The sequence below is a fragment of the Perognathus longimembris genome, chromosome 2 (genome assembly GCF_023159225.1).
Source record: "Perognathus longimembris pacificus isolate PPM17 chromosome 2, ASM2315922v1, whole genome shotgun sequence".
Taxonomy (NCBI): domain Eukaryota; kingdom Metazoa; phylum Chordata; class Mammalia; order Rodentia; family Heteromyidae; genus Perognathus; species Perognathus longimembris.
The window spans coordinates 73,429,002-73,573,180 of NC_063162.1; the positions used below are offsets into that span (position 1 = coordinate 73,429,002).

The following is a 144,179-nucleotide window of genomic DNA, read 5'->3' on the forward strand; positions in this document are numbered from 1 at the left end:
TCCAGGGCTTGGCTTGGGAATGAATCCTCTCCTGGCCTCCTTCCACCACTCTGCCGTGGGCCCACACAGCCCTCGCGGCTTCATTGGAGCAAGTGCTTTTCCTTGAGGACACTGATTGGTCCTGACAATCGGGTTCGTGGCTTCTACCTCCAAGCATCCTGTCTCAGTGGATCCTGTCTCAGTCATCCTGTCTCATCTCTTTACTTGCAATCTCTTTTATCTTAGCCTGGAAGGCTCACCTCCAAACTCCAACACCCCACATTGGAAGGAGCCACTCTCCCTCTGGCTGGAAGTTTGCTTTCCCCTTTGTCAGTGGGAGAGAGTTCCCCAGCAGAATGATACTTGTGTCAGAACCCCCATTGTGGCCTAGAAGACTTTTCAGGATGGTAGGCAATTGGCTGCCGATGACTTTTCTTCCAAATGTTTTAACACTGCCCAAGGAAACACTAGCTTCTTTCCTTTCCTCCACGTTGTTAGCCCTGTTCACAGCTGAGGCATGTGGTCATTGAGGTGGGCAGGAGAGCCTGTACAATCATTGTGATCTGATTATGTAGCTGAGTGGCTTTAGTGGGCAAGGCACAGTGACCCACGGAGGTGACGGTAGGGAAGGGGGTGCCTTAATGATAGACTGGACCAACTGTACAGCAAATGGAATGAATTAAACAGCTGTCAGGGTCCAAGATACTTTGGCGGGGGTGGAGGGAGAAGGTTGATCTCAACTGAATCCTCTTCTGTTCTTTTTCTCTGTCCCTCCTTCTCTTCCTCCTTCCCAGCCTTTTTGTTTCTCTGCTTGACTCTCCATTCATGGCCTTTGCTCCATGAGCTCACTCCTTGGGCTTCCTCATGGGTTTTTATTACGGAGAGAACCCACTGCATGAATGAACGTCAATTCCCATTAATTGGTGAAATCCATTGGCCACTGTTTTCTGATTAATTTTCTTGGGACAGGAGTGCTGGGCTGCATAGCATCCCACACAGGATTAAGACTAGAGTCCGTGCAGCATGATGCCACTCACGAGGGACACTGTGGGGGTCTGTGCCCGCAGGGAAGGGGGTTTGTGTCCATGTTGTTCTTTCCTTTTCAAATAGCAGCCAGGAGAAGGAATGGGAACCTCCGGGGGAGGTAGACTCTGACGGTTAGACTCGGGGAATGGCACAAACTTTTTTAGGAGGAGACCAGTGAGTGTGAGGAAATGTCATCATCTTTTGGTTTGGTTTTGAAGAATGCACCAGGAATCTATTATGTCTGCAGAGAATGAGCCTCTGTGGTGCCGGCGCCCATGAGTTGCTTGGTTCTCTTTCATCAATGTCCAGTGCAGTGGGTGGCTCCTGCTGCTGCACATTTTCACCTGTTTTCCACAGATTCTGTGCCCTCCTCCCACCTTCCCTGAGATGTGCACATGTGCACACCATATATGAGGCAAAGAATACAGGGTCGTCTAAAATCAATAAAACAAATTAAGAAAGATCCTTTGTTTCCTTATCTTTGAAGTTGGTTTCAGTATGTATGTTATTTTATATACATATGGGTAACTCCTTCTTGCTTTATACCTGTGAGGGAGGCTTGGAGAGGATGCATCTTGGTACAGAGACAATGAAAGCTGAATGGGGGGGGGGTTATGGAATTTACTTGAAGTGTATCCCTCCGATTTCCCTCCAAGCTTCATGCACCAAAGGGTTGGTCACCACCTGTTGGAACTATTTCAGAAGTTCTGAAAACTTGAGAAGGTGGAGCCTAACCAGGAGTAGGTGTTGTATCTTCCTCCAGACCCCTCTCTGTCTCTCCTTCTCCACTTTGTGGCTGCCATTAGGTGAGCAGCCTGTCCCTTCTCCTCCTCCCATGATACTCTTCTTCACCAGAGCTCAGAAACAATGGAGCCTGCTGACCTTGCACTGAAGCCTCTGAAGCCATGAGCCAAAGGAAACCTGTCTTGGGAGGTTGTCTTGGGAGGTATCCTATATAGAACCAGAAGTCTGACTAATCCAGAGAGCAAAGAGGAAAGATTTCTGGAGATTAAGGAGGGAGGAGATGGGAGTTTTGGGTTGTTGTTGTTGGTTTTGGTTTTTTTTTTCCAGAGGGAGATGTGAATATTTTTGACTCTGGGACAAGGCGCTCTCATTCCTACAGGGGGAGAAGGTGGGGCTTTGTTGTCTAGTTCTGCATGTGGGCATCTGAGGTTAAGGTCTGCCACTGCAAACCCGCATGCCAGGGAGGGAGGAAGAGGTGAGGTCTATGGGGTGGAAGGAAGGCACACCCACACTCACACAAAGGAGGAAAGGGAGGCAGGGCCCAGAGGCCTAGAAACACCACAAAATTGGAGGCAAATACTGTCCATCTTCTTCCTCATCTGTCCCCAGTGTTGGACACTCCCTGTGTAATGCAGGGAGGAGGGGCCGTGGGCTCTCACTGGAAGCAGAGGCAGAGGCAGAGGCAGGCTGAGTCCTCCTGAGAGTCAAGTTTCCTCACGCAGCTCTAGCTGACATCCCTGCCCTCCTTGATTTGCAAACTGATGCAGAATCCCTTAGCCCACCACTCTTCTCCTGCCCAGGAAACAGAATTAGAACAAAGGCTGGATATAAACCAGCACCAGTTCATCATTCTCCTTCAAAGAGTCTGTTAAATGGGGCCCAGAACTCACGAGGGTGGACAAGTCTTTGAGACCCCTTCAATGGTCCACGGAAATAAAACTATTTTCACAGCACTAACAACATGCCTGCATGTTTTCATTTCTATCCTCTCATGAGGAGAGTGGAATTTTCCAGATGTTATGCAGCAGGTTAGAGCAAAACAGATCAAGTGCAAAAGCAGATTGAAATATACTTTTTTCCCCCTAACTACATATTTCTGTAAAATCTGATTTTCTTTATATATTTCCATCAAAATAACATATTGCAGCAGATTGAATGCAGAAGATAGGAACAGCCAGCTGTCTTCTACCAAGCCAAACTTCAAGAGATTGGAAAAATTTAAATCCATCTCAATTCCACTAAGTATATATTTTAATAGAGTTACTTTTCATATAAGGCAAACTTATTTGATATGCACATTTAAATATTTTTATTATCTTTAAGCAGTTGTACAAAGGAGTTACCATTCAACAAGGCAGTTTATGAATTCAGTGCATCTTGATCAATGCCATCCCTTTCAACATTCTCACCCACTCCTCCCCTTACTTTTCTTAATATTATTGGATATGTATTGATTTTTTTGCCATTTAACAAAGCAGTTTATGAATACAATCCATCTTAATCTGTGCAAATGGTACCTAAACCAATATGAATTTGTTTCCTATTTGAAGTTTTGCTCCAACAAACATCAATCAATGTAATATATGTAAATAAGCATGGAGAGTTTGTTGGATGTTTTGAGGCCCCACATTTGTGTATGTTTACTGTGGATTTCCAGGTAGTGCTAGCACAGTGGTATGCCACACTCCAACCTTGGTGTCTTCTTCTAAGCGATCCCATACACATGGCCACATGGCCTAGCATGGCTCTCTTTTGAGAGATCTCCACACATGCAGAACTACTTTAGATTAGGGTCTATCTTCTCAAATATAGGTTCATTCCCCTCCCCCCCCACCCCCGCTCCGCCCCTGGCAACAGTGGCTCATGCCTGTCATCCCAGCTACTCAAGGAGCCTGAGATCTGATGATTACAGTTCAAAGCCAGCCTGGCAGAAAAGTCTGTGAGAACCTTATCACCATCTAGCTAGCAAAAAGCCAGAAGTGGAGGTGTGGTTCAAGTAGTAGATTGCCATCCATGGGCAAAAATGCTAAAGGAGAGTACCCTGGCCCTGTGTTCAAGCCTTGGTACTGGCATGCACAAGTGTGCTCACACAGACACACACACAGACACACACACATACACACACATGTGTATTTAATGTAGAATTCAAAGAAGAATAATTAGAAATGTCCAGAGTTTATAAATAATTGTCTGGGTAGTTGCAAGAACTGAATGAAGTTGGCCTCTCAGGAGAACAAAATTATGGTCAGAAGGGATCCAGGGAAATGGATGCTGTTAGTAATGGATGCTGCCACAGAGAACTGGGGCTCCACCCACCTGGAAGCTTCTGAGCACCAACTTGCCACTGAACAGCACCACGGCCACCTGTGTGACCATCAGACCACCAGAGAGCAGCACCATGGCCACCTGCATGCTGTCACTTGGTGGTCCCTTGTGAGAACAGCTCTCCATGCTCCACCTGCAACCCAGAGACTCAGACTCTGCACCTGGGGATTCCAAAGTCTGCATTTTAGTTTTACCTCCTGGGGTGAATCATCATGCAGCCAGGATTAGGAAGTCCTTAATAGCCTCCTTGACGTCTATCAGGCAGTCTTGGGAGATACAGAAGTTGTTTCTTTTGTCTCAAACACTTCCTCTAGCCACCTCCTGTGGGCTCAAAGCAACAACCAACCTCCTTTGGCAATCATTTTTTGATGTTGTTCATGGTTCTACGTTTATGCAAACAATATACTTTCTATCGTGTTCATTCTCATTGACTCTCCATAACTCTCCCTCCTCTTTGGAGATCACATTTAGGGTGCCCCTCCCCCATCCATCTCCCCCCCACCTCCCATCAGACAAAAACCCACCTGGAACTCTGCCTGAAGGTCAGAAAGGAAGGGCTGGGAGATTGGGAACAAGGACAGACTCCTTGCACAAATGTGGAAGTAGAGGCCAGGGGCATAGGCTTCAGGGCTCCAGGCCACTTTGGCAGGCAGGGAAACAGATGGATATTGATTTCTGTGAACTGACCCCCGGCACTCTGTGAAGGAGCCAAGTTGTTTCTGCAGACTGTGAAAAATGCTAGCATCCGTGTGGCCACTTCTGGCTAATGATAGATGATGGCTCAGAACGCAGAGGAGGATTCTAGCTATCTCTGCTGCGTTGTGTTGTTGTTTCTGCATGCAACAGAGGCAGATGATAACCTCCCAGCTCCTTCTGGCTCCCTTCACTGCACCCCTTCCAGAACGAAGTGAGCTAGCCCCCTTGAAGCTGCTGTCTGGAGCAGAACAGAGCCCTGCAGACCCCTCTCCCCTGTCCTCTCTTCCCCCCCCCCTTCCCTTCCCACCAAGGGCACTTACACCTGGACTTCCATAAAAAGTGATTTTCTTGCTTTGCATTTGACTTTTAACACCTGTATTTGAATTTCCGATCACAGAGTGTTATTTTGTGTACTTTCTCTGTTTCCATATAAATGGGATCATGTGGTATCTGTCGGTGTCTTTCTCCTTACCTTTATACTATTTCAAAGGCATTTATTTCACATTGTTGGAGGCAGTTATGACTTCTGCATTTTGCAACAGTTGGAAAACCTTCTATCACCGGAGGATTACTGAAATTTGTTCATTCATTCTACTGGTGATAGATGTTTATTTGTCTTTCAATTTGGCATTCTGATCATCAGTATTATTAAGAATATTCTTTACTGTGGTTCACATAACAATACACTTCCATAGTGTACACCCAGAATAAAATGTCAAGATCTCAAGAAATGTACATCTTCCCTTTTCTAATGGAAGGGTCATGGGTTTCCAGAGCGGTGGTGCTCATTATTCTCTTATCAGTGTGATGTTCCCTTCCTCATCAACTCTTGACAAGGCCAGTCTTTTTAGTTTTTGCCAACCTGGTAGAGAATGCTCAAGTCACATGATGGTTTAATTTATTTTGCTCTGGGTGTGTGTTTTTTTTAATGAAGTCCAGTGCCTAGTCTTATGCTTTTTATTTGTCCTTTAGGTAACTTCCTCTGAATTCAAGTTTTGCCTATTGTCATCATACAACATACCCCTTTACATCTCCTTATCCCCTTTCTCATTCTTAAAACAGTTTCAACAGGTTCCATCATTCTATTGTCACAATACAGATAAACTTTATCACTTCTGTGTGTGTGACAGGATCTTTCTGTGCAGCCCAGGCTAGCATTGAACTTGAGAATTTCCATAATGTAGGCTGGGCTGTTTGTTTCTTATAAATAATTATAGATAATCAGTTGTATAGGTTGTAAATACCACTATTCAATCACCTTTTCTTCTCTCCCTTTTAAAATGATGTCTGGATGAACATAAGTTTCCAATTTTAAGTAAATGAAGTTTTTAGTATTTCCCCTTGTGAATGAAAGCTTTGTGTTATAAGAGCTCTTTCTTTCTCCTAAGATCTTAAAGGAATTCTCTGTACCATTTCTTCAGAATTACTGTGTTTCATGCATTTAGATCTGTAATGTACCTGGAAGCCATGTTATAGACAATCAGTCAAGTTTCTGTTTTTTATTTTTTCTCCTATACACAGGCAACTTCTCCAGCCTCAGCCAATAAAGAGGAGGCCCTTTGCCGTTCCTGCAATGATACCTGTGGATCCGCAGATAATTTGGTGGGGCCTCTTTTTCTCAACCATTGGCTCATTTGTCTACCTTAGAGCCAAGATGGTTTTCATTGTTACAGCTTCATGGTAAGTTTGATATGCTGCCTATGAAGTTCTTTTATTTCTCTTCAGACGTCTTGAATATTCTTGGTCCTTTTTACTTCCATATACATTGTAGAGGCACTTTGTTGACTTCTGTAAAATTTTCCTGGAATTTTAATGGGTGTCTTACTGAGTCTTTATAGATCAATTTGAGGGGAATTGGTCAGTTTTATGATAGGCAATCTTCTAAGCACTCATTATGATACTTTTCTATATTTAATTCATTTTTCTTTAACATCTCTTGTTAGTTTTATGATTTCTCTAGAAAGATTTACAGAGCTTTTATGAGTTTATTGTCAGGAGCGTCATCTTTTTAAGGATATTGTAAATAACAACTTAAAATTGTTAATTTTCTATTGTCATTGTAAGAAGGTCATATTGATTTTGTTATCTTGTGACCTTACCAAACCTTCTGAATGATTTAAATAATTAATTTTATATATTTCTATTGATAACATCAGCTTTTACTATTTATTGCCAGTTCATGTACTTTTTATTTCCTTTTGGTTTGGCTTAATGGCCATGGCCAGAATCTCAGGACAACATTGCTTGAAAGTGACAAAGTTGGGATTTATCATTCATTCTTTATTTCAAAGTTAACAACTTTAAATTTCTACTAGAAAGTAAGATCTTCCATATGTGTTTAACATAAACTTTAGAGGTTTAAGGACTGTCCTATTAAGTTTTCAAAAATCTTTAATCATATCTGAAAATCAAATAATTTGATCAAACATTGTTGTTTATTTACTAATTGGATAATATATTTTATGTCTTGTAAACTATTCATGTAATGAGTTAGCTGTTTCCTAATATTAAGACAAACTGCATTTTTGGAATTAATCTACTTTTGTCAATATTTAGCCTTGTTGTTTGTTGCTGGATTTGTTTGCTAATACTTTGTTGGGGATTTTCAATTCATACTTTTCTTCCAGCATCTTTATAGAACTTTGATGTTGGGTTTGTCCAGTCTCATAAATAATTTCAAAAGTCAGTTTTTTTCCTGGTCTTCTGGGGAGAATATAAAATAATAGTTGTTTTGTTCTTAAGTATTGGTGGAAGTCACTGAGGAAGGCATACCTTAGTAGTTTGAATGCTACTAGATTTTCTGTTTCTTCTTGTGTTATTTACAGCCTACAAGTAAGCTGCCTCATTGGCCCATATTTCTTATGTGTTTTGACAGGAGCTTGAGCATAGTGTCTTCTTATTGCTTTACTGGTTCTATGAACTACAGAAAAGTCCTTTTAGAAGCGATTACTTGTGCTGGGCACCCATGGCTCATGTCTGTAACCCTAGAAATTCAGGAGGCTTACATCTGCAGATCATGTTTCAAAGCCAGCCAAGGCAGCAAAGTCTATGAAACTCTTATCTCCAATTAACCATCAAAAAGCTGGATGTAGAGGTGTGGCTCAAGTTGTAGAGAGCTAGCCTTGAGCCAAATAAGCTCAGGGACAATGTCTATGCCCTGAGTTCAAGCCCCAGGGCTAGCACACAGAATAGAGACACTATTTGTGTCCTCTTCCTCTACTCCCATTTGGTGAGTATTGTCAGCTGCTTATTAATTTACTTAGCCAAGAAAAGAATTACATCTTTGTTGAGTCTTTTTTGTATATTCATGTTTCATTTCCTTAATTTTACTTGCCTTAGGTCTATTTTGGTGCATTTTTTATAACTTCATGAGTATAAGGAATAATAATTACCAGTGGCCTATTTTCAAAGCAAGGTATCTGATCAGACCTTGAGTTAAAAATTACTAAAAGCTTACTTGTATAGTGGCAATTATGAAGTTTGTACATTCATGACGTTCCTATGTAACTAATAAGAGGGAACAAAGAAAACAGCCCAGATTCCTCTCAATGGATGAATGGGTCAAGAAAATGTGATATAAATATATATATGTATATATATATACATATATACATACATACATTTATATACAAACACATACACACACATATATGCACAACAGAATTTTACTCATGCATTAAAAAGAATGATATTGCATCATTTGCAAAGAAATGGAAGGCACTGGGGAAAAAGTCACATTAAGTGAAATAAGTCCCACAGAGATAAAAGACCCATGACTTCTCTCATATGTGGAAGCTAGAATTAATTTATAAATGTATAGGTAAACATTTCAAGAAGATAGTGTGCAAGTGTACACAAATGTATTGACCAAAATATGGTAGGTTTGGGGGAGAACTAAAACAGTGTAATTCTTTAGGATGGCTAACTCACAGTCCAACAAAATAAACACCAGGACATGTATACTCACATGAGTGAGGAGGATGCAGTTAAATCTCAGTGCATATCCTACAAAGTTAAGAAAATTGAGAAAAGGGGTGGGTGGGATGGTTAAGAATGATGAAAGGGTTAACACTGAACAACAAGCATTGCATTCATACATTGCTTTGTGGAATGGCTATTCTTTTGTATGACTACTTAAAGATAATAATTAACAAGAGAAAGTCATAAAGAGTTATTACCATTTTCTTGGGGGAAAGTTGGACGGTGCTGTTTGGTGAATGAAGCTCCCATTAAATCATTGTCATGTCCTCTGAAAGTGGAGCAGCTTTTGGCATTCATATGTAATTTAAGTAAAGAGACTGATTTTCTAGTGTGTCTGAATATATCAAACAGATCTCTTCTCACTATCTGAGTTTTCACCTGTCCCTGGAGCTATATGATAGGGTAACCACAGAGTTTTTTACATGGTGTGGGGAGTCACTCTTTTATTTGACAAATCACCATGCTGGCTTCTTGGGACCATTTGAGCATCAAGATCATAAACAGCAACATTATAACCTGCTACAATTCTCATCTTCTACAAGAATTCAGACTGTATTTCCTGGTTGGAAAATGTTGTTCATATTACCTGAATTCATAAGATAGAGACTAGGTATACCTCCAAAGGTCAGATGACTTGGTACTGGGTCACTGAGTCATTGGTCTCTGGGGAGAAAAATCCAGATGTTGCCTTACAAATACAATGTAATCCCCAAGCACCCCAGAGTGGTCTGTAAGAACCCCAAGATCCTCTGCTCTAACCTTAACTTAGGGATGAAACAATGGATCCCAAAATCATGAAGTGACCAGTCCAAGGTCATGAGGCTATTGATTACTGCTGTTTTTGTATTGTTTATACAATGTTTTCCCAAGCCCAGAAGATACATGCCCAAGAACATTCCAGAATCCATATGAGAGCAAAGCAATTTTTGTTTTTTTTTGGCCAGCCTTGGACTCAGGGCCTGAGCACTGTCCCTGGCTTCTTCCCGCTCAAGGCTAGCACTCTGCCACTTGAGCCACAGCACCGCTTCTGGCCGTTTTCTGTATATGTGGTGCTGGGGAATCGAACCTAGGGCCTCGTGTATCCGAGGCAGGCACTCTTGCCACTAGGTTATATCCCCAGCCCGCAATTTTGGTTTTAATGAAAGGTCATCCTATAGCAACCTGCCTTGTTCTGTCACCAGCTTCCTTTGGGTATAAGAGACACATTATCTAATGGCATAAAACCACCACATTCAGAGTCAGGTCCAGAGCGCTAAGCTGTCCCTTGTGCTCTCTGCTTAGCGTTCAGAACCAATGGATGCACAGTGAGGTAGGCACATGATGGCTTTTGCAGACTTGAACATGACAGAAATGGAAAGCATCTACCAGGAGAGCTGGGGCCTCCTGTTTTGCCATCCAGAACGCCCACCAGATTCAGCCCTGCTAACTGGCTTGTGTGCAGATAGCTATTTCAGCCACAGTTCTGGGAGACTTCCGCGGCAGATCTTGATTTAAAGAGAAATGTTGGAGAGCACTCCTCCATCTCTCAAAACTCCCAGGGTTACTCAAGTTTAGCTGATGGGACAGAGAGCAAAACAGCCTTCAAGTCTGTTGTGTGGATAATCAGGCTCCTGAAATTCAGAGAATAATCTTCAGAGAGATGGTGACTAAAGAGTGTGATTTCTGTGTAAGGAGATCCTTTCCCTAAGGTCACATAGGAGTCAGAAGAGAATTTATGGAGAAATTGCCACCATGACCTGAAACACTCAGCCTTTGAGTTGATACCATTATGAAAAATGGAGTGCTATTAAAATATACTGAACATTTTAATGACTCTACTAGCAGTTAGCCAAAAAAAAAAAAAAGAGTAAGAGAGAGAGGGGGAAAACAGACTTAAACTCTGAAAGGGAGGATTTTGCCAAGGAGATTTTAATGTCAAGAGGAGCTAAAAATAAGGTGCTCAGAGCCATCCCAGAGCCGTGGGCGGGGATGTATACATAATCAAATTATTTCATTTCCACTTATGGCAAACTCTAAAGGGAAGAAAAATTGACTAGAAAACATTTAGTCATATTTCACTTGGATTATGCTTATAAATACCAAACTCCAAACCTGTCAAAATAAGCCCTAACGGCACTTCCTGGCAGAGATGTTAGGTAGACAAAGGCTGAGACTTGCAAGAAAAATAAAGAGCTCACAGAAACATCACACCTGCAAAAGCCTTAGGAACTCAGCCCCCAGCTCCCAGGGAAGAATCTGGGCTGTCACAGCAGGAAGCAGAGTCCCTAAGGAGTGAGGGTAGCCCGAATCTTGGCTGCAGTGGGGAAGCCTTCAAGGAGCCTCGCAGACAGTAGTTTCAAGTCTCAGCTCCCAACTGAAGGTCAAGGGCACATGGCTTTTCAGTTCCTCTATTTTCCCCAGAGAAAGTGCTTCCATGATGATGTGGGTCTAGACACTGGAAGTGTGTTCTTACAAGTCCCTTGCTGATACAATGAGCATTCAAGTGCTGCTGATGCCAGCCTCTGTGAAGATACAAGCCCTGAACATGAATTGCTTGACATTTCAGGGACAAATGTCTTCTTGGATACAACCACCAGACATGCAATGTAAACACTGGAAGAAAAGAGTCTTAATTAATTCTTCATTTTTCAAATGGTACCCAGGCCACAACCCTGAGCCAGTGCAGTCTCTGTCCATTGTATTTAGTGTTGATTGAGGGAGAAAAGGGCTGGGAGCGGGAAGGAAGGCAGAAGCGTCTTTCCTGGTTGATAGGGACCGTTGCTGCATTTGTGTTGGCTACTGTTCACACTGCAGGTGACACACTTTTGTTGGAATGTCCGGAAGTGAGGGTGAGAGCAGGCTGGAGGAATCTGCTGAAATCCAGGCACATGCGGGAACTGGTGATATGGACTCAAGGAGACAGATGGATTCGGCCTGGTGTTGCCATTGCCCCAGGATCTAGAGGAATTCTGGCTTGGACAGAATCTGCATCTCATGCCTCTCACTTCTCTCTCGGCAAGTCATTCTGGAATCCTGTGACCTTTGCTCCCTAGTCAAAGTCAGAATAAAGCAACAAGGGAAAATGATCTGGAAGGATGAATATGGAAGCAGAGATGCTAAAAGATACTAGTGGTGGAGGTTATTAAAGATCAGGCAGCTGCTGGGTCCTTCCAAGTTCTGTAATGCCTGGATCTCCCTCTCCTCCATTCACTCCACCATCCCATATTCATCAGCACCAGAGCCCAGTGGACAGCGACATCAACCAAGCTCTGCACACTTCTTTTAACCCATTGCTCAGGGGAAGAAGCTAACACTTATGGAAGGATGTTTAAAACCCTACCCAGGGTCACACTTAGCTAGGAATAAGCAGAATTTGAACCTCAGTTGCTGGCATTGAGCCTCAAACTCTTCTAATTTTCTATCTTCTGTGGATTTTCCCACCTACTGCTTACAGCTTATTCAAAATAAAAGGGGAAAATCAGGAGAACACTGGTAGTTATAAGAGGGATTTAAGTTCAGCTCTGGTACTGATTCATATCATTTCAATAATGTCACTGAGTCTTGCAAACCTTACTTTGTTTAGCTGTAAAACGATTAAACAAACAAACAAACCCATATCCAGTTACCACATAGGCTTATGTGGAGGTAACTCATGTCGGGAAGTTTTGAACAAGAAACATGTCTCCATGTGTTGTGATGAAGGAAAACACTTGCTACAAAATGTGATGTAATATAAAAGAAACAGCACTGGCATGGCCTGGGTGTGGCCCCATGTTTTACACACTAGTGGAGCCATTCTGGGCTTCAGCGTCTCGTGTAGATATAGGGATTCTGAAACATGCAGACACTTTGGAATGAAGAGCATGCATGCATGCGTGCATGCATGCGCGTGCACACACACACACAAAACCATCAACATCTGGATATGATGACCATCAGTACATGTGGTAGGATAATAGCCCTCTTTTACCTGCAGGGGGAGCCGCTGAAGGCACAGTAGATGAGGGGGTTGATGGCGCTGTTCAAGGCGGGCAGGTTCTGAATGATCACAGAGGCATAGAAACGCTCCTTGGTGTCTGGGAGGAAGTTGAAGTTGTCCAAAATGTCAAAGAGGAAGTAGGGGCTCCAACAGCAGATGAACGCTGGGGAGAAGAGAGCCATTGGCACCACAGAAACCACTGCTGAGGGTCTCTTGCACATCCCTGACTGGAGTTTAACTGGAAGGTTCTGTAGCAGCTGGGATCCCTCAGAAATCCCTCAGCTGGGGATGCTGTCTAGACTGGCTGTATGTGTTAAAAACAGGGTCACATTTATCAGACATGTATGCATGTACACATGTATATGAATATGCCCTACATTCTTAGCCTTCGTAGATTTCCTGGCTCCTCTCTGTGTAGAGGGAGGTGGTCTGATCTCTACAGTTTCAAATTGGTCACTGAAAGCTGGGGAACTGATGGACATGGTGGGAGGATCTTATCCAATGCAGTGCAGAAGGAAACCCAGCAAAGTCACCTGGAGACCCTCTGTGGTTATTGGGAGACCACAAACCATTGGGACCAGACAGTGACTCCATGTTCTAGAGTATGATAGAGTGGTCTTACTACTTTCAAACAATAGCTCAGTTTTATCAATATTCTCAGTTTGCTACTTCATCTCTAAGTTACCCTCTCAGAAAACACCCATCCAATATCCCTGTCTAAATCAATTGGTATGTTTGAGACCTTGGATTCAAACTCTCAATGGAAATGTGTGGGCTATAAGGATCCAGAGTGTGAGAGTTCATTTTATTTGTTAACTTGACTGAGCTCCAGTGTGCCCAGATATTTGATTAAACATGATTCTGGATGAGTTATGTGAGAATGGTTCTTAGTGAGGTTAATATTTGAATGCGTAAACTAATAAAAGCAGCTTGCCCTCCTCAGGGTGTATATAATCCAATCCATCTGTGTAAGATTTGTACAGAATAATGAGATTGAGTGGGAAAGGACTTGTCCTCTGCTTGACTGTCTTTAGCTGGAGACAATGATCTTCTATCTTTATATTTGGAGTCAGACTGGCACTTACATAAACCATTTTTCTGTTCACAGGCCTTTGGAATCAAACTTGGACTAGAGCTTGTTCCATTTGCTGTCCTGGTCTCCAGCTTGCTAATTGCGGATCCTGATATTTCTCTGTCTCTATAATCATATGAGGCAACTCTCTCTCTCTCTCTCTCTCTCTCTCTCTCTCTCTCTCTCTCTTTCTCTCTCCCCCATCACCTGTCAGTTTATCTGCCTATCACATATTAACCCATTTATTATCGTTTGTCTGTCTTCATCCTTGATACATCTGTCTATCTTCTAGCTATTTTCTGTTTTTCCTGAGAGCTCACACTACTACCAATCTACCTACCCATGGTTTGTTTGAACACACACATCCTTATCACTCCCCTCTCACCTCTTCCTACCCTTAGAAATTTTCTTTGGGTATTAGGAATGTGTCCTCCTTGGCTGGCTGTATGCAGTGGCGGGGAGTTTTCCTCCATAATTGTTTTCTAGAGATTCTGTGACTTGCTGGGGAGTTTTGGAACGAGGAATTAACTTGTTTATTTGTTTTGTTATTTTTGGAGGGGGGGTCATGGGGCTTGAACTCAGGGCCTGGGCACTGTCCCTGAGCTTTTTCACTCAAGGCTAGCCCTCTATCACTTTAAGTCATAGCACCACTTCCAAGGAATTAACTTGTAATGTCTTTGTTTCTAGATGGAGACAATGTGTTAAACAGGGACTCTACAAACCTCCAAACCATTAAGCATTTTGGACCCAGGACGACTCACACCAGTAATGGCCCAGTGGAGAGAGTGGTACTGGGACTCCAAGGGTAACAGGCATGTGTATGTTATGTGTATGTGTAGTGTGTGTGTGTGTGTGTGTGTGTGTGTATGTGGGTGTTACATATGTGTGTCTGTCATCCTGCACACCCCAGCAGCAGCCTGGTCAGTAAAACTTCTCTGGTTTCATTGAATCTTTGAATGTCCAATTGAACACTCATGTAAGGAGGAACCCTGCCTGTCCATGGCCCGCTCCAGAAACCTATTGTTTATACACATACATATATTTTTAATAATACTGATTATTTTTAGAAATGTAACTCCTGTGAAATGGGAGCTTACTTTTTTTTTTTTTTTTTTTTTGCCAGTCCTGGGCTTGGACTCAGGGCCTGAGCACTGTCCCTGGCTTCTTTTTGCTCAAGGCTAGCACTCTGCCACTTGAGCCACAGCGCCACTTCTGGCCGTTTTCTGTGTATGTGGTGCTGGGGAATTGAACCCAGGGCTTCATGTATTGGAGGCAAGCATTCTTGCCACTAGGCTATATCCCCAGCCAGGGAGCTTACTTTTAATTTGGAATGTTACCAGGGCCTTTTTTTCTCTACTTACAAAATCAAGTCACTCACAGTAAAGCTGCTTCCATTTTTTTGTGTCCCCATGAAAATCCATCTGTATGAGTTGGCTATGGTTTATGCTTGATTGTTCCATTATTCTTCCAGTGTAACTATGTGAGCACACACACATATCACTACTTTTTTACTCTTCCTTTAGGTAACTGTTGGAACATTACATCGACTTTTTAAAATTATTAGAGGAAGGCAGTATTACAAGTAAATATCATCTTAGGATAATAAGGGGTTTTACAAAACATCTGTTACCACTGTGGCTTTACAAAATCTCCTTACATTGGTGCTTACAGACTCACAGAATCCCACAGGCCCAGCAGTATGGTTTTTGAATACATGGGGTTTTGTAGGTTCTGGAAGGCATGTTAGGCACGCATTTCCTGATTCACCAGCCAGAGAGGGCATCTGTGATTCTGACTGGGAAAGCATGAGGGTCTCTGATCTGCTTCAGCAGCTTCTGGGAAGGGTTTTCAGAGCCCTGGATGATGAATTAGGCTTTTCCCTAGTTGTGCCCACAGTCTTCTTGTGTACCTGTACTCTGCTGGCTGAGTCATACATTGAGTGCTCTGTGTGGCATTTTACATTCATGTTTTAGAAAGGGAAGAAGAGCTGTTCTGGTGATTCAACATGCAGCTAATGCTTTCTTGGAGCCTCTTAAGACCTGCCAGAGACTCAGGAAGAGGGTGGATGAGCTGACTAAGAAGAAGAGAGAATAAATCCCTTTCCCTTTTGCAGATCCTCAGTCATTTACTCCTTCCACAAATATTAATGAAGCAGTATGTGGGGGACCCTACTGTAGGCCTTCGTGATAATAATGTAACACAAAAGCCTGACATTGCTTACATGGATTTGTTGCTACAGCAGGGGAAAATAAGAAAAAATATATGTTCAGGTAGAAGTAGAAATCACAAAGCAGGTAGGCTTAGACTAAAGAAAGGTTAAAACTTATCAAAAAGTCAGAAGGAAGTGCCACTCTTGGGGAACCAAATGAGGTATGGAAGTAAGGCATGCATCTATCTGAGAGGAGACCATTTAAGGCAGGAAGTTGACTTCATGCCTGTAAAGACTAGAAAGAAAAGAGAAGGGCAGAAGGTAGGAAAGCAAGAAGGGCAGTAAAGGTTGCTGTGTGGGAAGTGTCAACAGTGACTCTAAAATTAAAGACTCACAGAAAATGGAGCACATAATCTCTCCTTGTCCCATGAAGTCCAGCCCTGTGAGAGGCTGTGTCTTGAAGGAAGCAGATGAGTAACAGAGCATCTCAACATGAGGTGCAGGCATGTAGGTCTCATAAGATAGGCTCCAAGTTGCTCTATGCATGGTGTTGATGGGCAACTGTAATTATCAGGGACTAGGACACAGATGTTGGCTCTTGAAGAAGGGACAGGGGTACTGGTGAGCCCCATACATTTCTTTCCAATCAGACAGAAGCAGAAGCACCCATACACAGATGCTTTTCTGGCACGGGTGTTCGGGCCTGTCTGGCATGGGCCTTGTGGCACAAGCTTGTCTTTGGAGTGTTTACACAGTTCTGTGACACCAAGAGAGATACTGCTTACCAAGAATAATGACGATGCTATACTTGATGGCCTTGATCTTGGCCTTTGAAATGAGCCCTCGGCTGTAGCTGGTGCAGAGTTTTCCATCTGCAGATACAACAAGAGATGGAAAAAAATCATTGCCTACAATGTGATAATTTCTGCTTTGTTTTTCTGATAGAAACATTGAAGGTTAGATGTGCAGCCTTTCTTGGGCAGATCCCTGGTTACTTTTTTTTATTATATCGAGAAGGTCTTCCAGGGCATTTTCCGACTATGATGGCTCAGTGCTGCCTTCCAGAAACTGCTCAACTTTTAACCTTGCACAATATGCGATTGCTATTGGGCCCTTAATCTCTTAAGAGATATGACCAAGTGGCCTGAACCACCAGCAGCTAGAATGGAACCAGATACCCACAGGGGCTGAGGCCTTCTCTGTGGAGAAGAGATCTCCGAGCCCCAGACTATGATGAGACACCCATGTGGTTGCTGCAGAAACCTGGGGTAAAAATCATTTTCCTAGAAAGGTTGTTCAAAACCAACTCATTCATCTAACTCAGAAACTCCCCTCCACCAAAGCTCAAGCCAGAGCTATCAACAAAACCACCATAACCAAATTTGGATATAACTTTAAGTCTAATTGGATGTACTCCCAAGTTCCTCAACCCATGGTGTTGGCCAACTATATTCATCAGGGATCAGAACCTAAACATTCTCCCTTGAAGAAGGGACAGAGGTACTGATGAGTGCCACACATTTCTTTCCTAACAGACAAATGTGGAAGCACCTATACACAAATGCCTACACGTATGTGCTATTATCTGATGGTAAAAAACACTTGAGGCGTGAATGTAAGAATCCACTGAAAGGGCCATAGGATAGTTCAAGAGGTGGAGCGCTTGCTCACATGCATGAGGTCCTTAGTTCCATCTCTAGTCACACATACACATGCACGTGTGCCACATGCATGCACATGAACACACACAAATCTATGAGAACAGAAGCTACATGTGGATGGATTCTCCATTCTTGTAGCCTATGGTCATATCGAATGATTAATAACTGTTCAATAAATCAATACTACTCTGTCATAGTCAAGATGTTCTATAAACTAGAGATTGAAGCCAGGTGTCGGTGGCCAGGTGCCGGTGGCTCACGTCTGCAATACTAACTACTCAGGAGGCTGGCTGAGATCTGAAGATCAAGGTTCAAAGCCAGCTGGGTTAGGGAAGTCCATGAGATTCTTATCTTCAGTTACCCACCAGAAAACCCTAAGTGGTGCTGTGGCTCAAAGTAGTAGAGCACTAGACTTAAGCAAAATTGCTCAGGAACAACACCCAGGCCTTGAGTTCAAGCCCCATGACGGATCAAAAAAAAAAAAAAAAAAAAAAGAAAGAAAGAAAGAAAGAAAAAGAAAGAAAAGAAAAAGAAAAAAAGGAAGTGATTATAGCGGGCAATAGCGCTTAATAACCAAAGTGGAAGGATGGCAAAGTTAAGGGTGAAATCTTGGCTATAGTGTCTTTTGTTTCCAGAATTTTTTTCCCAATCAGGGATTCACCCCCTCTCCATGAATTCATCCCCTGTCACTGAATTGGTTTCAGTGTATTCGACTCTAATGGCCCAGGTAAGAGTGCCCATATCACATACAGAGGGCAGACGTAGACTAGAGAGGACAGACTCACCACTTGCTCAGAATCTAGGTTTGAGAGTCATTTAATCCCCAGAGAGAGAGAGAGAGAGAGACAGACAGACAGAGACAGAGAGACAGAGAGAGACAGAGACAGAGAGAGGGAGACAGAGAGACAGAGACAGAGAGAAAGAGACAGACAAAAGACAGTGACAGAGAGACAGAGAGATAGAGAGACAGAGACAGAGAGACAGAAAGACACAGAGAGAGACAGAAACAGAAAGATAGGAAAAGAGAGAGAGAGAGAGAGAGAGAGAGAGGAGAGTGGTCATGGTTAATCTTCATTCTCTTCATGCAATCCTGTTCACAATCCAGCCTGCTCTAATAAGCACGGCATGTTTACTGTGTGCCATGGGCAGAATGGAAGGTCTGAAATTGAATTCTGCCTTTCCAGAAACTCTCGGTCCAGCAGGAAAGCTCACACACTGGGTCAGAGGAGAGAGGTGCCAGGCAGCAGTGAGCAGAGGGGACCACAGGCCCCACCCCAGCTGGGCCAGGGGGTGGGGGCTGCAGGGGGATAAAGGGAGCAACCCTTCCCCAGGGGGCAGGAGGGAGTCCAAAGCCAAAGATGGGGTACACATGAGACTGCAGAGATGTGGGAAGCAGAGGGAACATCCGCAGCTGAGAAACAGAGCAAGAAGGTGGAGGATGTGTTTGGACCATGGTGAATCATCTTGTTTGGATGTAGCCTGCCTGAGCGTGGGGTTTGAGGGTGGATAGGAGAGCTGAGGACAGGTGGGGAGTCCTTCAGTGTCTTCATCAGGAGTCTGGGCTGAATTCCTCAGGCAGGAGGCAGCCCACAGGAACTTGTGGGTAGTCTGCAGATTTCCTCATGGGAGAGGACAAGCTCTTGCCCATAATAACAGGCCTGGGGATTCTTAGGTGAGAAGAACTAAATCACTAATTATAACAGATTCCTCTTTCTTTCTGGATACTATTAGGGTCTTTAAATTGTCCTGTGCACGTCCCAGAGGCACAGAGCTCCCGCTTTGAGAGGGAATACATGACCGTGTTCACAGTGGCAGTCTTCCCTGCGCGAATGGTGTCTTTCGAGGATTCTGTGGTGCCTTGACACAGTCTGGCTGTCTCTATCGTACTGGCATTGGGGTGCAGCCTATCTAGTAGACAGAACCCAGGGATGCTGCTAAACCTCATTCAGCACACAGGCAGACCCCTTCACAGCCGGCCCAACTGCCATTCCCAGAGTGGAGACTCTGAGCGTCCAGTGTGGTACCTTGGGAAGGACACAGCCCTGGAATCAGGTGTGATCATGCCCTGAGAAGGGCAGAGTCCTCAGGCTAGGACATGACACACCTTCCCTCTTCATCTAGGACTAGCCAGCCCTGAGCCCTGAAACAAACTCTCCCATGCTTCCAGGCTCAGTCTTACCATTTGAAAAAAGTGAAGCATAAAACACCAAACTCAAATCTGGGTACTGGTGGCTCAAGCCTGTCATCCTCACTACTCAGGAGGCTAAGATCTGAGCATCAGTTCAAAGCCAGCCCAAGCAGGAAAGTCCATGAGACTCTTATCTGTAATTAACCACCAGAAAACTGGAACTGGAGCTGTCACTCAAAGTGGTAGAGCACTAGCCTTAAGCAAAAGATCTCAGGGACAGCAACCAGACCCTGAGTTCAAGTCCCAGGACAGACAAAAACCAATAAAATAAAACACCAAATTCACAGTGTTTTAGGTGCTAAGATCCATGCTGGAGTGCTAGTTACCTTGTTGCTTGGATGAATGCAGTTTTTCCAAGGAAGAATAGGAACTGTGTTTGTGGAAGAAAACACAAGATATCACTACCTTATTATATGAAATTGTGATCTGGAGACAGAGGAGATTTTATCCACGGGGCAGGAAGAAACCATAGCAGCTCATATTCCAGCCTGTTCAAACTGCCCCCACCTGCTGGGCCTGGGTAACAGCTAGCCCCTAACCAGTACACCTCTGAGGACTTAGTCGGTCTCTCAGGGAAGTTTCTGAGGATGGCATTTATGCTCTGAAATCTGTTTTAAATGGAAAGTTGCAATAGTTTCCACAGGTCAGCTAGGTGACAATATAATCAACCACCTGCCCTCTGGTCTCCCAATGGGATCAGTGAAAATCGTCTTTAATGTGACCACTGGAGGAAAGGCAGGCCCTCCAGCTATAAAGCAAGCTCTCCAAAGAGAGCTCAGCTACAGAATGCAAGTAATTCTCCTTTATTGGGAGATAAAAGGATTATTTTTCCTCTGAGCTGGAGTGAGAAGCTGTGGACTTCACCTGTCAACATGCATTAGTGGCTCTGCAGCCTGGAAGTGTTGAGCTCGGGACCTTTGCTGCTGGAAGGAGCAGACAGACAAGAGACTGGGTGATGGCAGGGTACATCCTTAATAGGGGGTCAGGCAGGAAGTGTAGTCTCCAAGTGGCCAGTTCCGGCTCTTCCCCTTCCTAAGGCCTGGGGCTCCCATAGAGTTGCCATGGTTCATGAGGGCTCCCAGCAACCGGTGCTGGAATAATTGGTCCCTAGGGATTTTAACTAGTGGCAACATGCATTCCTGCAGCTCCCTAGGGAGGGTGGGGAGCGCCATCTGTGGGTTTGTAATAAGTGCAGGTGATTTGTTTAGAAACAAGGAAATCTTACCAGCAATATTTTAAAATAAGTGTGCTTCGTATGTTGGAAACTTTGTGTATTTCGGGTTGAATAAAAAAGGAAATAGAATTTTAGCAGTTCTTCCTGATTTCCAAGGGTTTGAAACTTAATGTTCATTTTATACCTATACACATACCCTAAACATTGGTGGGAAAAATTTTAACATGTTAAACTGCCTCTTGCTTATCTTTATAACTGGTCATTTCCTTCCCAGGATTTTTTTTAATTCTACTTTTTCTGGTAGAGCCATAGAGGCCTCTCAGAGTGTTCTTGGTTCCTCCTGGCTACCACCTGTGTCTCTATAGGCACTGCATCTTGCTTCCTACCACCCAGGTCACTGACCTGGGAGGTCCCGTGCTACTCCACAGCCCTCCCTTCCTCTGAGGGGTCTGGCTGGGCCACATCTGTCACTAAGCCACCTCTGTGCACTCCTTCGTGCCCCTGGGTGGTTGCTTTGCTTGCTATTCCTCTTCTTTGGGCCTCTGTTGGGTTCATGAGCTTTAGAGTTATTTAGAATCTTTGCTCTTCCTTGTGATGCCTGCTCTCAAGTTCTTCTGTCAAGAAATGGGGATGTGTTTGTACTGTGACTGCAGAGGCCTGCAGCAGAGTTCGTTGAGCTCCTCGTGGTGGTGGTGGTGGTGGTGGTGGGGATTGGCTAAGAATCTCTCTTCAGTTTCCGTGCAGCTTTTCCTCACTAGACACCTACAGTGACTACAGTGGTCAAGGCAGAATGCCCCTAGGTGATGCCACCTTTACCTTTCACTGTGACCGGAAAGGGAACTTACTGTCCCTTTGAGATCACAAGATGTCACCTTTTCCCTATGGACTGGCCACAACTAAGCACAGCTGGACCTTCAAGATAGAGGCACTCCAAATCCTATCCTCAGGAGGGTTTTTAGCAAAGTGCTAGGTCTCAGGAGCTCTCAGTTAGGTCAAAGGAACTATTACCTAATTCAGTAGCCAGCCTTTTCTGAACCTCAGCTCAGACAAAACCAGGAACTCTAACAGGCCTAAAATAATTACACTCATACAGGTAAACTGTCCATCAAATCCTTTCCTGTCCCTAGCACACAATTAGACTGTATTTCCCAGACTCCCCTATGGTAAAGTGTGGTCATACCACTAAGTTAACTGAAGGGGACTTGAGAAGAGGTGAGGTCTACACTCCCTAGGCCTGACCTAGGTCATCAAACCATCTAGGAAATTGACTGTTCACTCTCTTACTCTCTTGCCTGCTAGGTGCGCATGCTGAGGGCTACCTCAATAGCCCTTTGTGAAAAGTGGCAGAATTTCTATCTAGTTAAATCTCTAGGAGACTATGTTAGACAGTGACCTTTCCATCTGCCTCTACTGCCAAGTGGGTTTTAATTGAGCAAAAAATAAACTTCTGTTTTGTTAAGGCTACCGATATTTTGGAGTTTACACAGCTGCTACTGTTTTCCAAGTTAAGGCAGAAATTGGCACCTTTTATGTAATATTGTGTTTATAAAAACCTGAAACATATGGCAATGGCTCAGCAGGTGGACAGCGGGTGGTAAGGAAGTGGGACACTCTGGTACCATTCCTTGGAGGTGACACTGGAGGCCTGGAAGGCCAACCAGGAGCCCCTGAGCCTGGAGCACAGGAGATGAGATAGTAAATGGGGAAAGGTGTGTATTGATGGTTTCCAGCTGTGACCTGGAAGGAAGTGTCAAAAAAGAAATGGGCCGTTGAGAGCTGGTTGACTTAAACAAAGCTAAATGGGGTTAGAGAAAGCCCTCAAATTGGGGTTATGTCATGTTATGAAGACCAATTGCTCCTTATCCCTAACAGAACTGGCTACAACACTTTGTTGGAGTCACTGCAAAGTGAACATGCAGGCTGGGAAGGAAACTAAACCGAGCCTTTTCTAAGTGTGAAGGTCCCGGCTAATAAAAATGACCCTGCTCTATATGTGAAGCTATAGCACTGAGACATTTTAGCCAGGTAATAAAATGCTCTTGGAGTGGTCCCAAGGCACAAATCAGCTGAGGAGAGGTCTCCCTTGGCAACGTAGCTTCCAGGGAGCTGAGCGATTGGCACTAGGTGAGGAAGTAACGAAACAGATTGGAAAATTATATTTAGAGACAGTTTAGACAATGGTGACTAACACATGACTGATTAGAAACAAATAGCTCGGAAGCCTATTAAATTTTTGAAGAATTTTTCTGCCAAGTAAATCGTAAACCTTGAGATTTATATATGCCAATATGGAGAATGGTAGTGAATCCCTGGTATCTACAGGCTTATGGCTCCAAAGAGATGACCACTGAGGCAAAGCCATGTGTGCTCAGGATGCAGAGCTCAGGGCTGCACTGCCAATGCGGGTTTCCTTTGTGCATAATGCCACCCAGCTCCACTGAAGATGTGCTGCCACTTTCAACAAATCTCCATGTTACCACATAATTCCAGCAAAGCACATGAGCCACTTTCCCTTTGCTATTTGGGTGCTACTTGCTTGTTGGGAGGCAGATTTCCTCAAAGATAAGGGCAGGGAGACACTGAACAGACCATGATTGAAACAGAACTGACTGATGATAATGCCAGATTGACAGAGCTCAGCATTAACTGAGCTATGTAATGCACAAATGGAAAATTAAAATTTGGTGTTAAAATTTTCTTTAGATTGAAAAAGTATATATAGAGAGAGAGAAAGAGAGAGAAAAAAGCATATATATTATATATATAGAGAGGGAGAGAGAGACTGAGCCTTTGTTCTATATAAGCTTTTTATAATTTTACCAATTCTGAGTGGATAATTGTATCTAATTGAGATTTCAGGGTACTGTCCACATGACCGGAGAGGTTGTAATCTGATTTTGCAGCCACTCCTGTTCCCCTTTCTGTGAAATGCCTGTTTGTGTAGTGGTCATTTTAAAAATGTATTTGTCTTTAAAGTAAGTCTTTTTAAAATTGGTTGAAATCCTTTCATTTATTCTGCATGCTAATATTTTTCCTGGTATATATGCCTATGTGAACAATGAAGCTGGTTGAGATGGTTTGGGAAGGGGAGAGATGAAGGACAGTGATGATGGTGGAGGATGAGTCCATGGGCACGTATGATGATGATGATGATGAATCCGTGTGCACGTATGATGATGATGAGTCCGTGTGCACATATGATTATGATGAGTCCGTGTGCATGTATGAGCATCACGTTTATACAGCCAGGTGCCAGTGGCTCACACCTGTAATCCTGGCTACTCAGGAGCCTGAGAAGTGAGGATTGTGTTTCGAAGCCAGCCCAGGCAGAAAAGTCCTCATGAGACTCTTATCTCCAATTAACCACTCAAAAACTGGAGGTAGAACTGTGGCTCAAAGTGGTAGAGCACTACCCTTGAGCAAAAGAGCTCAGGGACAGTGCCCAGGCCCTGACTGAGTTCAAATTCCATGACCAACCCCCCAAAAACCCACAAAAAACCCAAACTCCCTTTAGTACAAGTAGTTATGCTAGTTAAAATTTCGGGAAAAAAAGAAAAGCAAGCCTTCCTTTCCCAAATGTTCTAAATACATCGTCTATCTTTCATTCTGAAAAATATTTTTGTTTTTTTACACTGAAGTCTCAGATCTCTGGGGAATTACTGTTTGCCTATGGATTGGAGTAGAGATGCAATTTCACTTCTTTCCCTGTGATCTTCTGATGTCTATGAAGTTCGCATGCATGTGGGATGTGTTTGGGGGCTGTTTCATTTTCTGCTTGTCTATTGTATTGGACCAATATCAACTTTGACTTTATAATAACTTGTAGTATTTGATCAGAAAACTGCTACTTGTTTTACCTCTTCAGGAGTGGTTAGGCTAGTCCTGACTTCTGATTTTTCATATATATATATATATATATATATATATGTAAAATAGTAGTTTGTCAGGTCCAATACGATGTTGAATTCATTTTGGGTTGGAACCATATCAACTTGTAGATCATCTGGGAAAGTCAACATTTTTTTGGGTTGGTGGTAGGACTTGAACTCTGGGTCTGTGCTCAAGACAAGCACTCTACCACTTTGAGCCACAATGCCACTTCCAGTTTTCTAGTGGTTAATTGGAGATAAGAATCTCATGGACTTTCCTGCCCAGGCTAACTTTGATCTGTGATGCTAAGATCTCAGCCTCCAGAGTAACTAGGGTTATAGATGTGAGGCACTGATGCCCGGCTGAGAGTCAACATTTTTATATTACAACTTAATATCCACAAGCACAGTACAATCTCCACTTGTAGCCTTATGCTGTCTTTGCATGTATTTTTTTATTTGTAGAGAAGCCACTGTATCCATAATTACTGATGAAGACACCGATATTGATTTCTGTTAATGGGCTTACCTTAAATTAATTAAGTTAGAAGATGAAAAGACTTTAACCTTGTTCCTAATCCATGCCTATTTTTCTCCATCCAATTCTACTTCATCTAATTGAAAATATTCAATTTGGATACAGCATGGGTCAATGTATACCTGACAAGCTAGAGAGAGCCAGTTCTTTCCAGATAGGCTCTATGTGTCTTTGAGTATCCTTCCCCAAGTTCCCATGCCACAAGGTAAACATTTGAAGGGTTAGAGTTGCAGGTGCCCTGAACACAGAGGGCATGCTCATTTAGGAAAGATAATGGGCAGGTTTCGAAAAACAATCTACCCAGTGCCCTTGGTACTTGTTTGTGGGAATGTCTTTAGGTCTCTTATGAAGGACTTTTATTTCTGTTTTAATCAACTTTTGAGTTAGGGGGAGAAAACTGATGCTTGTGTGAGCAAGAAGAATGGTTCTTGTGGCAGGCATGGCTTGACTTTTGCAGCCAGTGTTTACGAAGTGAGCTTCTGTTCACATGAATCACAGCTAATGTCCCCTTGTTGATGAGTAATAATCGTGGCAAGCCAGCACCACTGGAGAGCTCATTCACTGGGCAGCTCCACAACAACACGCCTGTTCTGACATATAGGAAGTCAAGTGGGCTCCATTGATGAATAAGATGCAGATGGCATATGATCTTTTGAGAATACCAGCTGGCCTCATTCCAGAAGGAGGACACAGATGGTCAGAGATGATGGAGAGAACTAAGAATCATGCGAAGGAGACACAGAATTGTACTTCAGAGTGAAAACTAACGACAGCTCTTCCTACCTTGGGGGAAGGCAATGTCATACTGTGTATCAATCTCTAAATGGCCATTGGTACCCTTTCAGTATTGGAGTCCCAGCATGTCAAAACTGGGCAAGGTAAAATAATTGACAGCTCTGGGGAGAGATGGGAGTTCAACCACAGCAAGGGAGGCCTGTGAGGAAAGGGCAGGTAGCTGGCGGAATATGGGGACTCTCTATCACCCCAGGCCACCCATGGCATCTGCCCACTATAGTCACCCTGTGAGGCGTGAACTCTTGGAAATCAGGTGAGCTCTGCGGCTCACTGGTTGAAGAGAGTGGGGAAGAATAAGATGTGCAAGAGGCAAGAGAACGGGTGCAGGCAAGGAGAAACTCATTTGCTTTCTGATTACATAGAAATCATGGGATGGGGTGATCTCAGATACCTCAACAAAACTGAGCCCCTAACTTGAGCCCTTGGTCATGCTGTACCTTGATGATTTAAAAATCTACCAGAACAAAAGCCCCAGGAGGTGAGGCTGGGATACGTGATAAAGGCACACCTGCGGAGAGGGTGCATGGATGCAGTACCATGCCAAAGAGTTTGGATGTTTAATTGAAAGATAATTCTTTTTCTTTGTATTAAAAAAAAAACTTTGAGCTCTTCTTCACTCATTTACCCCTTCTTGTTTTGCAATCCCTTCCTCCTGGGAGGTGCCCTGATTTTCCCATGTGCGTTTGAGTATGGGTCCTGTTGTCTGCTATTGGCAGAAACAGTTTCCTTGGCCTTTTAGCCAGTGCTTTAATCTGGAAAATATGGCTTCAGAGAAGGGGAAAGGACAATGTAGTGCCTGCCTGCAGTCAGGACCCATGCTATTGACCACCTAGCATCCTCAGGCTCCGGGCCTAATCCTGGCAAGTCGCAGGACACAGCTGGTTAGAATTGGATTCACAAAAGACACCAATGAACATCTCTGTTCATCCTCCTGGGAAAGACAGCTGGCCAGCAGTGCCCAGTGATGCTCTGGACCATCTCACATCACATGGGAAAAGGAGCTTGAAGAGGGGCCCAAGAAGCCCAGTCTAGGTCTAGTACAGGTGCTAGCTCCATGAGCAAGGAGGCAAGGACTTAAAGTCGAGTCTATGTGGGTCACATTAACCTCTTGGAAGTCAGAGAGGTTACACGACTTAGCAAGGTGGCAGGGCTCTTCATGATGCACCTGGAGTGAAATCCAGCTCTTATCATTCCAGATGCAGCCTCTGGCTGAGGGCATGTGGCTGTGTGCAGAGGGGTATGTCAGTCAGTATGAACCCGAGGGTGCAAAGTCTGTATTTGTATGTGTTTTGATGTATATGCATGAGGACATTAAGGATGCAGAAAGCATGGAGACTGAGCACAGCCAGTCCCACTCTGTAGATGAAAAATCCCCTTAAGACTATGTCACCTGGCTCTACCTTCTGCTCCACTTGTCCTGGCCAGTGCGACCGAGTCAGGCCTGGCCACCTTGCCCAGAAGCAGAGGCTGTTGGTGTGGAGATGGAGTGCATCCAGCTTCAAAGGAAAGGGACTGGGAAGGGAGGCTCTGGTGGCCACGCGAGTCCTGTGTCTGACAGGGAGAGCATGTGGACTGTGCCTTCGCTGGTTTAGGGCCCAAATGGACAGAAGGCAAATCTCCCCACCTCTACATTCATGCCAAATAGGAAGACCTATCTTGTGTTGGCTGAAGCACTGGACTGGAATTCATTCATTTTCATGTCCTTTGGGGCTTCCTGCCTGGGGCCACCAGCTCCATGGCTGCTTGGGGGACACACTGCACAGCCTGGCTAGACCCAAGGCACCCCTTTCCTTCTCTTGGTTTTCAGAGAGGCAGGGTAGAAGACAGCCAGGTGGTGGTAGCCTTTGATGGGTCTTCTCTGAACACTGGGCTTGGCTGTACATCCAGGAAGCCCCAGCCTCTATTTGCAGTACAGATCAAATTAGCCAAGAGCTGGGAGACACAGGGTAAGAGAGAGACCTAGACCTACCTGAGCAGTTGGAAATCACCATCTCCTGGGCTTTGCTTTTAATCCAAATAGTTCGGATCACAATGCCATAGATGACACTGAAAAAAACAAAGATGCAAGGGAATATTAATTTTGGTTTCTACTGTGGGGGTGCAGAAGATGGCTCCTCCCACTTCATTAAGTACAAAGGCAGGAGTGGGGGTCTCCTACCTCGACCTGCCCCCTACCTTTGCTGAAGCTGGAGCAAAGACAGGATCAATCAGACAAAGAGACTTACATTTGAGGCAAGGACTCAAGGAAGTTAGGGATCCAGGTGGCTGGAGGTACAGCCAGTGATTAGAATCTAAGTGAAGCCTTTGGAGACAGAAGGAACTAGGTCTCCCTATCATCTACTTGTGGCACAGCCTCTCTTTCCTTCCTTCCTTCCTTCCTTCCTTCCTTCCTTCCTTCCTTCCTTCCTTCCTTCCTTCCTTCCTTCCTTCCTCTATCTCCCCTTCTTCCTTCCCTCTCTCCCTCCCTCCCTCCTTCCCTCCCTCCCTCCCTCCTTTCCTTTCTTTTTTCATGCTACTCTGAGTTCTTTTGCTTAAAACCAACCCTCTACCACTTGAGCCACAGCTTCACTTTCTGATGGTTAATTGGAGATAAGAGTCTCACAAACATTACTGTGAAAGTTTTAGATGGCAATCTTCAGATCTCAGCCTCCTAAGTAGCTAGGATTGCAGGATTCATGTGCCTGGCTTAAGACTCTTTTTAATGCTATTTGACACTCCAAATTTATTAAGTACTTCAACAAAAAACTTTGAGATTAAATCAATGGTCTATTTTAAACCTGTGTAATCATTCCTCTTGTGAACCAGTTAAAAAAAAAGTAGAACTCCAGTTTATAGTTGCTGACAAAGCAGTAATTGCTTTTAATGATCTTTAGACTCTAACTTAATTAATGACTGAGTTCAACCCTCTATTCGGTATTGCTATTTCTTATTTTTGCTCAGTAAGGTCCTCTAGGAACTCCAGAGCCCTCTAGATCTTTTGAGAATATTCAATTTCTTCTTGTGATCTTGCTCAGGAATTTTTTCTGGAATGGATATGCTTTTACCAAAGAAAAGTATGAGGCAAAAGTTAAAGTCTCCTTACCCCAAATTAAGTATTTGTTAGGTCAAGAAACTCCTTTCCTAGGTCAATGAACTAGAAGGAAAGCTTCCCTCTACCATAAAATGTTAGCAGTGTATGGCCATTATATATATATATATATATATATATATATATATGCATGCCTTGTCCTGGGGCTCAAACTCAGGGCCTGGCTATTGTCCTTGAGCTTTCCTGCTCAAGGTTAGCAATCTATCAATTGAGCCACAGGTCCATTTCCAGCTTTTTGCTGGTTAATTGGAGATAAAGTCTTATGGACTTTCCTGCCTAGGCTGGCTTCAAACTTTGATCCTCAGATATTCATTTCCTGAGTAGCTAGGATTATAAGTGTGAGCCACCAGTGCTTGGCTTAGAATCCTAATATTTAATCAATCAACAATTCAAATAATTGTTGACTATCAACCATATACACAATAGAAAAGTCTTATGAGTTCAAGTTTGGTCTCAAGTCTCCATATCTTTTTCTATTTAAGGCCAATTACAAGTCAGGTAAGTAGAAAGCTAGGATCAGGTTTATTGTGAGTTGGGCAAACATGTCATCACCAGGTGTACCTGTCAGTTATTGTCAAACCAAGCTACTTTTTAGAATATAGCTGTCATGCATCCGAGAAAGAAATCTCTGTACTTCTTTCTTCCTTCTTTTCTCAGAGGTCAGTGTGTGGCCAGCAGCTATGAGCAGCTGGGTGGCACTTGGGATGTATATGGTGGTGAGTTACAGGTGACTTCCTGTCCAATTCAGCTTGTGCAAGAATATTTCTCATCTCTTACAACTGCAAACTCAAACTCAGGTCTGGCTGAACTTTACAAACTGGAGGTCCTTCCCTCCTTCCCTCTTTTCAAGGCATAGATGTCTTCCCATTAGCTCCAGAAATCACAACAAAGTAAAATAGGAAGAGAAGCCCTCCTTTCTCAAAGGAGAACAGGAGTGTAATGAATTTTGAGAATGCAGCCAGAAACATCCATCAAAAAAGGGAGCAAGTTTGTGAGAAAAGGTTTTAAATAGACTCTATGGAGAGCTCAAATAGTATGAGCTTTTAGAACCACTAGGTCAAAGCCCAGCAAAATCAACACCAGGAAATTGGTACATGCGAAAGGGGGTGGGGCCAAGAAAGCATGGGGGAGAACGTAGTCAAGAATTCATTGCATATAACACAAAATTAAGTAAGGGAAAGGTTGGGTTGAAGTAGGGTGAGAATGTGGAAGAAGGTGACACTGACCAAGATACATTGTATTCATAAACTGCTTTGTTAAACAGCACCCTCTTTGTACAACTACATAAAGAGATCTAAAAAATAAAAAAATAAAAAAACACCTCCTCTCAACTCAGATAATGATATAGAGGTTGTAGCTTCCTTTTCTAACAAGGTTGGTCCCATCCTTCTCCGTGGTCTTGAACCTCATGTCCATGGGTGTTACTGTCCCGGCCCCTGGGTACCTTTGACCCTTCTGCTCAGAGCTTTGTTCCCCACGGGGGACCAACCCATCACAGGCTCTGCACAGTTGGTGCCCCATTCCCCAGGCAAAACAAATAGCTGTGTGTCGTGTATCACAGTCACGTCTCAATGTTCCATGACTAATGTACATTCATTCTTTTTCATTTGTTGGCCACCGGGTCTCCTCTCTCTACCTTTATCCCACAGAGATAGAAATGATAGAAGGATGAGAAATCAATTAGGTTGGAAGAAAATAAGCACAGCAAAAGTAAAGCAATTACACAGGGCTAATAACCTCCCTACAACAATGCGACAGTTCTGTCAAGTGAATTCTGAAACCGCAGTTGTTGTGACCCAGAAAAGCAGTGCGTCACCTGTGCTGTCATTCACCGACACTTCACGTCTGAGGAGCCTGGTGTCTCTGAGGATGGAAAGGCAACATCTTTATTTGTGCACAGCTCTCAGGAGACTCACCACCGATGGCGCAGTGCCTCCCTCCCTGCCTTTCTTCCTCTGTCACTTCTTCCTTCCTTCCCTTCTATATATGCTTTTGGATGACTACTGTATACCAAAAATGATTCTAGGCCCTGTATTCAGCAGAAAGTCACATATGAGGGCCGTGTGTGTGTGTATTGTGTGTGTGTTGTGTGTATGTTGAGAAAGTTGGAAATGGAGTCGGAGAGACAAAGAGAGAGAGAGGAAGAGAGGGGGGAGAGATAAAGAGAAAGAAGGAGGATCTTTAGGTCTGAGAGAAAAGAAAATGCACCAACTCTGCCAGGAGCTAGTCAGAAAAATCCCTCACTATGGGGCTGGTCTTGGTTCAAGAAGGCGAAGACAGCTAGAATGTAGCTTGGGGGTAGGTACAGTATTTTCCCAGTATGTTTGAGGTTCCGGGTTCAATCCTCAGCAAGGAAACATAAATAAGAGCTAGGATGCCTTGTTCCCCAAAGAGCCCCGTGTAGAGCACAGGGGGACAATGAGGACAATGTATGAGAAAGGGATTTCCTGTCAGACAGGAAATGCTCCGGAGAAGCTCCAGGATGAAGGAGGTCACATTGGAGCTTTGGGGGGGTTCCTGGGCATCTGGAGATGAGCAAGGAGGCCAGAGGGAGATGACTGCTGAGTGCCACTTTCTTTTGAAATCATTCCTAAATTCAACTGGCCAACAACTTCAGCTTTGCCTTTTCAAGGACACCAAGGTGTAGCTGTAGCGTGAGGCTTGGAGGAACTGCAGGAGAGTCCTGGCTAAACAGCAGCTTGAGCGAATGTGGAGGAGACAGAGGCACAAATCCTGCCCCTGTTTGTGGTCTTTTGGGTAGATGCCCAACACTAAAGCCACCAGAACAACAGTGTTGATCGCAGCACAATTTGTCATAGCTAAAATATGGAACCAACCCAGATGCCCCTCAGTAGATGAATGGATCAGGAAAATGTGGTACATATACACAATGGAATTTTATGCCTCTATCAGAAAAAATGACATTGCCCCATTCATAAGGAAATGGAAGGACTTGGAAAAAATTATACTAAGTGAAGTGAGCCAGACCCAAAGAAACATGGACTCTATGGTCTCCCTCATAGGGCATAATTAGCACAGGTTTAAGCTAGTCACAGCAGAGGATCACAAGAGCCTAATAGCTATGCCCCTATGAATGCATAAGATAATGCTAAGTGAAATGAACTCCATGTTGTGGAAATGAGTAATATATCACTGTTGTAATTACTTTCAACATGCCATGTGAAACCGTAGCTTCTATTGTTGATGATCCTCTTATATTCCCTTCCTGTGGTTGTACCAGTATTATCACTGTATCTTATCTGAGTTCATTGGAAACTGTATATACTGGTATTAGAACTAGAAAAGTAAAAGGGAATATCAAAATGGAGAGACAAAGGATAAAAGACAAATGACTACAAAAGCAATACTTGCAAAACTGTTTGGTATAAACCAACTGAACAACTCATGGGGGGGGGGAGGAGGGAATGAGGGAGAAGGTAACAAACAGTACAAGAAATGTACCCAAGGCCTAATGTATGAAACTGTAACCTCTCTGTACAACACTTTGACAATAAATAAGGGAAAAAAAACCCTGCCCCTGGGTGGTGGGAGCTCTGCATGGCAAAAGCAGAGGCTTGAGTGGGAAGGATGGCAGGAACAGATGGGAAATCAAGGAGGATGGCAGTGGGACTAACAGCAATGCCTCCCTTGCCTGCCATGGGTGAGTGGCTCCTGCCAGACTTTACCCTACTTCTCTCCTCTTCCTGGGCCTTCCAACCTTGCTGCTAAGACCTGCCTTTTGCTGGTTGTCTAAAATCCCTTCACTTTCCCTCCCAGCCCTGTCCCACATGCCCCAAGGCAGAGAGAAGGGCAGAACTTTGAAATAAATATGTTATAATCAATGTTGATTTGCAGCTTCATCAGCGATGTTCGGGTAGCACCTAGTCTCAGAAAGCGGAGGTCTGGCCAGCGGAGGCCACACTGTCACGTCTGCTCCAGCCCTAGACACTTCTGAGCTCACTCTTGTTCATCCCTCAGTCCACTCTTGTGGACCAGTCATGGGCCCAGCCACCATGGACAGCATAAGAGGAGCAGCAGGTACAAAGAGGTGACTGCCATAATGTTGGGAAATGTTTGAAAACTATCCAAGCACTGTAGCAGCTAAAGAAAGGCAGATTCTAATAATGAAATTGGCTTTTCGAATCAGGGACCATTCCTAACAAAAATTCTACCTCAGACTAGTCCTAGCTCAAGAGATGGGGAATGAATGAGAATGCAGCTCAGGGCTCGAATGCTTGCCCAACATGCTCCAGGCACCTGTTTAATCCCCAGCACCACCAAACAAACAAACAAAGATGAAGGATACCTTGTCCCCCAGAGGGAAAAGATGGGGGGGGTGATGGATGAAGGGCCTTGCTTGGAGAGGTCCTTCCTCATCTCTCCTTCAGTGGTAGATTCCAAGAAACTTCCTTTGCTTTTATCTGACCCTACTCCTCCCTGCTGTTAGTCTAATCGACTCCTTTCCCCTAGCTTAGCCTGCTCCCTTCCTTTCTAGGGCCTGACAGGCAAGATTCTTAGAGTGACCATCACTAGGCCCATTTGGCACAGGGAGTAAATAATCGGCCTCCCTCCCCCTTACCTTGGGATGACACTCCATTGGGTCAGTTACAACCATAAAAGGTAACAGAACCCCTTAAAGTGACCTTCAATCTGGCCAGCTGCAGGTCCCTTATCTACTACTTGTGCAGCTGACATGAATCCAACCCACCAAGATAAAGATCTGGGCCCACAGGTCTGCACCAAGGCCCTCGCCTCCTGGTCCCCTACCCCTAAGGGCTTATGGGTGGTCACCCCAGACAGACAGGTGCTTCTCCCTGTGAGAACTGACCTGTCAGTCCCTTCACTGGCAATAAACTTTTTCTTTGTTCTATGTGACTGTATCTGCATGGTTTTCTGGTTTGGTGCTTACACCCTCTTTTTTTTTCACATTTATGTATGTATGCCTAAGGGTTTTGCTATTGTTATTGTTGTTGATGGTGGTGATGCATTTCAGACAAGTCCATTTATAAGATCTCTGGTGTTTGTATTGTCTTATATTTGGAAGGTTGTAAGATGTAGAAGAAAGAACAGACAGGGTTTGAAATGAATCCTGGATTTCAATCCTGGGTAACACGGGGTCTGTTATTTACCTCTCTGAGCTTGGGCTCTGTCTTTCATGAAATGGAGGCAACAGTCCTCATTCAGCAGGGTTGTATGGCTAACCAATATGAGGTTGCAGTCCACAGCCCTACAGTGGTTTCCCTGTGGGTGTCTGCTTTCTCCTCTCGACTCTCTTTTGGAGGCCTCAGGCCTGCCCTGGGGGCTGTAGATGAAATCTTCTGTCCTGGTCTCCAGGGAGCAGAGCAGGTTAGCAGAGCGAGGATGTACCTGTGGCCTGGCCTACTGCCCTTACCTGATGATCGCCAGAGGGATGAAGTACACGAGGAAGGCCACGATAGTCATGTATGGAGTCCAGTATGAGTCATCTGGCCACAGGGCCCAGCACTGCACTTCTCCGTTGGACAGTGTCCTTTTCCCAAAGATGATCAGGGTAGGGATGGAGAACAGGAAAGAGAGGATCCAGGCCACACCGATGAGGACCTTGGCTTGTTTCTCTGCTCAAAGGAAAGAAAAAGAAACATGGGAATAGCCTCTGGGAGCACACTTGGGGTCTATTAACAAAAGGCGAGCCACAGGGATCTCTCAGATCCTCCCCTGCCTCAGTTTCCTCATGTGTAAAATGGGGTGATGGTGTCTGCATGCAGCTCCCCCCAGAAGTGACCATCTCCCTGAATTTCCCAAACCCTGACAGAGCCTCCCTCTACCCTTGCTGTCTGGTGGGTAAAGTTTCCTATCCACACGTTTATTCTTACAATTACTTAATTAGAAGTAAAAAAAAAAAAAAAAAGAAAGCTGTTCTCTGCGCCTCTGTTTATGCGTGTTTCTTTGCTTGTGGATTGTCTTGTCCTTCACCTGTTTTCTCAGTGGGAACCTCCTGAGCTTTTCTTGCTACAGTTCTTCATTGAAAGGTTCTTAGATCTTTGCCTGTGGTATGGTATACAGATATTTTTCCATTTGTCCACTTCCTCTTCCTTTATGGTGCTTATTATTTATATAGCAAATTACACTTTTATTTTTTTTGTGCCAGTCTCTGGGCTTGGACTCAGGGCCTGAGCACTGTCCCTGGCTTCTTCTTCTTTTTTTTTTGGCCAGTCCTGGGCCTTGGACTCAGGGCCTGAGCACTGTCCCTGGCTTCTTCCCGCTCAAGGCTAGCACTCTGCCACTTGAGCCACAGCGCCGCTTCTGGCTGTTTTCTGTATATGTGGTGCTGGGGAATCGAACCTAGGGCCTCATGTATCCGAGGCAGGCACTCTTGCCACTAGGCTATATCCCCAGCCCCCCTGGCTTCTTTTTGCTCAAGGCTAGCACTCTGCCACTTGAGCCATAACGCCACTTCTGGCCATTTTCTATATATGTAGTAATGGGGAATTGAACCCAGGGCTTCATGTATACGAGGCAAGTGCTCTTGCCACTAGGCCATATTCCCAGCCCCTAATTACACATTTTTGATGCAATAAAAATTGTATTTCCTTTCTTGTTTCTGCCTTTGGTATGATTTCTAGGAAGAGTTTTGCCTTTTAAGATTATAAAGATTTTATTTACTAAAAGAAGTTTTGTTTTTGTTTTGTCTTCCCTCTTGACTTCCTTTCTTCCTTCCATCCTTCCTTGCTTTCTTCCCTCCTCTCTCTATCTCCTTCTTTCCCTCCCTCCTTCCCTCCCTTCCTCCCTCCCTTTCTCTCTCTCTTTCTTTTCTTTCTTTTTTATTTTGTCAGTGCTGGGATCAAACACAGAGAGGGTGTATTCTAGGCAAGTGTTCTACGTCTGACTATATTCCCAACCCTGTTTTAATATAGAGGACATTTACTTTTCCAATCCAAGTGGAAACTCTTTGTAACTAGCTGTGATATGTGGTGATTTCATATTTATTTTAGTAGAAAGAGAGCTAGCTACTCCATGATTACTTATCAAGGTGCCTGTTTCTGGAAAATGAACACGGCATGAGTGAGTGTTTCTCAGTGCAGGTGTGCTTGTCAGCATGGCTGTAATGGTGCAAGGTGACACACTGCTTCAAGATCAATGTTACACTGCAAGTCCAGCCAACTCTACCCCTCAGCTGCTTCAGCCGTCCCTGGAAATCACAAGTACAGTTTGCTCAGTAACTAAGATTTCTTTTCTATACCTATTTTTGGACAATCAAATGATGTGTGGAAAGACGCAGGGAAGGAGAACCAAATGGGGAGGGGAAGAGAAGAAAGGGGGGAAGGAAGAATGGTTAAGAGCACAGTATCAATGAATATGGTTCCCCTATTAAAGGATGACACTATGAGAGAGCTCTTGCTCACCTCCTTGCAGAAACTTCATGGGATGGACGATGGCATGGTATCTGTCTATGCTGAGTGATACCAGCACGTAGGTAGAAGCATAGAGCAGCACAACCTAAAGGCAGACAAAGGAAGGTCAGGACTTGGTGCATCACATAATGCACAGTGTCTTGTGTGGTTTAGAAATCTAGGGATGGACTGGAGATTGGAATGAGGGCGGAATTAGGGTGGGGGAGAATGCAATTCTTTGTGCTGGAATTTGCATTGCTGTTGGCTTCCTAGGAATTCCATGGTTCAGGCTTAGTCCCTCTCCACATTTACACCACATACTCATTTGTAATTGACTTTTGAAGTTAAGCTAGTTATCTCTGCCACAACAGACATTGCAGAATAATTAAAGCCAATGTTTCTTTGCATTTGTCAGTATGAGTAAGGCTGCTTTGAGTCATTTACGATTAGATCTGCTCAGGTACAGTGCGAGAACTCTCCTCTCTGCCACCACTTCTCTAGCAGCACTGTACCTGAGGGCCAGGTGTTCCAGAGTCTTCTTTCTTCCTCTTTACTCATTTAGTAACCTTAGCCAGACACTCTAGTTATTTTGTCTACTGTATTGTTTGCATACTCTACAGAAGAGGGAATAGGAATGTTAACAAATTAACTTCTCTCCTGTGAGGGATGTATTTAAAATGTAATTAAATGAAAGGACCAGGGTGGAAATGTTTTTCAGGGAACTTGAAGCTGAAATTTCTACAGATTCAAAGCTGTAACTTTGTTTTGTAAATTTAGGGTTAAATCTACAATGGACCAGTGAATGACCTCAAGATAGAAGCAAAGGGTGACTGCGGGCTTTTTTTTTTTTTTTTGTATTCACCTTCTTCTCATTTGTAGCTAGCTGTTCTGATTTGTTTTCTCTCTGGCTCCAACACCTAGCAACCAATGACAGCTGCATCTCAACATGCAATGGGATTATGTCCCAACAAACTCATTTAAGTTGAGAATATATTAATTTGATAATGCATTTAACAAACCTAACCTAGGGAACATCCCAGCTTAGCCTGCCTTAAGTGTGCTTAGAACATGTACAGCAGGCTGGAGATGAGCAAAACTCTCAAACACAGAGCATATTTTTAAATAATGTATTGAACACCTCATGCAATTTATTGTACACTGGAATGAGTGACAAACAGACTGATTGGCTATGCTTTCACATGATCATAAACTGTAAAACTCATTGGAAACCAGGGACCATCTGGACAATTTCATTCTCTATTTATGTCACCACAAATACTTCTCATTGTTAATGCTGTAGGAGATATAAAAGAAAGGTTGTGAAGAATGATCAGTTGGGGATTAAACTTCCCCTGAAGGACATGAAACAAATTCTCTTCTTGTGCAAAAGTTGACAAAAAGTGAAAGAGAGAATAGATGGCTAAGTGAAAGGAAAAGGTCAATCTATGGTCTTGAGAGGAAAATCAGATTTCAGCTTGTGATCCATGGATTCAGAAGGATTAAGTCTGACCACAGATGCCTGAGGGGAAGGCATTGTTACCTGTTGGTGAAGCCAAGTCAGAGGATGACGCAATTAATCTCTGAACTCCTGGCCAAGGTACCAAATACATTTATTAGAAATTTGGGGCATCTAAGTGTGACCTCAGTTCTTTCATCTGGCAAGTGAGGAATTCGGGCATGATGTGAACATAGTGGTAAAATTGGCAGAGGGAGAGAGTATGTGGCACAGACATGTCATAGAAAGGTGGCACAGGAAGGTCAGCCCATTTTAGCCATCTTGTATCATTTTTAGAGTTGCAGACATTGGCTTTGAGTTAAATAGGGGGAATTGGGGTCCTTGGAGATGGCTTTCTGGTTGGTGGGTGTCCTTTCTGTTTGCTATGAGGTCATGGTACTGGTAATTTAGTGCCCTATCCTTATTTCCTTGTTGTTGTTGTTGTGCTGGTCCTAGGGCTAGAACTCAGATCCTAGGTGCTGTCCCTAAGCATCTTTTGCTCAAGGCTAACACTCTACCACTTGAGTAAAAGCTCTACTTTCAGGTTTTTATGGTAGTTTATTAGAGATAAGAGTCTTATAAGACTTTCCTGCCCAGGCTGACTTGGAGCTGCAATCCTCAGATCTCAGCCTCCTGAGTAGCTAGGATTATAGGCATGAGCCACCGGGGTGTGGCCTTCATTATTCTTTTGTCCCTATGGTTTCAAAGTTTAAAAATAGGAGGCATTGGCTCATCCTAAATAGTTGGGTGACTAAGAATGGGAGGATCATGGTTTGAGGCCATCCTGAGCAATAGTTCACAAGATTCACATCTCAACTAATAAACAGTTGAGTGTGGTGGTGCACGCCTGTCTGCCCAGCTATTCAGGAAGTGTAAATAAGAAGATTTCAATTGAGGCTGGCTCACATGTGAATGCAAAGGCTACTGGAAAAATAACTAAAGCAGGAAGGGATGGTTCAAGTGGTAGAACACCTAACTAGGAAGTACAAGTCCTGAGTTCAAACCCAGTACCACCAAATATTTTTAAAAAAATGGTGCTATGGCCAAGATATGTCAAGCAATTAGAAACTAAAATGAGGTATTTATTGCAATATTGCTATAATAAAAATTAAATTCAAGGCAAATAGAATTACATGTGACAGAATGACTTTTTTGTTGTCTTTTTGTAAGTTAGAAAGATTTACTGAGGAAGATGGCGCCATCACAATAGGGAGGCACCCCAACTCACTCCAACCGAATAGTGAGCTGGGAACTCCAACACCCAACACCCCATCAAGAGTCCAGCAAACCCAACAACCAGAAGCAACAGAAAAACACAGGAAATGAAAAAGAACAAAAAAAAGAAGAGCCTATAACCTGCTCGGAGCCGGAAAATCTCTGGGGTACCCCCCCCCCACCCCCACTGACCCCGGCCCGAACAGGGCCAGGCTGAGAAAGGGGATCCGGCACTGGTAAATGGGACTGCAGACCGTCAGCGACCAGAGAAGCAACAGCTGAAAAGTCACACCAGGAGTGCAGAGTCCAGACAATAGGAGCTCCAAGGGCCCCAGGTGGAGTGCAGACCGACTGAGACAGATGGTGGTCAGGAACAGACAACAGCAGGGGAACCGAGCGGCGCAGATGGGGAGAGCTGATGGGGAGAGCCGGGACTGCCACCACCAAACGACCGATTGCCACACACCAGCACCCCAGCCCCAAAAAGCCCACAGCAGCGCGGGACACACACACAATCCAGGACCAGTAAGTTTCCCATTGCCCCAACCCCCAATGGGAGACCAGCTCTAGCAGAGACCCAAACCCTACAAAGAAGCTATAGCTCCCTCCCTTTCTCTCCCTACCCTGAGGGAACAAAGGTGCCCCATATCTTTTGGCTCTAGGACCCTACAGGCTCTGGGAGGACACAGGAGCTAGCAGAGGCAGAGCAGTGCCCAACAAAGTGACCGGGAAACACCTTAGACAGGCATCCCCCAAAGTCCCAGCTGGGGAGCCTGAACCTGTCTTCACCAGCCCTGCCCCCCCCCCCAGCAGGAGCCGGGGACTGGCAGGCCTTGGAATGCCACCTGAGGTGCCCTGGTCCATGCGGACTTTTTGAACAACAGTCACAGGCTTGCTGGTGTGCAATACCAGCCCAGCAGCCACAGCTGGGCCTGAACACATGAACCCCCCCACCCCTTGCCTCACAGCGGAGGCGCAGAGAGTCTGTGGGCACCAACCCGTGCCCAGACACTTGAACCTGCTAGGGTCCACACATACCGCCCCCCACAGCAGACTCGCAAGAGGGCACAAGCACCCTCCAAAAACTCAGGGCAGCACACCCCCAAAGGAAACACTAGAGCGCACATGCACGTGTCCCTGGAGGGCCAGCGTGGGTCAGGGTGCTAGCCCTCCAGCAGGAGGATCTCCTGTCCAACCCTCCGTGGGAGCGCACAAGTAGGCAAGCTGCCCCCTCAGCAGCAACACCCACTCTGATAGGTGCACTCCGCACAGGTGGCAGGGGCCCCCAGCGGCAGCTCCCGCTCTGATAGGCGTACTCTGCACAGGTGGGCAGGACCCCCCAGTGGCAACGCCTGCTCTGATAGGTGCACTCTGCACAGGTGGGCAGGCCACCCCTCAACAGCAACACCTGCTCTGACAGGAGCACTCCGCACAGATGGGCGAGCCGCCTCTCAGCGGCAATTCTTTTTTTTTTTTTTTGGCCAGTCCTGGGCCTTGGACTCAGGGCCTGAGCACTGTCCCTGGCTTCCTTTTGCTCAAGGCTAGCACTCTGCCACTTGAGCCACAATGCTGCTTCTGGCCGTTTTCTGTATATGTGGCGCTGGGGAATCGAACCTAGGGCCTCGTGTATCCGAGGCAGGCACTCTTGCCACTAGGCTATATCCCCAGCCCTCAGCGGCAATTCTTAATCTGAGAGGTGAGCTCTTTTGACCCTGGCACCTAGTGGGAAAAGAATCAAAGAAGAGAAAAGTCTCCATGCCACACTGAATCAGTGACCCGCAAACCCCCATCAGGGACACACTAGGGTCAGCACAATACAGCGGCAGAGCACAGTCCTGCAGAAAAAGACAGAACCTACCCACCCCCAAGTGCAGTGAGGGTGACCACCTCGGCAACAACCGAGATGGTCAGGCTCACCCATTGTGCAGTAAGGTTCAACAGCCAAACTCAACCCCAGAGCCAGGACACAAACAAGTCTCCACTGATGGACCAGTGGGAACTAGTACAAAGCCAAGCCAAGGTCGCCACCTACAGATCTCCAGATGCGCAAATCACAAAGAAATATTACAAATTTCATGAAAGGTCAAGCCAACTCGCCAGCTCCAAAAAGTAGTACGACTGAAGAAGAGATGGAGAATAAAAAACAAATGAGAATAAGGTCGAAAAAATGATTGAAAGCCTCAGGACCGAATTCAGAAAACAGATACAGGAGCTTAGACTGGAAGTCTCAAAAAATCTACAGGAACTCAAGAAAAAAGTGGAAGCAAAAATGGATACAGTACACTTCTCCATTAAAGAAGACCTTAACATCGTGAGAAACGAAGTGCATGAAAAAACAGATTCAAAATATAACTATTTAGAAGAAGAAATCACCATGATGAGAGCTGATCTGGCAACCATAAACAGCTCACTGTCATCCATAAACACCACACTCTAAGCCACATCACAAAGAATTGATCATATCAAATCCTGAATCTCTCTTTTGGATGACGATGCAGCTGATAAGGACCAGAAAATTACCACACTCCAAGAAACGGTTAAACTCCAGGGCGGACTAATCCAGGAGCATCAAGATCCCAGCTACATTCTTCACTGAAATAGAGAAAGCAACCCATAAATTCATATGGAACAGAAAAAGACCTAGAATAGCCAAAGCAATTCTAGGCAAAAAAAGCAGTGCAGGTGTGGGGATGCTGACTGCATACGTAGAGGGGCGGTCCCCGATTGGCCCTCCCCTCCTCCCGTCCTGGGACTGTATGGCCAGAAGCCACTCCTATGACTTCCGGGTCCGGAACCAGAGGGAGTAGCTCTGGCTCCGCCTGCCTCCCGTCCCGATCTCAGGTTCACGTGGATGCTTTCAAGATGGCGCCATCGGAGCCCAGGGGTGGTACTATTGGGGCATGACGTCAGCCTGTGGGGGGAGTCCCAGGATGCAACTCTTGCCGAGGCAGCCCGGCTCAGCCAATTAGCCAAGTCCTTCCCTTCCTGCCTTCCTGCCTCCGTCACCGTAATAAATCCTTCCCCCTGCCCCCTGGGCGCGGAGTTCAGTTCTAACCTCAGACTGTCTCCCTGGAGTCTTTCTTTCCATGCCAACCTCTGACACGTGAGAAGGGGCAGAGAGGGAGGCTTCAGTAACTCATTCTCCTTGGCTAAACGCGGTCCATGACAGTACGCCTTTGCCTTCTGCTGGCGGAAGACAAGGCCGAGTGCTCTTTCATAGTTTTTGGGGTTCAGGCATTTTCCCCAGGAGATAGGGGAGAAGAGGTCCTCGGAGGCCCTGACATCTGGCGCCAGAACGTGGGGCACAGGTGAGAATGCACGGCTGAGAATTTCAGGGTTCAGCGACCCCACAGGTTGCATTTAGTGATCGTGTTTAAGGGGAGAGAGACCCACTAAGATGGGCCAAGCGCATAGCCAGTGGAGCGAACCAACGGTTAAGATATTATGGTTCATGCTCAAAAATACCAGACTATCTCAGATTCTGCCATCAAGCGGATCTGGGAGAAGCTGACCCAGGCCATCCCATGGTTGGTTAAAGCTAACCCGCTTTCCTGGGAAACCTGGGACCAGCTGGAGAGGGAGCTGGATGGCAAGGAAGAGGAGATAGGAAATGATCTACCTCTTGTAATTTTCCCAATCATCACCTCTCTCAAAGCTTGCTTTTCTACAGGAGAGAATCCATTGGGTCGGGCGGGAGCTGCAAAGGAGAGCCCTGGGGGAGAAGGAGGCGACCCCCCCCCCCGCGGACCTGCAGGAGGAGGGCCCGATGCCCCATCCTGATGGGCCCGCGGATGGGCAGTGGGCCCGATCTCGATCATGGGCCTAGCTTCCAGAATCCCGGACTAGATGCCATGCTCCTGAGACACGCGGCCAGGGAGGGGGGTAGCTGGCAGCCTCTGCCGCCTTTCCCCCACTCCCCCACCAGACACATTGCCCTGGACCTGCGATGGCCCGCCATGCTTCAGCCGCAATCACCGCCATTGTCGCCGTTTCTGCCGCAGCTCGAACTGCTGCTGCCGGACTTTCTACCAGGTATAGAGGAGATGGTAGACTTTGACGTCGCCAGCATCATGGCTGGGTGGGAACCTGGGGAAGTCAAGGAGTTTCGAGATCTTAGGAAAATGGTCACTGAGAGGGGACCAAACTCTTCTTGGGCTCACACCCTACTCCATGGCCTGAACAACTGGTTTTCGGACGCACAAACGTGGGGACGCGTAGATCAGACCGTGCTTGTTATGAAAGATTACATGAAATGGTGCATCCTTTAGGGATGCATGCTCTGCTCAGGCTGAGAAATTTCGAGCAAACAATTCCCCAATCCCCATCACCTTCGAAATGTTGTATGGGCCCGCCAATCCCTATGTTACTGACTTTCAACAGGTCCCTCTTCCCGCATCCTGTTGGAAGCGGGTGTGGGCCCTGGGGATGTGGGCAAGGAGATCCTTAGAGAAGGGGGCCCCAAAGACCCTGACATTAGAAGTTACTCAAGGGGCGACAGAGGACCTCGCCTCCTTTATCGAGAGGGTGGAGGAAAGTATTCAGGTGAAGGCTCCTTGGTCTCAGATGGACGAACTTGTCAGGTCCCTGGTGTGGGACGGAATGGCCCCAGACCACAAACTAGCTTGTGCAGGAATGAAAGACAAGCCTCTAGAAAGCTGGATATTTGCCTGTCGGGATCTCAATACTCGGACCCGCCGGACACAGGTGCTGACTGCCTCACTTAATGAGAAGCCCGCTCCTGCCACAGCCAACGAACTAAGCATAGGGCGATGTTATGGGTGTGGTGGCCATGGCCATTTCAAGAGAGAATGTCCTTCAGGCTCTGTAAGACCTAGTGCCTCATCAGGACGAAACTCCGGCCAAACTAAGGTGCCACCTAAGACACCTTGCCCCCGGTGCAAGAAGGGATATCATTGGCGGAGCGAGTGCAAGTCCAAGTTTGAAGCTGGGGGGAAGCCTTTAAACTAGTAGTGGGGTGCCCTCCAGCCCCGTCACCCAAAGGAGGCAACCAGTCTAGTGACCAGCTCTGTGACCAACCCGGCGACCAGCCTAATGACCAACCTGGGGTCCACTGGGTAGTCCCGATAGTCTCAGAAGCCAGGCCAAGCATGAAGGTTACTATAGCCAGGAAAAAGTTCCGATGCTTACTTGATACTGGAGCTGACTGGACTGTATTAAGGAAGGAGGAAATTCCTCCTTGGTGGGATTTGATCGCCGGGCCCCAGACGACAGGATTAGGGGGCGAAGTTGACAGTGAAGTAACTAGGAACTGGCTTGCCTGGAATGATCCGAATGGTAATAAGGGCGAAGTGCGTCCCCTGATAATGGCAGGCTTATCAGACAATCTGCTGGGACGGGACATCTTAGCGAAGACTAAGGCCGTGGTCTCATCAGGCCATGACCCGTCAGGTGGCCCTAATGACCATCAGGGAGTGCCTCCTCCTGAGACCTCAAGTCAGGAGGCTCCTGCTTCTTCTACAGGGCCTCACCCCCAATCCTAAAGGCCACTGTTCCTACTGTCCCTGCCATTCAATGGCTTCCGGGACCCCCAGTGTGGATGGAACAGTGGCCACTCCCCTCAAACAAATTAGAGAAATTAAAGGAAATAGTGTCAGAACAACTGTCCCTAGGGCATATTAGACCCTCGCTGAGCCCTTGGAACAGCCGGTATTTGTTATACAAAAGGCCTCAGGTAAATGGAGGATGGTACAGGACCTAAGGAAGATTAATGAGCGGATAGTCCCCATAGGCACCCCCTTAAGGGGGCTGCCATGGATTTCCTCCATTCCTTGGGATAGACATTTGATTGTAATTGACATCAAGGACTGTTTCTTTTCTATACTCCTTGATCCCCAAGACTGTGAAAAGTTTGCCTTTTCCATGCCCTCAGTTAACCACCAGGGGCCAAACCAAAGGTATGAGTGGGTGGTTCTGCCCCAGGGCATGGCTAGTAGTCCAGCCTTTTGTCAGCATTATGTGTCACAAGTCCTTCAACCTCTTCGGAGCAGCCAGATATTATTCTATATGTTTATATGGATGACATCATTATTGGGGCAGCTGACGTCCAAGTGTTGGACTCAGCCTATAGGAAATTACAAACACTCCTACAAGGAGGAGGACTGCATGTAGCCAAAGACAAGGTTCAGAAAGTATACCCCTTTAAGATCTTGGGGGCAGAACTTAAATTAGACTCTGTGTGCCCCCTTAAGCCCCAGTTATCCTTCAAATCATCTTATACTCCGGTAGAGATGTAAAAGCTGTTAGGCGAGATTAATTGGCTAAGGCCTTGGCTTCGCCTGCCTACAGAGGAGTTGCTCCCACTCCATGACTCCTTAAAGGGCAAAGCGCCCGCTGATGTTATTACAATAACTCCATCACTCCAAGCAATATTCCAGAAAATCCAAAGGGCCCTAGATGAGGCACAGTTAGCTCGCTATAAGCCTGAGTGTCCACTCTGTCTTTGGGTCCTCCCTGGATCTGAGCTTTTCTCAGCCGCCATTACCCAGTTCGGCGAGCCTCTTCAGTGGGTGCATGCATTGGTGGGAGGAGCTCCCAGAGTTTATTCCCAGCTGTACCAGCTAGCTGATTTAATAATTAAGGGCAGGGATACTGCCCTGAGACATTATGGGCAAGATCCCGATGTGATAACCATCCCTTACAGGCTGGTAGATATTGAATGGGTCGAAAGGAACCATAACCGGGTGTCTAGTGCCTTAGAGGGTTTTATGGGGAAGTTAGATTGCCATTATGGAACTTCGAGGTGGGTGACCTCATTCTCCAAGCTACAATGAACCTCTCCTGTGCTTTTTTCTACCAGGCCTCTTGTCAAGGCTGCAAATGTTTTTACAGATGGGGGAAGGGCAGGGTCTGCCGTGGTGGTATGCCCCGCCTCCTCCCCTGCCTGTGGGAAAGGAAACACTCATTATTTTGAAGCAGTTACCGGGTCTGCGCATATAAGGAGCTATACGCAGTTGCCCTGGCACTGACCCATGTCAAGCAGCTGATGAATTTGTTTTCTGACAGTTTGTATGTGGTTAATTTGTTACCAAACCTACTATCCTCATATATTAAGTTAGATGAGAACCCAATCACCCCTCTAATGATCCAAGTCAGGTCTCTGTTAAAAGAGCGGGCTGAGCTTATATTCCTACAGCACCTTTGCAGACACCAAGGACTGCCTGGGAACCTGGCACAAGGTAATCAAGCAGCCGATCATCTGGCCACTAATGGGATTATTACAGCTATGACTGTCTTACAGCCTCAAAACCTCCAAATGGCCCAAGGGCTCCATGAGCATATGCATTTAAACTGGAGAGGGTTACATCAGAGATTTCCTTCAGTTCCTATAAAGGATTTAAAAAAGATTATTAGGACTTGCAAGGCATGTATGCCTTTTCTGCAAGTCCCTCCCCTGCAATCTCCTGGAGTCAACCCCAGAGGCTTAAAGCCTAATGTTATCTGGCAGACTGATGTAACCCACTATGCTCCTTTTGGAAGGTTAAAATATATATATTTATGTCCATAGATACCCAGTCTCGGGCCTGCTGGGCCACCGCACATGCGAGGGAAAGAGCCCAGCATGCTGAGAGCCACTTCCTACAATGTTTTGTTATCCTAGGGCTTCCCCTACAAGTAAAGACAGATAATGGACCTTGTTTCACCAGCAAGCCTTTACAGGCCTTTTTCCAAACGTGGAATATTAAACATACCACTGGAATACCATACAACCCACAGGGTCAGGCCATAATTGAGAGGCATAATAAGACCCTGAAGGATCAATTATTAAAACAAAAGGGGGGGGGAAGCCCCCTTGACCAGCTGAGGACAGCGATGTTTACATTAAATATTTAAAATTTTTCCAAGCACCAACCTCTGTTGGCTTTCCAGAGACATTGGTCAAGCCAAACACCTTATGTAAAGGTGGAAGTCCGTTGGAAGGACCCCCTCACAGGAGCATGGCGAGGCCTGGACCCACTTATCAGTGTGGGAAGGGGCTTCACATGCGTCTTCCCAGTTGGGGAACCAAATCCAATCTGGATACCAGCTAGAAACTTAAAATATTGTTCATCTGAATGATCACCCAAGGGCACCTGCCCTTGAGGGATGTCTCCCCTTACTCTCTCCCTAGGAAAACAGAGACCCTGGTGGATCCTCAATGGGGAGACGGAAAACCTGCCTGTGTACACTGGCGGTGGACCAGTGCCAGCTCTGCTTGCTTCCTGGGCATCGCCTGGCATCCCGTGGCACAATGTTTTGCTGTGGCACAGTCTGCAGCGTTGCACAAGGACTAAAGGAAAATTTTGCACACTGTTGTTCCTTCCTTTGCTCCTCCCCTTGCTGCTTACCTTAGGGGCCCCATTGGGGGAAATCGGAGCTAAAGGGTTTTGACACCTTAATGTTTTATGATAAATGTTTGCAATAAGCAAGGAAATTGGCACCTTGCTCCAAATGTTTACGTTAAAATGTTTACTAACCAATGCTTTAAGCTACCAGCGCCTTGGCTGCCGTGGACCAACGAAAGTCGCCGGAGCCAAAGCTTGGACCTGTTACTACCTCACTACTGGAGAGAGGGAATGTTGTCTGCGTCATCTCTGGTGGCACCAGATCGGATCAGGACTTCTCTATCTCTTATGGACTGAACCAGATAAGAGACCCTCCATTGCATTGTGCCTGTGTTATAATTGCTCATGTGCTACAACTGTTCATATTTGCATCCGCTCCATGTTACAATTGTTCACATTATAAGTGCCTTATGTTCACATTTGCACCCTGCTTACCTTACCCTCTGTTAGTCAAAACAGGTCTCCGTTTGTGGCAACGGGCTAGGGCTGTTCGGGTCAACAGTGGCTTTTGTTTTTGACCAATTGGGAACCCCACGAGGTTAGTCATAATGCCCATTAGGACCCGCTACTGGCCGGGGCCCACAGGCATGGAGTAGAAACATCAGGGCTTTCTCTCAAATGCCAATCCCGCTCTCCCTGAATTCTCTCCTCTAGCTGGCCGCCCAGCAGGTAGGTTAGCCTGAAGTGCCAGGGCGTTCTTTTGCCAATGACGGGTACGATCTCCCACGGGGGAGGCAACCTAAGACAGGCACGCCCTCGAGTAAGGCGCCTCCTGCTGTTTAAAAAATAAAAGAGGGGGTGATGTGGGGATTCTGACTGCATACGTAGAGGGGCGGTCCCCGATTGGCCCTCCCCTCCTCCTGTCCTGGGGCCGTATGGCCAAAAGCCACTCCTATGCCTTCCGGGTCTGGAACCGGAGGGAGTAGTTCTGGCTCCGCCCGCCTCCCATCCCAATCTCGGGTCCATGTGGATGCTTTCAAGATGGCACCATCGGAGCCCAGGGGCGGTACTATTGGGGCATGACGTCAGCCTGTGGGGGGAGTCCCAGGATGCCACTCTTGCCGAGACAGCCCGGCTCAGCCAATTAGCCAAGTCCTTCCCTTCCTGCCTTCCTGCCTCTGTCACCGTAATAAATCCTTCCCCCTGCCCCCTGGGCGCGGAGTTCAGTTCAAACCTCAGACTATCTCCCTGGAGTCTTTCTTTCCGTGCCAACCTCCGACACATGAGAAGGGGCAGGGAGGGAGGCTTCAGTAACTCACTCTCCTTGGCTAAATGCGGTCCACGAGAGTATGCCTTTGCCTTCTGCTGGCGGAAGACAAGGCCGAGTGCTCTTTCATAGTTTTTGGGGTTCAGGCATTTTCCCCAGGAGATAGGGGAGAAGGTGTCCTCGGAGGCCCTGACAAGGAGGTATCACAATACCAGATTTCAAGCTCTTTTATAGAGCCATCATAACAAAAACAGCCTGGTATTGGTATAAAAACAGACCTGAAGACCAATGGAATAGAATTGAAGACCCAGAAATAAAACCGCACTCTTACAGTCAGCTGATGGACAAAGGACCTAAAGACATACAATGGATAAAACAGAGCCTCTTCAACTACTGGTGTTGGGAGAAGTGGGCAGCCATATGTAGAAAACTCAAAGTAGACCCTAGCCTATCACCATGCACCAAGATCAACTCAAAATGGATTAAGGACCTCAACATCAGACCTGAATCTTTGAAACTACTGAAGGACAGAGTAGGAAAGATGCTAGAACTTATAGGCACAGGAAGGAACTTCCTGAATAGAGTCCCAGGGGGCACAACTTGACAAATGGGACTACTACAAAATAAAAAGTTTCTGCACAGCTAAAAACATAGCCACCAAACTAGAAAGACAGCCAACCATATGTGAAAGGATATTTACCAGCACAGCAACTGACAAAGGCCTAATATCCATCATCTACAGAGAACTAAAAAAAAAACACCCCTCCAAGCCCAGTAAACCAATTATGAAATGGGCAAAGTAGCTGAAGAGAGACTTCACAAGAGAAGAGATAAAAAATGGCAAAGAGGGCTGGGGATATAGCCTAGTGGCAAGAGCGCTTGCCTCATATACATGAAGCCCTGGGTTCGATTCCCCAGTACCACATATATAGAAAATGGCCAGAAGTGGTGCTGTGACTCAAGTGGCAGAGTTCTAGCCTTGAGCAAAAAGAAGCCAGGAACAGTGCTCAGGCCCTGAGTCCAAGGCCCAGGAATGGCAAAAAAAAAAAAAAAAAAAAAAAAAAAAGGCAAAGAAACCTATGAGGAAATTGTTCAACATCCCTGGCAGTAAAGGAAATGCAAATAAAAACAACCTTGAGATACCACCTCACTCCAGTTAGAATAGCCTATACTCTGAACTCAGGCAACAACAAATGCTGGAGGGGATGCAGGGAGAGAGGAACCCTTCTCCATTGTTGGTGGGAGTGCAAATTAGTACAACCACTTTGGAGAACAGTATGGAGGTTCCTCAAAAAGCTCAATATAGACCTACCCTATGATCCAGCCATACCATTCCTAGGCATCTATCCTGAACAACAGGTCCCAAGATAGCACAAAGACATTTGCACTCCTATGTTTATCGCTGCACAATTCACAATAGCCAAAATATGGAAACAACCCAGATGCCCCTCCACAGATGAATGGATCCAAAAAATGTGGTACCTATACACAATGGAATTCTACATAGTGATTAGAAATGATAAAATATTGGTATTCAGAGGGAAATTGTCAGAACTTGAACAAATAATGTTGAGTGAGACAAGCCTAGAACACAGAAAACAAAGGGTCATGATCTCCTTGATATATGACTGTTAAGGTGGGGGGAGGGGGAGACAGTAGAGACCAGGTCTGTGAAACCAAAAACTTGTTGTCAAATGATATTTCCCACAGGTTTGGGTCAGCGACCCTACGTTAGGTAACTAAAACCAAACAACTACTCAACATATAAAGGTCAAAAAAGACCTCTCAGTGGATCACAATAGCTCAAAAGCTATGTATGTATGTTCATATAAGACAAGGATAAGCAAACTCTATTGTTGACGTTACAGTTAAAGTCCTAGGTGAATTTCCTTTGGTGTAGGCCACGCGTCTACTGTATATGTTTTTGGTACACTGTGTAATGTATATATGTCTACCTGATCTAGGGAAGGGAAAGAAAAACAGGTGTAAGATATCACAAGAAATGTACACACTGCCCTATTATGTAACTGTACCCCTTTTGCACAACACCTTGTCAGAAATTTTTTAAAATTAATAAATAATTTTTTTTAAAAAGAAAGATTTACTGCCATGTGAAGTTTCAGGGGGAGGAGGGTAAAACAAATCCAGGAAGCCTGACATCACATCCATCCTTGCTTTAATTGGATCCTCCTTGTGCAAAACCACTGCTGGGAAGCCCTCCCTTCAGCACTATTCCCTTTTGCCTTGTCCATGGCTCAAAGACTGGAGAAGGCAGCTTGAAGTTCAGGGAAAGCATTTAAGCTTTCTCCTTGGGGCTGGACACTACTGATTTGGCTTCTTTGGAGGGAGAATTTGTGCCAGAGAAGTTGTCTGAGACGATTTAAAAAAAAAAAGACAAAGCCTACCAGAGGTCATAAGCTGGACACCCGTGAGCCAGATTTCTTTCCCCTGAGAAAGCCATATAGCCATTTTGACTTGCCCTAAGTGTACAAAAAATGATAGTAATTGCCAATTATTTCATATCAAAAATGTGAAAAATTGGCCTTTCCATGAGACAAAAAAAATTTTTCGAGGACAACTTCATTATTCTCAAAATGGTGGCAGGAAGGGATGGATGGATGGATTAGACACACCTTGAGAAACCACATCCTCACCTTGACAATGACCTTGAGCACCGGACCCAGGGCACATGTGATTTTTTTTCTTATTTATTTGGGGATGGGGTGAGGGGTATTTATCCTGGTTGTGAGATGTGGAATGTTTAGCATGGAAGAGCAAGTGGAGATGGGGGCCAAAGGCCAGAGGCTGGATCTAGAGGCCCTTAGTGGCTCACTGAAGTCTCTTTTGTGGTTTTGTTGGCACACCTGGTTTAGTGAAAAGTGCTGATGTCCCCTGGTGTCCTCCTAAAATAAGTCTCACAAAGGAGCCGATGCCAGTGCCTGGCTAAAACAGAGAAAATTATGGAAATGGAATATTTGTAAAGGTATATGTAATGCAACACATCACTAAACATGTGTAACAAGAATTGTTTCAAGTTCCAGAACTTTAGAGAAGAAAAATATGCTCACTAATAAATAAGTCAGAAAAACTAAACTTCGTAAGAATACCACACATTATTGTAAATATACCTTGACAATATTTTAAAAAATTGTTCATATACTAAAATCTATCAAGAAAGAGAATCCCTCAGTAGAGTCTAGAAAGTAAAGCTTGTTTAAAAATTCACATATTTTAAACAAGCCATGAAGCTGAAATTAGTAGCATGTCTTTTTTTTTTTCAAATATCACTTGGAAATTTATACATCCTCATAATTAACTCAAGTCAAGAAGGAAATCAAAGTACAATTATAGCCAATTCATAAATGTCAACAATGAAAATTCTACACGTCAACAACATATGGGACGCCATTCGCAAAGCAGATGGCAGCCTTGGGACATATGTCTGAATTCTCGCTACCCACCCCTTAATTCTGACAGAAATGACCTAGCAAATATAAAAACCAAGAAAATCTAAGTGAGATTTAAATGCTGGAAACAAAGAAATTTTGCTTAGAAAAATGCCAGATTGGATTCACATGAAGTCAGATTCTTGGACTGACTTAAAAAAATACATAGTTTTTATAGAATACTTTTATATTTACCAAAAATATCCTTGCAAACAGTATATAGAATTTCTGTGTTATTTTGTATTAGTGTGGTGTCAGCATGTTACATTTATGAAAACTGCCCAGTTGAGCCCAGCACCAGTGGCACACATCTTTAATCCTAGCTACTCAGGAGGCTGAGATTTGAAGATCATAGTTCAAGGCCAGCCTGGGCAGGAAAGTCTAATTAACCACTGAAACAAAACAAAAAATCTGGAAGTGGAGCTGTGACTCAAGTAATAGAGTATTTTCCTTGAGCAAAAGAAAAAAAAAAAAAAGCTCAAGGACAGCTCCCAGGCCCCGAGTTCAAGCTCCAGGACTGGCACAAAAAGAGAAACAACAACCCAAAATGACCAGTAAATATTGATTCATTATTAGCTATACATCCTGGTTTACATTAGGGTTCACTGTATTTCATGGCTGTATGGATCTAGGCAATTGCATAATGCCATGTTTCTCTCATTACAGTGTTTTGCAGAAAGAGTTTCATGACTTAAAATCCTCCATGTTTTATCTTCTTCCTCCATATTCCCAGTAGCCACTGAGTTCTGCTTTTTTTTTTTTTAGAATGCAATGTAGTTAGAATCACTGTATGGCAAGACTGGCTTTGGACAGCAATGGACATTTGTTTGCTTTGTAATACTTCATCGTAGGGGTCTAAAAGTTGGTTTATTCATTCATTGGGTTGAGGGACAGTTGGATTATTGATACAAATGCCTTCTCCATTGATGTACATGTTTCTGTGTAGACATAAATTGTGAAGGCAATTGCGCAAATAACTAGGATCACAGTTGCTGGATAGGTGGTAAGGGGATGCTTGTCTTTGTAAGAAACTTCCAAATTATCCCCCAAAGTGGCTGTGTCGTTTTGAAATTCTATAAAGGAGTGCTCATATTAATGGATGTTCTCACCTACATTTGCTACTGATAGATTATTTTAACTTTTGATTTATCTAACCAGTGCTTAGTTGTAAATCTTTGTTTTAATGTGTAATTCTCTAGTTATATACGATGTTAAATATTCTGTATATATTCATCATTGGGGTGTGTGTGTGTGTGTGTGTGTGTGTGTGTGTGTGTGTGTGCGCTCACGTGCGCCAGTCCTAGTTCTTGAACTCAGGGCCTACGTGCTGTTCCCTTTTGTGTTCAAGGCTAGCACTCTACCAGTTAAGTCACAGCTTCACTTCCAGATTTTCTTTCTTTTTTGTGGTTAATTGGACTTAAGAGCTTCATGGACTGGCCAGGGCTGGCTTTCAACTTTGATCCTCAGATCTCAGCCTCCTGAGTAGCTAGGATTACCAGCATGAGCCAACAGTACTCAGCCTTTTGGCATTTTTAACTAAGACATCTTCAGATCTTTCACCTATTTGGGTGGTTTGTGTTTTAAGAGGGTTATTTTTTACATTTTGGATACAAATTCTCTGTGAAACATATGGCTTTACAGTTTTTTCATTCTATAAATTGTATAAACTCTTTTTTATATTTAATTTTATTAACAAGGTGATATATAGAACAGTTACAGTTAGATCCGTAAGGTAGTGAGTATATTTCTTGTCAAACTTGTTACCTCCTCCCTCATTTTTCTCCTACTTTCCCTCCCCCCAACCAATTCCCTACATTGTCTAAAAATTTCCCCCTCACAGTTGTAAAGAGTTTGTTCAGTAAAGAGAAAGGAAAGGTCACTCAGGAGTATAAGCAGGGGTCCTGGAAACTGGTTGTCCCCTCTCTTAATTCTTCTAAGCAGTACCCTGTGTAGAGAAGTTGATAGTTTTTTGTAAAGTGCAATGTTTCCAGTGTTCCTCAAGTTCAGAGTTTGTTTATGTCCATACCATAATTTTCTGGGATCTTGTTGCATTTCTAGATCATATGGAAGCAGAATCCACATTATAAAAATACCATCTTCCAATCCATTAAGACAGGACACTTTATTTATTTGGATATCTGAATTATTTTTCCCTCAGGAATTTTTTTTTTTTTTTTTAGTTTTCTTCAGTAGATCATGTGTGTATTTTTCCTAGGCTTAGATTTAGGTTTTCTTAAAAAAAAATTACACAAATGGTATTGTGGGTTTTTGGTTTATTTTGGTGGTACCAGGATTGGAATTCAAAGCTTTGCACTCCCTTGACACTCTTGCTCAGCTAGTGCTCCACCACTTGAGCCACATTCCCGATCATAATTTTTCTGATTAATTAGACATGGAGTCTCATGGGCTTTCCTGCCCTGATGCCAGCCCAGGCTGGTTCTACTCTGGGTCTCCATTTCTTAGGAGCTGGGATTGCAGGTCTGAGCCATTAGTGCCAAGTTAGTGTTGTGTTTTTTATTTTAAGTTGAATTTTTTTTATTGCTATACACATTGATCATTGAATGCTAACATTATAGTTCCTTAGCTATTCTATTTTGCCTGTAGACCTACTGAGATTTTTTTTTTTTTGCCAGTTCTGGGGTTTGAACTTGGGGCCTGAGCACTGTCCCTGGCTTTTTGCTCAAGGCTAGCACTCTACCTCTAGAGCCATAGCACCACTTCCGGTTTTTTGTTTTTGTGGTGCTGAGGAATCAAACCTAGGGCTTCATGCATGCTAGGCAAGCACTCTACTACTAAGCCACATTTCCAGCCCTGTCCTGAGTTTTTGCTGTTATTGTTGCCTACATTTTCAAAAGTTGATTTAAGGCTGAATCTTTCCAAATGTGTAAACATTGTACTTATTTCCTCTTCTTCTTGTCCTACTAAATTAGGTAGAGCTTCTAGTGCAGTGTTAAACAAGAGCAGCAAAGGGTGTGTGCTTGCTTAATTTCCAGTTTTAGGAGAAAAACTCCTAATTTATTATCCTTAAAGAGAGGCTAGATGCTCTTATCTCCTTCTGCATGTGGCCATTTTTCTTTCTACTCTAGCCTTATGTTCTGATGCAGCTGGGGTGACAGAAGGGGGAGGGGGAAGTGAAGAGATGGGGAAAGAAAGGGAGGGAGGAAGGAGGAGAGGAAGGGAGGAGGTAAAAAGACAAAGAAGGTTTTAATAGAGCACTGGGCCCCCTGCTGTTTGACCTTCCGGCCAGCAGAATTATGAACCAAGTAAGCTTCAGGTGTTGCGCTATAGCAACTCCTACAGGGTCTGCTGTTCCCCCAACTGCCTGCCCCAGGTCAGAGTTTCTAATGGTGTCTGTCCTGGGGGCAGGGGGCAAAATATAACCATATGCCAACTGTAGCACTAATTATCAAGCCCGTGGATTTCCGTATGTATTTTGGCAGCAACATATTTGTCAGATACAGGATTTGCTGATATGCTCTCCCTGTTCCCTTTGCTGTGAAGGAAGGTTGTTCAGGTTGATGCAATCCCATTAGTGCCTTTTGCTTACCTGTGATTTTCGAATTACAGTATATCCAAAACCTCCTAGCCTAGACAAATGCCAAGTACGCCTTGTGCTTTTTTCTAGTAGTTTTATTATGTTAGATATTGTTTTTAAGTTTTTAGTCTATCCTGAATTTATTTTTATGTATGGTATGCAATAAGGGTCTCTTTTCATTTCATTTCATGTATTTATTTATTGCCATACTGGGTTTTGAACCCAGGCACTTGCAATTATTAAGTACGCATTCTACCATTTGAGCCACACCCCAGCTGTTGCTTCAGTTTTTGTGCTTTTTTAAAATTTTTAAATAAACTCTCACAATGCATTTTTGCCAGCTATGGTCTCTCTCTCTGTCTGGCCTGTGCCTGGTTGGGATTCAGACTTGAACCAAGATATTCAGCGTGTTTGTTGAGGTAGAAACTTGCCAAGTTTTCATCCAAGTTGGCCTGGGACTGAGATTGACTCAGCTTCTCCTCTTGAGTTGATAAGTTTACAGGCATGAGCCAATGTGGTTGGCCTTTAATTCTGTTCTTCTATATGTGAATATCCTGATTTCCTAGTGCTATCAGTGAAGCAACTATCCTTTTCCTATTGTGTGCTCTTCTCATTTTTGTTGGGAATCAAATGAAAATATGTAAAGGTATTTATGTGGGATCTCCTTTTTGTTCTATTGTTCTAGTGTGTCTGTTTTTATGCAAGTACCGTGGTGTTTTGAGTCTTATAGTTCTATACTGTATTTCATTTTTATTTTGAATATTTTTATTATCTTTAAGTAGTTGTACAAAGGAGCCGCCATTGAGCAAAGCTCTGTATGAACACAATGCATCTTAGTTACTGTCACCCTTTTCAACATTCTTACCCATCCCTTCCAATCTACCCCTTCCTCTACTTACCTTAATTTTAGGTTATGTGTTTAATTTTTGTTTGCCTTTTAACACATCACTTTATGTGAACCGATGCATCTTGATCTGTGACATCACTTCAAAATCTTTACCCCTCTTTGACCCACCCCTTCCCTTATATTTCTCAATTCTGGTATGTACGATGAATTCTTGCCTGCATTCTCCTCCCCTTCCCACTTCCATCTTTTATCCCTTTCCCCTTGGCCCCACCCTACCCTCTTGCAAGAACGCATTGGCTTAGTATTTTTAAAAGTATTACACTTTTTGTGCTACCCATGGAATCTATACTGCTTCAGTTAATGCATTTGTAACCCCTTGCTTACTATCCAATGTGTTTACTTGTAGATTTATAGGCACATTCTAGCTGCCACAATTGAAGGAAATCATGTAAGCTATGTTTCTCTGGGCCTGGCATACTTAATGTAATTTTTCCAGGTCTTTCCATTTCTTTATGAATGGTACAATATCATTCTTTCAGATGGATTAGTAGAATTCCATTGTGTATATATACCACATTTTCTTGATCCATTGATCCATTTGTCTGTTGGGGGCATCTGGGCTGATTCCATATCTTGCTATGGTAAATAATGGCTGCAATGAGCATGGTTGTGCCAATAGCTTTAGTGTCTGCAGTGTATTTTTTTTTTCCTCAAGGCTAGCACTCTGCCACTTGAGTCACAGCGCCACTTCTGGCCATTTTCTGTATATGTGGTGCTGAGGAATCAAACCCAGGTCTTCCTGTATATGAGGCAAGCACTCTTGCCACTAGGCCATATTCCCAGCCCAGTGTATTTTGAAATCAAGTAGTGTTATGCCTCCAGCTTTAGTCTCCTTGTCCAATATTGATTTGAATGTTAGGTTTCTATATGTATTTTAGGACTGTGTTTTCTGCTTTCCTTCCTTTCTTCCTTCCTTCCTTCCTTCCTTCCTTCCTTCCTTCCTTCCTTCCTTCCTTCCTTTCTGTCAGTTCTAGGGCTTGAACTCAGGGCCTGGGTACTATCCCTGCACTCAAGGCTAGCACTCTACCACTTGGAGAAACTGCACAATTTCTGGATTTTTGGTGCCCAATTGGAGATAAGAATTTCATGGGCTTTCGTGCCTGGGTTGGCTTTGAACCAAGATCATTGGATCTCATCCTCCTAAATAGCTAGGATTATGGGCATGAACCCCAATGTCCATCCTAAAAAGATGTCATTGGGGGCTGGGGATATGGCTTAGTGGCAAGAGTGCTTGCCTTGTATACATGAGGCCCTGGGTTCGATTCCCCAGGACCACATATACAGAAAACGGCCAGAAGTGGCACTGTGGCTCAAGTGGCAGAGTGCTAGCCTTGAGCAAAAAGAAGCCAGGGACAGTGCTCGGGCCCTGAGTTCAAGGCCCAGGACTGGCAAAAAAAAAAAAAAAGATGTCATTGGAATTTTGGTGGGATTGCATTGAATCCATAAATCACGTACAATAACATTTGAACAGGTTCAATAATATTTTAACAATATTAATTCTTTTAATCTATGGACATAAACTACATCTCTGTCTATCTGTGTCATCTTTAACTTCTTTAGTCAACATTTTAGTGTTTAAATCTGTCATTTCCTTGGTTAAGTATATTTATAAGTAATTTCTTATGTGCTTTTATAGCTGTTGGAAATGGGATTGTTTTCTTGATTTATTTTTTAATAGTTTGTTATTCACATATAGAAATTTTTTATATTCTGTGAATCAGTAATTTATGGAGTCTTCAGATTTTTCTACTTGTAAGATCATGTTACATACAAACAGGCAATTTACTTCTTCATTTCTGCTTGGGAAGCCTTTTATTTCTTTCTCTCGCTTAAGTACTCCTGCGAGGACTTCCAGTCCAATGTTGAACAGAAGTCATGAGAGTGGCATCTTTGTTTGTTCCTGACCTCAGAGAATGAACACTCCATGTTTCATGGTTGAGTCTGATTTTAGCACTTGATAATAACACTTATTGTGTCACTGTACTTTCTTTTTATGCTATTTTTTAAAAAAACATTTTATATCACAAAGAGTGTAGAGTTTGTGAAAGGCCTCAAGGTCAGGTGAGGGCAATGGCTTTGAGGCTTCTGCATTTCTTCATGGAGACAAGTTTTGTCATGGCAAATACTTCATCTTTGAGGTTCCAAGAATATCTCAAACATTTTCAAAATCTTCACAAACATCTCAGGTCCCAGATTTCATTTTTAAGAGTTGCTTATCCCATTGTTTTCCTCAACAATAACTCAGGCATCTGTGAACTTAATCAGTGGCCTGTGTTTATTTTGGTTTTCACAGTTGGCAAGTTCTGAATATATTAAAATACAGACAGCTTTGCAAGTGGGGTCTTCCAAGGAACTGTCAGCTATGCCAAGTAATGGCAGATTTCTGGGAATGAGGCTTTGAGAGAGCTCTGCCCCCTTCTACTCTCTCTCCGGTGGCTGCCAGACTATTTTTACTGTGAACAAGAGCTGTTAATTCACAGCAACCACAGAGGTAGATCCTGAGGAATGAGAATAATGCAAGGTAAAACACCACAAGACTCATTATTCCTACTGAGATTCACCCACTTTCTTGCATACATGTTCCCTCAATTGTTATAAGCCTTTGGTTAATTTCTAGAGACCTAAAATATTTGATTTGAACGTGTTTCTGCAAGCTTTCTTACCATCTTTTTTGGAAAATTCTTAGTGTTTCTTTCTCAGCCATTTCTGCTGTCTCTAAGATATTTTTATGTACAGTCATATCCTAATAACCATTGTAAATGTATTAAAAAAATGCAATGACCTGAGTGTTTCTGGGTGAAGAAGATGCTTAAGTTGACAGTTGGGACATAACCATGGGTTCTGATACGCTCTTGAAAAATATAAAGGTGTATGAGGTTGCTAGCCTTCAACATGTCCCCAATAATCTTTGCTTCATAGTTCAGTGTCTGTGTCATTGCTTCTCTGTGTATCAGTCAGGGCCTGCCTGTGTATCTAGAAGAATAACGTGGAAGCTGTGGCGTGTCATTTCTGAGGCTATGTCAGGAAGTACATAAAAGACCATTGCGATCACTAGAATAGGTTATTCATAGGAAATCCTCCTTCTGTGTTGGGAAGATATTCAGGAAGTCCTTTGAGATGTTGTGGAGAACTGGGAATTCTGACAGAATGAAGGGCTTTCTGGTTATGTGAGCAATCACCTTGGAAGTGAGCTGCCTTGCCCAGGCTGGCTCTCCACTAACCCCAGGGACTTGAAACACTTGATGAGTCCTGGATATGATAAACCTTTATCAAAACTGCCCAGCCAAGCTAATCCTGGATTCATAGCCAATAGAAACTGTGAGATGCTTAATGGTTTTAAGCAGTTTGTTTCAAGCTCTTTTATTGTACTTTGGTTCTCATTAACTGATTACTAATACAGTAAGCAACTGAAAACATCTACAAAAAAAACCCAAGAAGAAATTGGAATGTGTTGTAAACAACAAAACAGAAAACAAAAAAAGTACTCATGAGAAAATACCTTCCCTTTCCCATGGTTATAGGGGTTCTTTCACATCTAACAAACTTTTAAGGCAATGTTTATATCAGAAAAGAATTTTAGATTCTGAAAATGGAACAACAAATGATAAAACAAATTAAAATCATGATCTTCACTCTGAATGTAGATACAAAGATCCTTAAAAAATGTTTCTAATAACAAGTGAAATCTATCAGGGTAGAAGTTTCTGGAAATACATTCTACTACTATAAAGTTCCAGTAGTTTGGGTCTGACACTGTTTTAATAGAAATGTATTAATGGAAAACAATGTTAAGATCTCAGAGTACATCGGTCTTAACATTGATTATATAATGGTCCAATATCCCAATAGATAGTTAAATTATTTTAATTTATATCATATACATAAATTGTCTCTCAACAAATATATGATGTATCAATATATGATGATGGATCAATAATAAGAGTATATGATATATGTAATATTTTAAATCACATAGATATGTTTCCAATATATGTGAGTTCCACGTATAGTTTATTGACATGCCACATGTACTAATTATCTTTAATAAAAAAAAACAGACCTTAGCAAAAGATACTCAGCATCCATCTGTACAATAATTGAGCTAGGATAATAATGCAGAGAGAAGAAATTCAAGTGCCAACAGACCTTTGGAAAAAATGCAGTTGAAGTGGCAAAGAAGTAATACTTTCTAACAACTTGTCCAAGTTTGCTAACAGCAACAACACCAGAGTTGGGTTAGTTTGAAAGGTAAAGAGTGAATTTTATTGGCATTTTTAGAACAATTTTATTGGTGGTAATTTTACTGGAAATTTGATTGGCAATTTTTATATTGACTTATAAATTCTACTTCATGCTTGAAATATGAGCTCTTTTGATTGTAATTGCTTCCTTGTGTTTCCTTATTAATTGTTATTAGTAATAGCTATGAATGCACCATTTTTAGCAATACAACTACATTTTGAGAGTGGTACAAACCCTGTTGGTCCTTTCACTGGGAAGAGTTGGGTGGCTGGTTGCAGAGGAGTGAGGGGTTTGATGCCATTTTCCTCATGGAAAGGCGAAGTGCCAGCTGTAGTGGCCATGTGGCCACAAAGCTCATGGTTTCTAGAAGGTGCCACATACCTGCAAGTAACGGACCACTCGGCAAACCAGGTCAGGTGCCATGAAGTCTCCAGTGAACCGCCAAATAATATCTGTCAAGATGTTGACCAGCCCTGTAAAAGAGTCTAGCAAAAATACATAGTGCTTAATATCAGTCTCTCATTAAGACGCGGGTATTGCCACTGTGGAGATGATTCTGGGGGAAGATTTTATTTTCTCTTCATTTGTCCCTGGCCACTGAGAAACAGGAAAGTCAAGCAAGGGTCCCTGGGCTTTTAATATTGGAGCAGACCTATGGTAAATAAGGCAAAATTGAAGACACAATGGCCAAACTCAGAATTCTTCCTCTTCTACCCTTCACTCTACAGGGCGGGTCTCTTATCTCTCTGCCCACAATTTTAGCCTCCTTCACATCAGATTTCTCTGCTTCCTTCTTCTCTCAACACCTGCCCTTGGAAACAGTCAAGCCCATCACCTACCACTTTGATTAAATTAGAATGGACACAATGTGTGATGTTGATGTCTCATGTTAACCTTTATCAGGAAGCTTCTGGAAGCACTGCACAGCCATGTAGACAGAATGACTTGTCCAGGTGACATTATCTGGGTCTTGTCACTGCTCAGCCCTGTGGTGACATGGTGGGCATGTGGATGGGGATGCAGTGACAGAGAGGAGAACCACTCCCAGCCAACACCAGACCACAACAATGATAGGCAGTATGCCAGCAGCAGAGACCAGCACTAGGCCCTGAGCAAGGGACTATTTCTTGAAGAGACTAAGTGGGTGCTTTGTGCCAAGTTAACATTGTTTCCTCTCTGTTCTGCTTGGATCAGCTGTACATCCTTCTGATTGTACACCTATCCAGCTACAAGCAATCATCAACATCACTCACAACACTCACTTCCTAACTAGAAAGGAAACACACAATGTGGTATTTGATTGAGGAAATCACTTTACAGAGAAGGGAGTGGGGGATTGAACTCACCATCTCGTTGTTTGTGCCACATGGCATACAACCCTGAAGTGGCTCTTCTCCTAGAATCCCAGAATGGACTCCTTGAGGATCAGAGGAAGTGCAGCTTAAAGGCAATGCTACAATGAAAGGACAGCAGTCCACGCTTTACAGTGAAGTACAAGGAATCATATCCTTCTGTGATGCTCCTGTGTGGGTCCCAGAGGCAAGAACTAGAGGAAAGAATGGCCTCAGCTGCTATCACACCAGCCTGTGTCTGCTTGTCTTTGTTTCTGTACAGGAAACAATGCTAAGAAGAAAACTCTCATAGCAGTTCTGGTGGGTGTCTAATGAGAAGGGCAGATGTGGACAAGGTCTTGAGCATTGTGGGTTGTGGCTGATAAAACAGGAGCTGCAAGATGCTTTTCCTGGGAAAATGGGCCAAATGAATGAGTAGGATATGGGAGTGGTGAGGTACTTGGGTATTCCCTTGTGATTTACTCACTCCATAAGTGAAAAAGAATAGAAAAACAGACTGTTTGTCAAGACCTAAATCGTCAAATGAACAACTATAGTATAGCCTACTAAAATCTCTCCCTCCTGCCCCTCCTCCATGAGCATAATCTTAAATAAGCCTATTTCTGGGAGCAGACAAACCAAGGAGCTATGCAATTGGGTTTGTTAGTTGTTATTAAGCAAATGATGCTAAATAGATGTGATCAGTAAAAAGCCATTTAGTTACCTAAGTACTGAAGTACACTGCAAATAAACTGCTCCTAAATGGTAATTAAGAGGGCCTTGGGTACAAAGGGCACACTTCATAGGCCTAAACACATCCATATATTACTCCTACTTTTTAAGATGTGCTCTGTAAATGAGCCTAGGATGTGCTAACACTCAGAAAAACCAAAGCAGACTCCCATCCAGCAGGCTTTGTTGCTTCTTTGAGGGTGTCTTTCTTACACAGGAGAGTGTGCATTCCTGCTTGGATCACAAACACAAGTGAAATGGGGGAAGTCAAGAATAAGGACAAAGCTGAGAAAAAGGATCAGTAAGGATGGGTGGGGAGAGGAGGCTAGGCATCTTGGTCATAGGTACAGATAAGAGTGGGAACAAAGCTGTGCAGGTAAGCAAAATCATAGATAAGGCTCTGTGTGGAAAACATTTGTTTGTCATTGCTAATACCAGGAATGGGAAGCAGGAGGTAGCAGGAGATGATGTGTGAAGACACATCAAGAATCAGGATCTTTTAAGGTGCTGGTGCAACTAAAGGAGCCTATATTCCTTTCTTTATTACATAAGAATAAAGAACATTTATATAAGTCAATGTGTGGAGGATTAATTGGTAGGTCCAATACTGATCTTATCATTTATACTAGTTAGGAAACTCAGCAGAAATTGAGAAAGAGATAATGAACTTCTAGCGTATACAAACAGGAGATGGGGCTGGGATATAAGGAATGATGCAGATTTCAGCTGTGCTTTATAAGATGAAACAGAGGGGTCCAATGGTTGAATGTCCCTGGGAAATGACTGGCTCTTGGAATACAAGCCATTTAGTTACCTAAGATGAAACACTGATGAGTTTAGATTTTACAGGGACTGAGGAAGACCCAAGCCTGGCTCAGTTCAGGAGGAGACTGAGTCAATACCTCACTAGAGGAATGGAAAAGAGGTAGAATCACTTTGAGGGGAAAAATACTATTTTTTAAAACTTCTGTTTCTTGAGATCTTCTATACACAATTCTGTGTCTGCCATCTAAGCAAACATTTGGGTGCTCTATTAGGCTGCAAGTGGAGATGCCAGGATGCGTTCACACTGTGCTCTCTGCTTCCAGCTATTTCTAATCACTCAGCACTTGTTAAGGTGGCAGTGTAAGTGTTGTCTCCTATTCCATTTCAGCCTCAGTCATACTCAGACCTGTGTTTCTGGGCACTATGGATACTGCCATACTTGCTGTCCTAAATCTTCCCCAAGTGGGAATAAAACTCCCGTTTTGGACCTGTAACGGGTCCTGCCTCTGGGGCATGTTCAGCCTCTCTTCTAGCATTAGGAGATTTCTAATTGTGCTGAAATGGCTATTTCTGGTGTCTTTCCTTGAGCTGCAAGGGATTGCTATTATTATTATTATTGCTGCTACTGTTGTTGTTATTCCCTTTAACCTGTGTCTTAGGGTCCACTGTGGGTGTTTGGCCCCATGGTGGCTAATGCTTCTGTTGAGAGAAATGTGTAGGCTGAAAGAAAGAATTTTCTTCGGGCACGAAGGAGGTACACTCTTTCCTGTGCATATGCATACAGTATTTGCAACAATTAGTCACGCCTGCTGTCATATTTTCGAAGCAATTAGACAAGTCTGGACTGAATGGGTATGGCTGTGTGCCAGTAAGACTTTATTTTTAAATATAAGTTGCCGAAGCCAGGTGCTGGTTGCTTACATCTGTAATACTAGCTACTCAAGAGGCAAAGACTTGAGGATCGTGGTTCAAAGCCAGCCAGGGCAGCAAAGTCCATGAAACTCTCATCTCCAAGTTACCATGAGAAAACCAGAAGTGGAATTGTGGCTCAGAGTGCAAGAGCACTAGCCTTGAGCACAAAAAGTCTGAGATGAAGCCCAAGCCCTAAGTTCAAATCATATTACTGGTCAAAGAAAAAAAAATGTAGGTTTCAGGCTGCATTGATCCTATAGACTGTGGTCTGTCATTTTCTGGTCTACAGAACAAACTCTAAATGGCTTCTTCTGATGTCTGGCAGCTTCCTGCCTTCCATTCAGTCTGGTCATTTTCTCATCCCATTCCAATTTCATTCTATGGGGAGAAACCTTTCAATAATCCCATTGGTTCCAGAAACTGATCAATGAATCGAAACATTGACTAAAGAAATAAGCTATGCATACAAGCCCACTTTAAAGAATTTTAATATAAAACATGTATTTGTCCTATCTTTAATATAAGGCTGAGACTATTGTTTGAGTATATGATATAAGTAATATTTTAAATCACATAGATATGTTTCAAATATATGTGACTTCCACGGAAGTTTATTGACAGGCCACATGTAGTAATTATCTTTAATAAAAAAGAACAGACCTTAGCAAAACTCAGAAAATACTCAGCATCCATCTGTACAATAATTGAACTAGAATAATAATGCAGAGAAGAAGAAATTCAAGTACCAACAGACCTTTGGAAAAAATGCAGTTGAGGTGGCAATTAAAGAATTAATACTTTCTAACAACTTGTCCAAGTTTGCTAACAGTAACAACACCATCTTTTTTTCTGTATAAAATATGCCTATAGCACATCTTTTATGATTTCCAATTTTTGTTTGCTTAAATTGGACTGAAGAGCAGAGATATGCTCAGAGCAATATGAAGCAGCATCTTATTGCAGGGATTTTTAAAATCATCCTCTCTTATCTTTTAGAATTGCATCTCCCGAGCTTCCTTCTACTACAGCTTTCTTAGTGTCTTACCTAAAGAAAAAAGCCATCTTTCCAGAGTATTAATCTTAATTTTCACCGAAACAGCAACTCTGTAATGTTAGCTAAATTAAACAATTATAATGGGAATCATAGGCATAAACTGGTTTGGGGTAACCACCCCCCACCCATATGATGTGAGAATAGAAAGGGACAGGCTGACTGGGGACCTCTCTGCTAGTTACCATGCTCAGTCTTTCAGGATGCTTTTCAGGATGCACATTGACAAGCGTGGGAAGGTAGTTTGGAAACCACAGGCCAAGGAGCAGCTGTTGGGCCTGGTCTCTGTGCCGTGACCATCCCTGGCCCTCCCCTTTGTGTTGTCTCCTTCTATGTGGCTTTATCATCTTGGGATCCTCCTTATGCTCCCCTGCTTGAAAACTATGTCTGATTTCCTCAAGGCTCCAGAATACTTCCTTTATGATGTCTTACCCTACTTTGATAACTTCTCTTATACATTAATGCATCCATTTTTATGTGTATTTCATATTCAGCTATCCTATCGAAGAGCAGAGATTATTTTTACTCAGCTCCATATCTTTAGGTCCTAGCATTATGATATAATATAGTAACAGCATGGTAAGTGTCCATTTAATAAATGAATACATTATTACTGTCACTGCTCAATTGGCCATCTGCTACAGAAGAGATTTCATAGAATATATTAATCCACACCTACCATTTCCTTTAATGAAGGTTGAAATAAGGATTATAGAATTTATAAGCCAGGATGAAGAGACTGATTGGAAAATTTGATCCCCAAAAGATTTCTTCAAAAGCTCCCTGTATTCTAAGATCTTGCTGGACTATAATCTCCCAATTGTTAGTGTCCATACTGTACTTATGATTATTGTCTGGAAAGATACTCAATACTTATAAAGGTAATGGAGGAAAGGCTAGTTGCCTAACTTCATACAAATCAAAGGTCAATTCTGTGGGATCCATCCTACATGGAGAGCAAGTTGAGTTGCTGTTCCTAAGACTTCTTTCCCTCAACTAGGCTGGGCTTTCCCATATAGAGTAGAGGTATCAGGATAATGAATCCTCAGAAAATGAATGGTTCTTCTGGGCAGTACTGGGTATTGAACTCAGGGCCTCATGCTTCCTAGGCAGGTGCCCTACCACGTGAGCTATCCAGTGCTTCGGTTATTTTTGCAATAGGGTCCTTTCTTCATGCCTAGGTTGGCCTTGACTACAATCTCTCTACTTGTACTTCCCTGTGTCACTGGAGATGACAGACTCATGCCCCCACTGGTAGAGATAGAGTCTCTTCAACTTCTTTTTGTCTAGGGTGGCATCAGATCGTAATTCCCCAATCTTGGCCTCCCAAATAACTAGGATTAAGGCTGGAGCCATTGAATCTGGCTTGAGTGACTCTTATTTTTTCTTTTTTTCCAGTCCTGTGGCTTGAACTCAGGGCCTGGGCACTGTTTCTGGGCTTCTTTTGCTTAAAGCTAGCACTCTACCATTTGAGCCACAGTGCTACTTCTGGCTTTTTCTAGTTATGTGGTACTGAGGAATCAAACCCAGGGGTTCATGCATGCTAGGCAAGCACTCTACCGCTAAACCACACTCCCGGCCCATTGAGTGACTCTTCTTTTTTTTAAATTTTATTTATTATTTTTATTTTAAATTTATTTGTTTATTAATTGAACACAAATTTTTTGACAAGGTGTTGTACAAAAAGGGTACAGTTACATAGTAGGGCAGTGTGTACATTTCTTGTGATATCTTACTTCCTGTTTTTCTATCTCTTCTCTAGGTCAGGTAGACATATATACAATATACAATGTATCAAGAACATATACAGTAGCCATGTGGCCACACCCAAGAAAGTTTGCCTAGGGCTTTAAATGTAATGTCGATATTAGACCATATGTCGACAGTAGTCTATATAAGACGTACATGCCTAGCTTTTGAGCTATTGTATTCCCCTGAGAGGTCAATTTTTGACCTTTATATGTTGAGTAGTTGTTTGGTTTTAGTTACATACTGTTGGGTTGCTGCCCCAATCCTGTGGGGAATACTATTTGACAAGCAGTTTTTGGTGTCACAGAATTGGTCTCTACTGTGAGTGACTCTTCTTGACAAATAAGGGACACATGAAATGTTGTCACAGTGGGTAAGAAGGGAATGGATCACAAACCCAATGGTAATGCCGTTGCTCATAATACAAGGTCCTTCCCACATTTTAGCTCCAACTGGGGCATTCTAGATCTGAGGCACGGGTTTCCAGCACGGATATCCTGGGAATCAATATCAGTTGTGCATTGCCCGAACAGGCCATGCTTCCCCATCAACTCAGCCACCGTGGTTATGGTGTTTTAGGAATGAGGAGGGTGTGTGTGGGCGGGGAGTTAATAGCATGTTTACTTGTGATGGCATAAGAAATGATCCTCGGTACTGCCAAACATCTCTTTCTTGTTTTTCTCCATTGACAACCAACTACTTCAGGTCACTCTAAATGAAGTTACACTTGAAGATTTCATAGGAAAGCTTATTTAATGCTAGAACTTTCCTTACTCAACCTGTCAAGTATTTAATTGGTGGCTAAAACGCAGAAGTAAATCTGTGGTCTTTGTTTTGGACTTATTTTTACAATATTCTTATGAGTTTGGCATTGTGCCCTTTGTCAAAATTAAATACAAGTGAAGCTTAATGGCCTCAACTGTCACCTCCCTGGCTTTGTATGAATCTCAGGGAGGTGACCCACACTTTTGTCATTACTACTCAATTAGGTAAGGAATCCATCACCCCATCCATTCTCATTCGTGATGGCTCTTCACAGAAAGCTTCCTTCCTGGGGTTTTCAAGTAGTCTCACAAGACAGAGCTGTCACAACAGCCTCCTTTCCCCCCATTAATCCTCCCTAACCAAATTATAGTCTTGTGTTTAATTGGAGAAACCTAACTTCTTCTTAAATGCTTGTGCCTATCATGTGCAAAACCCAAGCATTTTACTAAGGGAAGCAGGCTGCCTGCCTGGAGAGCTGGTCGTTCATGGGGGCTGAAGCCTCTGAGAGCAGAGGCTTCCTTGATACTAAGGGAGGTAGGCCATGGAGCTAATCACTGTCACCACTCTTCACTTTCAGAGGAGCCATTGTGAGGACCATGGGTGTGCAATCAGCATTTCAAAGCATGGGGCTCACACTGGGTAGAAACGAAGAGAAAGATTTGCTTTCTCCTTTAAGGAGATTCTGTTTTCCTAATAATAAGAATTCAAGTCAAGGGCAAGGCACATTGAAAAGCTCAAGAGAAGCAGAGGCGAAATCCAGCCTCATCACAATGATAAGGCAGCGAGGCCATGGTCATTCAGGTATGGTCTCTTTTGATGCATCATCTCAGGTCTTAGCCAGTAGCCTATTTGTTCAAGAATAGGACCATTCAAACTGCACGTGGGAGCTCGAGTCTGTAATCCTAACTACTTGAAAGGCAGAGATTAGAAAGATCAAAAATTTGAGGCCAGCTTTGGCAAAAAGCAGTTCACAAGACCCAATCTCAACAACCACAACAACAAATCTGGGATACTAGAGGCAGGTAGCTCACACCTGAAATCTTAGCCACTCAGGGGCTTGAGATTTGGAGGACTGAACCCTTCCAAGAAAGTCCACAAGACTTCTCCAAAATAACAAACAAAAAGTAGGGCTGGAGGCATGACTCAAGTGGTATAGTGCCTGCCTAGCAAACTTAAGGTCCTGAGTTCAAGTTCTAGTACTGCCCCCAAATGAATGCATTAGTAGAAAGAAGAAAGCCATTGGAAAAGCTTCCAGGATTCTGGCAAACACTGTGTCACCATGATTGGTAGGCAGAGCCTATCTGTCACACCGTCTCCAAGTCCGTGCTTGGGCACAGTGTTGTGGCATTTGCACAGCCTGCAGAAATCACTGGCTCTCATATTGTGGGACATCACTCAGTACATTTTATTGCCACATTGAAGTCCTGCATACGGAATTGACTTCTCTGTGAGGAAACATGACTTTGCAGAGACTCAGCACATACATAGGGCTTTGGGCCCTTTTTCTATGTGATCATGGCATAATGATTTCCTGGAACATCCTGTTTTATTTTCTTAGGCTGTTATTACACAGGGAGGAGGTATATGCAGCTTGGGTGTTGGAGTCTGACTATGGGGTGTTGAATTGCTGTGCAGTCTTCCATGTTAGTGACCTCCCTGAATCCTAGCTCTTTGTACAATCAGGATAATGAGACACTCCATTTTCAAGGCTATTTTAAAGCTTACATGCAAAGTGCTTAGTGGTATAAATGCAATGTGTAGGACTGATGACAAGGCCCAGGGTCACGTGAGCTGAGGATGGCTCAGTCTCCTACATAACTTCTGAAAAAATGATAAATAAGACATAGAGGCTTTGCTTCCATAGACACATAGTAAAGACTGGTTGTTTGATTCATGATAATGCATACTACTTGACTCAAGTCATTTCACTTCCACTAGGAAACAGTGGTGAGTTAATGAATTGACAAAGTAGAAATGCTCAAACCCATTCTTGGAGGAACAGAATGTAAGAGTAGCTCAGCGGCTCAATGGCTATTTGTGCTTTTGGGGGGATGATGATAAATTATTTGACCTGATAGTCTTACATACTGCAAGAAATTTGGCATTTCTGGTTGTGTTTGCTAAATACCAGAAGTACTCACCAGTCTCTGTGGTGGCTCTAAATAACTCCATGTGTGAGGGCTGTCTGCAGTTAAAAACTAAGTGTGAAGTACATCTAAAGGTCAAAACCATACGAGTGTGCAGGACACCTAGAGGTTGATTGAGAATATGATCTGGGGCTCCCAGAATTTCTTGTTTCTATCAGTAACATTTCTACCTGTTCTCCCACTCAAATATGTCCCAGTCTATGTGACTCTGGGTCAGTGGCTGATCCAGGCTGTGTCTGGGAAAAGGACAAGATAAGACTGGAACATTATACTATACTGTATATTAAGAAGGTGCCTAATGCATGCCGAGAAACATTTCAAATAAGAATGGGAGACTAACTTCAGGGCTCTTCCTGGGCAATTGGTAATCTGAGCATGAAAATAATCACAGTGAGAGTTATTCTATTGAATAAATTAAGAACCCATCTTGCCATATTGAAGCCAAATAAATAAATGGAGGGCAAGGGATTGATTCCTTAGGCTTGATGGCTAACTAATAAATATATAAGGAATAAGGTAATTAGAAAGTCATCATCTGGAAATCTTTATAGCATTGACTCAGATAAAAATCTGCTGTGGAAGTCGGGTTGTGAGGAGAATGATGAGAAAAAATTGTGGCATCTTATAATACTTGTTCATTTCACAGGGAAACTAGTATATCTGGAGTGGAACAATATGATGGCAATATCATCAGTAAGAAGGCAAGTTGAGACCCTGATGATCTTCACTAAGAATAACATGGCATCAGTTTTCTGATGCATCACTAAAATGTAACCTAAATTCAATCAAGAGAAGGCACCACCCAAACTCAGATTGGAAGAAAGATAACCTAATACCCAATCTGTACTATTTCAAGATATTTGTGTTATAAAACACCAAGACAATGAGAACCGCTCCAAATGAAAAGAAACTAAAGTTCCATGACAACTCAAGATTTTCTTCTATAAAGATGTACTTGGGACAATTGGTGAAGCATAAAGCAAATCTGGAGTTTACATACCAGATGTATTTGGACGGATGGATGAATGTATGGGTGGACGGATGGGTGGATGGGTGAATGAATGGGTAGATAGATGGTGGATGGATAGATGGGTGGGTGGATGGATAGAAGATGGATGGGTAGATGGGTGGATGGATGGATGGATGAACAGATGATAAATGGCTGGGTTGGTGGATGGATGGTGGATGAATGGATAGGTGGATGAATGGGTCATTAGATGGATGGATGGATAGATAATGAATAGGTGGACAGATGGATGGGTGGATAGATAGCTGCACAAATGGAAATTATGATAAAGCAAATATGGAAAAATACAATATTTAAGGCATACTTTTTTCTATCCTTGATTTCTCCTAAGCCTAAAATTATACCAAAACACTAAGCTAACATCAAAAATTGTTCTGGTCAAAAAGCTCAATATAGGGGCTGGGAATATGGCCTAGTGGCAAGAGTGCTTGCCTCGTATACATGAGGCCCTGGGTTTGATTCCTCAGCACCACATATACAGAAAATGGCCAGAAGTGGCGCTGTGGCTCAAGTGGCAGAGTGCTAGCCTTGAGCAAAAAAGAAGCCAGGGACAGTGCTCAGGCCCTGAGTTCACGGCCTAGGACTGGCCAAAAAAAAAAAAAAAAAAAGCTCAATATAGACCTACCCTATGACCCAGCCATGCCACTCCTAGGCATCTATCCTAAACAGCAAGTCCCAAGATATCAAAAAGACATTTGTACTTCCATGTTTATCGCGGCACAATTCACAATAGCCAAAATATGGAAACAACCCAGATGCCCCTCCACAGATGAATGGATCCAAAAAATATGGTACCTATACACAATGGGATACTACATAGTGATTAGGAATGATGAAATATTGTTATTTTCAGGGAAATGGTCAGAACTCGAACAAATAATGTTGAGCGAGACAAGCCTAGAACACAGAAGACAAAGGGGCATGATCTCCCTGATATATGACTGTTAAGAAAGGGAGACGGAGAGACAGTAGAGACCAAGTCTATGAAACCAAAAACTGTTTGTCAAATGGTATTTCCCACAGGATTGGGGTAGCGACCCAACAGTATGTAACTAAAACCAAACAACTACTCAACATATAAAGGTCAAAAATTGACCTCTCAGTGGAATACAATAGCTCAAAAGCTATGTATGTACGTTCATATAAGTCTACTGTTGACATATTGTCTAGTATCGACATTACATTTAAAGCCCTAGGCGAATTTTTTTGGGCTTGGCCACGAGGCTACTGTATATGTTCTTGATAAATTGTATATTGTATATATGTCTACCTGACCTAGAGAAGAGATAGAAAAACAGGATGTAAGATTGTTGGGATCCATCTTTCCCCTTGATGGAAGGGGCTTGATGCACCTCCCCCAGCCCTGGGGAATGCGGCCCTTCTACCCCCTCTGGATTGGAATCCAGAGGAACCGGTTGGGCAAACAGCCCCCCAACCTCCTAGCCAGCCTGGCACCTACCAACCCGCCCTGGTTTGGCGCGCTGGAGTGACGTTAGCCCTTGGGGGTCAGGTGATACCGTTCAGCCTATGGACATCCTGGCCAAACCCCTCCCTCGGAATCATCTCCCCTTGTCCTTCTCTTAATAAAGTCAGTTCGCTCTAAGAAGCTGGCCCCGTTGCATATGTTCGCCAGACTTCTAGCGTAAGGAGGCGATCACATATCTGCGGCAGATCCCGTGCGCGTCAGGTCGGAGCTGACCCCTGTTCCACTGTAACTTACCTGCAGGTCGGGTGATTAGGGGAGAGGGCGAGAAAGGAGGGTGGAAAGAAAGAAGGAAGAGTCCGAGCCGGGAGGGGCAAAAAAACCCCAACATAAGATATCACAAGAAATGTACACACTGCTCCACTATGTAACTGTACCCTTTTTGCACAACACCTTGTCAAAAAAATTTGTGTTCAATTAATAAATAAATTAAATTATAAAAAAAAAATTTGTTCTGGTGACATGACTACTCCACCCCCAGGGGCAGGACTGGCAGGATGCAACTTCTGTGAGCTCTACACAGCATTGGAGACATGGGAACCAAGCCGAGAAAAAAGTGTTGCTATAATTAAAGTGAGTCTTAGTGTTGTTTACTGACTTTCTCATTATTCTCCCTGTATAGTCTATCCTGGCACACTACTGTGCTATGAACATGTTAGTTATTCAGAGAGATGTTGCTTCAAATAGTTGCTCCAACTTCACACTCAGGTGGTGGGAAGATCTAAGACCAAGCAAAGCAGAAGGTATTAAAAGCCAACAACTGCAACAGCAATCATGTACAATTCTCGCCATGTGTTGGGCATTTCTCTGAGCATTTGATTTAGAAACAGTAAATTAATTGCTGCTATAATCCTATGAGATAAAAGCTGTTATTATAATCCCCCCCCCCGCCTTTACCATGAAGAAACGAAGGTGTAGACAGGCAGTTGGTATGTAGAAGAAACTCATAACCATTCAAGAAGGTTCTAGAGGCCAGATTGTGTCTTTACAGTTCTACAGGTCTGTCTCTTGAGGGGCTCTGAAGTGAAACTATTCTTTCCAGAAAGTTCTTATAAAGCATGCAGAGGTTTCTAGGTGAGAGACAGAGAGTTACTGTGACACCTAAGGGGGACAGAGTATGTTGTTTCTATTGAGGGGAGAAGGGAATCACTGTCACATGAGACAGCAACAGGTAGGAGGGGTATGCAGAACAGACTGGGGACACGAGATTACAGGGACAAAATAATGCTGGGGAACTTGAACCATAACTGAATTGCCAGAGAACAGGGAGAGAGAGGGGGAGAGAGAGAGGGAGAGAGAGAGAGGGAAAGCCTTAAGTCTAGTGAGTGATTAAGGCAGAAATGGGGGGACCATTCTGAGAGCGAGAGCAAGAGAAATGATGACTTCAGAGCTGGAAGCAGCACACAGGGTTTCCTTGGGGAAAACGCTGCATTTTTCCAAGGGACACTCACCTTTCTCTAAGTCTCTTTCTGAGTCTCATCTCTGTCACTAAGGTAGGCAGGGACAAAGGCTGGCTGACAGCTGTGTGTCAGGCTCTGTGCAGGCTCATTGAGTGCAGGGTTTTGCATGAGTGGCCAGGAGCCCATTCTGCACACACATAGGAGGAGCGGCCATTCAGAATACGCATTCCCTAGTTCAGTGAAACTTGGAGTGTAAATTGGATTTCTATGTAGTTCTAATTGAATAGAGTAGTATAATTAGATAATGATTCACTCTAACAGCAATACAACTCCATGTACCATAAAAAAAATCACAGAGCATTTAGAAGAAGCAGGAACACTCTGGAACAACCTAGAGTCTTTTGCATACAATACAAATAATCAACTTCATTGAACAAGGAAAGCCAGACAAGACACAAGTATGCATGTACTCTAAATCAAGATGATTTCCCAGTAAAATGAAACTGTAAATTCAGCCTCTTTTTTCCCCCCTGTCTGTCATGGGCTTGAACTTGGGGCCTGGATGCTGTCTCTGAGCTCAAGGTTAGAGCTCTACCACTTTGAGCCACAGTGCCATTTCCAGTTTTCTGATGGTTAATTGGAAATGAGTCTCACGGACTTTCCTGCTTTGGCTAGCCTTGAACCACGGTCCTCAGCTCTCAGCCTCCTGAGTGAGTTTTACCTGTTTTTATCCCCTCTCCACTCTTGGCCACACAGGATTTTGAATGCTAAGCACGCATACTACCACTGAGCTATAGTCATTATGATGATTAAGCATAACCTATAAAACTCCTGCCCCAATACCAGCCACGAGGAAGGGCTTCAAGTACAGTAACCTGCTTTGTTCATTGACAGAAGAGAAGTGAAACTTGGATAATTTAAGTAATGGTTGAAAGCCACAGAAATCATAAGTAATAGAGCCAGGATTTTAAATTCAGGTCTCTAGATTCTTCCTCCTATTTTTGTGTAACTTTAAAGTTAAGACTGACTCTTACATGTTTTTCTGGTTGAAAAGAATATAATTTTTTTTTTAAATTCTGGGTGCCTGAGAATAAAAAGAAATTCAACTTCCAATGTCTACAAATAAAGTTTTATTAGAATGTAGCCATGTTCATACATTTGTATATTGTACTGTGGTAGAATGAAGCTTAAAATGCTTAATGGCAAGCTAGCTGCAAAGAAAGTTGGCTTGCCTTTGCTCTTGAACTCTGACCTTGCACTTTCTATTATTCAAGTGCCGTTGGACATAGATCAGTGGTGACACTGCCAACTCTTCCAGTATTAATACCTGGAGAATTATTGAAATGCCAGGCAGGCGGCATAGAGGGGCTCCCTGTTGGCTTAAATAGGAGAGTTTTGCAGGCACCAGATGGGAACAGATTCTTTTCACTTAGCTTATCAAAAATCCAATCTCACTCCCTTTCATGTTCAAGAGGATTTGATTAATTAGAAGGAGAAGGAATAGAAATCATCACTGCCACTGGGCTGGGCTGAGCTCCTCGCCCTCGTGTACAGTGGCACTAGCTAATGGGAGGCTGAGTGGCTGGAGGCAGGAGGGATCAGCTTTAGAGGAGAGATCTGTGTCTGCTCCTTGTTCTCCACACGTCTACGTGGGTGATTCAGTTTAACCTTGCTCAGTGTCAGTTCCCACAAGTCTAACGTGGGAATAATGAGTCCACCTAGAGCTCTGAATAATTTGAAGGTCAAATGAGAAGATACATGAAAAGAGTCTTTTTCCCCCTAAAGAGTTGACTCAGAGAGCATTCAATAAATATTAGCTCATACTGCACTATTATTTTCTTTTTCTGACTACATGTCAGCAGGGAAGGAACAAAGTCTCTGATTCTAGTTTAAAAATCCTAGGTAATTTATTTAAGACTTACATTTAAAAAAAAGACAACTCTGCACCCTCTACAGAACTCAGTAGCACAAACTATAAAAGCAAGCATCTCAGGAAATTGTGTGTCCTGGAATATTTGAGGCAGTTCTGTTCATAATAAACTGGAAATGCTCTAAATATCCATTACTAATGAAACGGAGAAATCAATTGTTTGATATAATATATGCCTGCAGCAGAAGGCCAGCCATTCAATTAGGACAGGAAAGAGTCTACAACTATAGTGAATAATGGCAAAGAATCTCATGAGCTCCATGTGAGCCAAAGAAACCAGATGCAAAAAGCACACCCATAGTGAGACTTCATTTATTGGGATGTATAAAAGATAGAATGCATGTTTGTGTCTCAGGGTTCACTATCTGGGGATGGTGGGTGGGATCCTTGATCCCCTCAGAACTGGTTTTAGCTAGAGAGTAAGGGATAGAGTCCACTTGTAGTCTGGTGCACATGGGATCCCGCTTTCCCTGCACCATTTGTTGTAGAGGAGATATTTTCTCCAATATACATTTTGGACTCCTTTGTCAAAAAATGAGATAGTTTTAAGGTGTGTGGGTTAGTGTCTGGGCCTGTTTTTGTGCTTCCTTGGTGACTATGATGGCCTGAGGTTTAAACATCCCACAGGATTGCATGTATAAAATGGGAACAACGTGCCAGACTTGAGCTATGAAGGACCCTTCCATGGGTCTGAGCCTGAACTTCCATTGTAGCCTTTGTTACAACCAGAGCCTCTTGCTGCTCTGTGCTTTTCTGTCTTTTTTTTTTTTTTTTTGGCCAGTCCTGGGCCTTGGACTCAGGGCCTGAGCACTGTCCCTGGCTTCTTCCCGCTCAAGGCTAGCACTCTGCCACTTGAGCCACAGCGCCGCTTCTGGCCGTTTTCTGTATATGTGGTGCTGGGGAATCGAACCTAGGGCCTCGTGTATCCGAGGCAGGCACTCTTGCCACTAGGCTATATCCCCAGCCCCATGCTTTTCTGTCTTATTTGACAGCCAGTCCCTGGGTCAGTCACCAGGCTTGCTTCTCAGGAAGATAGAAACTATTTTGAGGGTTACTGGGCCTGGCCTGGGATACAGCTACCAATTGTTGGCCTTGTCATTATTCTGTGACCCTGAGTAACTTCCTTAGACATCTTGGATATTGGCTGCTATCTTAGCAGACTAAGGTTAATATTCTTATTTGTCAACATGAAATATTGAAAGGGTTTGGAACACAACTGCTTCCCAATGACTTAAGTTCTCCCTCCTTTTGCTCCTCCCTTTCTTCTCTACTCCCTTCCCCTTTCCCGGAGAAGTTATAAGTAGATATTTTGGGAGGCAGAAAGAGCCTAATAGATAAATGAGGAGTTTTGAGCAGCTGAGGGAGTCTTGTTAGGGGATATGTGGCTACATAGAGGAATTTTAAGGCTTGGCTTTAACGCAGCTTTTCAAAATTCCCTTCGTTCCTCGGGAGTAACGCTGAAGTTGGAGTTTCTATCCACAAGCTCATTGTCAGACTAGGAGCAATCCCAGGAGGAGAAGCTATGTTCTGAGTCTGTACACATGGCAGAGAAAGGAGTGGATGTCATCTGTGGGAAGCAGGGAAGATCTGGGCACAGTCTTTATCATGCATTCTCAAAGTCTGTTCTCCAGAAAGAGACTTTGGACTTCCATGGGACTGGACTGGGGGTATTTTCTTGGTGGTGTCTTGGAATTTCTAAGTAGTTTGCCTTAGAAGGAGGGTGTTTCCTCAACCCTAGATGTGAGCAAAGAGCCTTGGTTCATTCTCAGAGATTTGGTACCAGGGGAGGAAGGATGTGGTGACCTGTGTTGGGTCTCCCAAGTCTATCTGTGTAGGATTCTACAATGATCCACTTGGCTCCGCCACTGTGGATCTCCCTCCCTCCCTCCCTCCCTCCCTTCCAGCAGAAGATACTCTGATTGCCAGTAAATTTTCTTCCACTACCATTTCACCAAAATGAGGAGCTCTTGGGTGTAAAGCAAATCTCACTGATGAGCTAATTCTCCAGGGCTGATGACAAAAGGCACTTGCTCTCCTGGCTACATTTTCATTATAATGGGGGCATCCCACTTTGATCCCTGAGTGACAATAAGGTAGTTTGGAATGCAGAAAGGAAGAGAAGGGACTGGCAACTTGCCTGGGGTCACACAGCAAGGTGTGAATGAAACCCAGCCTCTCTAATCCTGTCTCTTCTTCTTGCTTCTGCTGGAAGCTGAGGCTGTGTGACTGGCCTAGCTTGAGTAGAACCAAAGAGGTTGTGGGATGAGGAAAAAGAGAGCAATGGAGAGAGCCATTTGGGTTAAGATATAATATATGCACCAGTGAAGGGCCGGGGTGAAATCCCTTGGTACGCTGAACCTACACTATAAAGAAACAAATGACAAGAGAGTAAAACAAGCTCAGCTTGGAGGCAGGCATCCATGAACAGGGTGAGCTGAATGAGAGCAAATGTGGCCAAAGTACTTCAGTCTACACTTGTAGGAAATCAGAACAATGAGACCTGTTGAAATGAAGCAGGTGGGGAGGATAAAGGAGACTGGCAGAGAGGGCAAGGTTGGGCAACATTGTATTTATGTATGGAAATGTCACAGTGAGCTCTCCTCCCTTGAAGAACCAATATATGCTAATCAAAATATTAATTAGAAGTATTAATTTAACAAAGAAATGATGAGACAGGCTGTCCTCCCTGCTAGGGTCTGGCATGAACAGAACCTTGGAGAGGCCTGATCGGTAGATATTATGCAAATGCCTGGAGTAATAATATTCTTCTCCATCACCAGGCTAACTGCCCCTGTAAAGAGCTGGCCTCCATTCTGACAGTTTTATTTTTCCTCATTTGTCAGACTGAAATCAGGGTCTGATTGATGCCTGTATGAAAGCCTAAGAGGTGTTTGACTGGCAGAGGCCCAACTTCTTTCTCTGAATTAGAGGTCCTTTCTCTACGAGCTGGCAAGAGCTCTGTGCACATCAATTATTCTCTCTAGCCAGGAGCTTCACTACACGGAACAAGGCAGTAAACATGTCCGGGGCCATAACAGGCCTCATTTGTGATGTGGTCCTGACTGAAAGAGGGTGGTAGGGCAATGGTACCCACATCATTCCTTTCCATCCCTCTGTCACCTCATCCCACCTGTCATCCCAGCTCAACCATCCTGGAACCTACAGTTGTGTTGTTGTACCAGAAAAGCAACATGTTGTATTTTCTCAAACTGAAATTAATTGCTAGTAGGCATTTCTGCTCGGCTGGATAGGAAAACGTAATTGCACTCAATTAAGTGTTTTCCCTTCTCATCTTTAAGTTCTGGAAAGATCTGGATCCAGTTGCATGCATGGCAGTCATCACATGGGTGTCCAAAGAGAAGCCTGCAACTCAACATGCCTGCGGCTGTCCTCCCATCACCTGGCATCCGCCCAGGCCAGGACCTCTCCAGCCCACATGCTTGCTCCACCACAAACCTATGGCTCTTGTCCACGGCACAGTCCCAGGTCTCCACACCAGCCTGCAGGGCACGAAACCCCCTCCTCATGCTGCATCTCTTGTGCCGGCCTCCTCACGCTGCACCCCCCATGCTTCCCTCCCCATGCTGCGTCCCCCATGCTTCCCTCCACTCTGACGTTCAGGGGTGGATGGAGGGGATGCCCTGCCTCATTCACTTCCAGCTCTATCTCTTGAGGCAATGGACAGACTGGATAAGGGATGCCTTTATCCTTTGGCTCTATTTTTTTATTGAATCTTTTTTGGCCAGTTATGGGCCTTGGACTCAGGACCTGAGCACTGTCCCTGGCTTCTTTTTGTTCAAGGCTAGCACTCTGCCACTTGAGCCACATCACCACTTCTGGCTGTTTTCTATATATGTGGTACTAGGGAATTGAACCCAGGGCTTCATGTATACGAGGCAAGCACTCTTGCCACTAGGCCATATTCCCAGCCCTATTTTTTGTTTTAAATGTTGAAAAAATATATATGTAGAATTACTCAGTTGGACTCAGTTTAGATGACCCCAATTTCAGCAAACCCCAAAGCATCACAATTAGGAGCTGATTAAACATTATTACTTGTCAGGATACTGATCCTGGCCATGCCAATGTCAGAGAGTTTCTCCACTGCTGTTTTGACTCGTTGCTTGACTTTGACATCCACAGTGACCACTACCTGACCCTGACACCCATGGTGACCTCTGCCTGACCCTGACACCCACAGGGACCTCGCCTAACCCTGACATCCACAGTGACCACTGCCTGACCTTGACATCCACTGTGACCACTATATGACCTTGACACCCACAGTGACCACTATATGACCTAGACACTCACGGTGACCACTGCCTGACTCTTACATCCATGGTGATCTCTTCTGACCTTGACATCCACAATGACCACTGCCTAACCCCAACACCCACAGTGACCACTGCCTGACCTTGACACCCACAGTGACCATGAGTGTTTGTTTTCTTCACCACAGTGAACTAGTAGTCAGGGAGCTCAGTGAAGGCATAGTGTTAAGGCTGGCTTTTCTTCCAGAGACACTTGGGAAGGTGGGTGATAGGCAGGTCCTTTTTCATGTGCTGTGGACCCTTCACGACTCACATCTTAGCCTTTGCTTTGGCTTTGGAGGGGCAGGAGGGAGATTTCCTTCTTTGCTTTCTGTACCCTGTTGGTGGGAATTCCTTGGCTCCTTGTTCCTACCCCAGGCCTCTAGCCTGCTTTGTGTCTGCCAGGCTCAGGGCCCATTTCCTCCTTAAGTGCCCTTCAGCCTGTCCATTCTGGGATCCAGGCAATCTGGCTTTTCCTATTTTCATCCAAATTACTTGACACTCAAAAACTGTGTGATCTGCTTATTTTTTTTCCTCCATTAGTTAATGTGCTTGTGGTAGTAAAAGCCTGTGGTGCAGATGTCTGAAAGGAGTATTACAGAGTGACAAAAATCTCATAGGGATGGGGAATGTGTTGGCTAATCAGTAAAAACATTATATGGCTATCTGAAGGTTTTTTTAAAATTGCTTTCCTTTTTTCTTAATTTTGCAGTGGAATGCAGCCCTGTGGAAAATGAACTGACTTTTCATTTTCCCAGTGTTTTCCAAGGCTGGCAGCTAGCAATTCATTGCATCAATGGATAGTCCAAAAGCAATTGGACTAACTCTCCGGGTCATGGAGACCTTGGTGTATTGGATCAAAACTGTTGCCACAACAATTCCAGGACTTAGTTCACCTTTTCACTTCCATTCTCTTATGAATAAACTGTGATGTTTGGGAAACCCCTATGCAAACACAAATATCTGTGCACACAGATTTCATGCACATGGATTCCATGCACTGAGAATGCCAAGTGAACAGAACGTGTCCATATTTCAAAATACAAGAAAGGGGACCATAAATTTGATGGTGATAAAAGGTGTCCCCAATTGACCAGATATAGGTAATAAAAGAGAACAAAAAAAAAACAACTTTTAGATTTTTAGGAAAAATAATATAGTAATTAAAGTTTGAACCTCAATAGACATGTTAATTAGAAGATTGGGGAAAAAAAGAATTGGTAAATTTGAATGTTGGTTAGAAGAAATAACCCAGAGGCAAGCAAGAAAAAAGAAAAAAAGCAGATCAGCGTGAAGACAAGAAGTTTGCAATGAGAAAAATTAAAAAAAGAAAACTCATTGGGAGTTACAGGAGAGAAAGAAAAGGAGGCATTAAGGTGGCAACTATGGATTTTCTATGCTAATATACGAATACAGGGAACCTGACCCACTGCTGGACTCAGCACCTGAGATGGCTGTCCGGCAGCACTACAGCTTTGGGAAGAGGAGATGAGCTCAAAGGAATGAGGGACACCACTGGCCATGAGCCCATGGCGGATTCCTCGGGAGCACAAGGCTTCCCAGTAGGTCCCTGGCAGCTTCAAGCCCAAGGAAGACACAGGAAGATTCTATGGGCTTCTGAGGAACCATTCCATGACAGTCTGGCAGCTCGGTGGACAGCTGCTGTCCCTGGCCCCATGCCGGAAGGGCCTCCTAGCTGCTTCTGTCTCCTCCACTCTCCTTGGGCTCCTGACTTGTGACCCATGGCCACCTTTGGAGTTAGTAGCCAGCTGGGCACAGCAACAGAAGCACAAATGCTTGCTTTGGAGAAGAAAAATCAAAGCATCTAATGCTTAAGGCCTAAAGTTTAAAAATTTCTAAAAAATAAATACCAGGAAAATATTAGCTAAAGGAAGACTGGTGTGGGCATATTAGTGTAAGATGATAAAACCTTCTCTAAAGCTAAAAAGTATCATGAGAGAGAAAGATGGTTATTGATTATTGATTAAAAATGTAATTCACTAGGAAGATGTAGCTATTCTTAACCTGTGAAAGTAAATAAAAGGGAAAAAATTAATAAACCTAGAAGGAGAGCTACACAAATCCAATACCATAACTGCAGGCTGAGCAAACTCTCCTAGCTATTTATAGATCAAGTAGACTGAAAAAAATCAGTAAGGTTAAAGAGGTTTTGATCCACACAGTAAACAAACTTAATCTTATGCAAATATATAAAATAATGCTTCTCAAATCTGGAAAACACCTATTTTCAAGGGTCAGTAGAGCTGCCTAAAATCATTACATATTAGATAATATATTAAGTTACAGGAAATCTGAGACAGGAAGAAACGATAGAAAAGATAATAATAAAAGCAGGACTCAGCAAGGGTAGTAAGTTTGAATTTTTTTGAAGAAAATTCCTGAACTGCTCACCAAAGAAATCATAATGGAAAAACGATAGCTTAATCATAAGGGCAATATGATTATTACCTATAACTCATTAACCTATAATTATTGTAATGGTAATGAAGAATACTACATGGGAACTGGTGAGATGAAACTAACGAACCCTTGGGAAACACTTTATGGATCATAAGTGATAGAAAAGAAAAAAGTGTGAAAATAAAGCATCAAATTCCTTAATTCAAATAGTTCAGAAGAGGTAGAAGTCATAAACCTGCCAGAATCAAGTTTCAAAGAACTGTGGGATTTAGCCAAAGCCTTACAATAAAGGCAGGAAAGCTTATTGTAGAAAGAAAGGTCTGCCCCACAGCAAGAATATGTTATGGTGTTTTGCTTTGCCCACTTGCCACACTCTCTCCTAGGTCGACACACACGGGAAGACACTGCGAGAGGGCACTATGTGACTGGTCCAGGTTGATGATAGCAGTGGAAAAAACAAAGACTTTAATTTCAAAGGTTTTGGGTCTGAAGGACAAAGCATGCCTTTGTTTCATCTGCCAAAAAAATCCATAAACACCAAAGATTTGATGGTAGATGTCTGAGCAAGGGATAACTGTCAGGAAAAACAATAGGCCAAAAAGTCCTGGGTGCATGAGGCTGGCGAAGAGGATGTATGCATGGATGATGACCCTGAAGCATCAGTGTGCCCCATTGGATGAGGTCCTGGGACGGAAGCGTGCAGTCACAATTGAGAAAGATGAGAGGAGGGAAAGAGGAGGACCATGAAAGGAGTGACATCAATCAAGATGCATTGTACTCATCAACTGATTTGTTGAATGGTAACTCCTTTGTACAACTACTTAAAGATAATAAAAGCAAGTGGTCCTGTGGCTCTAAGTGGTAGAGCTCTAGCCTTGAGCAAAAGAGCTCAGGGAAAGCACCCAGGCCCAGAGTTCAAGCCCCAAAAGTGACAAAACAAAGATAATAAAAATATAAATTAAACAAAAAAGATTTTTAAAAAAGATAAAGACATGAGGGGGCTGGGAATATGGCCTAGTGGCAAGAGTGCTTGCCTCATATACATGAAGCCCTAGGTTCAATTCCTCAGCACCACATATATAGAAAATGGCCAGAAGTGGCACTGTGGCTCAAGTGGCAGAGTGCTATCCTTGGGCAAAAAGAAGCCATGGACAGTGCTCAGGCCCTGAGTCCAAGTCCCAGGACTGGCAAAAGAAAAAAAAAAAGATAAAGACATGAAAAGACTCCAGGTTTTCACCTCTGTATATCTCAGAGGGGGAGGAAGAGACAGAAAGAAATGTTTGAAGAAATAATGGTCAACCTTTCCAAATTTAAAGTAAAAGGCCAATGTACATCAATGCAATGCAATTAAATTCAACTAGATAAATGAATGGGCACATTACATTTACTCTCCCTCCTCTTTTTTTTTAAAGACAAAGATAAAGAATATTGAAAGAAATGACTTAGCACAAACAAGAGACAGCCATATGATTAACCACAGGTTTCTCTTGAGAAGTCCTGAAGTCCACAAGCAAGAGTTCAAAATATTTAAGGTACAGACCAACAACAAAACTCAACCTGCCAATTCCAGATATTCCTATGATATTAAGATATTCCTACAAAATTTTAGATCAGTTTAAGTGTTCTGTATATATCTTGGGTAATCATCTTTAGCAAGTATTTTCTTCCATTTGGCTTATTTTCCTTCTCTTGATACACACACACACACACACACACACACACACACACACACTTCAGTTGTGGGTCTAACATCAAAGGATTAGGGGGCCACTTGTTCTATGGTTCAGGTGCCAGCACTGAGGGCCTGAGCCCCTGCCTAGCCCTTTTTCCACTGTGTTTTGTGATTCTAAGCTGGGCGTGGCACAGGGCTCCTGGGCTCCCAGTTTCTTAATGGTCTCCCATCTGCCTTGTAATTACTGCCAGCCCCTCTCTGAAGCTGACATTCCATTGTCAGTCACTGGTGGTTGTCTGCAGTAATGAGAGTTTTCACTTTTGATTTTTTCCCCTCACATTTTTAAAGTGAGAAAATGGGACAGGTTGCATTGAGGGCTGTTAGCCAGACATGGTCATGAACTGGAAGTTCATCCGCGTATTTGCATTTAAGAATGGAAAGCAATTTAGAGATACACTGGCAGCCACACCTGAATATATTTTGAATGCTCATTAAAATGAACAGGTATGAAATCTGTCTATATACATTTATTTAGAAAGCTGTCAGCTGGATGAGCAATTCCTTTCTTATTTCTACCAACATTTCTGAAACTCCTTAACAGTGCATAGCAACAGAATGTCATCATTACCCAGGGACACTGTGTTGGGCTTTGTCTTCTCTGAGGGACAATCTTTTCTAGGTCACCTGCTGTTTCAGCAAGGCCCCAACAATCTGGCATGCTGACCCCCTCCTTTCCTTCTCTGACCAAGTCCTGGAAGAGAAAGGCATTTGATAAGTAATTAGGCTGTCCATTAGCTTCTCAATGGAAAGAGAGAAAGAGGCTTCCTCCCATCTTCTTCTTTCAGGTGTAGCTTGCACAGAGAGACCGAAACAGAGAGAGACAGAAAGACAGAGAGAGGATCCCAGCTTTTTCACTGCTCTCTGGCACCCTGGGAACCCTCCATGAACCTCCCTGGGAATGAGGCACACAACCTGCTGTCACTTGTGCAGCTCAGCACACATCCTCTTCTGAATCTTTAGAGCTCTACTGGCCTGCAGCGCCCTGATGATGCTTCTTTTCAGACCCCTGCCGCCAGCCTGAGAAGGGAGATGGGGGATTTTGGCACAGTATTCTGTTCTATTCTATTCTAGTCCCTTCTGTTCCTTTCCCTTCCCTTCTTCCCTTTTCCTTTCTTCCTTCCTCCCTTCCTCCCTTCCTCCCTTCCTCCCTTCCTCCCTTCCTCCCTCCCTCCCTTCTTCCTTTCCTTCCTTCCTTCCTTCCTTCCTTCCTTCCTTCCTTCCTTCCTTCCTTCCTTCCTTCCTTCCTTCCTTCCTTCCTTCCTTCCTCTCCTTGTTTTGTGGTGTGTGTGTGTGTGTGTGTGTGTGTGTGTGTGTGTGTGTGTGTGTGTGTGCTGATTGCTGATACTGGAGCTTGAACTCAAAGGCTCATGCTTTCACTTTTCTGCTCAAGATTGGTGCTCTCCCACTTGAGCCACATCCTCACTTTTTTTTGCTGGCTAATTGGAGATAAGCATCTCATGGACTTTTCTGCCCAGGCTGGCTTTGAATCATGGTCCTCAGATCTTAGCATCCTGAGAGGTGTGAGCCCCTAGTCCCTGGCTTGTGAATAATTTCTTAGGTGTGAATATGTGGTCTTATACCTCTCTAAATAATTTTAAAATCTATGGCTCTTCTCAATGCACCCCTGAGGTGAGCCAGCATCTGACTTCATGGAATGGCTGACTCTATGGATCCCACAGGGGGAGCTTAATGGTAGGTCCAGCTGGGAGCTCAGCCCAGCTGTGGTAGGTCTATGGTATTCTTGCATCAGTTCATGTGTCTATCTATCTGCATTATCATGGTACCAAGGTGGGTCTATTGAAATTCTCTTTGCTGTGGGAACAGCCATGGTGACTACTGATCCAGGCACACCTCTGTTGCCCTGTCTGTGATCTTTCTAACCAGCACCAAAGGGCTGGGTCCCCATGATCCTGCCATTTAAAATCTATTCATAGCCCATGGAGCCAAGCAACACACACAGATCACCTTGATAATGGAAAAGGACTTTTTACCCTTTTTTTCCATTTAGATTTTAATAAAACTAGCAGATGGAATTCAAGCCCCACCATTCCGCAAGAGAATTAATATACTCAAACATAGCCTTTTGACAGACACCCAAATGAGTATAAGACTATCAGGAAAAGTAAATGAGAAAAAATAATTTTGGAAGGAAGGAAAGCAGAGACAGGCCTCAGGTGATTACATAAGCCTGTGGACAGAGGAACAAAGGAGTTTTCTCAGAAGTAATTAAGTCTCACTCCTAAATCCACAAGTGATATTCTGGCTTGAACACAATCTCTGTTCAGTTTGCTTTTTTGCTCAGAGATTCCAGAGATATTCAGAATCTTCTTTTCTTACACCCCAAATCCTGCTGCTGGGAGTCCTGAATGCTCCAACCCCAGCCCTCAGCCACACTGAGGTAGAAGCTTGTAACTGGCTGTCCTTCCTTCCATCATCAGGGAACATTGAATGCATTCAATGTCATCACTCAAATGCAGAAATATAAGGCCTACTATAATGAATTATGGTAATTATACCCTTGCACATATTTAAAAACTGTATGATAGACAATTGGTAGATATAAGATATAATATAATCATTAGTACCACAATGTAAAATTATATTATAAAATAATTTAAACTTAATATAGTATAATGATTACAATAATATATAACACATTATATAAGGATATAATATGTTATCTTATAATTAAATAAGTTTGATAACAATATAGTTGTATTATATAATAAGATAATATATAATAATGATACATAACAATATAATATGTAATATGACAAACATAATTATAATTAATAATTGTACTATATAATTATATAATGCAATTGTATGGTCATTGTATTGTATAATATATAATTTAATATTATAATATATAATATAGAGCAATTATACTACATGATATATTACATAATGTATAGTATGTAATATCACATAATGTTAATATATAATATATTTATATAGTATGCCACTTAAACATTATGTATTATATAATATTATATATAATATAATGTTGTAAAGATTTGAGAGCAGAGAAGTAGTACCTTTTGCCCATTGTGACAGCTGACAGGGTGTGGAGAAATGTGTGTGAGTCATAATGGACGAATGGACCCTGGATGAGGGGGAGGATGGGGATGATTTCTGGGATAACACAAAGGCCTGGACTCCAGCCCCAAGACTGGGATTGCAGCCTGAAGAGCAAGGCCTCCCCTCGATCCCTGACTATGTAGGGGAAGTGTCTCCTTCCATCTCCACTAACCCACCCACCTGCTAACCTGAACAGAGGCACAGAACAAAGGGAAAGTCAGTTTTTCTAAAGAAGAAAATCCTTACTGAGGGAAGAATTCATTCCTTTTAAATTATTTCTATAGGAAAGTACCTTTTTCTTTTTCCTGCTTGAGAAAAAGTAATTTTCATTTTGAGACTAGACCATGTCTTCTTCAATTAGAGAATGATGATGGTCATGTGCTATTCTAAGAATCACCTGAATTTTGTCCCTTTATGCAAATGTTAACTGATTTAAATGCCTCTGGTGAAGGGAACAAGTCATTTGCCAGAGAAATTTCTTAGCTTTGTGTTTGTGTTTGTAGAAAAGGATGCCAGTCTATCAGCAAAAGGAATATAAATTCATTCTAAAAAACTTTAGTTAAGGAACTTAAATTTCAGGGAATGTCTGCTTTTTCTTTCCTTTTTGTCCTTGGAGGAATCTTTTGACATTATGAAATAAAAGGTGAAAGACAAAAAATAATAATAGGAAATTAAGTTTTGAAAAGGGATGTACAGAGAAGCTGAGAGAAATAAAAAGCTCCTAGGTCATACGGAGAAAGGATGCTTTGAAACTTGTCCATAGGCAAAGCAAATCTTAAGACATTTCTGAAGCAATAAAAAGCAGATATCAGGAAGATATTGGGAATATAAGAGAGATTAGGAAGAAGATAGAACATACCATGTTTCCCTGACAAACATACATATTGTGCAGTCACCAAAGACAAAAGTCTCTTTGTGGGTGCTTTGGGACCTGGGTGTTGCCCAGCGCAGGAGGGTCATTTGGTGTGCAGAGAGACTGAAGTTCAACCCCAGAAACTGCCCCAATTCCCAAAGTACCTGGCTTTGATCCCAGGGAGCACTGACTCTGCCATGGACCCATCTGCTGAGCTGCACCACCCACAGTCAGGCCTGACTCCCGCCACCTTCAGTCTCAGCAGTGGACTGGACTTACCCTAAACTCAACCCCTGCCTCATACGGCCACTGTCCCTGCTCAGGACTTTCATAGAACCCAGAAAAACAGACCTGCACAATCATGCCAGCAGAAGAGGCTGGCAGGCCTCTGTCCTACAGTAGATGCTCAAAGGGCCCCATCTTGACTGTGTCCTGCTCTGGCCAGAGCTCAGGATCAGCTCTGGGATGCAGAAAGAACTGATGAGAGCTGTGTCTGAACCCCAGGATCAGGACTGTGAGCTTCCTTCCCCAGCAGACCCTAAAGGCCAAAGCCAGGAGAACCTCCTGTCTATTCAGAAAGTCTCTGGGACAACCAGCCCACCTCACCCTGCAGTGGTCTTAGGGGGAGGGAGAGCTTTTCTTCTGCAGTCCTGGAGACATTCCTTGTGCAAGAAACTCCTGGGATTGCTCACCTACCTTTCTCAGCTGTTCCTAAAATCAGTCTGACCTTGGGCCCTGGGTAGCAGGGGTCTATGTGCCTGCCTAGGCCCAGGCTTCTTGAGATCAGTCCTTTGATGATGATGATGACGATGATGATGATGATGATGATGATGATGATGATGATGATGAAGAAGAATCAGCCCTGAGCTCCACACTCTCCCAGATGTACTGTGGAGGCAATTCTGTCCAGCTAAGGTGCCAATGGGAGAGGCACATTTGAGTTCCCAAGCCCTGTCATTCAGTGGCTCCTTAGGTATCCTCGATCCATCTATCTGCAGGCCCATGCCACATCAGGCTGTGTCTCTATATGGGGACACCCTGATTGGGGTCCCATTTTGAATTTGGAGAGAGTCCAGTCTCAGCTCCAGCTTGTCTTAGCCGTGGACCAGGGAAGTACAGCAAGTCTAGAGACCTGTCCAGTGAATCAGTGCAGCTTCTCTGATGAGGCCACACACATCTACTCTGGATAGAGGCCTGATGTGTGCAACCCCTGAAGCTCACCCTCACCACAGCCATATCAATGGAGCCCCTGGGGTTAGGCCATTCCCTCCAGGGATGGGAGGGAGAGCCCACCCACTAGGAACTGGTCCCCCACTGCTTCAGGGATAGGAGGGCTCACCCACTAGGAATTGGTCCCCACCCAGCATGAGCCAGACCACCCCCATCCAAGCCCATTCAACTGGAGGGCAGAGGCAGAGGACATCTCAACTCCCAGAAACACACAGGAAAAGACTGTAACTTGTTGAGATCATTCTGCAAAGTCGAAAGATGTCAGGGAGGTTTTGCTCCTTTGAAGATGTGAACACCACCACTAGGCTACCCAGACAACCAGGAATCCAGCAAATGAGACATCAACAAAGAAACACAAAATCCAGCATCCACTACCTCAATGTCCCAGACTCCTTGGGACACTGGGCCTGTTGTCTCTCTTGCCGTTGAACCTCATAGTTTGCTGTCAGGCAGGAGAGAGAAGGGAGAGAAAACCTAAACTCATCAGTAAATTGCTCTTCAATTAATTTCTTCTTCCAATTTGAGAGACTTCAGTCCTATTTGAAAAAGAATTCTTTTTTGAAAGCATGCCAAAAAAAATACCCGTTTTCCTTCTTCCTTTTGTTGAGCACTCAATGAGAGTAACACATTAGCTTTTCTTCTCTGGTGCATCTGAGCAAGACAGACAAGCCTTGAAGATGATAAATGACTAGTAAACTTTAATTAGCACTTTAGTTCATAAAATACAAATAGTCATTAAACTCACCCAGAAAGTTATTAGAATGGATGTACAAAAAGTGGCAAAAGAAAAAAAACAAACAAATGGGTCCAAATAGCAGCTTCAAGATCTTCTGTTTTCCTTCCAAGTTCAAGATTGAACCAACAGCCAAGATTTCTAGTAAATGTTTTTCAACCTGGCTGACCTAGAAGGACCTGAGCCAATTTGAGAATTAGATGAGTTTCTTTCTTTGATGTCATAAGTCCTCTTCCATAATATTGTCTAAACAAATACGAAAGAATACGACCAGAATTTAATTATGACAATGCTCATTGAAGAACTGTGGATAGTCTAACACTGGGTAACAAAAACATAGCAACATAGGAAGTTTTCTTCCTAAAGGAACCAGCAGTGTTATATAGAACACATGCCAAGATAATAGCTCAGGAGGAGAGAGAGCACAATTGTGCTTTTGAAATACAAATACATAGTTATTCAGTTCCTGTCCTATTTGCTGGCAAGAGGCTGCTAAAGTCCTTTCCCTCTTTAAATCCATATGTCTTTTTGTATGCTTATGGTCGAAGGATGGCTGTCTACCTTTAGGTAAACTCAGATGTGAATAGTCACATCTGGAGTTAAAAGCAGGGCAGGTGGCTGACGAGCCCCTCCCTCTTTCCCTTCCTACTTACCCTCCTTCCCTTCTTCCTTCCTTCCTTGCTGACTAGAATTTGGACATGTTGAAACAGCAGGAATTCTAGCAGCTGTCTCAAGCCAAGATCCAACCATACCTCCCAGAAACTGACTTTGAGGGTAGAAGTGTTTTAAATGAGAAGAATTATAAAGGAATCTGTTCTTCCATGATAAGAAAAATGCAAGATGAGCTCTGGTTTAGCTAGCTCTGAACTTCACATAAGATAAAAAATAAATCCTTATAAATGTAAGCCCTTTTTATCTAGATTTTATTCATGTGCTACTGAACTTTACTCCAATTGACTCGCCAACCAAATGCAGAAAAGACAAAGTGGAAGTAAAAGTGCTCTTTAAAGAATCATTCAAAACCTTTGGTCTGTAAGTAGGAGACTGTCTTCAAGATGGCTGACGAGATGGCAAATGCTCTCTAATGGAGAACTTACTTAGTCTGGCCTTACTTGACAACACCTTAGAAGGTTTCCTGCCTTCCTCCTCCCTCCCAATCCCTAAAAGAGCAAGGGATACTGAGTACTGGTGGCTCCTGGCTGTAATCCTAGCTGCTCAGGAGGCAGAGATCTGAGAATTTGCATTCAAAGCCAGACTGGGTAGAAGAGAGAAGAGTCCATGAGGCTTTTATCTCCAATCAACCAGCAAAAAGCTGAAAGTGGAACTGTGACTCAATTGGTAGAGACTTCAGTTAAAAAAAAAAAAAGCCAAGTGGGAGCTTGAGGTCCTGAGTACTGGCACAACAATGATAAAGAGGAGGGGGAGGAGAAGAAGGAGGAGTTGGGGTGGTAGGGTTGGGGGGGTGCAGGAAGAGGCCAGGACAACTCAGCTTTGACATTAGCTTTGCAGATTCAGTCACTGATGACAGCAGTTGAACTTGTCAATTTCAGAACATAAAGAAGGACAGACTCTCCAGATTCAATAGGTAGGTTATGTATTTGGCAGACAAATAGGAGAACAAGTATGCAAGTTAATTGCTTCTGTGTGTGTGTGTGTGTGTGTGTGTGTGTGTGTGTGTGTGATTGCATTTGAACTCAGAGTGTCACACTTAATAGGCAGATGCTCTACCACTTGAGCCACGCCTGCAGCTCTGCTTGCTTTAGTTATTTTTGAGATGGGGACTGGAGTGACTAATTACGTCCAGAAGCAATGAGATTAGAGAGCCTGCGTGCTCTCTTAGTGGAGAGAGGGATAGGTGGTATGGCCACTGAGGGGAGAATAAGGGATTCGGAGAAGTCTCAAGGAATCCTTAGAAGGCTAGATGGGAGAGGAAGTTATTTACCTGGGTGTGGTGGCAAGTTGGGGATCAGAACCAATCTCCTTGGGTTAATGAGATCCCAGAGAGGGGATTTAGGTGGCTGAGTTCTTCCCAGAGGATCTGCCTTTAGGCAGATAAGAGAGGCTAAGAGAAAACCTCTTCTGCAGATGCTGCTTTTTGGGGACCTTTGGCTCCAGATAGTATTTCCAAGGTGGATATTCTGAAGTGATGTGTTCCGAACTGCTTCAACAATACACTGGATGAGAAAAATGTTGGTCATTTTACAAAAGCACCGCTCCAAAGTCAAATCACACCTGAGCCACATCTTGAATAAAAGAGGAAAAATCTCTCAGGAGTGTGGTAGTGAAATCCACCACTTGTATACCGAATGGAGACTGCCACAGCAAGGAGCATAAAGTTCCAGGATAACTTTCATGTTTTGCCAAAAATAATAAATAAAAGTTTTAGAGTTTTTTGACCTTCAAGTTCTCATATTCTTAAGTGAATCCATAGTCCCACAGCAGAAAGCAAGAAGCTGATGCAATAAGAGTATAGAGTCCAGAAAGACTGAAAGAATCTTAAGAGGGGACCAGGGGACCAGATGTAGGTAAATTCAAGGAACAGGTTGATGCTGAATACCTTTTATAAACGTTTTTCTAGCCTTCTATAGGTATCTTCCCATTACCCACTATGAGACCTGAGGCCCTGGGGAAATGTGTATGCAAGACATTTTGACATCTCTAGGAGCCTAAGTTTAGCTCCCTGACCCTCAGCCCTGTTAATGCCTCTCTCATGAAGAAGTATACTTCACCTGAAATACTTATGACCTGACTCCTTGAGTTTATCCAGAAAGCATCAATAAATATCAACCTTTTATCTGGAACATTCCTGAGAAGTTAAGTGCAAGCTAATTAGATTATGAGTGAAAATAGACCACGCTACTTTTCTCTGTGACACTAGATAATAGAATTGCAATTATTCATTTGTTATTGGTGGCAAAAATGAAGTTTCCGTTAATTATTTTCTGCAGCAAAAATTTCAAATCCTTGTCATCTCTAGCTTCTTTTATGCTGAAGAGAATTCATAGTTCCACAGAACGAAGATCACAACAAAGAGACAGAATAAAAGAAGCTATGATGCCCTTGGTCAAGAGATTTGCACCTCAATATTTGTGAAAAGCGGTGATTACCCTCTACTCTTATCACCATAGGGAGGAAAATGAGGGTCCTATTTGTAGGAGAGACTGAAGGAGCTTTCCCATCACTGGCCGCACCCCATGACTCAGAGAGGAGCCACTTTTCATACACCTGTGTGTTTATATATACCTATACATATACAATTACATATATGTATACACATATATGCACGTATACATTTACATGTGCATTTACACACATTTATTCATACATGTAAGTATATAATACATAACACATATATACATACATACACTTGCACATTTACACACACATAGACATTTACATATGCATATGCATGTTTTGTAACAGGGCCTTTTCTTGTCATGGGTCAGGTAGAGCTACGAGTTGTTAGGGAAAGCCAGGGGGATAGCAGGTTATCAGCAAAGTGTAGTCAAGATTCTCTTGCAAGTTCATGTCATATTATTGTGGTTCAAGACTAAATGCCCAAGAAGACAATGCTCAAGGAGTCAAAGCCACATCTTAGGCCCAGGGCTTGGCTTAAGCTGGATTCTTTGTGCTCCTCTTTGCCTGCTGTGCTCTGTGCTCTGATCTGTGGAGCAGTGCTCCCTCTCTGGTTATGTTTTCCTTCTAAACATGGGCTCCATCCGGTGTCCATCGTCCTTCCCTTACTTCCTTCCTCTCTTCCTTCCCTCCTTCCTCCCTCCGTCCCTTCCTTCCTTCTTTCCCTTCTTCCTCCCTCTCTCCTTTCCTTTCTTCCCCCTTCCCTCCCTCCCTCCCTCCCTTCCTCCCTTCCTCCCTTCCTCCCTTCCTCCCTTCCTCCCTTCCTCCCTTCCTCCCTTCCTCCCTTCCTCTCTTCCTCCCTCCCTTCCTTCCTTCCTTCCTTCCTTCCTTCCTTCCTTCCTTCCTTCCTTCCTTCCTTCCTTCCTTCCCTCCCACCCTCCCTTCCTTTCTTCCTTCCTTCCTCCCTTCCTTCCTTCCCTCCCTTCCTGTCTGTCTTTCTGTCAGTCTGTCTGCCTGTCATCTCTCCAGTCTCTTACCAGATGTGCTGGGATCACACTGTTGTATTAGCTATGCCCCAGCTCACATTGAAACATCCAAATCCTGAAGGACACATCACTTCCTTACACTCCCTCCAGCAGAAGGGTTATATCTCATGAGCATTGGGAAATCAATGTTAACAGAGTCCAACCTGCAAAGAACTTGAGGCTCCACATTTTATAACTGAATATAGATGGTTCTGGTCAAGTATTCGGAAATATTCCTTAAGCTCTTAACATGGGGTGATATGGTTCTATTGTTTAGAAGAGGAGGAAATGGGCTGGGGATATAGCCTAGTGGCAAGAGTGCCTGCCTCGGATACACGAGGCCCTAGGTTCGATTCCCCAGCACCACATATACAGAAAACGGCCAGAAGCGGCGCTGTGGCTCAAGTGGCAGAGTGCTAGCCTTGAGCGGGAAGAAGCCAGGGACAGTGCTCAGGCCCTGAGTCCAAGGCCCAGGACTGGCCAAAAAAAAAAAGAAGAGGAGGAAAACCCTACAGAAGTACATGGTTACACTGAGGAAAATGATATTTCCAAGTCTGTAGTGGAAGCCATTGTTTTTCTAATAGAATCTCATTGGGGTACATGTAAATATTCAGGTGTGAATTTTAGGTCCCCGTAGAAATGACTCCAAATTTGCTGATGCTTTTGGATTGCTGAGATGCCATTTCCATGGGTGGGAAAATTGGCAGCAGGAGCCCTAAGTGATTTTGCACAGAACCTCTTCCCTCCCACCTGGACAGTGGCTACCTGTGATGGCCAGCTGAGTCACAAAGAACGTCATCCTGGACTTCCGCTTCCTCCTCCACGTGGAGTATAGCACTGCAAAGTTCCCCACGATGGTGACAGTAAACAGCACCCACAGGGTTAGCAGCTGCTCCATCTGTAAGAAACACAGCAACATGGGACAGCTGTGCAGGTGAGAACCAGGGCTGAGTCTATCCGGTTCCTTTCTCCACTTGAAGGAGCTCGGCTCTCTTCACTCACACCAGAAGCAAGTGAATGGATGCACCCCCTAACACTAGTCACATCCCCAAACAGAGGTTGCTGCAAAACAAGGAGAAGTCTTAACCTCGGTCAAACAACTTGACATCTAGATGAGAGTTCAAGGTGTGAAAAAAAAAACATATATGACCATAAAGATGTGCATACTTATTGCCAAAAGAAATTGGAGATTGTCTAGCAATCACAGTGCATCACTCAAATCTGGTGAGCTATTGTGTAGCAATGAACACTGAAGTCATGAAGAGTATGTAGCAACATTAAAAATACTGTGCAAGAGTCAGAGGAGAAAGCACTGTGCAGTGGTGCACTTGGTATGATTACAGTGCTGCCAAGTTACATGGGGAGGAAAAAGACAGCAGGGCACACAAATGTTAAAACTGGTTATTTTAGAGTGGGATGATTATGGGTTAATCTTTCTCTTTCTCCTTTGACAGAATTTCATAAGATGGCAATATTAAAGTTCTGCTGAATAATATATAATTAGCAAGAAACAGGAAAGAACAGGAATACCACTCATCTGAAATGATAAAAAGCTTTTCCACAATTGCTTCAATGGTAGCTCTTTTTCTGTTGGATGTCCAGAGAGCCAGGACACTGGGAAAAGGCAGACTTAGAGCGGGACAGGGGAAGCTTGAAATCCAAAGCCAATGGATCTACAACGTCCTCAGCACAGGAGGTGTAGGCCAGGTCCTGTGAGATGCACAGGTGTGAGCTCTGGGGCTTCTCCCCCACACATGTAAGACAAGGAGCTTGAAGAAACCCTGGGCTGGCTGGTGAGGTGTGCTGAACTAGGTGGGCTATGCACTCATGTGTTCCATCCAGCGCTGGGCCAAGATGGCCGCTATCAGCTTCTTTTAAGTGAAGCAGATTATCCTCCATGATATAGAGAATACTATTCATAATTAATTAACTTCATGCCCATCCACAATACTACAAGTGGAAAATATCATGTCATCATTATATTTAATACACAAGACAAATGGAGCATCATCGTTAGCTTAGCCAACCTTGAGTGTGCTCAAAATGTTTACATTAACCTACACGTAGATAAAACCAGGTAAAACACTGCCTTGCTAGAACCAAGTGTTCTATCTCAGGTAATTTATTCACTATGGTGGAGACAAGGCTCATCACCATTTATTTCTGTTTTTGATTGTGTAACTGACTGTGATTTGGACTCAGTGTCTCCCTAGCATCACAGGAGAATATCGTACTGCATTGGGCTAGCCTGGTAAGTAGCAAAATTTGAAATTCAAAATATGATTTCTTCTGAAGACATGTTTCTTTTGAACCATTGTAAAGTCAGAGAATTGGGAATGGAACCATTATTAAGGCAGAGGCTGTCTATCTATCCATCCATCCATCCATCTACCTATCTACCATTATGATCTGTCTGTGTGTGTACACATGTGTAAATATGTATCTGTGTGTACATATTCCTATTGATTCTGCTTCTCTGGATAACTTTTGGGGATACACTCTCCAAGTACCTACCCCAGCATGTGTCACCCTTTCCACTGTAATTTATTAATTCTGAGTCACATGAAACTAGAACATTACAAAGAAAGCCAGATGTTCTCTGGTAACCTCTCCATTTTCGTCAATTCCTTCTTCCAAGAAAGTAACATAATTTTGATTATGATATATTATACATGCTTCAAATCCTTTGGAAAATATTTTATAAACATGCACACATGGACAGATTAAATAGTATTTTGTGTGAATATTAGATTTTTTATTTACTATCCTCAGCATATTGTACAGCTCTGGGTGTTTTTTTTTTTAAATCAATTAGAGGAATGTTTCATAGAACAGAATAAAGTGTTTCGGTTGCAAGAAATGAGTTAAAGCAAGCAGACCAAGATACAGGCAGGGGCAGAAAGGGTGAAGTGAGAAATGGAGGAGCAGAGGGTTGATGAGGCGGCTCAGATTCTCTTGGCTTCTGGCTTCCTAACTGGATACTCTTGGTAGATATGAGATACTCAGGTAGATACTAGAACCTTCCCTGAGGTGAGAGAAAGTTCTTGAAGTTATTCCTCCAGCTTCTGTCCTTGCAGGAGATCAAAATGAAGCCACCATTTCCATGAATTCTGCTGTTTCTCCAGTCATTCTGTTCTCTGTAGAAGTTCCTTTCTAGCATTTGAGTATCCATAAAATACTCTGACTCTTTTGAGAAATGGAATTTCAGCTATTTATTATTTTATTTGTTTTGGTGGTGCTGGTGTTTGGATTCAAGACCTTACACTTGCTAGACAGGCCCTCTTCCCCTCTTAGTATTTTTTTATTCAATTTGTGTCTCCTGGTGTTGGTTGGGTTGGCCTGTACTGTGATGCTGCTTCTAGCTGAGGCTTCTCACATAGCCTGGATTACAGGTGTGAACCACCACGATTGGCTTGTTTGTTGTGATGAGATCTTTGGACTTTGATCCTCCCAACCCTGCACCTTAAGTAGCTGAGATTGTAGGTGTGAGTGACCCTACCCAGGTAGTAATTTTTTTAATCATCAGTAACACTGTGACAAACACATATTATGTGTCTGACTCATTTCTGAATAAATATCCCCAGATGTGAAAGGATGAAGTTGAAGAAGTAGGTAGAAGCTGAAGATCTTGCAGCCATATTGATTTCTACTGAGCAATGTGTGTGCTGGCTCTTAGCCACACTGCCAGTGAATGGAATGAGTACTAGACTCTCATAATGACAGGGGCTACTTAAAAAAAATCAACAAAAAATGCCTCCCAGTTTGGTGAGTGGCAAATGTTCATACACCTTATTATGACAAATTACTCTGTGCATCATCATCTAGTTAGTGACCATTTCTTAGCTTGTAAACTTTTTAGAAATACAAGCCATTTTCTCATTATTTTAGATGGGTTTCTAAAGGCTCATTTCCATGTACAGGATGTAATCTCTTAGCAACATAAACAGCAAATATTTGATCTTTTCAAAATTGTTTCAACTGTGTTTTGTTTTATGATATTTACCTACAGACTATACAACAAAAATGCACCACATATGGTATGTGTGTATATGTACATATAAGCATTTATATGTATATAGATGTATATGCACATGAATCTACATATATATACCTACATACATATGTGACTATATATGGGGCCTAATTTTCCTGGGTCCCAGTGATCACATTCAAACCATTAATACCCAAACCACAGCATCTTGCTTCTGTGGTGTCTGATTTTCAGAACCTCCCATACTGTTGAATAGAGTTGCAGCTTAAAAAAAATTATTCCTGTATAGTATTCCATTGTGTGATGATTTTCCAATTCATGTATCTCATGTGCCAGGATGAACTTTTGAGTGGTGTCAGGTTTGGAGCTACTAGAAACAATACTTGCAGTATTCTTGTATTTCGAACCCAAACATTCTCAGACCACACAATAAGGGACTATTTTGCAAACTTTTATGCCAACAAATTCTAGAACCTGGAAGAAATGGATGATTTCCCAGAAAAAATTGATATCCCCAAACTCAACCATAAAGATTTAAACTTTCTGAACAGACCCATATCCAGCATTGAAATAGAAACGGCAATAAGTGATTTCCCATCCAATAAAAGCCCAGGTCCAGATGGATTCGCAGCAGAATTCTACAAGGCCTTCAAAACAGAACTCACACTAATATTTCTCAAACTCTTCAATGAAATTGAAAGAGAAAGTTCACTACCAGACACATTCTATGAAGCCAGTATAACCCTCATCTCAAAACCAGGCAAGGACTCATCACGGAAAGAGAACTATAGACCTATTTTCCTGATGAACATAGATGCAAAAATTCTCAATAAAAATCTGGCCAATCGACTTCAACAGGTCATCAAAAAAATCATACACCACACTCAAACTTTGCATCCCAGGGATGCAAAGTTGGTTCAATATACGCAAGTCAATTAATGTAATCCACCACATCAACCGGAGCAAGGTAAAGAACCACATGGTTATATCTCTGGATGGGGAAAAGGCATTCGATAAAATCCAGCACCCATTTATGCTAAAAGCCCTGGAAAAACTGGGATTTCAGGGAACACTCCTGAATATAATCAAGGCAGTCTATGACAAACCAACAGCAAGTATAATTCTAAATGGTGAAAAACTAAAGCCATTCACTTTAAAATCAGGAGCAAGACAGGGATGTCCGCTTTCTCCCCTTCCCTTCAACATAGTACTTGAATTCCTAGCCAGAGAAATTAGGCAAGAAGAAAATATAAAGGAGATCCAAATAGGAAAAGATGAAGTTAAACTTTCTCTCTTTGCAGATGACAAGATCCTATACCTAAAGAACCCCATTGTCTCTACTCCCAAGCTACTAGAGCTGATCCAAAACTTTGGCAAAGTTGCAGGATATAAAATAAACCCTCAAAAATCAATGGCATTTCTATATGCTAATGACCCAAATGCTGAGGCTGATATCAGGAAAGCAACTCCTTTTGCAAAAGCCTCAAAAAACATAAAATACCTTGGAATAACCTTAATGAAAGAAGTGAAAGACTTCTATGATGAGAACTTTAAAAACATGATAAATGAAATTAAGGCAGAACTAAGGAAATGGAAAAACCTCCCATGCTCCTGGATTGGGAGGATTAATATAATCAAAATGTCAAAATTGCCAAAGGCTATCTACAAATTTAATGCAATATCCCAACACAATTTTTTTTTTTTTGCCAGTCCTGGGCCTTGGACTCAGGGCCTGAGTCCCTGGCTTCTTCCCGCTCAAGGCTAGCACTCTGCCACTTGAGCCACAGCACCGCTTCTGGCCGTTTTCTGTATATGTGGTGCTGGGGAATCAAACCTAGGGCCTCGTGTATCCGAGGCAGGCACTCTTGCCACTAGGCCATATCCCCAGCCCCCCAACACAATTTTTTAATGAAATAGAGAAGCAATCCAGAAATTTATATGGAAAAATAAAAGACCCAGAATAGCAAAAACAATCCTAAGCAGAAAGAACAGTGCTGGAGGAATTACAATACCAAACATCAAGCTGTATTATAAAGCTATAGTAATAAAAACAGCTTGGTATTGGCACCAGAACAGGCCTGAGGACCAATGAAACAGAATTGAAGACCCAGAAATGAACCCACAGAACTATGCCTACTTAATCTTTGATAAAGGAGCTAAAAAAATAGGATGGAAGAAAGACAGCTTCTTTAACAAATGGTGCTGGCAAAACTGGTTCAACACATGCAACAAACTAAAACTAGATCCTTATATATCACCCTGCACCAAAATCAATTCCAAGTGGATCAAAGAGCTCGAAATTAAAACAGTTACCTTGAAAACACTAAAGGAAGGAGTAGGAGAAACACTTGGGCTCCTTAGCACAGGATGGAACTTCCGTAACACAGACCCAGAAATGTGACAAATCAAAGAAAGGATGGACAAATGGGACTGCATCCAACTGCAGAGCTTCTGCAGGGCAAAGGACATAGCTCGCAAGATAAACAGAAAGGCCAGAGATTGGGAAAAGATCTTTACCAGCCATACAACAGACAAAGGCCTCATATCTAAAATATATGCAGAACTAAAAAAATTACATTCCTCCAAAACAAAACCGCAAAGAACCAATAGCCCCATCAAAAAGTGGGATAAAGACTAAAAAAGAGACTTCTCTGATGAGGAAATGAGAATGGCCAAGAGACATATGAAAAAGTTGCAAATCAAAACAACATTGAGATTCCATCTCACCCCAGTAAGAATGTCCTATATCAAGAAAACTAACGGGCTGGGGATATGTCCTAGTGGCAAGAGAGCTTGCCTCGTATACATAAGGCCCTGGGTTCGATTCCCCAGCACCACATATACAGAAAACGGCCAGAAGTGGCACTGTGGCTCAAGTGGCAGAGTGCTAGCCTTGAGCAAAAGGAAGCCAGGGACAGTGCTCAGGCCCTGAGTCCAAGGCCCAGGACTGGCAAAAAAAAAAAAAAAAAAAAAAAGAAAAAGAAAAAAGAAAACTAACAACGACAAATGTTGGAGGGGATATGGCCAAAGGGAACCCTACTTCATTGTTGGTGGGAATGTAAACTGGTTCAGCCACTCTGGAAAGCAGTATGGAGATTCCTCAGAAGGCTAAACATATTGCTCCCCTATGACCCAGCATCCCCACTTTTGGGCATCTACCCAAAAGACCACAAACAAGAACACACTAAAGCCACCAGCACAGCAATGTTCATCGCAGCACAATTTGTCCTAGCTAGAATTTGGAACCAACCCAGATGCCCCTCAGTAGATGAATGGATCAGGAAAATATGGTACATATACACAATGGAATTTTATGCCTCTTATCAGAAAGAATGACATTGCCCCATTTGTAAAGAAATGGAAGGACTTGGAAAAAATTATACTAAGTGAAGTGAGCCATACCCAAAGAAATATGGACTCTATGGTCTCCCTCATAGGGAATAATTAGCGCAGGTTTAGGCTAGTCACAGCAGAGGATCACAAGAGCCCAATAGCTATACCTTTATGAACACAAAAGATGATGCTAAGTGAAATGAACTCCATGTTATGGAAACGACTGTTGTATCACTGTTGTAATTACTTTCAACATGGGATTGGAAACCATAGCTTCTATTATTGATGATCCTCTTGTATGCCCTTCCTGTAGTCGTACCTTCACTATCTCTGTATCTTATCTGAGTACATTGGAAACGGTATATACAGGTATTAGAACTAGGAAACTGTAAGGGAATACCAAAATCGAGAGACACAGGGTAAAAAAGACAATTACAAAAGCAATATTTGCAAAACTGTTTAGTGTAAATCTATTGAACAACTCATGGGGGGAAAGGGAAAGGGGGAAGGGGGAGGGGGGAATGAGCAAGGAGGTAACAAACAGTAAAAGAAATGTATCCAATGCCTAAAGTATGAAACTGTAACCACTCTGTATATTAGTCTGACAATAAAAAAAAAAAATTCTCAGACCAGCCAGCAGCACATCTTCCATTGACTAGATTATGCCAAAAAGCTTTCTTCATTGGCTGAGTGTAAATTTTCAATCCCTGCACATTGTTTATCTTTAGATATTTTAGATAGTCTCAGTTACAGAGATAGTTTAGATATACTTACACTTTTCTGTTATAAATGGCACCTTTTACTGACATCATTAAGTTTTCCCAACTGATTGTTGGTGTCTATAAAGTAACTTGCTTTCATGTGTCTCTTTGAAGCAGCCTGATGTGTAAATTCTTTTTCTTTCATTTCCTCTCAAGTCCCCAGGCTCTGTGGAAATAATCTATGGTTTTTGAAATTCAGATTAGTAGTAAATTTTAATATGAATTTTAATATGGTTTTCCTTCTAAAAGTATTTTTTCTTACCATCACATTCAAGTTTTGTAAGCATGGCTCCAAGAAGCTTTTAATTATGTTATATAATATCTCCATCTCCATACTTTTATAAGCACAACCAGCTGTACACAGATCCATACACAATGCACCCCTCCTCACCCCCTCCTCCCCTTCTCCTTCACTTTCCACCCCCCTGATCCAATCTCCACTCTCCATTACCCCCTCCCCCTCGTGTGATCCAGTCTCCACAAGCTGCACGGGTCCATTTCCATATATGTGCATGAAGCATTCTGGCCATATTCACCCCTTTGCCATCTGCTTTGGGCCTTTCTCTACCCTCCCCCTGTACTCACACCCCAGGCAGGCCCTGCTTTGTGTTCTTATCATTAAAACAAAGCCCTGGATGTTGTTTTCCAGCTTAAGGCTTCACACATGGATACTCAGTACTTTAATCAGCCTAACCCCCTCTCTTACTCTCACTCCCCTCCACCCCATTTCAAGAGCTGCCACTAACCTTTGTTTTGCCTTCTGCATTCAAATATGTAATGTGCATGTCCACAGCATTTAGCCAGACTAGCGAGCTTCTGCACAGCAGTGGGCGGCAGTGGCCTGAGGAGACCGCCCTCAGAGTGGGAGGAAACCAGCTACTGTTCTGAGGAGAAACTCACGTCCCAAACCATCAACTATGCAACGAACAAGTGGACAGTAAATAAGCTGAATAGACACTTCTTGAAGGAAGAGGTACGTAAGTACATGAAGAAATGTCCAAACTTTTGGGCCATCGAATAAATGCAAATCAAAACAACATGGCGATTCCATCTCTCCCCAGTCAGCGTGGTGATCCTCAGGCCATACCTTCCCTCCTCTCATTCATGCTGGAGGCCTGGGGTGGCTGGGTTCCTACCCACAGTGGAGCGTCCACACTTGTTCTTATTTTTTGGATGGGTTCTAAATGTTCACAAGGCAGGGTAAGTTGTGTTGTGCTCTACTATGTTACCATGTCTAGTCCTTGGAATGTGGTATTTTTTCTACTTCAGTTCAGTATACATGTCTTAATGTGGCCTCTGACACTGTGAGAGATGTTTTTCTGGTTAGATTATTGGCACATTTCCCCCTTCAATAGCCTGGTAATTCAGACACAAAGTTATTTGGGTTAGATCTTCTTTCACTGCGATTCTTTTTAACCTTTTACGTTAAAAGATTCTATTTGAGAAGCCAGATAAGCTGTCTTCTCTTATTGTTTTTGTTTTCTCCTTCTCTGACCTCTTGCTTTCGCTCTTTGCTGGTATGAATCACATGGAATTTTTCTGCATTTCTCCTTTCTTCCTGTCTTTTATCATGTTTAACCTGCCTTTATTTACTGTGAGTTTTATGAGAATTTTTTAAGTAGTGTGACAGTGCACCAACTCAGTTTTCTTTTTAATTCTCAATTCCTTGAAGCAATGGTGTTTTCATAATGAAATTTTTCCCCTTCTTTGCTTAATGCAATGTCCCTTCTGGTTCTGTTGAGAATTCAAACAAGAGTATCTGCCAGATTTCCTCCTCCTCCTCCTCCTCCTCCTCCTCCTCCTCCTCCTCCTCCTCCTCCTCCTCCTCCTCCTCCTCCTCCTCCTCTTCCTCCTCTTCCTCCTCCTCCTCTTCCCCCATCCTCTTCCTCTTCCTCTTTTTCTCCTTCTCCCAATTTCTTCCTTCTGGAAATCACTTTCCTGGGAAAATACATTCTGATGCCTCAAGCAGTGTGTTAGCAAATTATACAATTGTGTACATGTCCAGCCTCGGGGGGCAGGGGTTGTGATGAGAAGTGAGTTTTTTCTTCACTTGTCCAGGAGTGATTTGTTGAACTCTTAGCTTCAGGAAAGGAAATTTAGATAGCTAGTGCTGTTCTTTGCTGGGAGTAACCCAGATGTTGGTGGTGGTGGGTGGGGTCTGGGAGCAGCTAATGGGGGAGGGATGGCAGGATGGGCAGGGATGGGGGACCCAGCAGGTTTAGGTAGGGAGAGCTGTCCACTTCAGCACCACAGCCCTGGGTGAGTGCTACTTCCCCGGGCGTCCTTGTCCCTTGGCTGGAGGAAGTGCAGTGCTCCTCTGTGAGCCCGGCATTTCCTACAGCAATCCACACTGACCTGTGCCCTGGGGGCCAACTCCTCCCCTAATTTCCGGGGAGACACCTGGGGATCTGCCCACCCTGCCTTAGAAGGAGAAATCCCTTCAGGGGACAAACAGGCAGGTCCACATTTTCTATTTTCTGTTGGAGGAGTGATGTAGCCTGCTACCTTTCCGCCATGATGCTTGATGTCACCTTGCTCTTCTTATGTTAAGGTACCAGTGTATTCAGTGTCACCTGAGCCTAATGGGGACTCCACCTATGACACCTTCCACCCTCCACCACACATGGCCACCCCACAGCATTCTCAAATCTATTGCAGAATGCCACTGAGGGCTACCGCCCCCTGGTGTTTATGTGAGACAAAACCCAGCCAAATGCTAGGTGGAAAGAACAACTGGGTTTAGTTTTTCTATGATGAAAAAGCCTAGAGTGCTCTGGACCGTTTGCACAGTTGCTTGACATCTGGCTGGCCCACAGAAAATGTTGAATCAGTGTCTATTGAATGGATATTGCAGTGATTGACAAGGAAAGGAAAGCTACAAGGATCTCAGAGAATAGCATTTGAAAGAATGAACTATTGAAGTCATTTATTTACTCGAGTTGGATTTGGGTTTGTTTGGCTTTTTTGGAGTGGAAGAGATGGTTTTATAAGAAGAAATTCTCTTTCCCAGTGGATCGCGTAGCTCATTGTGTACAGTGGGGTGATGGTTGTATACAGTGGGATGATACTAAATGGGTAGTCACATACTGGGCATGTCTGAGAGGCCTTTCAAGCTGGCCACTCACAGTTAGGACCTGACTGTTGAGGGATGTTGTCTTCAGGCTTTAAATAAGGGCCGAAGCTGAGTGAGGTTACTCAGTTACCTGGCTCAGAGATGATGGTAGCTGGCCTTCGAGCAAAGCTCTGCTTGTCTGAAAACTCCACACCATACTCATTGGAATGGATTTCTGCCGACATGTCCGAGACAGTGAAGTGATTGTATTTACTTTTCCTTCAATTTTCAAATGAGAAACACATCTCCATTTTCGTTGCTTGTGTAAGAGCTTGTGTGGAGGTGGGTTTCCAGGCTGAGCCAGAGTCTTGACCATATCCTCCCCTTGGAGCCCAGCTTGGTCCTGATTGCCTGTGTCAGATTCTGCACCATTAAGTGACTTCCACACAGCAGTAATCCCAAATGTCACACAAATGTCACAGAAGCTGCAGCCAGCCACATCATCCATCCCGGTGGGGGAGGGGCGGCACAGAGCTTTTTGTACCCTGAAATTGCCATGTTTAGTCTGTGACTACTGTTATTTGTGATATTTAAAGATAGCCATCTCAAATACAGGAAGGAGCGAATATCCGTCACTTTCCAAGGCAGGAAATAAAGTCTCAGAAGGAAAAGGCCCAATGAGTCAGTTCAGTTCCCAGGATGTGACATGCAGTGTGACAGTGAATTGCACACACACACACACACACACACACACACACACACACACCCAAGCCTGCTATTCCGGGTGAAATGGGAGACACAGCCTGCAAAGCTGTGGTTTCCTAATTAATCTTAGGAGGAGAGATGTGCTCGAAGGCTCTAGAGGCTGTGGACTGCTACTGGGCAGTTAGCAAGCTCTACCCCTGGAGTTCTTTCCACGTCACTCCACCTCTCACCACACCTACTGCTCCAGAAGCCCTGCCTGGCAGTCCGTAGTCAGGACAGGCCCACAGGGAGGACCACTCCTTCCAAGAACTGTCCCTTTAGGAAAATCTTCCTTCTCCCAGGTAAGGGATATCTGAATTCCTTCCAGCAGCCCAGTGGAGGCGCTGCAAATCCAGGGTGACAGTGTCCCCACACCACAGCTGTCTCTGTAGCTGCAGTTTCTAGTGTTTGCTGGAGTTACCAGTGGAGTCTGGATTATCCCTGGCAGTCTTTATGATGCAAGCACTCTTGCCACTAGGCTATATTACCAGCTCTGGCAGTTTTTATTACATTACTAATACTGTACTCTGTGAAGAAAACAAAAACTAGCACACCTTGATAGCTATGGACAGAGGTGAGTGTGTATTTCCATTCTGCTCCTGTGTAAGTCTTTTCTTGTTACTTCCACAGGGGTCCAAAGCAGGAGCAGACACTGTACCCTCTAATTTCTGGAGCTGCTCAGGTGGATACCAGCGCAGTGGTACGCCCCTGTCTCAAGCAGCTATGAGCTGTGTGGGTTGTGCTTTGCGCCCTCCTGCAGGGTAAAGTGCCCTTTATCTGGGTGGGGAGCCATGGCTTGGCACACACTGGAGTAGAAATGTGACTCAGGCCAGAAGCGGGAAACTCAGCAAATCATAGATTTATGAACATGATTAAATTGATTTACAGTCTGTATAATCAAGCTCAGTCCACATTTTTGAGATGTCTAGAAAAGTTCAACATAGTCAGGTGGGGAAAGCAGGTACACAAATGATAACAACAAAAACCCAGTAGGAACTTCTAAGAGGGAATATTGTAGCATATATATTTTAAAAGACATGTAACATACCCCCAGAAAAATAGATGTGGGAGTTGAGTCTGCAATATGGAATAGAATTAGCCAAGCAAAGAAGTAGAAATTAAGAGTGAAGGCAGAAGGTGAAACTCACCCAGCCCCTGGGCATGGCCACGCCTTGTGGCAGAGAAAGAGAGAGAAGGAATGGCAGAGGATGGCGCAGCAGAGCAAGGTTGACTGTGAGAAGCAGGCATGGGAGGGGGGAGGTCTGCAAAGCAACCCTTTCAGAACTGGACGTGGTCTCCCCCTTAGTCATCATCCTGAGTTAGAAGATTTTGCTGCCCAGAAGAAAGATTCTTGTCTGTCTTAGGTCTTCTGTTATTGTCTTCATTGCCTTTGTCTCTCCTTGGGATACCATCACCACACACAAAGGTCTGAGAGAGTCTCCTCCAGACAGGATAGCACTTTGCCTGGCTCGGAGCCCCTGCTTACAAGGTAGCTCCGTTCAGTGCCTTGCGTCACCCATGTCTCCTCAGGCCCGACATGACTGGTTGAGGTCTGCAGAGTTGTAGCTTCAGGCCAGTCATGATACTGTATTTGCTTTGTTCATTCCCATGACCTCACTGCCCTCTGCCAGTGAGGACCTCGGGGAAGACTGTGGGATGAACCAGCTCTGCTGTGACTCTAGGGCTCAGCTTTCTGGGAGCAGTCACCTCTCCACTCCACCCAGAGGTGAAGGGTGAATGTGCCACTCATGCCAGCGCCAGTCCTTCCTTGGGAATCCTGGGCCACAAGGTTCACCACATACCCCGGGAGCTTTGAGACAATTGCATTTTGAGATTCGGATTGAACTCCCAGGCTAGGCCAGGCCACAGCTGTTAGAAACCATCTGAAAAAAGCCCTGGACTGCCCATCCATGGAGTAATTAATACTGCTGAATAAACAAATGAAGTGAATTCTATGTAGCCAAGAACTTGGATTAACATTTAAATTGATATTTAAGCTCTAGACTCTTGAGATAATAAAACACTAATATTTGGTTAAATTAGGTCCAAATCTCTACAATTTAGTAGAAATTAAAGATCAGCCATCTTTCACAACAAGCAGAGAACTAGTTTCAAGGCCTCTGCTCCCATACCAAAGTCCACAGATAACCAAATTCCTTCCTCCTCCTTCCTCTATTATTCTTCTCCTCTCCCTCCTCTTTCTCCTCCTCCTCCCCCTTCCCCTCTCTTCTCCACTCCTCCTCCTTCTCCTTCCCCTCCTCTTCCTCTTTCTCCCCTTCTTGCTCTTTCTCCTTTCCCCTTCTCCCTCCCTGCTTCTTCCTTCAGCTCCCCACCTCCTTCATCCTCTTCCTCCCCCTCCCCCTTCTCTTCTCTTCTCCTCTTTCCCACCCCCTCCTCCCGCTCCTTTCCCCTCTCTTCCTCTCCCTCCTCCTCCTCCTTCTTTCTCCCCCTCCCTCCCCCTCCCTCCCCCTCCCTCCCCCTCCCCTCTCCTCCTTCTGTGAGGGACAGGAGGTCTTGGTGATTTCCTGGGAGTGTGAAGGTGATACTCACTTCTTACTCCTTTCCAAACACTCATTCCTTCCTGGGATGGTGAATGGGGAGGAGACCTGTGGTCTCCTCTGTAGCAGTGTGGGAAGGATGGTTCCTGGTGGCTGCCAGCCTCTAAGCAACACTTCCGCTGGGTTTTAGGTACTGCCCCCCCCCCATCGCATTACATAAGTGAACGACTCATATTATCTTGAATGAGACTCATCTGGAAAAGATAAGGCCCTTCTCTCGGGACAGGAGAGGCATCCTCCTTTCCCAGTACTCAGAACGCAGCATCTAGGCCCCATCAGTATTTAGGGGAAACTCATCAATCCTTTTATAATCCACATCATATCAGGACAAAAACACAGGTGGAGCCAGCTTCTGAGCTCCAGTGCCAAGCAAATGGAAAGTCTTGTTTGGCCCTCCTTTCAGAACTTTACTTCACTACTACATTTGGAATTTATATCAGTTCAGCTCAAGGATTTAAAAAAGCCCACTAACAACAGCATAAACAAATTCAAATCTGATTTTTCCTCTGCCTGAAGATAGACTGCTGCTGACTTGGATGCACTCCGATTGCTTTTGGTTGTTTTCTTGTGCTGGAAGAATGGCTGCTGCAACCCTATGAATTGTTTCTGAGTTCGAGAGCAAGGTGAGAGGGGAGTAAAAGGCTAGTCATCTTTCTACTTTACAAGGAAAGGAAAAGAAAAAAAAAACATGAAGAAGAGTTTTGTCAGAGACTTCTAATCAGATTTCTCAAACCATGTTCTGCCTTTGTGAAGGAATCTAGGCCTGGGAGTATTTAGCTGGAAGTCCAGGTTAATGGTTGGTCAACACAGTAGCCTCGCTGGCCCTGGCGGGAGGAGGCCCCCAGCCGTGCCCTGATCCTGACAACTGATTCCAAAATTGGGTAGCATTCGCATCATTCCTTCCCAAAATGACACCGTGGTGCAGATTCACCATCCATGAGTATCCTGGCTTGTGCTGGGAAAGAATCACGAAGAGGACGAAGCAGAAAACCACAGTGCGATGTGGTGAATTCCATGTGAGTGGGTGCTGAGCCTGGCTCAGCAGGGAGAGGACTCCGCCCTCCCCCACACTCTGACAGACTCTGTCTGCACCCCTGCAGGAAGTGGGAGACGCTGGGGTGAGACCCAGCTCCTGTCTTCCTGGAGCCTGGTTCCCAGGGATGACCAAACATTCACAAATACATAAAATGCTATGTCACAGGGCGTGGCACAAATGAGTGAGCTGGGGAGTGGGTAGAGCAGGATACAGCAGTGGTGCTATTCTTTGGGGGTGGTCAGAGGACCAAGGAGGTGACATTTGGGTACCATCCATGGGAAATGAGGCCCTTTGTCACTGTGTCTGTTTTGTGCCACCCTTGCTGAGACAGTTCAAGAACCCATGTATACCTCTGCCATACAGTCACCTAGAATGGAGGGCTTTACATGAAGCATGCTTGCTTGAAGATTAAACTCATGATGGAAATGTCTATAGAATAACTTTTTATTGCGGTATGATTGGCACAGAGGAACACTCAGACCTTTAGTGTACAGTCTGTGAGCTTGCATGGCTGTCATTATCAGTGCAGTCATGACAGAGAATGGTTCTGTCATTCAAGCTGGTTCACCTAGGATGTTTCCCGGCCAAACTCTCTCCCTCATTTATAATGCTCTGTGACCACCGGTTTGTTTTCTGTTGCTAGAAGTTTGACCTTGGAAGAGCAGCATAGAAGCAAAATTACTATAGTAAGAATAGCATTATAAGAATGCCACCTTCCAAGGTATTCGAAATTCATGTTGTGAAGAACTAAATTTATTCTCTTTTCATTGCTGGGTAATAGTCCATTGTATTAATGTATCAAGGTTTCTTTATTTATCTCCTATCCCAGAGATTTTTGGTATTTTTCCTCTAGTTCCCAGGAATTTCCAGTAGCACTGATGCCTATTCACACACAGTCTGAGATTTGAACTCAGGTCCTCACACTCACTTGGCTTACTTGCTTGACTGGCATTCTACCACCTGAGCCACACTTCCAGACTTATTTTTGCTGTTTAATTGGAAATGGGGTCTTGTAGACTTTTGCACTGTGATCCTCCAAGTCTTTGCCTCCCGTGTATCTTGGATTACTGGCATGAAGCCCCAACACATGTCATTTTTAAGCAGACATCTATATTGTTTGAGGGGGAAAACAAGAACCTGGTTATTTCTTTCTATTGCATCCTGACCTTCAGTGGTTTCACTCTCCTATGACCTGGAAAGTCCTTCTATTCTGGTACATCTGTTTTTTTTTTTTCTCTAAACGGAGTCTAATTTCTCATCTCTGCAAACAGCCCTACTTGGAGTAGGCCATTAGGTGGGCCTGGATAAAAGTCAGATGTTTTACCATAATGATTCAGTAAGAAAAAAAAAAAAGAAAAGCTTTCCTAAATGCCTATATTCTTTTTTTCTTTGGTTGTCTAGGTAAAAACAAAAAGAAAAGGAACAACTCGATTCTCTACCACAGTCTGGAGCCAAATGGGTAGACAATCTGTCCCCAGGTGTCTGAGCCTGCAATGGTGACTTCTCCCAGCACCCCGGAACCCCTCCCCCAAGGACGACTGTGCTGCCTCACATCCAGGTGTGCAGTCTCCAGGAAAGAGGAAAAGGATGCTTTCCTGGGAGTCTAACCATCACATGAAACTGTGCTGCAGATCTCTTGCACTCAGAACTCACCCCGCCCTGACAAAATGCACAGCATTTTCTCACTCTGTTTTACATACCTCTTTTGGCGAGACCATGGATAAGAAATGTCATGCATTGGATAGCGAGTGCAGTGGTGTAGTTGGTCGTAGGGGTGGAGGGGCCTCAGGAAGCGGCCTCAGGACCAGGCTGTGAGCCACAGAGGCTCTTTGAAAGGGTGGAGACATTTGAGAACCCACTTCAGCTGGTGGTGACCAAGTTCTCTCTGCCAGCACTGGGAGGCTCAGAGAGAAACCCAGTCCACCTAAAGAAAATCACAGCCATGTCATGGGTGTACAGGAGCACATTCTTACATGGCATACACTGGAAGTCATCTCCAGGGGACAGTGTGATATTTTCCAGCATGAATGGATGCATTTCTTGCCATTAATTTCACACACTTTTCTCCATCCTGGACAATTTGAGCTCTCCCCCTCCCCTCCACTGCTCTCAGGGTCTTCCCCTCCCCCTCCCTTCCCCCTCCCCTCCACTGCTCTCAGGGAACAATTTTGATGCCCTCCATGCAGAGAGCCAGAAGTGAGCCAGGCCTGGGCTTACATTCCATCACAGATGACTCTTATATGAAGCTTGAAGGGAAGCAGGGCTACCATTGTATGAAGATGCATCTTTTGAGCATTCATAGCACAGATCCTGGGATAGCAAATATGAAGAGCCTAGTGTAGCACTTTCCCATGGCAGAAAGGATACTGAAGGCCACAGCGAAACTTTTGATGGTATAGTAGTGGTGGTGGTTTGAGGAGAGAGGTGGGGATACTTTGACACAGACAGGAAAATATTGTATTGCATGTCTGTCTGTCTGTCTGTCTGTCTGTCTGTCTGTCTCTCTCCAAAAAGAAGAAAGCCAGAGTCCTAGGATGATGACAAGTTTAGGAGGCTGCCATGGTCCATTTGCTGGGTAGAGACTGGAGATATCAGGCTTTGGATTTTCCCAGGTATCATCATGTATTGGGAATTGGACCATATAGAAGACCACATGGTGGGGAGAGGACCAGAAACTCAGCACTTCCTTTTCTGCAGACCAGCCAGCTGACACCGTTTCCATTTCCATTTCCATTTCCATTGAGGATGTGGAGAATTAGGCAGCATAGAGAGAGGGAGTAAGGGGGACTCAAGGATTGTATCTTTGTCAGTGACAGAGGAAGCCTTCCGCAGAAAGCAGCTCAGGACTGACCTAGGCCAGCTGGGGATCTGGACAGGATGCCTACTTGTAAGAGGCGGGCAGGATGCTTGGTTGTAGTTGATACCCATTTGCCTAGCCCTGCCACCACCTCCACCACACACACATACACACACACGTGCATGTGCACACACAGAATGTGTGTGTGAGAGAGAGAAGGAGAGAGAGAGAGAGAGAGAGAGAGAGAGCGCATTACAATCATTATGGGCTCTAAGCTCACAGGAAAACCTGCCTAGCCTGAACAACAATATGACCACACTGAGCGATGGCCCTGTCTCTTGGCCCCCTATGTAGTAATACAGAGAGGAAGTGACTGAGCAGTGTTCCTCTTTTCTCACACTAATACATAGCTTAGGGATTGTTAATTATCTCTGTCAAGCTGTCGATAAGCAATGGCTAGTGCCGGTGTCAGCTGCACGTGGTAAACACACGTGCTGTAGTGTGGATGGATGCCCGGGAGGACTGAGCTTGAGAAAGCAGAAGCACCCAGGAAGGAAGTGGATCTTTAATAAGCATTTGGCTGAGGTAGGCCCTTAGGAAAGGCTGTAGGATGCAACTGTAGAACTGCACATTGCAGAGGGAGTGAGACCAGTGAGAAGAGACTAAAGAGCATTCAGTGCAAATGAAGACCTTTCACCACAAAGGGCAGGGAGCAGGCTTCTGATTCCAGCAAAAGCACTGCTCAGCCCCGGAATAAAGGCAGAAAGGAAGGCCAGAAAACCCCAGAGAGACGCTAGGGGGAAGGCTGGGGTTGAAGAAAGCAAGTACTGGGTGGAGAAGAGTTGAAAAGAAGATCAGAGGTGAGAAGGCTCTCACAACAGTAGAGGTGGTACAGCAAGTTGTTAGAAGTGAGTTATCTACCCACGTGTACCTGTCCACACACACATCCCAAGCTTCTTGAACTGAGCTCTTGCTCAAGCACAGTGGGAGATAAATGGGATGGGGAGCTGAAGTTTGCCTTGGTTACATCAATGGAGCAGAGCATGTTTAGAAAGCGAACAGCTCGCAGCATGGCAGGGAGGCCCTTCAAACAAAGGGAACACAGGGAGTCCAATCACCTCCTAGCACCTAGGAGCAAACATTTACATACAAACAATAGCTCCACTCAATGTGGATCACTCCTCACCAACTGGGGAAGTCCATTCAGAGTGAAATCATGATTTTGACACTCATTCCCTCCTTACCTCTGGAGTCACAAGACTGAGCTGCCTTTGCAGTCTTTTACCATTGAGGTCATTTCCTAAACCACAGAGGATTTCCCTCCCCTTGACTTTCTATTAGGCTTCTTGTCTCTAAGGAGTCAGAGTCAGGAGCTGTTGCTAGAGAATTCACTTGGGAAGTGAACATAGTTCACTGTGTAAAAATTATGTACTTCCACTCATCCTCAAAAATGTCTGGTACATTTTTGAAGCATTCTACAATCCTTAATGATGGGGTCTGCAGGTACAAGTTGTAAAATATAGTTAGTTGGTGGTCCCGTTTCCAAAGCTAGGTATTTGATCTGACTCTGAGTTCGTGGTGGCAATGGTGACATTTATATACTTGGAAAGTCCCCAGGCAAACAGAATGGCTGGAAGAGGCCAACAAACAAAGAAAATACCGCTGCAAAGAAAGAAAAACTTAAGCCGGGAAAAGAGATAGAAGAGACCTTATTAAAAGCCAGTGGCACTTAGACGAGGTCCGTCTGAAAGACTGTGCACTCACAGTGCTGGGCCAATGAGGAGTCCAGGGAGGGGCCTATGCCCAAGAAGGCGATGCACCTGCTGGGTGCTGGGGCTGCCCTGTGTGTGTCTCCTCACTAGCTATGAGGGCGTGCAAGGCCACATGAACCATTCAAGTCTCACTTTGAGTGTACTTTGTCACCGTCCTCTGATAGGTGAGTGTGTTTCTCACACTGTGAGTCAACTTGCAAGAAGGAACCAGAAGGGGTGAAGGAATCAGAAGGGGTGAAGCAAACGAAAGCCTTGGTTAGGATCCATGAATCACAGCCCAATCACCAGGAAGCCCTGGCTGGAGCTCAGCACATGGACTTCCTTTCTGGTGTCCCTGGAGCCTGGCACATAAGATGCACAGTAGGCTCTGTTGATTGGCACACTGTCGTTCACATTTTTAACCCTGGTGCTTCTAAATATTTTACCACCTATGGTTTGATACTACTAAAGTCTTCATGATCAGACCCAGGGAAAATGAATCTTGGCAAGTCATCACTTGCCAAATATTTTTTAATACTTGCTCATGTTGCCTTTATTTGGTATTTTTCTAGTAAAACTTCCAAGTTGTTGTCTGTGGATGATCTGCACAAGTGTACAGCTACTAACAGCAGCAACTTGAGCTGCACTTTTTTTTTGTCAGTTGTGGGGCTTGAACCCTGGGCCTGGGCTCTGTCCCTGAGCTCTTCAGCTCAAGGCTAGTACTCTACCACTTTGAGCCACAGTGTCATTCTGGTGTTTTGGTGGTTAATTGCAGATAAGAGTCTCACAGACTTTATTGCCTGGGCTGGCTTTGAACCGCAATCCTCAGCTCTCAGCCTCCTGAGTAGCTAGGGTTACAGGCACGAGCCACCACACTTTGAGACACTGGGAGGGTTCCTACAGGAAGACAGAATTAGACTTAACAAAAGTGTCAAGAAAGCTCAACCCAAGAGCCACTTTTTCCTAATTCTCTTTGTTGCTCTAAATTTGGCCAAAAGAGTCTTAGTGGCACACAGAGCCTGCACCTGCCCCCTGAGCCTAGGACTCACTAGACCAGCTCACCTGGGCAAAGGCTGATCTGTGACCAGAACTGCCAGTAACAACCGCCGGGTAGCTCAGCTGCAGCCCCGGTAGAGGGGACTTCAGATACAAACCGCTTAGATGAAAACTGCTCAGAAAGTGAGGAAAGGTGTGAGAATCCAATTGGAGTCACCAGAGCCAGCCCTTCCAAAGAGTAACTAAAGCCAAGAGAATTTTAAAGGTCTTTTTTAGGCACATATGGCTGCTTGACATGAAAGGCCCTCCAGGAAACTGCTGGAAAGGGGAATTTTGGTGTTGGCTGAGTCCTTCTTGTAAGCAGAGGCAGAGATGGGTGCTTCTGCTGGCTCCAAATATGTCTTTTGAGGAGTCCATGCTTATAGAGTATCCTTTATTTTTAACAGATTTTATTTCACAGACAATCCCTGATGTGATTATTTGATTAGATGTGTGCTGAACACACATACACACACACACACACACACATACAGTTCAACTTTATAACAGTGATTCTAGTTTTAAGCAAACAAGTACTTTTTAATATTATAATATATTTCTTTTAATCTACAAATTGTTACACAGGGGTGGGGGGTAACAATTTAACATGCCAGTTTGTGTGTCCATTGTCTCTTGATCAGAATCACCCCTTCCATGCTCCCCCCATCCTTCTTCCCCCCACCCCAGTCACTTCAGGTTTCCCACTTCCTATCTCCCACCTGGGCATCATGACTATAATTTATCTTCCATTTCCTTTTCTATTCATCAGACCCCTCTCATTGCCCCCACCCCCATTCTATCAACATGGTTCAACTGCCTGGTATTCATTGTGTTAAACTGAGTGACATTTTCACAAGGTTATATTTAGTCAACTTGATTGTGTGTATAGTATATGCTCTTGTGTGTGGCTCTGGTGGTAGAGTACTTGCCTAGCAAACAGCAGGCCCCAGGTTCAAATCCCAGTACCATTACCAAAAATTAAAAAATAAAATACGATGAAGGAAGAAGGTACATCCAATGGGAATGGAGTCTGAGAATTAAGTGAGATATTTCACATAAGTCACACAGTGACTCTTGGCAAAAAAAAAAAAAAATCCACTGCAAATTACTTCTGCTACTTTTACTGCTGTAGCTGCTTCTGTTTTGTGTCCTGTTTACAAAGGCAGTGAGAAGTTAAAGGACTCGTTTGGGAAATAGTAAAGGGTCACAGTTTTGATACTATTCTTCAGAAGAGCTTTAGATAAAAGGGGTCACAGTGACCTGGGGTTTGCTTGGGAAGAGTTCTATATCAACACTATGGGCAAACTGTTTCACTCTCGGGAGATGGGGGTGGGGAGTCACACTAAGAAATGGTAGCTGGATTCTACCACTGTTGCTATGTATCTAAAAACCTCTGCTTTACTCTCAATGAGTAGATCACTCAGAAAATCAATCCAAACATTTAAAGCTCCCGGTGAGACATAATTCTGCCCTCTGCTTTTCTTCATCCTATTTTGTGACAAACGTCTGGGCAGGAAGGAGTTGCAGATGACAATGTGATTCTCTTCAGTGCCTGGAGAGATCACGTCTGGGACCCCAGGGTGCAAACCTCGGTGCCAGCCGGAGCAAGGGTTTATTTGTTTGTGTATTCAAAACATCCCATCAGGTGGTGGTAAAAAAACAACAACAAAACCAAACAAACTAGCAAAGAGAGCTTGGGCTTCGAGCAAGTGATTATTGCCTGCGTCTCAGAGCAATCAACAGATACCTTGGCGATGATGATCTATTTTGCAAGGTCTGTCTCTCTTCTCTTTTAGCTGTCACATTCCACAAGTATCAAAGGCGACAGAGACAGTGGCTGAGTAGCATTGGTGTTTTTTTGCCTGCACAAAGCCTGCCGAGGTAGACTCTAGGAGTGTGCTTTCATAAAGAGAATTATTCAGTCCACAGTAAGTCCCATTTTATTTTCTGAGCTGTGTCTTGGTGTCCAGCAGCCGGGCTGTGTTTGTACATGCATCAAAAAAGGACTCTTAGGGAAGCTGGCAAAAATGATTTGTTCAGACACTGTCTTACTGCAGAGCCTCTCCTCCTCTGAGTTAGCTAGCTCCTTGATGAAAGTTTTATTCAAAGTATTTGCAAAGCAGCTGCAAACCTCCAGAAAACAAATGGACCATATAGTAACCCTACCTTTTGTAGTAAATCCCCATCATTTCAAGCACACCCAGAGAATTGAAAACCACATGCACTGAGGGACAGTGGGATTCTGCCGGGCACAAAGGGCCAGTTTGAGAGCAGTGACTGAGATGGTGACTCAGTAGGATGACTGGATGACTCTCACTGGATTGGACCAGCAGAGGGGTGTCAAGTAGCCCAGTCACCCAGCTTTCTATGCAATAATCAGGAACCTTGGATTTTCTAGATACCTGGTTAGTTTCTGCCAGAAAGACTTTGTGTGGATCTATGTTGGGGAAGCAACTTGTTGCAAACTCTGCCTCTAACCACTTCAGTGAGAGGTGGAATTCTCAGGAATGTTCCCTGAGGAGTGTCGGCAGTCAAAAGCACCTCCCACCTGCCTCACTCCACGTCAAGACTCTCAGGACCTCTGTCCCTGTCCCCAGGTACGTGAGCCATCCACACTTCCTCATCCCAGCTGAAAAACCCCAGCTGTAACTAGAAATCACTACTGTAGTAAATTTACCATTTCTGCTAGAAGCAGACATTTCAAACTCCACTATAGAATTCACAAAAAGTGCTTCCACCTAAAGTTAAAACGGAACAAAACTAGAACGAAATACCAGAACCACTCACTTTTAAACATTCCTCGGGATTCACAGGCAAACAGCAGTAGCAGAAAATAAACACATCTGTACACTGAATGTCTTAGTGCGTAAGCTCATCAAGTTAGGGGCTTTTCCTCCATTTCATAGTAAAGAAAATAAATGACAGCCACTCACCACACGGCCAACTATGACACGGCACTGTATTCTCCATGCCACCTGTTCCCGACTTGAAAGTCAGGACTTGGGGTGGGAGCCGGGACACTTACCCTAAAGGAGGAGTAGACAGAGCCCCCTTCCTCTGGTCCCACCTCCTCCGTGAAGGCCACTGTCCCAGTGCAAGCCTCCAAGGGAGGATCTGGCCCTGGCACCGTCGGAGTAGAAGAGGAGCCGCCCTCTGGGAGGTCGGCTGGCATAGCTGGGGCAGGGAGGGACCTGGCTGTGCCTGCACCTGTGGCTGGGGCCAGGCGAGTCCAGCCGGTGTCCTGGGCACAAGGCAGTTGTAGCCACTGCCTGTATCTTGTCTGCCTCCCAGAGCTTCTTGCTGGAGCTGGGCTGAGTGGAGGCTGGGAGCGCGGAGCCCGCTCAGAGCCCACCTTACAGAATAGCTGTGTCTGATGACAGAGAAGAGCCACGTGAACCATCACAGTGCCAGAGCCAGCCCAGCCCTTCTCACCCCACCATCAGCCTGGGCTGCAGCTGCACCCCAAGAGTGAGCCACCCCCATGGGGCTCCCTGGCTGGGCCTCCCCATGTTGCCTGCCATAGGAACCCCACATCTGTTCCCACTTCAGCAATACAGGAGGATCTGGACGATTCAGCAGGTTTATTAATTCAGGTCATGTTTACACCCCTGAAATCAATCATAATTACACATTTGTCGGGGCTGAGGTTCCTTTCAGACCTAGCATTTCCTCCTGGGTGGGAGATCACTGGGAACGTGCACATTGTTTTTGTCACTGCAGTCCGGTAGCACATAATCATTTCATGCCCACGTTTCTAACCTCAGCCTGCACAGGAGGTTTTGCAGAAAAGTCAGGGGTCTGTGTTTGTCAGTAAACCAGACAGATAGACAGGACCCAGGGGTCTTACTCCGGGTGCAGGTGTAGTGAGCATTTCAGAGGGCTTGGCAAGGAAAATAACATCGGCTTGCACTTCATAAATTCACATGGTGCATTTGCTCTTCCCCTGATATCCAGGACAGATCCGTAGTGGTCAGGGAAGGCTCTGTGTTCCCCCTTTCCATGCTCACCTTCGAGGAGAGCATGACCTTTGCCACCCCCCACCTCCACCCCTCCCCAGAATCTGGATGGCTCTGAGCTTCCCAGATGGCATGAGTTCCTGCACCAGGGTGAGTTGCTGTGGTAACCATGCTGAATTCCCATACCACAGACTGACTCGCATGGAGTTTCAAGTGCTGAGCCAGGTGGGAATCCACAGGCGTTAAGCTGCTTCTATCCTGTGCCCGTACAGTACCTGATTAAAACATTGTGTAAACCAACAGGCCAACAGCTGGTGTTGCAATTCCAGGCCCCTGGTACCCAGGAGGTAGCAGGTATAGTGACCATCAGAAAACAGTTCAGGTACTCTCTGGGGAAAGCTGTCCCATGACCCATCCAGGCCAAGGCAGAGCTCTGTGCCCTGGAACAGGAGGACACAGAGTTCATGATGAAGGCAGCTGATAGGAGAGAGCTGGGTTAAGTATGAATTCTTGAGGACAGGGTCCAAACCCAATGTTAGGCCTGGTGTCCTGGTGGCTCACACCTATAATCCCAGCTAGTCAGAAGACAGACCCCAGGGCACAGAAGTTAGTGAGGTCCTATTTCAACAAGCAGTTGTGGTCATTCACACTGTAAGTTTAGCTCTGGGGGGGACACAGTTAAGAAGATTGTGATCTGAGAACAGCCCTGAGCAAAAAGTGAGTGAGTCCGTATCTGAAAAATAATTGAAAAGAAAAAAAGGGGGCTGTGTGGTTCCAGTGGTAGAGTGCCTGCCTAGCAAGCCTGAGGTCCTGAGTTCAAACCCAGCAGTGGCCCCTCTGAACAAACCCACAACAGCAAAAGAACAAAAGAGTAAAATAAGTGCAGTGGTGAGCACAGCCACTGGCCTACACATACTGTGAGATGTTCCATCGTGTCACCAATTAAGGAAAAGCAGTTGAAAACAATAAGAACATAGAGCATAGGAAAAGCTAGGGAGGGACAGTCTCTAAGTGGTGACACAATCAAGGTGAAGCTGGCACATATTTCAATTCTGCAGGGAGCCAGTTGGCTTGGTTACTGTGAAGAATAATCTGGCAGCTCTAATCAAACCAGAATAATATGTACTCTAAAGTATCCTCACATCTCTGATGGCTGGTAATTTTCCATCTCTCTCTGGGTTACTTCCCTGTGTCTAATTTGGGGAAATTCTTCCTACTGGACCCTTGAAATCTTTGCACTTTTCTGTAGAGCTGTTTTCCTTCAAATATATTTATAAGTCATATTCTGGAGTCGGGGGAGGGGAAGAAAAAGACATCCTTCGGGAGAAGGCAGAAACAAGTTAAGTCGTAGAGCAGTGAAGTAAAGAGAGAAAAGATGAACAGAGTGGGGCCTCTCTATGCAGGCCTCTCCAGGTAGGATTGTCCATTCAGGACTCCACTCTGGGCCCACACAAACACTAGCTTGACCTGTGGTTCCTAAGAGAAATTTCTCCTCAGCCCAGGAGACAAGGTTGATAAGACCTCATCTCAACCAATAGCTGGGCATGGTGATATGTACCTGTCTTCTCATGACAGGAGAGGCCAAGATCCAGACCAGCTGGGGCAAAAATGTCCATGAGATAACAGCAAAAACTGGGTGTGTGGCATGCATCATTCATTTCATGTATGGCAGGAAGGAGAAACTGTTGGCCAGACCAGCCTGGGCAAAAATCAAGGTATTATGTCAAAAGTCACTAGAGTGAAAGGACTTAGAGGTATGGCTTAAGTAGTAGAGCACTTGCCTCAAAAGCACAATGTTGTGAGTTCAAGCCTTAGTTCCACACTCCCCAAAGATCTCTCTGTAACACCGCTTGCAAACATACAGGAAGCAAAGTGTAAAGAGTTAGTACCCGCATGCCCATTAACGGGGTGAGTGGCTTTCCACAGCCATGGATGAAGGAGAATTGATTAGTTCCAGCCACAAACAACATCACAGATGGAGCTCACAAACATAACTCCCAGCAGAGGAATCCAAGTATTTGTTTCCTTATATATAAAGCCTAAGTTCTTGTGTGGACACATAATAGAATAGCATGTAGTAGTTAAAAGGAATGTTTGCAGACTGGGTGACAAACTACCATGGTTTAATAATTTATATATTTCTTTCACCAATACTCAGGTTTGAACTCAGAGACAAGCTTGTTCAGTTGGTGCTCTACCACTTGAACCACACTTTCAGTCCTGCTTTTTGGCTGATTAATTGAAGATAGAGTATCCCTGCTTTTTCTGTGTGGGCTTGAACTGTGATCCTCTAGATAGATCTCAGCCTCTAGGATTTCAGATATGAGCTACTGACATTCAGCTAAGAAAAGATCTTTTTTTTTTTTATGTCAGTTGGCTCACTGTAGGGTATGCAGATGGTCTGGGTGTGTCTCTGAGGTGGTTTGGATGCAATGATGTTTTCATTGTTGGGCAGAGGCAAGCAGGTATCTTCTCTACTGTGGCACTCACTCTCTCAGCTCAAGACATGGATAGAACAAAAGACTGAGTCTCCTTCAAGGAAGGAGTCGCTCCTGACCCTCTGCACCAAGCCTGGGGCATGGGGATTTTCTGGCCTTTGAACTTGAAACAAAGCCTGGCTTTAAACTTCGAGTTTGAAACACCAGTGTCAAATTGTATTGTTTCTGTTTTCCTGGGAAATTTTGCCACACATGCACGGCTTGAGGCTCCTCTCGTTGGAGAGTCCGCATTCTGAGATAGTTGTTGATGAAATAAAAATTTACAAGGGCAGCTCTTTAGTTATATGTAACAGAGAGGCAGCTGCTAGTACCGGTGATGCTGTGTCGGTCAGCAAGTGTGCAAAGAGGAGCTCCCATATCCTTTATGCAGGGAAATTTGTTGTAAACACCGTGGAATTCAGTATGGAGCTCCTCAACAAACTGGAACTAGAACTGCCCCTTCCCCCCACCCCTCCGCCTGTGCCACTCCTGGTATGTACGCCAGAGAATGGCTTACGGTAGAGGCACTAGTACACCTTTGCCTGTCACCACACTGTTCACAAAAGCCCAGCTGTAGAGTCAGCTGCATGCTCAGCAGTTAAGAATAGCCAGGTAAGATGAGGAGTTTTATAAGGAATTAGATGATGTCCTTCGCTGGGAACTGGGTGGAACTGGAGCTCATCAGTCTGAGTAGAGTTAATCAGAAAGACAAGCATCCCAGGCACCATGCCACCAGTGGCATTTGTGGGGACTTGGAGGACATAAAAATATAAGGGGGAGTTGGCAAGCTGCGCCAGCTGTGACCATGGTGGTCACATTTGACGGCTTTTTGCTCCAAATCCATCTGAGGCCAACATGCCCTCTCCAACATTCGTCCCTTTTCTAGTTGGTTCTTTCTTGCACCTGTGTACCGAGGGTCTTTCCTGAGCATCCTACTTCATTCAAGCCCATAGAATGCCTTGCTTTCCTTAACTGGCTTCTGGTAACTGCTTTGATGTTGGAGGAGCGTTCCTTTAGCCTGCTCATTTCTTCTTCCTTTTGTTTGGACAAATGGGAAATTGAAATATAAAGAGATGAATCACATATTTACTAAAGACTGGCTGAGAGCAGAGAAGCTCTAGTTCTCTGGGGGAGGAAACTGAGGCTCAGAGAGTTTGAGAAGCTTTCTTAAGTTCTCATAAGCTCCTGAGCCATTGTGATTTGCCTTTAGAGTCAGAGCACCCCATCTAGGGTCAGAACTAGACACTACCACGTAGCACCCCCAGCAAGGGAGATAATGCAGTTGCCCTGCCATCAAACAAGTAATTAAACTTATTATTAGCTATAAACAGGACTTCAAAGACATTCATCACCAAAGTCTGTCAGAAGAATCATGAATCTTATTGTTTCTATGGATTCCATGCATTTATCCTTTCATCTCATTGCCTCAGCAGTGTGAACAACACTTTGCATTGCTTGAAAGGAAACGAGCTGCTGAGAGTTATTTTCATACAGATCTCTACGGCACCAAGGCCGTGCGTCCATCAGGCCTGCATGACCACAGCTTCTCTCCGGTCATGGCTGGCATTCTGCTCCAGCGTTGGGGCCCCTTGGGGGCAGCACCCAAGCCTATAATACAGCTGCTCAATGGTTTCTTGGCATTGATATGTGCAAGAGACCTGGTTTGACTCCATGGTAGGGCAAGCTGGAAAGTAAGCCAGCAGAGACTACTGAGTTGTGTTTCTCAGAAGTATGGCATCATGTAGGCTCACCACTACACCTTTTTCAGGTAACAATACAAAGAAGTTCTTATGGCACGGGAAAAAGAAACAAGGCCCATAAGTTGTCTACCCTCAACAGGAGGGGATTATAGGAAGGTGTGAGTCTCTGGTCTTTCACACCACCGCCAGGGAGATGCAGCTTATGAAACCAGAGTAGACCAGACCCAACAGCTAAAGGGATGCATTTGGATACAGTGAATTTGTTTGTAAAAATAAATCATTGGGAATAAGAACTTAAATACACCTGGTGAATGGCAGGAAGAAATAATGAGCCAAAAAGGCAAAAAACTCTTAATGCTATCATATAGCTTGCACAATCATGAAAAGAGTGAGAGGAGAATGGTTAAGGAATACACTCAATAGGAAGGTGTGAACATCTATGTAATGAGTCCCAGGGAGCTGGGGGTGGGTGTTGGTCGTTACCAACATTTGGAAAGGAAATTTATGAAAGAATCTTGCTGGACAATTTAGAGGAAACTTTTGTTTCATTAAAAAAATTATTTATTGTCAAAGTGAAGTACAGAGGGGTTACAATTTCATTTGTAAGGCAGTGAGTACATTTCTTATCCAACTTGTTACCCGCTCCCTCATTTTTCTCCCACCTTCCCCCTTCCCATTTTCTTCCTCCCCATGAGTTATAAAGTTGGTTTATAGCATATAGTTCTGTAAGTATTGCTGTTGCATTGGTTCATCTTTTATCCTTTGTTTCTCCATTTTGACATTCCCCTTCCCTTCCCTAGTTCCAATAAATGTATATACAATACCCAGGATACCAAGATCAGTAACAGTGACATCAGGGGCAAAACCATGGGGAAGAAAGTAAAAAGAAGATTGCATAATTTCACATGGCACATTGAAAATAACAATGACAATGATAAACCACTTATTTCCATAACTTGGAGTTCATTTCACTTAGCATCATCTTATGTGTTCATATGTACTAGCTATTGAGCTATTGTGATCTTCTTTTAGCATTATCATAGACGTGTACTAATTATTCCCAATGAGGGAAACCATAGAGTCTATGTTTCTTTGGGTCTGGCTCACTTCACTTAGTATGAATTTTTCCAAGTCCTTTCATTTCCTTATGAATGAGGCAATTTCATTTTTTCTAATAGAGGCATAGAATTCTATTGTGTATATTTATCACATTTTCTTGATCCATTCATCTACTGAGGGACATCTGGGTTGGTTCCATATTTTAGCAATGGCAAATTGTGTTGCAATGAATATAGTTGTGCTCATGACTTTAGTGTGGTCTTGCTTATAATCCTTTGGGTAGATGCCCAAAAGTGGGGCTTCTGGGCCATAGCGGAGTTCTATGTTTAGCCTTTTGAGGAACCTCCATACTGCTTTCCAGGGTGGCTGAACAAGTTTACACTCCCACCAACAGTGTAGTAGGGTTTCCTTTTGGCCACATCCCCTCCAGCATCTGTTGTTATTAGTTTTCTTAATAATGGACATTCTTACTGGGGTGAGGTAGAATCCCATTTTGATTTGCATTTCTTCTATGGCCAGTGATGTTGAACACTTCTTCATGTATCTCTTGGCCATTCTCATTTCCTCTTCAGAGAAGTCTCTTTTTAGGTCTTGAGCCCACTTATTAAGGGGGCAGTTGGTTCTTTGAGGATTTATTTTTTGGGGGGGAGGGGTTAATTGTTTGAGTTCTATGTGTATTTTAGATATGAGGCCTTTGTCTGTTGCATGGCCAGTGATGATCTTCCAATCTGTGGGCTTTCTATTTATCTTGCAAGCTATGTCCTTTTCTGTGCAGAAGCTGTACAGTTTTACACAACCCCATTTGTCCAACCTTTCTCTGATTTGTTGTGTTTCTGTGCCTTTATTTAAAAAGTTTTGACCTGTGTCAAGGAGCCCAAAATCAGGAGCAAGACAAAGATGTTCACTCTCTCCACTCCTCTTCAACATAGTACTAGAATTCCTAGCCAGAGCAATACGGCAAGAGGCAGATATAAAGGGGATCCAAATAGAGAAAGATGAACTTAAACTTTCTTTCTTTGAGATGACATGATCCTGTATTTAAAGAACCTCATGAACTCTGCTCCCAAGTTACTTAAACTGCTTCAAAACTTTGGCAAAATAGCAGGATATAAAACAAATCCTCAAAAATCAATGGCTTTTCTGTATGCCAACAATGCGAAGAGTGAGGCTGAAATCAGGAAACCAATTCCTTTTGCAACAGCCTCAAAAAAATTCTTAGGAATAACCTTAACTAAAGAAGTGAAAGACCTCTATGATGAAAACTTTAAGAAGACGAAAAAGGAAATTAAAGCAGAACTAAGGAAATGGAAAAACCTCCCATGCTCCTGGATTGGGAGGATTAACATCATGAAAATGGCAATACTGCCAAAGGTTACCTACAAATTCAATGCAATCCCCATCAATATCCCAATACTATTCTTTAATGAAATAGAGGAAGCAATCCAAAATTTTATATGGAACAATAAAAGACCCTGAATAGCAAAAACAATCCTAACCAGGAAGAACAGTGCTGGAGGAATATCAATACCAAACTTCAAACTCAATTACAAAGCTATAGTAACAAAAATAGCTTGGTATTGGCACAAAACAGGCCTGAGGACCAATGGAACAGAACTGAAGACCCAGAAATGAACCCGCAGTCCTTTGGCTTCTTAATCTTTGATAAAGGAGATAAAAATTAGGATGGAGGAAAGACAGCCTCTTCAACAAATCATGCTGGCAAAACTGGTTCAAAACCTGTAACAAATTAAAGCTAGATCCTTATATATCACCCTGCACCAGAAACAGTTCCAAATGGATCAAAGACCTCTTGGTAAAATCAGATACCCTGAAAACATTGCAGGAAGGAAGAATTGAGGATATTTTTAAGTTTAGGAATTAAAAAATTTTGCTGGGTGCCAGTGGCTCATACCTATAATCCTAGCTACTCAGGATGCTAAGATCTGAGGATCGAAGTTCAAAGCCAGCCCAGGGAGGTGAGCCCGTGAGACTCTTAATTAGTCACAGAAAAAGCTGGAAGTGGCTCTGTGGCTCAAGTGGTAGAGTACTAGCCTTGAACTAAAGGTGCTCAGAGACAGCACCCAAGTCCAGAGTTCAAGCCCCAGAAGCAGCCCCTCCCCAAATTCTTAAGGCCATATTTAGCAAAAAGTTTTTAAAAAGTGACTCCATGAAAGACTGCTGGAAGGAATGAATGAAGACATTGAGAAAATAGAGGCCTATTAATGTGGGAATTGGCAGACTTTGTATTGTTAGGGTTGTCAATTCATGTCAAGTTGATCTGTAAACTCAAGGAACTTGTAGTCACAATCAAATCAAGATTCTTTGTAGAAATTGACAAGGTGATGTCATCCTTTATGTGTGAATGTAACCCAGGCTACACCTTTCAGCCATCATGAAAATGAGAAATAAGTTTGGAAAGTGTAATTTCAGCTGTGCAGAGCTCAGCCCATGTGGCTGTTCTCCCAGGTTGGCCTTGCAGATCAGCTGGGAGCTTCTCAGGGCCTTGGGGGCCCAAACCCACTACCATGTGTCCAGAAGGGGGCACTGGACTGAACCATGGTTATCACCTTTAAGACCTGATGTCTGCCTTCTTGGAAGTGGACTTGCACCCTGCCCTTCTTTGGGGTATCTTCTCCCTCCTGGAATGGTGTTATTTGAGCTGTGTGTGGACACACGCTGCTGTGGTTTGGGAGGAGATAAACTTGTTTTGGACCCCATGTGCACAGCCTGGACTTTGGGGCATGAGCACAAGCTAACAGCTGGGGCTGTCAGGATGAGGAGATATGCTGTCTATGCGAGAAGGATATGCATTCATGGAGTGTCCTAAAAGAGTCCCCACTGTGTCTTGCATCTCCTGTACTTGCCCATCATGAGTTGAAGTGACTGGAGGTACTTGACAGACATGGCTGCCTCCTTCTTCGCTGCTTCATCCTCTAGCAGCTCTTGAGCACTGTAAGGACGCATGCACCCTTTCCTCCAGGTATGATGGAGGTCCCCAGGCTCAGCTCAGGGGATATCCACTGTGACCAATGTCATGATCACACAAAGTGGACTGGCTCTACTTCTGGCTGCTCACCCATTGCCAGAATGGGTCAAAGGTGGGAGTGTCCCCAACTCCCAGAAGATAAATGATGACACTTACTGGAAAAACAATCAATGAAGATGTGCTGGCTAGGGATGAGTTGTTGACTGTAGGACATTAGCAGGTGTCAAACAAGGATATCTGGGGCTGACATGGATTCCATACACCCTCTACCACTGGCTCAAAAATGAATGTCCTGCCAAAGCAGTGAGTAGCTACAGTCCATTCCTTACAGTTGCTAGAGGTATGACATTGACCTGTAAGCAGTGAGATGTTGTAAGTACTGAGGGTGAGGAATACACAAATGCAAAACTGACATATTGTCTTGACCTATTGATTATTGCAAAGGAGCACAATTCTATTGGTTTGATTTTGGAGGCCTTTCTATACCGTTGATGCTCCCCTCTCAACTTCTTCCTTTTACTTTTTCTTCTTCTTCTTTTATTTGCAAATGGTCTTAAGGATACGAGATGACCAGCCCCCTTTCTTTTTTAGATAAAGGTTACTTATCTCTGGTTCCTGACTTGCTTCTTCATTTCCACAAGAAAATCTTCTGCTTAAAATCACTCTCCTCTCAGCCATGAATGCCCTGAGCTAATGTGGTGGAAGGGAAATCCTTTCCCCTGAGACAGTCATTTATTTTTATTTTAGCAAAAAGACTGGATGGAGGGACTGGGGAGAGAGACGCTCAAGGTTTCTTGATTCCTCATAGCTTCCTGCTTCCTGCATTAATTATGGATGTACTGGCTACACTATACACATCTTTTTAAAAATGCATTGCTTTCTATAGGGGTAAAAGAGAAAGCGCTCAGACACTTGGGGATACAAAGGATTAGCAAAACATTTGAACTTGTTTTGGATATATAAACACACATGCATATACAGATGTAAACCTGTGTGTATCTCTATATATACACATAGTATATAAATATATAAACATATAGATACACACAAACATATATGTTTATATGTATACACATAAATACATATGTTTATATGTATACACACAAATACATATATGTTTGTATTGGCACAATTAGGGTTTGGACTCAAGGCCTTATACTTGTTAGTTAGGTGTTCTACCACTTGAGCTACAACCCCAGATCCTTTTTACATTAGTTGTTTTTCAGGTAGGGTTTCAAGTTTTTGTCTAGGGCCAGCCTCAGATAGAGATCCCCCTACTTGTAGCCTCCTGCAGAGTGGAGGTGACAGTCACCTGCCACCAATGCCTGTCTGTTGATTGAGATGTGGTCTCACTAAGTTTTTTCCTGAGCTGTTTTATGACACCTCCCAAGTACTTAAAACTGCATGTTGTATTGAGTTGGAACCTGTTATTGTCTAAAAATTAAATGACCACCATGTAGTAAAGCCACTGCAACATGAGGAATTTGTGCCAGAGGACAAATTCATGGTTTGCCTGGGGAAAGCTGACTTGTGAGGTAACATGAAATAAAAATAGCAGAAAAGCAGCTGGGGACAATGGCAGACTGGATAATGAGAGAAGTGATACCCAGAGAGGGAGCCGAGATCAGAGTTCTGAGAGTTCAACTGGGGCTGTGGTGTTTAGGGGCCGTGGTGAATGAGGCTCACCACTTTCTCCTTTGTGGGAAGATGGGTAGGTGCACCTCAAAGGGAGTTCCTTAACTTCTCCTGCTGAGATTTGATCCCCTGATCCCAAAATAGGAATGACCAGCTGAGATTAAATTTCTCAGACACCTCACCTTGACTTTTCCCCTAAAAGAAAGAGTTGGTGATTTGACCTCGAAGTAGCTATGATGTAGTGTCCTTTGAGTACGACAGACCTTCAGTGTAAGAGCATCCTCTAGAAGCCATAGAAAGGAAGGCAGGCTGGGGAGATTTGTTAGAGTAGCAGCAGGTAAGCAGGTAGTTGAGGGGAGGGAAGGGGGAATTCCATCACACCACTGTGCTAGCTGACACCCTGACAGGTGCCACAGCATTTATATGCAGAACATTCCTTCAAAGAGGGTGCTTGTTGTCCTATTTTAAAGGTGCAATAGCTCTTGGCAGAGCAGAGAATTTGGAAAAATTAAAAAAAAAACCCGCATTGACTTCCCATGCTGGCTTGCTGGCTTGCTGGTTAACTTCTCTTGAAACTTTTTTTGGGGGGGCCTGGCAATCCGATCTAGGAGCCTCTAAGTCTTTCATATGAAATAAAAATATCTATGCTCATAGTTATAGAAAACTGCTTTGAAGGGGGAGAGAAATGCTTTGGATACTGGCAAAGCAATAACCGGGTATTAGAGATAGTAATTTCTCATACTGTTCATACAAGAGGCCACAGATATTATAGTGATTAAGCAATCCATTCTTTGAATAAATGGAATTCAATGTTCTACAGGAAAGAAGACATTGGAAGAAATATGATTTAGCAGTTCGTGCCCTCAGGGTTGTATATTTTTCTAATTAGTGCAGTAAAATATGCCTACTATAAATAAATACCTGAACTTGCATAGATACGAGTTGCATTGGTGACATCCATGTTCCTCTCTTACCACTATGCCCATTCAATTTTACTTTCACCTAGGGTACATTTTTCTAACAAGAAATGAAATGTTATTTCATTGTAGTTGTTATTCTGATATAATTCTGATATAATGTATAATGTATAATGTAATGTGCCATAATTTATTTAACCATCCTATAATAGCTGTTGCCTATGCTTTTTCAGAAACTGCTATGACCACACCTCTGAGACTTATACAAGTATTTTCTCAAAGTCTTCCTTGAGGTAGAATTGCTCTCTTTCTCTCAGGTATGTTTTCACTAATTTTGCCTTTTTTTTCTACTCTGAATTCTTGGGCAAGGTGCTTTACATCCTGCAAGTTTAAAATTGGAGTGTTTAAGGCCATGACTTTCCCTCAAACTCTGCTTTAGCTGTGTACTAGAACTTCTGACATATCATAACCTTAGTGCTACTATCTCCTATATAAATATAGTATGTGTTTGATCTTCTTAGGACAAAGAATTACTTGTTAGTGCCTTCAAAGTTTTATATTCTTTTTCACTTCAATGCAGTGTCATGGTTTAATTGGTTTCTTAGTAACATTTTGAAGATAAGATGTGAAATATTTTTAAATGTATACTTGAGTTTTGGGAAAACAATCCCTGGAAGTCTACTTATAAGACAATTGCACACATGGATACCTGTTCCATTTGCACATCCATGTAGAAACTTATTCATGTCACTGAGTTTTTAGGACCTTACTTCCTTAGCTGTTAGTGTTTGTCTACTTGACTTGTCAGATTCAACCAGTTCATGCCAGGTGATGGAGGTTTGCCTGTAATCCTAGATAATCAGAAGGCTGAGATATGAGGATCAAGGCTCAAAGCCAGCACTAGTCAGACAAATCTATGAGATTCTAACTTCTAATTAATCAGTAAAAAGCCAGATGTGTGGCTCAAGAGGTACAGCAGCAGCCTTGAGGCAAAAAGCCAAATGATAAAGGCCTGAGTTCAAGGCCCAGCACTAGTACACAAAACAGAGAAGTGTATGTTTCTTATTATAGGTTGAGATTGTATTAGTGTCTGCCTGCATTTCTACTTCAAACATTTCAATAGGATTATCATAACAGAAAGATTGATCCCATGCATATTTGTGTTGAATTATGTAATAATTCTTTGTCACAGGCATTTTTTACATCCTAATTTCCAGCTTTTTTATGTTATGGTTTGGTATTGGTGGAGAATTACAAGGCTAGGAACTATAGACCAATCCCAGCTACGCAGGAGGCAGAAACTGGAAAGATGGTACATTGAGGCCAGATTGCACAAAGTTAGTGAGTTCTTTTCTCAATTTTTAAGTCTGGTGTAGTGGCGCATGCCTGGCATCATGGCTAGAAGTGAATGGAAGGAATGTGATACAGACCAGCCTGGGCAACACCACAGGACTTGACGTGGAAACAATAAATAAGGCAAAAAAGAGCTAGAAGTGTGGTTCAAATGGTAGAGTGCGCATTCGTGATCATAAGGACCTGAGTTCAGGCCCCAGTACCACTAAATAAAAAAGAGAAAGAACTCTTGGAGCTGTAAGTAACAGAGACCTGAGAAAGAGTCATCTGAGTAATAGTTCCCCACCCCACACACCTGCATGGGGAAGGTGCAGCAGGTGAGGGATGATGTGGGGCCAGTCTGTGCTGGCACCATCTGCAGGCCCCCGGGGCCTTCATGCCACTATCAGATGGGCAATCCAGCCCATTGGGTTAGCAGGCCATGTACTGAAAGAAGCAAGGGTAAAAGGTGAATGAGGGATTAGCTGCTTGCCCTTTGACCCCAGCTTCCACTATCATTTCATTGTTTGGGCCTTGGTAACAGATAGTATCTCTTCCATGCGCAGGGGAGTCTGGGAATATTGCTCTGCCCCCATGTCAGGAGATTCGTGAGTACATTCTTATACCTAGTCTACTGTGACACAAACTTAATTATGTGTGGTGGAAATTCCAAATTATCTTTTTATTTTACCTGCTTTTCTGTTTTTGGAATGTATTATATGTATCAAATAATAATTGCAGTCAGAAATGTAATAATGTGGAACAGTAATTCATAAGTACTTAAGACTTTAATCATATAACTTACTTTGGTCCCAAAGTCTGGAGATTTTTCTGATTATCTGTGGTGTAAAATTTAGCAGCACAAATCAATAACTGTTTTCTTCTGCCCATAATCCTTGTGTTTTGTTTCTAAGGCTAATTTGGTTTTCTTTTCTCTCATTCTCTCGCTCTCATACATATGTATATACATATATATACACACAGTATATGTGTATAAATACACATGTATGCATATATACACATATATGTATATATTACTATACATTAACTGGATAAAAGTCAACATTAAGAACAAATTTCCCTAGTCTCATGTTATTTCCCTATCCCTTAGGACAGACACACAACACTTTAGTAAGAGAACATGATGATTAGACGCAGATTGGAGTGCTATGTTCAGGATGCCCCTCTTGTAATTTCAGCTACTAGGAAGGCAGATATGAGAAGCATAAAGTTTGAGGAACCCCCTCATCCCTCAATGTAGCAAAAGTTCATGAAGTTCTTGTTTCATCATAAAAGATGGGTGTGTTGGTGCTTACCTGTTATTCCAGGTACACAGGGAGATCACAGTCTAAGATGGCCCAAGGGGAAACACCTTGAGACCCCATCTGAAAGACAACTAAAGAAGAAGGCCTGGAGGGGAGTGCAGAGATCAGGTGGTAGAGGGCCTGCCTGCTGAGTGCATCTTGAGTTCCAGCTCCAGCACTACCCTTGCCCCAAATTGTCCTTACAATGCATTCACTAGGGTCTGTGACAAGAGGACTGATTAGCCCCCCAAGGTAGCCAGGTTGGCTCCCAAATGGGGAAGTCTGGCAGCTGCTACTGCAGTGTTGGGCAAAGTCAGACAGGGAAGGTTTGTGTCTGGGGCTCTGACTGGATGGAGTGAGGCCAGGCATGGTGGGGATGCATTGGTTCCACAGTAAAGGCCTCCCAGTGCTCTTGTTCCACTTCAAGATCTTTCTAAATATAAAGGCCTCTCAGTCATGTGAGATCATGCAGTCACGTGATCTTACTGGACACTGCTAGTCTTTCTTCTCCCTTTTCTTATATATGTCAGTTTCCCATCAGAATATCATGTGATACATTGTCATATCAAAAGTGTTCAGGTACGTTTTCTGTCAAAGGTTCCAGTAGCCTGAACCCACTCTTCTGTCCTCTTCATAAGAGAAATAGAATTGCTCCATGCCTGTGGCTGGCCACATTCTTCTGTGCACGCTGGCTGTGTTGCACGGCTGTCTTCTTCCATGCACGCTGGCCATGCTGTTCTGTGATCTCAGCAGGCCTGGGGACATGCACCAGAGGACTCTGGGATATGATTTAGTGATTCAGGTTCGAGATTTGTTAGGTCAAGTTGCATGATATTGGAAAATTACTTAATTTAATCACATTTCCATTTCTTCATGTATAAAATGGAAGTAATAGACTGGTGTGGTACCTCATACCTATAAACCGTACTACTAGGGAGGTAGAGATGAGGAGGATCATTGTTGGAAGCTAGCCTCGGCAAAAAGTTAGGTAGATCCTGTCTCCACCCAGAAGCCAGGTATGGTAGAGTGCATTTATGATCACAGCTTCATGGAAGTCCTGTAGCAGAGTCACTGTTTGAGGTTGGCCTATGCAACCTGAAAGCAAAAAAGGGCTGTCTATCTAGCAAGCACAAAGACCTGAATTAATAAATGAATAAATGAAAATAATAATAGTACTGAGCTTCACATATTAAGCAGGTTACAATCAGCAGTCATAGTGAATAAGCAGTGTTAATCATTAGACATTGTAAATATTTTGGTTCCATCTGTCCTCTCTCATCAATTGTCCTGTTTGCAGTGAGCAGTGACTTTACCCTGCTGGGAAGGAGGAAATTGCACCCAGGAAACATGGGCCATGAACTCAGTAGAATCTTTTGAGCTACTTACTATAAACCTGGGGATGAACCAAGAGGTATGTGCCTGTTGTCTTATAAGTTTATTGTTGTTGACATCTTGCTAATAAGGAAACAAATTCAGAGAGAAGTTGAAGTTGTGTATCAAAAGTTGCATTCATTCACTTAGCTGGGAAGAATGGAGAACTGATGTTATCTGAAACAAAGAACCAGATTCAATCCACTAAAATGTCCTCTGGAAAGTGTGTGTGCTGTGGGTCTGGAGATCCGGCTGCTATTTGAGCACCAGTCCTCAATCACTGCAATTCTGTGAGATAATACTGTGGGAATGTGGGTGGGGGGTTAGAATGAAGGCCATTGAATGTCATTGGTTGAATGAGAGGTCCTGTGGTGTCACCACCAATCGCCATCATCCTTGAGAGTGAATGTAGGGAGCATGGAAAGTTTCAGGGGAGAGGGTAAATCACAAGGGAACCGTATGCCCCTCCCCCCCATATTGGCGCCACAGTTAATTTGGGAAAATTAGAGTATGGGGGAAATTATGTGTAAAATAGATGAGGTTTTGAAAGGAACTATGCGAAAAGTAGGATGAAGGGAGAATTTTGCAAGAAATAAATGTCAGTGACTTAAAATGCTGTTACCCATAATTTGGGTGAAATGAGCTCCTGTCCACGGCTGACAATCGATTAACCACATCAATTAAAACCTCAAGTGGAAAAAATAATTTTATTTTGTGGAAACAAAATGAAATGCTATGTGCTCTAAAGCAACATATGCTGAAAATTAATTTGAGCTGCTTGGAGCCATTCGATAAATTAGAAATTTATAAACATAGAACAAATTCTGGTGTCTGGTATAGCAGCAGACCATCTGAGTCTTGGCTGAGAATTCATTAATGTCCTCATGGTTTTTCAGTGATTTGTCTGGGATGTGTCTCACATTTGTGACTATTACCTAGATTCTGATTGCCTCATTTGCTTGTTGCAATTAGAATATCTTTGGGGAGAGAGCAATTCAAACAGTACCTGTTTAGCCTCTATTTTAAAGTACATAAAAAGCCCCAAAGGCATCTCCTGGTTTTATAATAGTTTTGGAGCCCTGTTTTCTTACCTAGTGTCTAGCCATTTTCCAGCTCTGCATGAGAGAGCATTGGTGGAAAAGAGGGGAGACTTTCATACGTCTGGTAGGGGCCTGCTGACTAGCCACTTTCCAGAAAGAGGAGGAAGGGGAAGCCTTCCACGCAGGTGGAAATATTGCTGATCACACAGTCACCATGCTAGCCTATTAATAAAGGGTGCATGAACACGGTGTTTCTAATTCTTAAGTATAGCTTTTTGGGAATTCCCACCATTGAGCCAGAAGCTATAGGCGGCTCCTCATCAACTCTCAAGTGTAAAAGAAAAAGAGAGTAGAGCTACATTTTTGGAGATAGATCATGCACTGTCTATGGAAGAAGCTTTGCCAAGGAAACATCAGCACACAATTTGCATCACTGAAGATGTAAATGAGTTCTTTGACCATGCGGCTAGCAGATGACCAGAGCACTGGTAACTTCACCAGTAACTTCATTGGTAGGAAAGAGACAAAATGCAGGACCACAGAGTGTGCTCAGGGCCTTCAGAGATTTGACAGAGAAGTACTTACTGGAGACACACCCTGGGGGTGGGGGTGGGGGTTTGCAGCACGGGCTGGGGGGTAGGGGGGACAGCTCCTGGTTGTACCTAGATCTGTACTTCCTTTACTTTGTACAGGTGTTTGCAGTTATCACAGATAGCTAATGGTAGTACTTCAAGCCATTTGTATTTCTTGAGAAGTATCTCCTAATTTATGTGCTGACTTATTAATTGCATTGTTGATTCTTGGGGAGTTTAGTTTTTAAAGCTTTTTGTATGTTCTAGTTACCAGGCCTCATCAGATAAGATAAATAGCAGGCCAAGGTTTTTCTCACATTCTATTGGCTGTCTTTTCAGCCTGGTGCCTACATCATTTGCTACGTAGGAACTTTTTAGTTTGAGGCAATCCCATTTTATTTGCTGTGTTATTCTAATTCTATTCCAGAAATTACAGTTTCCCTAGCTATCTTTTGTCCAATGTGTACTTGGTGCTCCTTTGTTGAATGTCAGATGACTATAGGTATGTGAATTCATCTCTAGATCTCATCTGTTCCATTGCTCTTTGAGTTTATTTATTTTGTGCCAGAACTGTGCTGTTTTTGTTATGATGGCTCTATACTATAATATGAAGTCCAGTATTGTGATAACTACATCAATACTTCCCCCTCTTAAGATTGCTGTGGCTCTTGAGACTTTTCTTGCTTCTATATGAATTTAGGCTTTTACATCTCTGTGAAGAATGACATTTGGGGCATTGAATTCATAGATTGCCTTTGGCACTATAGCCATTTTGATTCTGCCAGTCCGTGAGTGTGGGTGGTCTTCCCACCTCTGGTGTCTTATTCAATTTCCTTCTCCATGGCTTTATAGTTTTCATTGTAATAATCCTTCACTCTTTGGGTAGGGATTTTCTTGGATAATGTATTTTTTGGAGGACATCATGAACAGGAGTTTTCTCCTAATTTCTCTCTCCTATTCAGTGTTGGGATGAAGAAAAGCTACCAATTTTTGTGTGTTGATTTTATAACTTGCTACATTACTGAAAGTGTTTATTAACTCTTAGCATTTGGAGATGAATTTTTTAGGGTTTTTTTTGTTGTTGTTGTTGCTTGTGGGGCTTGAACTCAGGGATTGAGCACTGTCTTTGAGCTTTTGCCCTCAAGACTAACACTCTACCACTTCAAGCCATAGTGCTACTTCTGGTTTTCTGGTGGTTCCTTGGAGATAAGAGTCTCATAGACTTTCTGTTTGGGGTCAGATATCAGCCTCCTAAGTAGCTAGTATTACAGGTGGGACCCAGGACCCAGCTTCTTTAGAGTCTTTTATGTTTAGATTCATATCATCTACAATAGGAACCATTTGACTTCTTCCCTTCCTATTTGAATCCCTTTTATTTCTTTCTCTTGTCTTCTTGCTCTGGTAAGGAATTCCAGTACAGTACTGAATAAGAGCGTTCCTGATTTCAGATGAAATTATCTCAGTTTTTCCCAATTAGTATGATGTTGGCTGCAGGTGGGGTACACATAGCTTTTATTACATTGATACGTATTCCTCCCATTCCAAAGTTCTACAGAACTTCTATCATAGAATGATGTGGAATTTTATCAGAGGCCTTTGCTGACTCAATTGACATGATTATCTCATTTTTTGCCCTTGATTCTGTCACTATAGTGTATTACATTTATTGATTTACATATGTTGAACTAACCCTGTATATCTGGAATGAAACTAACCTGATCATGGTGTATGATCTTTTCTAATATTGTCATTAAGTATTATGGTGAGGGTTTTTGTGTCTCTGTCCATTGAAGTGTTTGGTTTCTAATTCTCTTTCTTTATTGTGTCCTTGTCCAGGTTGGGAATGAGTGCAGTGCAGGCTTCAGAGACTGAGAGTTTCATAGCAGACATTCTAACACAATAGAACATAAATGCTCATGCAGTAACAAAACATTCTATAATTAGAGCTAATATTCTGTTAAAAGCTTTAAGTATACATGTTTAACAAAATTATACACACACACACAAACACACACACACACACACACACACATATATCTCCTCAAACAACCCTAGGAGGTATTTATTATTAAGAAGACTCAATAACCAGAGACTAATTTATTGAACAATTGATAACTAGCAAAAGGAGGACAGGATTCAAATCCTGTTTTCCTGACATTAAGTTCATGTCATAAATAAGCTGTCTGATGATGGGCATTTACAGGGCTGACACCTTCTCCTCTCTTAACTGCCTTGCTCCTTTCTGGCTCTGTGTGATTCGCTTTATTGTAAGACAGGTGATTCAGTGATCATTGCTCTTATAGTTTCAATATGTGTTGCATGCCCACATGTACCTGTTGACTGGATGGGTGAATGGGTGAGGGAGTTGAAGGATTGATGGATGAGTGACTGTGTTGGTCCTTTGTGGCTTTTAATTGAAAAGAATTTTTGGAATAGCTGGATTCCTAATATGTAGAAGGCTTAGTATTCTTCAGCCAATTATTTTTATCTTTATTTTCCTTTACATATGCACATGAGTGACAGATAATATAATTCCGTGACTGGATAAATGTAAAACAGTTCATTTGACAAGTATAAATATTTCCTGAGTCTTGAGAAAGCCTTTTTGTGGTTTAATTAACAGCACTACTCATTTCTTCATGGTATAATAAGGTCTCTTCTAATTGATTTGTTCTCAGAGTCTATGAATCATTACCTACAAAGTAACCAGGGTGTTTTTTTTTTTTTCAAATGAATGTTTTTTTTTTCCTCCTGTATAACTCATCTAAGTAGCTTCTTGCTTTATGTAGAGGATTCTGCAGGTTCTAACCCTGGCATGCATGGTGCTTGGTGGTCTTCAGCCTTCCATTGGACCCCGTGTCAGCATCTTTCCATTTCCCTTGCTTTTTGTTTTGTTCTCCAACATGCTATGTAGGCCTTCACTTCAGCCCTGCTCAATCCCTCCTTCCTTGACCTGGAACTACTTTTGCAGGGTCATTCTTCAGACTCAAGTCATTTTTATTTCTATTTAAGAATTATTTTTTCAGAATTCTCTGCCATTACTCTCCAATCTCTACCCCTGTGTCTCCCCTCATCCCCTTTTGTTCCCTATTGGACTCATTATTCCAGAACCTTAAACATGCACAAGATTTTGCATTGGTTGCCTTTTCCCTGAGTCTCCAACTGTCATCCTGCTGGAATAGAAACGTCATCACAGCAAACCTTGGTCTGTTCTATTTACTGCATTTTCCCCAGAATTTGGGGATAATGCCCAATGCAGAAGATGCTAAGGAAATCCCTGTTGATGAATAGCTGTATGGACTGGGCTCTCAAAGGCCAGCACAGGACTTGTAGAAATGAGTGAGTCAAAGGTGGATTATTATGGGCTCCTGAATTATTAAGACGGAGATACCATTTAAAAGGTTAGAGTGTGAATATATTATATATCTACATCTATACATCAATTATCTATGCATATATATAATTTATCTATCATCTCTCTCTCTCTCTCTCTCTCTCTCTATCTATCTACCTACCTACCTACCTACCTATCTGTCTATTGTACCTGAAGAAGAGTTTGAGGATTGGAATTCAGAAATGTGAAGTCATTGTCTAGTCCAAAGGGGACTAATAATAGGAAATGAGACATGCATACCTGGAGTGCCAGTTCTACTGCAGTAAGCCACATGGATGTGGCAGTGAAGGATAACGGTTCTCTAGGCAGCGGACAGCCCACAATTTGCTTTGCTTGAGCACAGGCTCAGCTGTCTTACTCATTAGATAAACAACTCCAAAGTCTCCCTGAGCCTCTACTCTTCTTTGGTCCCCAGTCCTCCTGTTCGCTGTAGTAGGCAAAGTCAAGTGCCCTCTTAATATCTGCTGCAAGTGAAGACTTTTTTCTAATATCTCTGAGCTCTAAAACACCCTTCTGTATCCAGCATTGCTTGGTCTCTGGGCTAGAACCCTGCCAACCCTGGTTTTGTTTTAGCAGTAGGTCCTTGTAAGCATGGCCACTAGGGGGAGCTGGAGGGAGGATGGGCAGGTGAGCTGGGAGAAGGACTTTGCCACTTCCATGTCTGCTTCTTCCTCCTGTCAGCCACAGCATGGCAGTGGATGCTCACCATGGGGACAGTAAGTCCTGGTTGCAGTAGCCCTGGGCCTGGTCATCAGGACCAGCCTGTGAGCACCAACTAGGCTGGCCAGTGGCTACTCAGAGGCCCCAAGTCAGAGCCACCTCGAGCCTCTTACCAGCACCTGTCAGATGGAGAGTGCCCATCCAGGGAGGCCTCATCTCTGTTTACTGGGACCTGTCTTTAAGCACTTAAATGATTATTCCAAGTACCTTCCCTCTGTTCTCTCAACCCTGGAGTACTGCCTACTTCTTATGGTTATACAATCTCTGTAATACCTCACAGCCACATATTTGTGTATTTAATTTTGCCAGTCTGGATTAGTTGTTCTTCACATTAAATTCTCTCTGGTGTCCCATCTTTTGGCCAGATGACTGGGATAAGCAAAAAAGGACAGCCATAAAGAAATAAAGGTTAGCTGGATGCTAACCTCACACCTGTTATTCTACCGCTCAGGAGGCTGAGATCTGAGGATTGTAGTTTGAAGCCAGACTGGGCAGGAAAGTCTGTGAGACACTTATTTCCAATTAACCATAGGAAAGGCCAGAAGTGATGCTGTGGTTCAAGTGGTAGAGTACTAGCCTTGAGCAAAAAGAGCTCAGGGACAGTGCCCAGGACCTGAGTTCAGGCCCCAGGACCAGCAATGAGAAAAAGCAGAAAAGAAAAAAAGGAAAGAAAGAAAAGGCAAACCTAAAAAAAAATCCTTTCAAGATACCACTCAAATCATTGTCGCAAACAAGATCTACACTGTAATCCTATTCAAATACCATAAGCAGTGTTTTGAAGATCAAAAGAAGAAAAACAAGGATAAACACTTGTTACAAAATAAAATATAATAGACTATGTAAGTCATAAAGTAAAACTGTCTGAAAGCTAGAAAGGTTAACAGGAAGAAATCATCCAAGGGCATGGCTCGTAATATATTATTGAAAGAGATGACAAAGAAGCAGATATAATATGACTACATTTCAATTATTTCAGAGAAGCAAAAGTAAAAATGTATTGAACATTTTGTCTAATGGCTGATATTAATAGCTACCTATGTATAGTTCATATTGGAATGCAAATTTAAACCTTTTTGTTGTTGTTGTTTTGATGGTATTGGGGTTTGAACTCAGAGCCTTGTGCTTGCTAGGTAAGCTTTATACCGCTTCAGCCACTGTTTACTTTTTATGGTTTAGTTATTTTTGTTTCCAGGCAGTGCTTTCAGGTTTGTGTTCAGGGCTGGTTTTAGACCACAAGCCTCCTGTTTATACCTCTTTCAAAGCTAGGATTACAGACAGGCACTGTCAGATCCAGCTTGTTTGTTGAAATGGAATCTTACTAACTCTTTGCTCAAGCTAGCGTCACGCTGTGATCCTCATGACCTCTTCCTCCCAAGTACCTAGGATTACTGGGATAAGACACTATCCTTGGCCAAAATTTTAAGTTATTTTTATGCTACAATAAAAGCTCATAACATGATAATGATTATTCATTTTGTATTTGAGGAGCCAATCTAGTTCTTTTTTTCTTAAACACAGATGCATAATTACTCTGTTATTGTTTAAAGCATAGTTGGGTACCAGTAGCTCATGCCTGTAATCCTAGCTACTCAGAGGCTAAGATCTGAGAATCACAGTTAGAAGCCAGCCTGGGCAGAAAAGTCCCCATGAGACTCTTATCTTTAATTAACCACTAAAAACTGGAAGTGCCACTGTGGCTCAAGTGGTAGAGCACTAGCACAAAGAGGCTCAGGGATAGCACCCAGGCCCTGAGTTCAAGCCCCACAACCAACAAAAAAATTAAAGAATGCTACTATATATAGTAATATAGTAATATAATTATATATATTTATATTAGAACAACTGCAAGATAGAGATAATCTGAAATCCCTATTACCCAGACAATGTAAACATCAATTTTCCAGTGCGTATTTGCCAGACAATTTTCTGTCCTTTGGTATAGATGTATGTAAGTATGTGTCTGGTTAGACAGCATAAATCTTGCATAACCTATTTTTTACTCAAGTACATCATGAGTATGTTTTCCTCATCTGTAAAGTTCCATATAAAGCTGTTTCGGTTTATTGCTTATCTCCTCTCAAATTCTCAAATTAATTCCCCATGCTTTCCTACTGTCTTCTGAATTGCAAGGAATTAAAGGAATTAAATCTGCATCCATATTCATCATGTGTGTGTGTGTGTGTGTGTGTGTGTGTGTGTGTGTGTGTGTGTGTGTATTTGCCAGTACTTGGGCTTGAATTCAGGACTTTGCCCTGTTAAGTTTTTCATACCTGTCTGGTGCTCTACCATGTGAGCTGTACCTCCACTTCTGTCTTTCTTGCCGGTTAAGTCCTCATGAGCTGCCCATACTGGCTTGGAACACTGATTCTCAGATCTCAGCCTCTTGAGTAGCAAGGATTACAGGTTTGAGCCCCTGGCCAAGCTCATCAAGGATCTTTATTGTTTGCTTTTCTTGTGTTATCAAATCCTTATCTAGTTTTGGTATCAGAGTAATATAAGCCACATTGAATTTGCTTCTTTGTGCTCCCTCCTTTCAATTTTTTATGGAATAGATTGAGAAGAATTCGTTTCAGTTCTTTAAAGCTTTGGTAAAATTCATCAGTGAAATGGTCTGGTTCCAAAATTTTCTTCTTTGAGACACTTGTGACTACTGTATCAGTCTAATAACTTATTATGGATCTGCTTAGAATTTTTATATCATTTTGGTTTCCTTTGATTGGATATGTGTCTAGATATGGACCTACTTCTTCTAGATTTTCCAATTAACAGGAGTATAAATGTTCAAAATAATTCTTAGTGGTGGGCTGGGGATATAGCCTAGTGGCAAGAGTGCCTGCCTCGGATACACAAGGCCCTAGGTTCGATTCCCCAGCACCACATATACAGAAAAAATGGCCAGAAGCGGCGCTGTGGCTCACATGGCAGAGTGCTAGCCTTGAGCGGGAAGAAGCCAGGGACAGTGCTCAGGCCCTGAGTCCAAGGCCCAGGACTGGCCAAAAAAAAAAAAATAATAATAATTCTTAGTGGTTATCTGGATTTCAGTGGCATTTGTCATGATAGCTCCGCCTTTGTCTCAAATTTTACTAATTAGTGTTCTCTCATTGTTTTGGTAGTTTGACTAAGAATTGATCAATCTTGTTTATCTTTCCCATCTTTTCTATCTCTTTATAACATTCTTTGGAGCATTCTTTTAGTGTCGATCTCATTGATTTCCTGTTGGACATTGTTTATTTCCTTCTTCTGGTTTTGTATTTGTTTTACTTTAAGGCATTTAGATCCACCATTGGGTTATTTACCTGAGAGCTATCATTTTTCTGAAGGTAAACACTGATGGTTATAAAGCTTCCTCCCAAGAACTCCCTTTGTTTAACCCTCTATCCTCCTCTGATAGGTTGTGTTTCCATTCTTCTTAGATTCTAGGACATTTTAAATTTCACCTCCAGTTCCACCGAGGACTCACTGACCACTCAAGTGTGTACCATTTGTGGGCTCTATGTGATGGCTCTCACTGTAATCCAGGACTTGGGGTGAAGCTGGGGATGGAGGACTGTGGCTTGGGGGCCACTTTTGGGTACCTAGTGAGTTCAATGCCAACCTGAACTGCAAAGTTTTCAACCAAACAAGCAAATAAAAATTTTTTTTTCTGTTGTTGATGTCTAGTTTAATCCCATTTGATCTGATAAGATGCAAATAATTATTTGTGGTTTTAATTTTTTTTGTATCTGTTAAGACTTGTCTTGAGGGTCTGGGGATATGGCCTAGTGGCAAGAGTGCTTGCCTCGTATACATGAGACCCTGGGTTCGATTCCTCAGCACCACATTTACAGAAAATGGCCAGAAGTGGTGCTGTGGCTCAAGTGGCAGAGTGCTAGCCTTGAGCAAAAAGAAGCCAGGGACAGTG

The 144,179-nt window shown here is 43.5% G+C and overlaps 1 protein-coding gene across 1 annotated transcript; it reads right to left on the reverse strand.

Moving 5' to 3' along the window:
• Positions 1 to 11,688: 11,688 nt before the first annotated feature.
• On the reverse strand, positions 11,689 to 106,139 carry Npsr1 (neuropeptide S receptor 1). The gene is made up of 11 exons (XM_048337132.1): positions 106,046 to 106,139; positions 105,198 to 105,259; positions 95,523 to 95,655; positions 61,384 to 61,487; positions 36,626 to 36,719; positions 34,636 to 34,837; positions 28,125 to 28,201; positions 16,716 to 16,802; positions 12,701 to 12,872; positions 12,479 to 12,487; positions 11,689 to 11,779 (listed from the first exon to the last, which is right to left on the reverse strand). The coding sequence occupies exons 1-11, from the start codon at positions 106,137 to 106,139 to the stop codon at positions 11,689 to 11,691; spliced, it is 1,125 nt and encodes a 374-aa protein (XP_048193089.1).
• Between the last annotated feature and the right edge of the window lie 38,040 nt (positions 106,140 to 144,179).

Coding starts and splice junctions, on each gene's coding strand:
- Npsr1 (XM_048337132.1), bottom strand. CDS start 106,139: ATGTCGGCAGAAATCCATTCCAATGAGTATGGTGTGGAGTTTTCAGAC. Junction 95,656..105,197: donor AGTTGGCCCCCAGGGCACAG/GTCAGTGTGGAT, acceptor TGTTTCTTACAG/ATGGAGCAGCTGCTAACCCT. Junction 34,838..36,625: donor CATGAAGTTTCTGCAAGGAG/GTGAGCAAGAGC, acceptor TCCTTTGAGCAG/AGAAACAAGCCAAGGTCCTC.